The sequence below is a fragment of the Epinephelus fuscoguttatus genome, linkage group LG3 (genome assembly GCF_011397635.1).
Source record: "Epinephelus fuscoguttatus linkage group LG3, E.fuscoguttatus.final_Chr_v1".
Taxonomy (NCBI): domain Eukaryota; kingdom Metazoa; phylum Chordata; class Actinopteri; order Perciformes; family Serranidae; genus Epinephelus; species Epinephelus fuscoguttatus.
This window is the reverse complement of record NC_064754.1, coordinates 5,310,735-5,454,913: the sequence shown is the minus strand read 5'-3', so window position 1 is coordinate 5,454,913 and position 144,179 is coordinate 5,310,735. Positions and strand designations below refer to the sequence as shown.

The window sequence follows — 144,179 nt, the reverse complement described above, 5'->3', positions numbered from 1 at the left end:
GTCTGGGTACCTCATCACCAGCTTAATGCCCCCCAGCTCCACCCCCTGGACAGGAGGAAACAGTTGATCAAACTTTACATAAAGAACAGGATGACAGCTTGTTGTTACTACTCAAAACTGCACGTTAAAATTCTCAGACAGTGACGATGACATCCAACATGATGAACATGATGAACATCAAGTTCATTCACATAAACAATCAGCGTATGAATCACTCACCTGCAGCTTCTCCAGGGCGTTGGCAGCCATGTTGGCATTCTTGAAGTTGATGAAGGCACAGAAACGCTCATGAAGAACTCTGATGCTCTCTATCTCACCAAACCTGTAACCATGGAAACACAGAGCTTACAGCAAAACCCTGTGGCACAGATCTGCAGGCAAAGGGATGCTGGTTGTGCTTTGTATCCGGTGCTAACAGTTAAAACTGTCATTATTATAATCATAGTAGCATAACAACTCTTCCATTACTACTGGTAGTGACACAACTACAACTAGTAGCACTAGTGCTTCTCCTGCTACAGCTGCTATTACTACTACTACTTCTATTACTCTACCAAACATACTACTCCTTCTCACCTACAGACCTCTGTAACTACAACTGCTACTACCACCATTTTTACTACTTAGACGTGTGAAACAGTTTTTGCTGACATATATTTCTCATTACACTGTAACACAATCACAAGACTAATCTCCACGTGTGTCTGTATTAGCACAGTTCACCTACCCGTGATGCTTCATGCAGATGTCTCAAATACTGCTCTGATGATTGTTGACATTTTGAACTATCTTTGTTTATACAGTTTATCGACAGCAGATGGATCATAGAAACCTGCTGACTGTCACTTTACAATGCACAGATTTTTTTATATGCTTCTATTTATGTATTCAAACAGGCTGCTGTGAATACCAAAAAAATAGATTAAAATTGAAAAGACTACCAAATATACTCACATATGTTTACCCAATATACCCTTGGATTACTCTTGGAAGCAAGCCATCAAAAAAAAGAATGCTTCACAGTCCGACTAGTTAAACTGACTGTCAGTGACACGGTAAATAAACTAACCAACATACCGTGTACCCTTTCTACTACTGCTGCTTTTACTATTTCTAAAACTGACACTACTACAGTTATTACTATCAGAAATAGTAGGCTAGTATCTGCAAATACTGCTGCTGCTATTACAGTTGGTGCTTTAGATTACCTTTACTTTATAAAGGGTATGTAAAGTCCATCTTGTTATTGTAGTTGTGCCAGAATAACTACAGTAGATGGGATTTGGTTAAGTGTCATCATTACTCCTCAAAACTGATTTTATAAACCGAATTCATTATAACAATGCAATCTTTCCTCACACACACACACACACACACACACACACACACACACACACACACAGTGTTTTTACATTTTGAAGAGATCCCAGAGCTCTTTCTCTGTAACTTCCAACGTGATGTTCCCAACCCAAAGAGAGCGACAGCTCCTGGAGGACAGACAAGGGATGTAAAGTGATTATTTGTCTATCATTTAAAATATCAAAGCAGTGATGCCTCAATTTATCGAGTTCAGTATCCACTGATAATCGCTTTGTTGACTTCCACCTATCAGCAAATAAGATGGCAATCACAGATGGCAGTGGCCAATATTTTTCTGTTGTGTCACATTAATTATGTGCAGGCTAAAAAGCAGGGTTGAGAATAACGGCATCCTGTTGTCCAGAGATCTTCCCTGGAACGCCGTCAGGACAAAAGGACGCAGTAAACTCACTATTAATGTGTCAGGGGATGCACCCTATTGTTTCCCTGATAATGCTACACTGTGTACTGCAAATCCATGTTGAAATCACCAAGAGGAGAGCTAATTAATGTTAGCATTTAGCAGCTGCTGACTAGAACTACCTGCTGATGGAGGTTGCATTGAGTTATGATAGATAGATAGAACGATAGAACGATAAAACAATAAAACGAACGATAGAACAAACAACAGAACTAACAACAGAACGATAGATAGAACGATAGAACAAACGATAGAACGAACGATAAAACAATAGAACAAACAATAGAACAAACGATAGACCAAGAGATAGAACGACAGAACGATAGATAGAACGACAGAACGATAGATAGAACGACAGAACGACAGATAGATAGAGCGATAGATAGAACAATAGAACGATAGAACAATAGAACAAACGATAGAACGAACGATAAAACAATAGAACAAACAATAGAACAAACGATAGACCAAGAGATAGAACGACAGAATGATAGATAGAACGACAGAACGACAGATAGAACGACAAAACGATAGATAGAACGACAGAACGACAGATAGATAGAACGATGGATAGAACAATAGAACGACAGATAGAACGATAGAACGATAGATAGATAGATAGATAGATAGATAGATAGATAGATAGAAATATGAATATATATACAGCTATTTGAAAGAGAAATGTGTTAATGCTTCCATGGCACAATAAATGAATTATGATGTATTCAATAAAATGATTTCTAAAGCTGTTTCTTAATGTTTGTCATATGAAAGAAGCTTATTTTAAATGTTTTTCATAAATTCATGATTGATTTGTGCTCAGTCACAGACAGTGTAGTGAAGCCAGGCTTAAATTTTGAAGTGAATACAGTGATTATATGTATTGCTAATACCCATACAACATACCCACTCTGGTCCTGCTGAGATATGTGCTTCAGTGCTGGAAGTAAAGAGAAGACAGGAAGTAGACATCACGTAATGACAAAACAATAAAGACAGAGCATAAATGAGACGTATTTAAAATGGTTAACCACTGTGGTCTTCTGTAAATTACATATCTCTCTCTGGCTGGCTACACCAGTGTGTTGACACTGTTAGCAAACATCGTATCCTTCATCACTTTAACACCATTTGCCATTTACTGTGCATGGAAAGTGTTTGTCTACTCACAGGATATTACTGCATGTCTGCTATCACTGACTTTATGTATTGACAGTAGTTTAAGCATGTTTCTGCTACTGATGTCTGATGTGACTGTAACTCACAGCAGTGCTGCCCCAGCGTGGAGAGCACTTGTATTGCAGTTGGCTCTTACTTTGGGTCTCGGGTGAGTTGATCACCGCCTGAACTGTGGTGAACTTCTCCAGCAGCAGCTTACTCTGCTCTTCCTCAAAACCCAACCTCTGAAGTAAAAAAGTGAAACAGAAAAACTCAAAAAGTTAAAGTTGCCTTATGTATTTCTCTCTTCAAAATCCATTGAGGCAAGATGCTTAATCTAAAGCAGCTGACCTAGTTTGACTTACCATGTCCATATGATGTTTTTAAATCAGTTAGCCCACATAAAATGCTTCAGTTAACTTGAAAGAATAAACTCTGATGGCAGGCAAGCGTTTTAGTTGGTTGTTCTTCTCACCATGAGCTGCAGGACCCGGCAGGTAAAGAGTTTACTGGACGCTTCCTTACAGTTAGGATCCAACTTTAACACCTGCTCCATGGCCTCCTCTACCTCACTGTACCGCTGGAATACACACACACACACACACACACACACACACACACACAAAACACATCACCACCTGGAAATGTTAGATGTTAGAGGCCGCAAAATCAAAACACATGATGTAACACTACTTGATGAAAGAATGAAGTTTTTGAATGTAGTTTTTAATTCATCCTTTCACTTTTTACATTTCACAGATGTGAAATTAATAGAAGCTGTCACTGTATTCTGACAGCAGTGCATAACACAGATAATCTATAAAAATGTCACGCTCCTCTGCCTCCTATTTGTGCTCCTAAATGCATTTGTACAAATCCACCATGCCTGAATGCAAACAACCTAGAGGTGAGTCTCTGACGCAGCTGTCAGTGATGTTAGTCACTGCTCATGAACTGTGGTCAAACTGTCAAACAGGCAGCTCTGATCAAATATGAAAAAGATTTCACTGCATTGCCTATTTCTCACCTCAAATGTTTTCAGAAACATATTTAAGTGTACTGTGTAGCTGTCAAATGAGAAAGTTTGCTCTGGCCAGTAGGTGGTGCTTGTTTTTTCACTCAACCCTTTTTCAACATGGCAGCTGGATCCCAAACTTTCTCACATTACAGCTAAACTGAACACTAAAATATGTTTCTGAAAACATCTGAGGCGAGAAAAAGGCAATGCAGTAAGACAATCTTAATTCATATCTAATGAGCACTGACTGGTTGTTTTCATTCACATGCATGGTGTACTCTTCCAAATGCATTAGAAGCAGTAGCAGAAGGAGGACAATGTTTGTTTGTTTTTTCACAGATTATGTGCCACCAGTACTATTGTCACGATAAAGTGAAGTCTCTAAAGTCTCTAGAGCTTTAAAGGAAAACTTATATATTTTTGAAATTGGACTGTATTTTCAAATGTCTTTGTGTCTAAGTGACCAATGGAGACAACAATTTTGATGTTGGTCCAGTATTGCGCAAGACAAACAGGCTGCAATGCGACCATTCAGAGCAATTTAAAAGCATCAACTTATGTCCATTAAAAGTGTTTGATTCTGCCACTGACCGGCTCAGGTTGTAATTAGAAGTGTCTGACAACATTTCAGAAAAGATTTCTACAGAGACATTAAATGTTTTTTCTTACCTTTCGCTGGTCTGTTTCTTATTGTGACAAAGTCTCATGCAAGACGTTTTATTTTGAAATCTCATAAGAGATGCAATGGCTGAAAAGTTAGTGAAAGTTGGAGAGAAGAGTGCAGGAAAGAGTGTGTTGTGTTGGAGCACGCAATGCATAGCTAAGTGTTATCTTAAAGATTTTCATTGTCATGGCTGAATATTTAGCTGATTTCAACACAAAGTCTGCGGGATTCAGAACGACATCCTCTCCTCATGGTTATACACACTAACAAACAGACGGGATCAGCAGAAGGTTAGGAAAATGGTTTCATTTCTCTTTAGCACCCTTTTCATAATGTTGTCAGACACTTCTAAGAACAATGTGACCCTGTCAGTGACAAAACAAGCACCTTTAGTGAACCTTAATTGACGGTGCACAATCTCCTGTAGGGGTTCACTGCAGCCAATTTCACTGCAGCTGTCTCTTTTAATACTGGATAATTTCAATAGCTGTTGTTCTCATTAGTCACTTAAGCATAAAAACATGGAAAAATAGGGTCCAGGTTCAAAAATACCACATTTTCCTTTAAAACACAGAATGGAAATGATGTATAAATCTGCAGTGCATCAGGTGCTAACCTTTAACCCCAACAGAGCACACCCCTTACGGAAGTATCCCTTCGGCCAATCAGGAGCCAGCTGAATGGACCTCTGAGCGTCTGCCAGGGCAGAGGAGTACTGCTCCAGACACCAATAACAGTACGAGCGATTTCCATAAAACCTGAGAGACCAGAGAGGGTCACACATAGAGACATGTATTTAAACCAAAGTGAATATGAAGGAGACAGAGGAAAATGATGTGGTTCAATCAGGAGAGGACAAAGTGAGTGCAGTTGAGTTTAGGTCGGAGTTCACATTTCAGCTCACCTGTGGTCCTTAGGGTCACAGCAGATGGCTTCTGTAAACATGTCCACAGCCTGGCTGTACTGGCCTTGCCCGAACAACTGAATGCCCTGCACTGCAGAATGTGCACACACATACAGATTTGCACTTTTAAACTTAAGAGGACTTTCACTGACATGATGGATTCCCTCGCGCACACTTCAGTCTACCTAAGAAACTTTCTTTATAAAATCAGTTGACAGTGCATTGTGTGAATTATCTTTATCACCAAGGACACTGATTTTGAATAGCAATGCTAATTAATGTTTAATCTTTCCAAGCAAATTTTTGTAGTTTTAAGCAGCACTGAGATTTACATCAATCTTCATGGGATGTGAGAAAATATGTTTCTTTGTTTTTCATTTGGGTTAATTGACCTTCAACCCTTTGCATGAGCAGCAATGTCAGTACAAAGTGTAGTCTAAAGTTCTGGTTTTCACATTTTTGTGTCGGCCGACATAGTTAGCAGCATCTCTGCAACAAGCAGTGTTGGAAAAACGTGAACAGCATTATTAAGTGTTTTTCCTGTTGAAATCACTGGGTCCATTTGTTTAGGAGAGGAGGAGGCCTCTGCAGATAATTCCGTTCCTGGTAAAAATCTCCTAAACGTCTGCATCTTGAGTTATTAGAGAAAAAAGGTGAGCACACATTAACAAGTGCTAGGCCAGTGGCCCGTCTCCGACATGCCAAACGGTGCCAGAGAAACACTGCTCTGTAATGTGAAACTGCTTTACTCAGTTTTACTGGTTTTAATCACCTGGGGCTGTGTTCACAAAGCTTCCTAATACTAAGTGACAAAATTCTAGGAAGATTGTTAGAACTGTAATGTTTTCTCAGAATTTCCCCTTAAAGTTAAGACTTGGTCCTGGTAAAGATTAAAGTTATTCACAAAGCATCTTGGTCCTTAAAAGAGCTCCTGAGGTAAAAAACTGTTAGGAGCAAGGAGGAGTTTCTCATGGAGAGGAGAAATGGCAGAAACATTCCTTAAACACTGGATGACCATGAGTAAATGAAATGCCACAGATAAGACTGTACAGGAATAATAATTTGTGGAGGATCTCTTCAAGGATATGCACACATTTCCCACCCGACACAATAATAACACCAGAAACAAAATGATCACAACACTGAGATATTTGAAAAACTGGAAAAATGCAACAGTGCAGCAGTGATGACTTTGGTCTGTGTCAACTGTCCATCAGCAGAGTGATCACACTAACCCCCAAATTCCACCAGATGCGTGTTGGTTGCGTCTGTGCTCCGGAACGGCAGCGGAGCTGATACATTTAAGTTCTAGTCAATGTGTGTGCTTCCACCGGCTGTGGCTGTGCTGCGTTCCGGCTCCGTCACAGCTGCGGCGGTCCGGAGCCCTCCGCAAAAGATACGCAGGACTATTGTTTTTCCCGGACGCCAGAGCACAATGCAGCAATTTAGCACAGAGCAGATCGTGCGGGGCAGGAAGTCGTGCACAGAAACAAAATAAAACATCCGGTCAATTTTCAAATTAAAATACACAGTGTTCACGGGGGATCATATTTCCCTGCACTACACCTTGAAAACGTCATAATGGGCGGAGGCAGGCCTGAAGTCAACAGGTCAGAGGTTTCCAGACGTCATTTCACCCCGTTGACACCATGGATGAGGAGATATTAATCATGGAGGTGCACCGAGATGTCTTCCGCACAGCAAACGCAGCCGGTGGGTGTTGACGGACGGCAGAGCACGCAGCGGATAACCACTGCTGCCATTCTGCAACTGATACACATCCAGTGGAATTGCACCATTAATGACAACACTTTCACTTTCATTTCATTTCCACTGGGTGTCCACACCTTGCAGGCTCACAAAGGGTGTGTCTCTGACAACCAATCACGTCTTTTAAAAGAATGTATCATACCTAGCAACAGAGTCAGCCACAACTTCTCACTGACGTAACAGTTTCTGTTTCTTCCTTGCTCAGAGTTGCTCTGAGGATTTGCCAAACCACTCCTAAACTAGGACTCCTTACTAAAGGTTTTTAGGCTAAGTTAGGAGCTCTCTGAGAGGACTCTCAGAATGTTGGTGAATACGGCCCCCGGTCTGTTTGTTTTGGAGAGAAAGCGACTTCTGCTGGTAAAAACCTCCTGAACAAAGAACACTAAATGAATTCTAACATTCTGCAATCTGCAATCCTCACCACTAGATGCCACTAAATCCACTAAATCTTACACACAGATCTTTAATTCTGCTTTTTGTGATTATAGGTTGAAAAGAGCATGAAAGAACAGAATAAATTAAATATGAAATTTGCACAATATTCGGAATCTGAGGGACTGAATGTACTTATACAATGTAATGACATGTGTCTTGCTCACTGGACTTAATAAAAGGCCCAAGGTGTATCTAAAGGACAGCAAACTGATAGTCACCTGTCATAGCCTCCCCCCTCCTTTTCATTTCTTCTGTGCTCTCCACCTGCAATAACAACAGACAGATTTGCTACTGTAGTACATGGAGGAGGTTAGGATGTTGGATAAATGGCTACAAACTGGATGAACAGACTGTGTGTGTGTGTGTGTGTGTGTGTGTGTGTGTGTACCTGGCTGCTCCTGGCCTCGTTCTCCTTGTTCTCTTTGGAGATCTGTATCGCTCTGTTCTTCGAGGCTTTGAGTTTGATGTGGCTCGCAGCGTTGGCCACAAATGCACTGCTGACGTCCCACTCTGGCTCCTGAAACACCAAGAAGTGACACAAAACACTCAATGCAACAGGCTGACAAAATGAAAAGGCATCTGCTCTGACCAAATGCTGATTTGAATATTTAGTAAATCAACACAGGTCCATCTCTGTTATCCAGGTGGTATCATCTCTGTGGTAAGCTCAATCCAAAACAGCTGAAAGGCAAAACTTACTCAATCAAAACTCCAGCCCAGTGATTTGGACTCAGCTTTCTGCACACATATTCATGGCTTGCTTATACTTATGACTTATCCAAATATTTGTTTTTTGAGAACTGGAAAGTGTTTGTGTATGTGTCAAGTAGCGGTATCTGTCAAAACAAATGTATAATATTAAAACAAATATGATCTCTGAAAGGTAATAGTGCAGGTCGACTGCCTCTGGAGCAGGTAGGAGATCAAAGTCTTGCACCGCAGGTGTGGTCGAGGAGTTCTTTCATGGTGCTAAGTAAGGTTATGTTCATACCAAACAAGTTTAGAGCAATTTATAGAAACTCTGCAGTGTTAACGTTGTTAGTTTTAGCAGAGGAGCCAATCAAACGCAGCTAATACAAATAACTGCACCATGATACCTTAAAATAGAGGTCTTGGTCCTCTTCCAATGAAAGTGTGGTGTGCTTCACTCTGACAGGTATGAACACAAGAGACAGCAAATTATGGAGTACAGACAGGTCTATAAATTCTTAGTTTGAAGTTACAAGTACTATAGTATAACTGGATTTGCTGGATTTTTTCATCCCCTCCACCTCAAGTTACAGGATGACGATTTACTAAGAGTTTAACAAATCTTGTCACACTGTGATTTTTGTTGATCTACTAATAACTTGGAAGCGTGAACACAAGCCACAACAAAAATCCAAAGTGAACTTCCCCACTCAAGACCAGACCAAGGAAAGATAGTCTTGCATTACAAGCATACCAGGGTCCAAGCACTTGATGCAACTCTAAACCCTAGAGGGATACAAACATGGGGCGACAGAGTTTAGGAAGGTGGTTCAACACGTTTGTCTGTACAGCTTCACAGGCTCAGGCGCCCTCCTGCAGCGTACACCAACATGATTTCCTCCAGCCCTGAAATAAGTCTGAGTCTACACCAAAATATTTCTCAATTAACAATTTTAAATCTCATTCATGAGTGACAAGGAGTTTTGTAATTTAAGAACTTTTCTTGTGTCAAATACTAGTTAGTAAGGCCCAATGATATTTAACACCCTTTTAAAAATCAGGTTGGGTATCAATTGGGTTTTTTTCTGATAATGGTACTAAAATGATATTTGTAAAATCATACCACTAAGTAAACAATGCCTGAACCGATATTTAAAAAGAAAATATAAAGCACAAAACAACGGTCAACGTCATTAAGGAACTTTTTTTATTTGCAAAGGCAAATTTGAACTTGAAAATGAACTATATATTAACTCTTAACAGTCGGAAATATACATATAAATACAATAAATAATAAATAAAAACTAACTCAAACACAATCATTAGAAACTAAATAACAGTTACAGTTCTAATAAAATAAATAGCAAAATAAATTATAATTATATATTGAGTTGGGATCAATAATTGTCTCCCTGACTCAGGAGACACTCAGCAGACAGACGTTTCTCATTACATGTTTAAAAGTGGCTGAGATTGTTACTACAATGACAATAGCTAGTCCACCTTAACAGTCTCCCTTAAGCGGGGCTAACTTCATCCCACAGACTTTGACAATTTGGCCATCGTAGTCTTGATTTTCTGGAGCCAGAAGTGACCAAATTTAGACAAGAGGAGCTGGAGCTGAGGAGGAGCGAAGGGCTGCGACACCTCACAGAAAGCCTGTCACTCAAAATGGCCGCCCTCTTCAACATGCACAACTTTAAGCCTTAATAAAACATAAAAGGGTGAGTTATATAAAAATTCAGCGTCCGTACAGTTGTTATGAACGGGGATATTTGTTTAAGAGACCAAAACCATTTTTGTACCAGGGCATAAACATGTTGGACATTTTAACCTGAGTGCCTATGGGGGCTGACTCACTCAGTCACTGGCCATTCAAGGAACTGCAGTTTGTTGCACTTCCACTTTATTTTTTAGCCGCAACTTTACTGTCATGCCTCAAATTCCCACACACAAGCTCTCTCTCTCTCTAAACTGCAAACTCACTAGTCGCTAAGCACACAATCTGGCACTGCAATCTCCATTGTGATTTGGTCCAGCAGGTACCGGCCAAGCAGGAAACTGTCATATTCGCAGCGTGTATCGGTACACAGCCCTATTTACAAAGTGACTTTTGCTTCGAGTACTCTCCCAACATAAAGAAAATATGGCATGTTGTTGGCAAATCGGCAATGCCAGGAAAAGCCAGTTTGCTTAATCAAGTTTGCCACTTTGCATGAACCAGTTTCAAAGCAATTAAATTAACCAGGAGGATACATCCAACTTTACAGTGAGCAGAGACAGATTCAATGTCTCATCTATGAAAGGTTCAACTGGATACTTTGCTGAAGAACACTGCAGACTGTCAAACCATCAGGTAACTCTGTGACTTTGCTGACCTAAATACTTGGTCACCGGGTACTCTGGTTTATAATACATTTTATTTTGAAGGAACAATGATATACTACAAGCATGCCAACCTCACTTCAACCCACCTCCTCCGAGGTTCTGTAGGGCAGCTGGCCGTTGCTCTTGTTCTGTCTTGTCAGAAGGGCAGGGACTGATTCAGGGCTGCATTTGTTTCGGGGACGAACAGAGGTCCATTTCTCCTCCTCTTTCAATTCCTCCTCACTTTCACTTTCTGACGCCGCTCCAGTCGCTTCGTCTTCCTGTTAAAAGTGAAAAGCATTATTAACAAATGACCCAGAAGAGTCTGGTCACATATTCTTACTGGGGTTTAATGGAGATGTTATTAGATAGATATTAAACACAAAGGCATAAGCTGTCCAAATAATTGTTTTTAAAATGGAACGTTGAGCAATGCATTTGCTTTTTCCTGTTTACACAACTGGCTAGTCGCGTTAACATGGAAAACAGTGCCCACTTTGGTCTTCACTGGTTAGCTAACGTTAGCCTTGGCCAATCTGCAATGCACACCACCAGGTAGGGTAGGAGCTACCTTGCAACGCCACTCATTCGGAGATTACTGCTGGTAAGGCCGTCCTGGTGTCACAATGGTTTTGCTGTTGAAACATAGTAGTCACCCTGTGGTCTCCCCCCCAGGTAGCCCCGGTGAGTAAGTAGCTTTATTTTGAGCCTCTAAACCCTTTTAGCATTGTTAACTATATTAGCACAACTAGCCATGCTAACTCTGTAAACAGTGATAATTAACAATGCGAAAGGAGGTTTTGAGCCACTTACTCACCGGAGCGACCTGGGGGAGACTGGAGGCTGGGCACAATGTTTATACAGCAACGCTGTTGATTCAGAACAACGTTGCTAACGGTGATACTAGCATTAGCTTTAGAGGAAACATGGGAGTGATCTGGCCATATATAATTGAGTCTCAGGTGAGGAATGTGTAACTAAAACTGCGCATCAGAATGGTAATCTTCTATGTGTTTATGTTGTTTGATAGCTTGTGAGCTAGGCAGTGCCTGGCAAAGTGTTAACGTTTGTGAAACATACAACAATTTCTATGAAAATGTTACATTGTGTTCATATTGGTCCAGTTTTCATCCAAAAACTGCGCATTGCACCATGTGTGCTGTTGAAAGTTTTACTACGCTAATGCAAACTCTGCTGTCTGTACTGATAAGACCGCTCTAGCAAAATAACAGTGGATGACAGATTACATTCAGGCCCTAATGTTCTCACCTGCTCTGAGGCATCCTCCATCCTCTCCTCTCTCTCCAGTTTCTTCCGTTCCTTCTGCCTCTGAAAGGAAAGCATGGACATGGTGGCTGTGGGATGGCACAGGGATAGGCCTATGTATGAACACAGGTGATGAGGCACGTGCATTTAGGTGTGTCATAAAAGGGGAGAACAGGGAACAGTTATGACGAGGGTGTGGTAACATGTTTGAAAACATGAGAGGTAAATACAGTAGCAGCTGTAAAATGGTGTGAAGACAGGTGGAGCAACAGGTGACATGAGTAAATAAGGGTGTGGTGGTGGAGTGAAGACAATTCATGTCAGTTAGTAGAGGAGTCAAAACAGACATGAGCTGCAACATGGACTACATATATTTATCCCTACACATACAATTTGATTTCTATTAAATTAATGATGTGGGGATAGAGAGATTGTATTAACTTCACTAAACTGTTGCATACATTGTAGTTTGTTCTGTATTGTGTTTCTAATTTAGGACATTTCACAAAACTATAAAAGAAACAAATGGCTACCAAATGAAACCAAGTGGATTTATCACATTCTTATGTCAAACATTCCTCCTCTTTGACTACATACTGTACCCTTCAGCTAGAAAAGCACATTTGAGGAGAGTTAGTCTGATGTGTGATGTGACAACATGGAGGCAAATATCATACATCTGTATTTTGAATTATGTTTTTGAATGTTGTTGAGCAGTCAGTGTAATTCCTAAGCTATCTGCTGTCCGTTTACACAGTTTCTAATTTCCCTTTTTCTTGGTATGGATCTATTTGTTCTGGTTCTGTACCTGTATGATGCTCTGTTATGTTTGGTAGTTGCAGCCATAGAATTGAATGAGAGTAGGAGGATCATTCATGTTAAAATCGGCATTGCAGGATGGTCAGAGCGGTGGCCATTTGTGTAAGTACCGTTGCCGTTGCAACCGTTGTAGTTCCCAACGGACAACTTTGTTAAAATGCAAAACTTTACAGCATAAATAAACGTGTTTACAGCCTGGTACAAAAAACAGGTTTGGTCTCTGTAGCTAATTTTAACATTCATGATAACTGTACGGAGATAGTACATTTTTTTATGTCACCCGTTTACATTTTATAAAGGCTTAAAGTTATGCATACATAAGGGCAAGGCCATTTGCTTGATTGCTTGACAGGCTGTCTGCTAGTCAGATCCACCCCTCGCTTTTTACAGGTCTACCCTCTCATCCAACTAAGGTCATTTCTAGCTCCAAAAAAGCCAAGATGGCGACATGGCGCCAAAATGCCAAACATTAACACACTTTACGGCTCCACTGACCTTATAACAATAACAACTAACAACAATTGCCATTTTCTGTTTAACTAGTCAAATGACCACGACAAACAGGTCAATCTCCTTTCTATTCGTTCTATTTCTATGGTCGCAGCTTACGAGCCCTTCTAAGTCAAACAGAATACTTTTCACTCACTTTCCTTTTAGCTCTCCTCCTCTCGGCTCTCCTTTTCGTTCTCTCATCATCATCCAAACCCTCCTCACTGTTCAGCATCACCTGCTCGAGACAACACACACACACACTCAATATTCAGGTAACTGAAGAAGACACAAAATGATTATATTCCAAATTATTGTTATAGTTTATACAGTTCAATCATTTTTTCAGCTTTTTTTTATTAGATAGGACAGCTACAACATGAAAGGGGGAGAGGAAGGGGATAACATGCAGCAAAGGGCCGTGGGTCGAAATTGAACCTGAAGCAGCTGCAGCAAGGATACAGTCATAGTGTATGGGACACCGCTCTACCAGGTGAGCAGCTGGAATGGGCCCCATGAAGCCAGAGGTTTCAAGTCAGCATCTAGTGGCCACTAGTGATGCAGCATCTCCCTCACTCACTGGCTTAGCATCCTTTAAATCCAAGACAGTATTTCTCAGGGATAAGCATGTACACCATTATCTGTATTTTATCTGTTCAACCAACTTAGCCGTACACATGCCACATCTTTAAGCACCTGGAAAACGCGAGGTCAGGCGCTGTGTGCAGCTCATGTGCCTTTTCTGTGCCACCTTTGAAGAGTGCGGCAGCAGGTTGCCTTTGACATTGCTAAACAACCTCAACAAGCACCGTATCATAGTCTGTTTACCTGAATTGATCGACTGAAAGTGCAGAATTGATCTTCTTCCAGGTGCTGTTTGTGTGTAGACCTATTGTCCATGGGACAGCTGTAAAAGATCTGGCAGCCCTGCACTAAAATGATCAATTTCTTTTCCATTTTTATTTAAAGAAGAAGCAAAGAAAAGGAAAGGAACAGGGATCTGGAACACATGCGCGTCATTAAAAAAAATGCAATTTAGGGAGCAAAAAATGCAGCATGTGTACGGCCCCTTAATTATCTATATCTGTATCCGTACTTGGAATGGGTGGGGATTTAACCGGATAAGGGTGGGATTGAAAAATGAAATGCCTGAAATTGATATGGGTTGATCAGAGGTTGCTATATATAGAAAACTATTTACAGAACAATTTCAGGATTGATCTGGAGAACATTTCTAACCACAAGAGTAAGAGCTGAACACACCTACCCAAGCAAAGATTTTCCTTCATCGCAGGAAGGATGTTGACACAATTTACTCTGATGATTCTCGTCCTTATTAGTATTTGGCTCAACCCTAATATTTCTATCGCTGAGTGTAAACTGATCCATAGGTTATATAGTGTAGTAGCCTTTCAGTCTACCTGTGATGAGCCTTGGTCTTTTCTTCTGTCTGTCATGTCAGGAGCTCCATGCTGAACCTCCATCCCCTCCTCGCATGGCCCTCCTAAAGTGACACACACAGACACGCAGGCAGGTATGACATGGAGATAAACATTCCTTCCCAGGTTTAAGTGCTTCTCTTTTCATCTGTGTGTGTGTGTATGTGTGTGTGTGTGTGTGTGTGTGTGTGTCTGTATTTGTTGACAGAGACATTTCCCATGCAAAACTACACAGGTGACCTTGTGGCAGCTTGTGATTGGACGATGCAAACACGGAGGGAAAGGGTGGGTGTGAGCCTTTATTTAGTCTGATGCGTCTCCTCATGTTTTGGAAGAACAAAACCATTCAGCATTCTGGGCAGTTGTGAGGGAGTAAAAAAAATCTATTCAGTGCAAATGTTCAAATAAAAGCGCACTTTGTTCAATCATGGCTGTTATACAAATATCATCCAGAGATGTGCTCTATTCTAACTAGCAAAAGCCAAAAAAGGTAGTAAGATAACAGGTATAACGACTTACAATGGTAAATTCAACTTTAATCTGCACAACATTTTTTAATGAAGAAACAGCCTTTACAAGTAACTGTTGTAATTTCACTGAGATTTGAGATCCGTCAACAAGGAATCAATCAAAAAAGATTTTGATCAAAAATTCCACGTTTTAAGATTTATTATTTCGAGTTATTCAAGGTGCAACTTTGAGATGTAAACATGAAACAAATATATGCAATCTGATTAGTCAGGATGTATCTGAGTCAAGATCTTGGAAACCAGTTAATGTTGCATGTTACTATGGCCCCAGGCCAGTGTGTGAGTTCGAAAGCAGGGAATCCTCCTCCCTTGCCCTCATGCCACACTAAGAGGTCACTATGCCAGAAATATCCGAGGGCCCCTGGACAGAAATAGTGCTCAGGTACCCAGAAGCACTCTAGAAATATTCCACAGAGAAATATTTCACTCTCTTGTTAAATATCAACAGAACCATGTTATCCCTCTGAGATAAATTCTATTTTCAAGGAGCTGACACAAATAACAACCAGCCTTGGTAAAAGCCAGCGACGCTATCTGAGCTTGGATGGTAGTAAATTTTCACGAAGCAGATGAGCACTCACTCTGCTGGAGCAGATCAGTTACCACAAACTCATGGCAGCACCAGCAAAGAGGCACAACAGCTGTGCCAGGAGTATTTCATTTCATGTGATTGCTAGACAACACTTGTGTTTTCCTTTTAGTATTTGTAGTTGATGTAAACAGATTAAAGAGGCATCGATAAGCCTAAAACAAAGGCGAAACTCTACTTTGGAGATGTTGGGGTTTCGTACACTTAGAGTTAGGATTGGAAATTGGCACCAGCCACCAGCCAAATGCTGGTAAAATATGCAAGTGGCTGCTAGATTTGCTTCACTCACCAAATAAAGAAAAACAAGGCTAATCTACTGAGTGGCTGGTAGATTTTGGAATTCACCAACCTCATTGTAGACAAATAAGTTGCTAATCAGAAAGCTAAAAATGATGGAATAATAAAGATTACCAGACACACTAAAAGCTTGTATAAAAGGACAAATTATCTTTCATGAAAAAGGATTTAAAAAGAAGCACACAGCACAATTATTTTTAATGCCACTCAGAGTTGAGTTTAAGACTTACTTTACAATAAACAAAAGAGGATTAAAAGAACAAATAACAGCACCAACATCAATTACCCACCAATATACCTAATTTTGCCCAAATGTTTATTTTAACATAAAACATCACTTTTTTGCTCCAGGAAAAAGTTGATCTACTTCAATTGAAGTAGATCAGAAGTGGTGTTTGTCGGTGAGTTTTGCTGGCAATTTTGTGTTTCTCACTCTCCAAGCAGGATGTAACCGCCTTAATTCCCATCATGCTGAATTTGAAAAACGTCTTTGCATAAAATACACCGAGCCTTGTATGCATTGCCTCGTACCATTTTCCGCAATGCTGCAAAATCTTTATTTTGTAACAATCATCTGCCAGTAATCTGTGTTGGCTCTTCAACATCAGCCACTTGGCAAGTTCCAGCCTTGCATGGCTCTTACTCTTGATACTGTCAAAGCTTCTGACAGGCTTGAGTGGCCTTATCTGTTCAGGGTCTTGGCGAAGTTTGGCTTTGGTCCTTTATTTATCTATAGGGTCAGCATGCTTTATAAAAAATCTTAAGTCAAAATCATCACCAATGGACAAATGTCAGCTGCCATTCGCCTAAGAAGATCCAGCAGACAGGGCTGCCCCTTGTCTCTTGGTTTCTTTGTCCGAGCAATTCAACGTTTGGCAATTAATCATTTTGCTGATGATACAATTCTTTATATAACTAATCAATACAATCCTTGCCAAATTCCAAACTTTCTTGGAGGCTTGAATGGAGCCATCTCAAGATACAAATTTAAAATGTTTATGAATTATCCTTTGATTACCAACTAGCCCATTTAAATGGCCCCCAAACAAGATAAGATACCTTGAAAAAAAAGTTTATTTTAATCTTTTAATGGGTACAAACTTAATTACTCTACATTAGTCAATAAAATAACAGTATATTTTCTACCTATTAACGTGAGTGGCAAAATCACTTGTGTTAAAATGAATAGGCCTGTATTACTACAGTCACAGTATCTTTTCTATTCCCTATTTCAGTAACCCAGGATGTCTTCAAAACTTATAATATACATGTTGAAGAATTGAAACAGAACAGGATGTAGAAACTTACAGCTCACTCTCCCATAGAATTATTTTTTACAACCATATAGCCCAACCCTATGTTGAGTGCAACAAGTGTAAAGCTTTCACCAGCAGGCTACAGGCTGCAATGACTGTACAAAAAAAAACTGCCGATACAGTGGAAAATATTGATGAAGAGTAGTGAATAATGAAGGAGATCATAGTCAGAATGGCTAAGCAGTTAACTGCACCTGTTGCTTAAGTATGCTTGAGAAAACAAGAACTGTAAGACAAAAACAAGAAGAATGCTAGTGCTTGATTTAACGGCTGTCACACTTTGAGAAATCATTTATGTCAACGTGTATGTAGTATCTTCACTGTGACTGTTCCTTAGTGGTTAGCGAGACGGGATTTTTGTGAGGCATGACAACAAGATGTTGAATTAATTTCCTTGTTTGAGATTACTCATTCGTCAAAAGTAAAGACAGCAAATCTCAAGAAAAACATGAGGAAGTGTAAGAGTTGTTGTTACAGTATGTAGACCTGTTTGTCGAAAACACTATACTATAAAAGTAGTGAACACTCCCTTGTTAGTCAGAGACCCCTCTGCTGTACTGTTGTGTGTCACAACACTGTGTCCAGACCTGCTCAAGAAAGACGCACACTGACTAAGCACCAATCTTTGTGTCCTGAGCCTTTCTTTACCACCACAGACTGAGACACAGCGCAGGTTTTCCACAATACAGAAAAAGGAGTTGCACGTTCCGGAAAAAATGACAGATAAAAAGTCCTTTGGGAGAGTGTAGTGTACGGTCTCAAGCCAACATTCTTTTCCCTCCAACACAAGATGCTGACAGATGAAAGGCGAGGGGAGAAAACTCTGTACCGGAATAGTTCACCGTCCGTTCAGAAACTTCTGGAATAAGCAGAAACTGAATCTGTTTGGCATTAAGAGCCACAACACCTCCTGACTCACAGAAGGACCAAAGGCAAATAAAAATGCAGGAACAACCAGAGAGAGAAGGAGGGAGGAAGTTTGCTTGTTTGGATAACCATCCACATTTAGCCAGTGTCAAATTATAGGTTTGAAACTGAAATACATTTCCCATGCCTACAACATAAAATCACATAAAGACAGCGTATAGAATACTCCACCAGCTACTTTACAGTACGTTTTGAGCTGAGCACAGCTGTTATTGATGCAGCAGATTCAAAGTGCCGTGAATGTGGATGTATGCAGTCTGAAAAGTCTGAAACTGGCTATGACCAATTTGCACCTCAAACATCTGAGACAAATTATAAAGGTTAAACTGTTGCACAATAACAGGTGCAACAAAACAGCGTTGAGGGGTGTGAGGGGGACGTGAAACAAGAACAGTTTGCACACAGTCCTGAGAAGAGGCTTTATCAGGTACTTCAGTGTAAACACCTGTGTATCAAGTAGTGCTAAAGGTTTTCCATTAAGATTGTTTGTTCCCATATCATATCCATATCACTCTGTTCCCAGAATTCACAGGATTTCTAACCATAAATTAAGGGCCTGTTTATACGGTTCCGTATATTTCTGAAAACGGGTGTTTACCTTTGCGTTTGCACCTATAATTTACGCGTAACCAGCGTTTTTCTCAACGAAAACAGAGATTTTCAAAAACAGCTTCCAAAGTGAAAGTTTTTAAAAATATCCGTTTCTATGGAGACGTGTAAACAGGACAGACAGAGAATTTGGAAAACGATGACGTTGCAACCCAGTTCGCGCATGCCCATTAGGCACCCAGGAACCATATGGCGGATATATGCCGGGTTGTTTACGTTTTGTTAGCACTTTTGGGACTACTTACGAGCTTACAAATGAATGAGCACTGCTGCATCAACATCACCACTACATTGGCAAACAAAGACGTCTGCTGTGCCCAATATTAGGAAATGCATAGCAGCTAACTGCTACATAAAATTAAAATGTAGTTTATCATTGTTTTTATCACCAGTGCCTAGGGTTGTCATGAGAACCGATACTTCAGTACCAGGTTGGTGCCAACACGCAAAAAATACGTCGGTACCTGTTTTTTTCCAGTACCGTAAGTACCAGACACAACTTTGCCTTCAGCGGGCCGTGTCGATTCCTGTCGGAACTGACAGGGTCAGTATACGCGCATCAGTCCGTGCAGAGGACTAGCGCCAAAGAAGAACACCTGTTCTCCATCGTCTTTGCTAGAAATAATGGCTTCTACAAGTGCTGCTGGAGCCACAACACCTTGGTTTGTCGAAAAGTCTGGTAGTAGGAGTTGCGTGTGGAGATATTCTGCATTTGAGGCAGATGAAAGCGCAGTAATTATAAACTTGCAAAAACCAGTATGCAAACGGTGCCAGATCAAAGGAGGAAACACTTCAAACCTGGCGTAACACTTTAAAGACAGACACCCTGACTTGTTTAAAGAATTCAAGGTGAGTGAGTTTCAATTTACCATCACTTGTGTTATGCTGTACTTATCCTGAAATATACGTTACATTATTTGGGTTTACTTCAAAGTTTAAAACAGTTTTAATAAAGTAGTGAATTTAGAAATACATGAGTTCTGTTTGGAGTTTGACAGATGGCGTATCGCCACCTACTGGCCTGGCATGCTAACTGCAACAAAAAGCTGCCGTTTCTGCGTTTTCATGTAACCAGGGATATCATTTTTACAACTGATCATGTAAACCCGGAATTTTTTTTACATGGGATAAAGAAAAATCAGTTTTTATTTGTATCGGTATCCGTGTGAACAAGGCCTAAGTTAGATTTTAAACGCAACATTGCTGATAATCAATAATAAAATTATTTTTATTCACATTGTCTGATGATACTATGCACTGGTGTGTACTATTATGTGTCATGTGGAAGCAGACCTACACATACTTGAGGCCAAAACACTCCGCCCTTGTGTCAAACATATGCCCTTATTATTTTCAATGTACAACCCCATGCCAGCGGCAGCTAGACACAGGTCAGCGCTCCTGGATGGTAGTCGATAAACAATAGAACATTTGCATATATAATGCATTTGTTTGTCTTTTATTACAGACTTTTTCAGTAAGTATAGAATCAAAATTATCACCCATATCTTTAATCCTGTACAGTTTTGTATTAGTAATTTCATTGATTTCTGTTGTCTAGTTAAAGTATGTAGCTACAAGCTAGCTCTGCCAGTGCTCACTAAAGCACCTGCCTGTCCTTACAGCTGTGGACTGTAGCTGCAGCAGCCGCTTCTGAAAATGCTTTGCTTTTTGAGGGAACACCCTTGCAGGTAGGCGGTTGTCAGGGTGGTGACTGTACAACAGTGAGAAAACAGCTTCGGAAAGCCAAAAGAATATGCCCTAAGGAAAAGAGACGGGCTTCAGGGACAAATATATACATAATACATATTTACAGCCTGGTTTATCTGTTCTCCTTTTTTGTAATGGTATGTTTTCTTATCATTTATTTGGGGAGGTGGTCCTCAGGTACGTTTTAAGTTAAGCTTAAGTTCAGAAAAGGTTGAAAACCCTAGCTCTTAACAATTTGGCAAATCCCAGCTAAAGATATTCCATCAATCTGTAATCACAATGACATCACATATTGTTCTGATTTTCATACAGACCAGCCCCACAGCATTTTGGCATGATTCAGCAAAGTCCGACTGGTTTTCATTCATCTAAGGTTCATAATATTTACCCAGCACATTAAACACCATGGAAACTTTCACATCAACTACTAAAGACAACTAAAAAGGGCTTGCCAGGTTTCCACATGCTGCACAAAGTTATTTGCATGTGAGCTCATGCATAATTGGTCAAATGTCAACAGACAAGCACAGTTTTGTTTTTTTAAGTATTGCCATGTAGGTTTCAATAAAGGCAATGGATTGCATCTGGCGTTACAGTAAAAAAGGACCGATATCTCTGCTGTTTTATTTCAGCTACAAAAATGCTGAAGGGAGGCACTCGTCGAGAATGAGCTCTATGTTACAAACCAGGTGTTACTGTTGGATACGAAAACCGCCTGTTCTGAAATCTGGCTCTCAAGGCTGCCGGGCAGGGTGGCCTTGACAGTTGCCTCCCCTCTTTTAAACACACACCCATATTAACACGCACACCTCTCTCTTCTCTCAACAATAGTGTTTTCAGTTTTTGTCTTGCTGATTATGTGCAAAGGAAAATAACATGTTAAATAGAATATTAAATAGACTTCAAGACTGGAGCTACTTTTAAGAGATTATTCGAAATGCGACATGGAAGCTAAAGCTTGGATGGGTTACACAGAATTAGTTCTGAATACAAAAAAATATGGTATTACAAACTTCCAATAATATGGCACTGTTTGCAGTTGTATGGGGTAGGAAAATCTTTTCATGACACCAATTGAGTCAAATGCACCAAAAGTCAGACACATGCTCTGTTAGAGGTTATGTTCACTTGAAATAGAGACAAGAGACAAACCTATGAGACATAAAAAATACACAGGGTGTCAAGGATAATTATATTTCTTAGTATAACTTGTTATTTAAATATCGTCAGTCAGTGTTAACAAATTCAGGCTGCTCCCAAGAGGTCACTCAACACAGTCATGCAGCTCTCACAGTTTATCTTCCTAACAGAGGTGCTGTTCCCACACAATGTTTACATAATTTCAACTGATTCTATTTTGTGGTTTATCTCGGTTTTAACCGCTGCTCATGAAACAACGATTTATGTTGTGTTATTCATTTTTAGTCTTTAAAGGGTAATTTTCTGTACTTTGTGTCCTATATATACAATAAAGGATGTTTATATAAAATGTGTAAAAAAAAAAAAAAAAAAAAATTTAAATAATGATGCAAATATATTTAAAAGTTATCCCTGTGAGCAAAAACCACTGTAAACACCTACGACTGTAGGTGTTTACATTACGTAACCTACACTGCTTAATGGAGCTACACGCAAGCTTTGATCTTTTTTTTTTTTCACAGTAGAAAGTGCTGCTATTCTCTGTTACAGTCACAGCATGCATGTAGCTACTTCGTCCTTTCTCGTACATGCTAATATCAGGTAAACTTTATTTTATTTTATTTTTTGCTGATGTTGTTTATTTCTCCCCAATTTTGGATCATATTCCTGCTGGGACATGTCTGGTTGCATTTAGAAGATTTTATTGGTGATTGATTTTTTTTTTTTTTACAGTAACAAGTGCCACTGTTCTCCTTTACAGTCATTCCTTCACTGCAATGACAATGCAGAGACGCCAAGATAGGGAAGACACGGAAACTGACCAATCAGAGCAGACTGGGCTTTTTCGGGAGGCAAGCTTAAAAAGACAGGTGCTAAAATGAAGCGTATCAGACAGAGGGTGAAAACAGGTGTTCGAGCATTGATAGTATGAGGAAAATAAAGTATATAAAATTAAATTAAAAATTAAAATGAAGTGTTTTTTTGAGCATTAAAACATAAAAACATGTTCCAGTAGAAATCTTCAATACAAGAATGAAAATGAGCAAAATACTGATCGTGATATTACGCTATTACTAGATTTACGGCAAAATAGTACCAGATTGGTACTACAGCCATGGGTTTACTTGCAGAAAGGACGATAGAGCAGCAGATGAAGCGGCCAATGGAGCAGCTGACAGAGCGGCCAAATATGCGGCAAGTGGAGCACCTGATGAAATAGCCGTCGGAGCTCCACAGCCAGATTCTATCGCCTCCTGTCTGAAGTTGAACCTCGCAGCTCCGCAGAGCTCCGTTGCCGGCCTTGGAGCTCCACGGCTGGCATCCAGGCTTTGGCATGCTTTGTGGCGCTTCAGCCTCTTATCTAAACCCAGTGTTCTCAAGATGTGCTCTCTCAGTTGCCATCATTTGGCAACAATGGATTTAACGTGAATTGGTATACCACATGATCAACGTAATTTGATTGGTACCCTTACAAGGACAGAGTTCAGTACACAACCCTGTTGGGTAATGCTGTAACCTGAATCCAGCAATGCTCAGTTCCCTTCTAGCAGCAAGGCAAAGGAGATAAGATGAAAGACGCCTCTCCATGTTTCATACTACTCCTCCACTGCTAATTTTATCTTTGCATTTGCAATGGTACACATAAAAATGGCTACTCTGACCATCCTGAAATGGATGATTTGAATGGGAATGTGTGTTCTGCTGTCATTCTACTCCCATGGCAGCTGCTCAATGGTAAACAGATCATCCTAGCTGTAGTAGAAAGCATCTAAATATGAATATGGGTAAGTATGTTAGTGTAATCAAAATAAATGAAAAGTGAAACTTAGCTGAATAAAGGCTGAATAGTAAAACCTACATAAAAAGAACTCTTCATTGCTTGAAATTTCTTTGTGCAGAGCACACACAAATAATTTCATTTTCAATAATAGAAACCACCACAATAGCATTACCATTCAAAAGAGTGTGGATGCTTCTCTGTCTCTGGCCCAATTCCAGTCCGGCCCCTACACCCTCTCCCTACCCACTTCCACTCCGTTTGCTTGTTGGCATAGAGGGTCCGCCATATTAAGTGCCATCCCAAACCAATTAGCAGCGAGTGGAAGTGGGTTATAAAACCTTCCAACATTGAGTCTGCATCGATGCCAGATAACAAACCACACTCCTCTCAAGTGCAGCAAACACTCCATACGTACAAATGTGAGTTGTTTGATTATTTCCAAAGAATAAGTAAAGTGGCCCTGCAGACATCTGATAGACTATTTTCGTGCACATATGATGAAATTAGAGTATATATTATATTTTGGGACGATGACAATGCCTGCACACACAGACGTGTTGATTTGATTGCCTTTGTTGTACAATTTCAGGGACAGCAGAAAAAACAAGCATCTAATCAGAGTAAGAATGGCATAAGAAAATGGTCACAGAGTGGGAGGGTGCAGTGGCCAGACTGGAGTTAGGCCTGTCTCTCATTAGCTAAATCATTTCAAGGAACAGGAAACTCAGGGCTAATGAGTGTCTGTGGTGAACACTGTGTCATCTGCCCCTCCTTTGGCCTATTCACCCAACACATGACATACACAAAGGCACACCCAAAGACACAGAAACATAAACAAATACAAAATTCAACACGCTTATGAAAGAATGCATGTCCAAACTAACTTGCTCTCCCTCTGACTCATCAACATGCACTGTGCTGACACAAGGTCAAACAACACTGTGGTGAGATCACATGAGGACACGATGTCTGATCCTGTAACTTCTGCTAAAGGTCACATTTATTTGTATGTTTCTGGTCCACTTTACATGAGCTCCACAGTTCTGACGTATGAAACATGCATTGCTTTATGTGAGTCAGCACTAAATTGGTCTAATTGAGATTACTAATTTGAAAATAATCTGGACATGACGTCTACTGACTATCTTTTTTTCCAGGTAAATCACTTAGAGGTGAATGTTATAATAATGTAGAGTAATAATGAAGACGATAAGACGCAGTTGAAAGCACAGGAAAAAAGCTAGTAAGATTATTTTGCACTATTTCCGAAGTCAAGAATAAATTTCCATGCTCAGCGATTACTGATATCTTGCGGTATACTAGTGTTGCACGGTATACCGGTACTAAAATAGTACCGCGGTACTAGAGTATTCCAAACGGTACTATACTGCATTTGGAAAATACCGGTACTTTTTAAATTGATTCAATTCATTAATCTGTTTAATTCATTTATGCACACAAACACCTTCCTTGTTCCTATTGGAGCACATATTCACAAGTGGTGTGTATGACAACACCTGTGTCAACATTCGCAGCTGGTGCATGTGAAAAAAGACAAGAGAAAGTCTGCCTCGCAAAGGGAGACAACACGAGACAACACAAACTTGGAGAAACATTTGAGCAACCAAACCATGACGTCCATATCGAGGTACTTACCGAACCATGATTTTTTGGTACCGTTACACCTCTACTATTTATTGTTCTAAAGGTTTGTATCAAAAAGGACTTTTCCTTAGGAATAGTACCAAAAAGTATCGAAAAGTATCGAAATTGATATTGGTATCGGTACCAAAACAAAGATTTTGGTATCGTGACAACACTACGGTATACTCAAACTTTTGAGAGCAATAGATTATTAAGAATGTATATGGGTATTCATTGTAAGAAATATGGCATATCTGTGGGTCGATTTCTTCCTTTTTCGTAAGACAAGCGCATATGAAGACATGAGATAAAGTGAGAGTAAAGTGAGGAGCATGATGAACCAGAGGGAGACAGTCCAAGGACAAGAGGTATGATGAACACGGTAGGAAACTCACACTGATTTGAGATAAAACTAATTTATGTCTGAAAGAAATAATGACAGGAAGAGAAGGTCGCGTTAAGGAGGTAGGCGTGTGTCTAACCAGAAATGACTCCAGCTTCCAAGGCCATGCTGCAGGCTCCAAAGGTCAACATCTGACAGATGAGCTTTCACTGTTCCTAAGGATGTTATAATGTCATTCATGAGTCAGTTCAGTCGAGTCTAATATTGCCTCTGATGTCTCCTGACTTTTAAGTAAGTCATTGTTTGAGAGGCACATGGGTTGACTGTGATGAAAACCCACATTAGACACTTATTCTCATGTGGATGAAAGATAATTTCCTTGTTACTATGACAGGCTTCCTGTACATTACCTCACTTACTGCCCAACTACTTACCAAAGCTATAAATCACCTGAAACAATATTTCTGCATGATTTATTTTGCCACCAAATGAGACTTGTAGGATTGTAGGAGGTATGCAGTGACAGGAGTGTTGATTTGCTTCAAGGTGTTTAACCAGCATTGCATCATAGCTTACTAAGCAGAAATCCTGAGTGCAGAACTGATCTTCTTCCAGGCGTTATTTTGTAAGTGTGTTTTAGACCAAAAATTTGTCTGTGGACCAGATGTAAAGCTCCAGATAGCACTGCATTAAAATTATGAATTTTTTTTCCATGTTTACAGCAGACTGATATTTACGGAAGAAGATAAAGATATCTGCCAGCTGTGGTTGGTTGATACTTGTCACATGTCATGCAGCACATACTGCTACATGGCAAAAGTTGAACTCTGGTCAATAGGCGATCAAGAACGCGTGCATCTGGTGTGCGTCTACATTGAAAACGATAAATTTGAGGGCGCAAAAAACGCGGTATGTGTACAGCCCCAAACAGCATATGGGGCATGGGAAGCACTTTATGAATAAATGCAAGTCCCCATCTGCAAAATATGTGTCTAAATACCTTCCAGCGGCACAAAATGAAAAACTCCCAGACTTCAGCACCACTGCTGGAAAAAAAATCCAAGGGAAACACTGAATGCTATTTAAAGAAGATACATTTTGGCCAGAACTCATCGGCCATGCAGAGTGAAGAGCACAACGTCAAAAACGAGCATTACCATGCACATTAATAATGACAAGGTTATTCCTCTTCACCAGCAAAGGATTCCGATAAAAATACCATAAAGTGAAGGCACCATTTGTCTCATATTTGTAGGGTTCCAGTGCCAACATGCTGATACACCAACGTTGACCGAAGTTGTAGAGAAAGTTAGAATAAAGAGTTTAAACAATTCAAAACTCTACCTTCTCTGAGCAATCGACGCAACGTGAGTTTATCTCCTGATCCTGTATTGGGTATGAAGAAATGTTTGAAATAACCTGAACATCTCCATATAAACAGACAATAGAGCCGTCAGCAGTGTTATATGGAAAGAGATTTCGCAGCAAGTCCAATAAATCCGCAGCTGATATGACAAACGGACAAGTAATAGAAAAGTTTAAAAAGAAAAACTGTAAAATTGATTACCTTAAGATTAGCTTCAATAAGAGGCTTAAATAGTAAGGTCAACAGTTTAGAGAAGTCACTGGACAAGATCATGCCTGAGAGCCAGAAGTTGTTTATGACAGAAATAAAGAGATGCCAAAAATAAATGTAAGAGTTGCTCAATCTGGAGATTGGCCAGCTAAATGTTTTCTTTAGATGTGTGTGAGTAATCCCATAAGGGGTGGGCTTTGTTGAAATGACCAGACATGAAAAATTAACAATTCATTCATTCATTGTAGTCTCTTCAGCTGATCCTTTCCTTTTGGTGATTTGTCTATAAAGTTTCTGGGTCAAGGCTGGGTGAGATGAGTTTGTTAAGTCCAGGAATTCTACAAGGAAACTGTTCAGTAGATGGCTGCCAAAATAACAGCAACACTCCTACAATAAAAGTCATTAACTTGGTGAAACAGCAACTCAGCTCCTTTCAATAATGAATAATGTTTTATTTCAGATAAGTGCATTAGATTTTCATGATTCTGGTGATTGCAGTCAAATACATAAATGGCAAAGTTATTTTCAAAGTTAAAGCTGCAGTTGTGGTCGAACCAGTTTCTGTACATTCTTGTGGGGTGGCGACAACCTAATTTGCCAAGCAAATATTTTCGGTTGGGTTTATAAAGTGCTGCCAGATGAATCTAAACACCAACACAAGTCGGATCTGATTAAACTAGTATTTAAAGGGCCAGTGTGTAATATTGGGCATGGTTTATTGTCAATCTGAATCTGAATCTGAATATTCTACCCATTAATATGTTTATACAAGTGTATAATCGCTATAAAATAAAATTCGTTTGGTTTTCGTAGCCTTATAATTATGCTTTTATATATATATATATATATATATATATATGTATGTATAGCAAGGGCCTTGCTTTAGAGAGGTTGCCATCTTGCACTGCCATGTATGTACGGCAGACCGAGCGGACAATCCAGCCAGCCAGAGAATGCGTTTCGCGTGTATAAATGAACCAACGAAGACAGCAGAAGGAAGGAAGAAGGAGGAGGAAACAGCAGAGAGTGTTAGTAGTTCGTCGATAGAGAGTAGTGAAAAGTTTTTTTAGTTATAAAGTTTGCGAATGGACCACACTTACCACGCAACAGGAGAGAATGAACCCGAACTGTCATCTGCGAGGAAAAGAAGACGCAACTTCACTCCTTGTGATGCACTCTCTGCGGCGCTTTTCCTCCTGATGATATATCTCCCCAACGATGGCAGCAGTAGCACCGAATCCCATTCTGTGCATTCAGCCTCTCTTCTCGCCCGCTCAGCATCAAACACATGGAGTTCCTCATCTGTATGCTCCGGCTCAAACAGGTATGGCTCTGGGTCTGGGTCTACAAGAAACTCTTCAAAATCGCGTTCAAAGTCGTCCATTGCAGCTACTATAGTCCGGAGATATTGCTAGGCTAAATAAACAGCTGAGCTCTGTTTACCGGCTACGCTGTCAGTCAGTGTGCGCGCTGGAGGTTGAGCAGAGAGGGGAGGGGGTGCCCACTCGGTATGGTAAACGAGTATGTGTGTATGAAGTGTGTCTGTTACGCTAGAAGAGTCAGAGTTTGGGACGGAGTCTTTTACCCCCTGGAGTGTTACCAGAGTTTCTGGAGTGCTCAAGTAAACTGGCCTTTTTCCCGAACGCTCCTCTGGTCTCCTGCTCGTGAGGGATTCATTACAATATCGTAACATGGCTTAGATTTCTAAATAAACATTCACCTCGTCGCTAGATAGACCTACTCCTGAAAAACTTGTGCGCAAGGCTTTTTGTCCCTACGAGGCCACCGTCATTTACCCGACGGGAGGGGTGAGCGAGTGAGCCCTGCAATCTAGAATTTGACCACTGATGTCACTGTTTTCAACCCATTTTACACACTGGCCCTTTAAACACAAAGATAAAGACAAGCCACAATGACTGCAGACCAAAAATAAATAGGCTACAAATTAAGAGGTTAAAATATGCAAGGTGATGATGAAAGGACTCACTAAACCGAGCAGACCAATCTGTCCTGGTCTTTGTTAGAAACAGGTCTTGTATTGAAGGCTGTTTCCCTTTCCGGTATATTGCGGGTAACTACAGTAGGTTAACATCAGGTTATAGTTTGGCATTCATCATTGGAAAAGATGCTGCTTGGGGTTAGTGCTAACTGGAGATGTGCGCTATTAGTCAACTGGTCTATTAAATGTTGCTACCTTCACTAGTCGACACCAGAAATACTTGTTGGTTAAACGTATCATTAAATATATTATTTTATGCGTATCCATTCATCTAATAAAAATGCCAATTTTATAAAGACCTATTTTCCTAAAAAATAATGTTTTCAATAAATGTTACTTGCATACTTTTATTTAGTGAGTTGTTGTCTTTGTGTTTTGTAGGAAAATATTTATCATGCATGGTGCAAAGTGCCACACATTTAGTGGCATTTAAATTTGGTTATTTAAAAAATGTGATTTCAAATGGTGCTTATAATATGTGCAATTTTTTTTTCGTACAATGGTTAAATTTATAGACTAAATTGGGCTCAATGTTTTCTTATTTTTAGACTAGTCAACTTGTTTAAGTTTAAACTTTACTTAAAATGTCAGAGAAGTTGGTCACTGGGAACAATGCTAGTGCTAATGCTAGTGCTAGGTTTATGTCATGTGGGAAGGCAGAAATGGGAGAGAGTCCCAACGTTTATGACTTGCAAGCAACCGAGTCACCAGACAACACAACACAGCTATATTATTACAAAGTAATTTCTGTAATATTGTATTAAAATCCCTTCTGTTCTCCAAAACACTGCTTAAATGAGCTCAAAGCTAAAGTTAAAGCTAGCTCTGGTGACAACAACTCAAATACAGCCTGGGCAAACAGAATCAGCTTTTCATTGCTCTTGAACATCCAATTAATTTTGTTATTCTAAATGACAGAAGAGAATCTCAGTCTTTATGGGAGCAAAATCACTTGGAGGTGAATGTTATAATCATGTAAAGTAATGATGAAGACCACAAGATGCAGTTGAAAGCACAGGGAAAAAGCTAATACAATTATTTTGCACCATTTCCAAAGTCAGTAACAAATTTCTATGTTCAGCAGTTACTGATATGTGGCGTATACTCACAAACTTTTGAGAGCAATAGAGAATTTACAAAGGTATCCGTTGTAAGAAATGTGGTATGTCTGTGGATCAATTTCTTTCTTAGGAGGTTTTTTCTTTCGACAACAAGTGCATATGAAGACGTGAGGAGATAAAGTCAGAGTATTCTAAATTCTAACTTTTTTATTCACTAACAGAAAATTCTCTAAGTCCGTTTTTATCTTTGTCTCCTAGAATATAAGGCTTTCTGAAATCACTGTTTATTAACAAACAAAAAAGTGTCAAGCTTTTGGAAAATTACGCAATTTTTTCTCCAAATCTCTGACTGAAAAATAGTTTTCTCTGTATACCTGTACCCATTATCATTTATTTTTCTATCTATTTATCTATTTTTTGGTCCATATTTCTTTGTCCATGTAGTTTATAAAATTGGCTTGAAATACTGTTATTTGTGCCCTTCACATATACTTGTGTGAAGTTTTGTACATGTTAATTTTTTTCAATTAAAATCTTATTTTAATTCTTATTTTCTAATTAGAATCTGCCTTTTATCGTACAATACTGCTAGAGTTGCAGCGGTGTACCAGTTCTAAGGTATATCGTGATATTAAAATTGATGGTTATCATACCATATACCTTTGCTCATCCACGATATTGTGAAAAAAATGCAACTACACAAAAAATCTCAACTTTATAACAGCTATTTTGAAAAATAAGACTTTTTACACAAACTTCTATTTTAAAAAAAGGTTTCAAATAGGGTTGCAGCGGTCAATCTCAACTTTATTTTACTTTTTACGTAAACTTTATTTAAAAAGATGGTTTCAAGTTCCAATTATAGTAATAAAAGGTTGGTTCAACCACAAATAACACTTGTTTTCATTCCTTTCAGTATCATTTTGACTTATTGAATAATAATAATAATAATAATTCTGAAATACAGTGATACAGTGAAACCACAATATTTTCTGAGACGGTTATCGCACTGTGAAAATCTTATACCACTGCAACTCTAAATACTACATCGTGAAATAAAAAAGTGGCACGATACAATATTGTTGCTATTTTAAATGTTACGATGCTGAGTACTGAGGTTAAATATATTGTGATTTATTACCTTTTTTCAACTTTAAATTGTGTCCCTAAAGGAAAACTTTGTCAACATCTGCTTTATCTAAAAAGCAGCAGCAAAATGTATCTAGTGGACTGAAAAAGCAGCTGATTGTATTATTCTAACAGGCCACCTGACCCAGATAGACCCAAGGATTAATTTGTATTTTTAATATTATTAATTCATATAAGAGGGTGTTTTCACTACTTAATATAAAACAAACACATTGAGATTATATCTGTTATTTCTATTACAGCTGACACTCAACCAGAGCCAACTTTCTGTCCTGTAAATACAGTTCAAGTCACTTAGAATAACAAAATAAAGTAAATTTAATTTTGCTTAATAGGGCAACATTCAAAAGCTTTAAAAGTCACAACTTTGCATCCATTTCAGCAGATACATTAGCTGAGTGCTGACTTTGGCTGTTCGCAACACAAACTGTTAACAAAACGGCTCTGAATGGAACTACATGTATTTTATCTGCTAATTTTAATGTTTCTTACCAACTTATTTCACGTCATTTGGAGGCCAATATGTGAAATGTATGTGTCAGCATGGCGTTCAAGTGCTGCCACAGGTTGTGACATGAAGTTAATCACAGCCACACAACAACCGTGGCACCGACTCACTTATCTGACTGACAAACCTAAAGTTGTCCGCGGCTGCTGCCAGTTTGTACTCACCGCCTCCTAAACCCAGCAGCCGGCAGATATCTCTGGTGAACTTCATCAGGTTTTACCGTCCAGCATTATCTTCACGCGCTCTAAAATAAAATGTAAATTACAACACCGTAAGAAACGACACGTCTTCAGTCTTCATTAACGGCTGACACTTCTCCGGTGAGGTTACCGGTTAACGTGAACATTCGCCCCGCTGATCCTCCTCCGCCTGTCCAGTCACCACCGTCCAGCTAACCGCCGTCACGACACGACAAACTTCCGGTATTCAGTTACAACAATAAAACAATGACGGGCAGAATTTGAAGGTGACTTCCGGTTGCAACCATCAAAATAAAACCGCAAAAGGATTGAAATAAGCCTTCCGGTCACAACTCTTTGGTTTTATATCACACAGTTAAGGAATTCAATTCAATATCATTTCTTACTGCACTTTTATTTCTTTATGAAGTTTGTGGGAACTTATTAAAGCACTGTCACTGCACTGAAATTATAACATGTTTTAATTTAATTTAATTTAATTTAAAAAATATTCAGTAATAAAAAATATATATATTTTTATATAATATTTCATTTAATCTTATTTAATTCACTCATCTTGTTTTTGGTAATTTGTTGTATTTATTCCATAATTTCCTATAAAGGAGTTGATTTGTAACAGAAAATTTTTGGGGCACATTCTGGATAAAATGTCCTCCAGGTGTTTGCTTTTGAATGCACCCTGAGTTTTCACAGATCCTTGGAAAACTGTATTTTGATCTGCAAAAAGATCTAAAATCAGAGAGTTTAATGTCTATTGATGAATTCAAGGTCACCATAAAGAATGTGGTGATGGCGGCACACAGGGGCATAAATATAGACAGTGTGGGCAGGGTGGTTGCACTGGGGCCCTCATTTTGTTTTTTCTTGTTCATATAGTTTTCTATCTTACGTTGAGGGGAGGTCCGTTGTATAAGCTTATAGCTTCTTGACCTCTCCTGTCACATCCTTATTTTTTCTATTATTTATCTGGATTCAATGTAGTTTTTACTATGTGTGCAAATAATAAAATTTAAAAATAAAATTTAAAAAAAAAAAAAAAAAAAGGACAGGGGGCCATAGAGAGAGCGGGCCCTCTGACAATTTCTGGGGGTAATTCAGATTGCCTCTTAGGGTATATATATCTGTGTTATATAAAAAAAACTCTCATTAAATTAAATAAATCAAAATTAAAATGGTTCCATTTGCTAGGCTATATGCCTTTGAAAAGGCAAACCCATCCCCATCATGGTTTTATGTGATAAAATATATGCTTAATTTACTACTATAAATAAGCAATAAAAAGTTATTCATTGAAATGTATAACTCCTTATCTTCTTTTATATTTTTCGTCATATATAAATATGCTATGATTATTTCTGGGTAATATGTATGTTGGTGTTATACTATGTCAAGTCTCCATTTGATCATGTTACAAGACGATAACTAGTTAGTGCCCGTCATAATAGCGTGTACTGGGGCCCATTGTAACTACCTTACACCACTGGAGGCACGTAGCTGTTTTTCTTGAGAGGCCACTGTGTTAAATAGCTGTTCCTCTGTTTTATTGTGATTTTTTTTCATGCTGTTTATGTTGTGTTTTGCACAGCTGACCCATGTCTCTCTTGAAAAGATGATTTCTGATCTCAATGAGACTTCCTGGGGAAGTAAAGGTAAAATAAAATTAATGTCAATTGGTATAAACTATTTATGATAGGAAAAAATGCTCGCTCAGACAGTACACTTCCAATTTATCAATTCTGATTAACTGGAATGAATTAGTTAATACAGTAAACTGCATGTAAGAATGTTAAATATGTCTACAAGTAAACATACAATATGAAAAAATAAATGCAAATATCAAAAATACAGTTTTCATTTTTAAGAAATCTAACAGGCTAGTTTGACTCTGTTTTCCCATAAGCCAGAAATCATCCAGTCTAGGCAAGAAATGAGAAATATCCTGAGAACAACAGACTGTAAGCCATCTGGTATTTCCTGGCAAGTTGACCCACTTAAAACTGGAAAGCAGTGGTCTCTGGTCTGGATGGAATGAATGTTTGTGGGTACAGATAAGATTAATCGCAGGAAACTGCACAAGGAATGTAGACTGCACATTTGTCCACTGGGTGGTATTACTGCACAGTCTGCCACAGTCACAGTGAGGAGGTTCAACAGGGCACCTCTGCATGTGGTGTTCAAGGTTATTGTCACATTAGAGCATTGTTATGTATTATGGATATGATGAAGTGTTGCAGCTCCATTTTAGGGGTGGGCCTGTTCTTTTTTTTCCCTGTCCTATAAATATGTAACAACCCCATACTTTCACATCATTATTTCATATTAGGAGGTGTTGTGTATGGGTGGAGGCATGATGGAGAATGCAAACTGTGCATTTCTGCAAACATGGTCGTTCTTTCCAGGCAAAAGAATAATCTAGTTTGGTGCAACACAAACAACTGGTGTGTAAAATTAAAAACTGAGCACTCTTAGGCTTCTACAGATATCAGCAATTTCAAATTATGTATTTGTTGAGACTTTATATTGTCACATTTTAGACCATTTTAAAGCCACATGACGCCAGAGAGGTCTACAAAATTTACAAAGCACTGTCTGTAGCTGCAAACTCCAGCTGGTACTGCTGAGAGGTCAAAACGTTGTCGGTTCATCGCTAAATATATCCTGGTAGAGTAGAAATTAGGTGTAAGTGAAGCACCTCAGATAAAAAATAACTATTCAATCAGGTCAAATATGAATGGTCAAAAACGGCAGTGACATGTAAGTATGTCTGTGTTATACTGTATGTTATGTGTTTGAGAATCCATGTGTGTGTGGCAAATGTATGTTGTATCTGTGGGGTATGTGTATATGTCGGGTTGGCACTCAAGATGTATGGAAGCGTGAAGAAAATTTTCCTAATAGGACAAATAAACTAATCTAATCTAATTGAAATTTCATAAAAATGCAGAATGTTCTGTACATTAGTCTCCAAAGTGTTTAGAATCTAGTCAGAAACATAAGCGGCACTCCAGTGTCACCTGAGTATTTATTTTTAAGAATAAGAGAATAAGAATAACTTTATTCATCCCCAAGGGGAAATTCAATTATCTGTCAGCTCATCTATTATATGTTATTTTTATGACAAACTGGCAGAAATTATATTACTGCCTTCACTGTAGCAACACTAATCACTAGAGTGGAGTTGCCATTATGTGTTGAATGAGTACAAAAATGCAGAATATTTGGTGTCAGCTTCATGGCCAGCCGGCTGCATGAGGGATTGACATCCACTGCACATAAATGACTAAGAAGAATTCTCAAAGGTTTCTGTCAAAGGCTTCCATGTTCTGCACATACACTGTAGTTTGTATAATGAATTGAAATATTGTAGCCCATATATGGTCCACGTCTGTGGAACAGCCTGCCTGAAGACCTGAGGGCCACAGAGAGTGCTCATGTTTTTAAAGGCAAACTCAAGACCAACCTTTTTAACCCGGCTTTTAATTGAACTTTATGTCCTTAATTATTTTGTATCTATTATTGTGCATTTATCTACATATTTATTTAATTTTTATTAATCTGTTTTTTAGCTGGCATATTCTTCTATTTTGTTACTAATTTATTTATATTTTAACTTATTAATTTACTATTTATTGACTGAAATTGTTTTCCATTTTGAGTTTTTACCCTGCCTCTGGTGTTTCCCCACCTGTGATAGCTTTTCCTCAGTTGCCTTGTGTGTGTGTGTGTGTGTGTGTGTGTGTGTGTGTGTGTGTGTGTAAATCATGCTATAAATAGGGGAGAAATACCTATCTTCATATGTGCAGAAAGCGAGGAAGAAACTGATATTTCTTTAATATATTTATTTTTATTTTATATTTATATTATTTATTTTAGAATTATATAATCTGTATTTTTTGTGAATTATTGTGACATAACAAAAACAGGGTGGCACATCTACATAGAAAGGGAGTGAGACAGTTTGAGTTGTTTGTAGCTGAACATGGGTCAGTGTATTTACTGCCGAATATGAAAGACTGAAAAAGTTTTTTTTTTTTTTTTTTTTTAATAAAATAACGGGAAAAAACCAAAACTAGTTAAATTTGTTAATGATAAAAAAAAATCTGCAAATTTCTTTTTCCTGTTTAGGAAATAAAACCACAGACGACAGATCAACGAAGATGGAAAAAAATGTCTACAACCTGCTGGCACAAGCACGCGTCCAATCCCTCTCACAGTAATACAGATAGACAGTCGGATAAACCAATCAGAATCCGCTGTCTCCTGAGCCTGGACCAATCACGTGCCGCATCGGCTTAACGGGGCGGGACTATTGCGGAAGCGACTGGCTGGCTCAGCAGCCATTGATGCGCTTTATTTGTAAGAGGACAAACCGAGATTAATTCCTCCATATTCGCTGTTTGCGTGGACAGGAGCCATGGTGTCTCACTCTCTCGCCCTGCCGATGATCTGCTTCACCACGCTATGGGCTCTGGTGGGCGTCGTGGCTCCGTTCTTAGTGCCCAAAGGACCCAACCGGGGGTAGGTGGTCCTGCTGCCGTTTCATTTGCTGCAATTAACTGCGACTATTGAGTGTTTCATTTCATTCTATGCACCAGCATTACAGCTCAGATATTAGGGTGTGTATCATTCAAAAAATAATGTTTACACCGCAGTCAGCTGCTCAGTATCTTTATAAATACATGAGCGTACTCGTGCTCATGTGATGGAGGCCCTGCGCGTCATCTTGCGTCCATCCCAACATCCTCTGCTTCCTCCCATCCATCCATCCATCCATCCATCCACCCTGCACGGCAGTAAGGTTAAAGGGTCAAATCAATAACAGATAAGACCATTTGGGTTCATAATCTGAAGACAGTTTTGTTGGTGTTAGTTTTAATGTTGACTTAAATTATAATATATAAATGCTGATGAATAACAGTGATGCTGAAGCTACTGGTTCACATGCTATGCAGTCAAGCTACAAAATAAAAGTAGATTTATTTAATTAATTTGTAAGAAGAAGAATTTTATGAGAATTTCTTTGTCTGTCTCAGCCTGTAAGGTTCTGTTTATTAAGATATTCCACGTCATAGGCTCATAATATAGAGTGAAATATTGAAATATTGCACTTCACTACATTTACCATGATGACTGTAAGGCCTATAGTATTTATATTATTTGAAAACAGACTTACATAAGAAGGGAGTCATAAGGATGCACTGCATGTGTAGGCTATTTATTGGAATTTGCACCATACTGTGAACCACTTAGATTCATGAAACTTACCTTTGACCTGTTTACATCTCTGGCTCTGTGTGTATTTTTGCACCTTGTTGATAACCTTTATTATTTATGTTTTGTTTTATTTGCACAAGAAATGTACCGATACCACTTTTTCCTTCCTGATACCGATTCTGATCCCTGAACCTTAAGTATCTGCTGATACCGAGTACCAATCCGATACCAGCGCGTAAAATAAAAATGGATGGGATATGAATTGTTGTATGTCTCAACTCCTAAAACGCTATGTAAAATATTGAGAAATAAATACATCATAGCAGAATGAATGTCATAAAACTTTTTTTTATTATTATTATTATCCAGTGTTGACACAGATCAAGACACAGGTTAAAGTGCAGCCACACAATTTGGTAAAAAAACACATTTTAAAGGCTACAGTAGAATGCTTTTTAAACTCTGCTCCGTTTACGTTTCGTTTGCCTGTAGCATGCGTATGGGTAATGACGTGAGGCATTATGTGGTATTGGATTGGTCATAGGCTGTACTCGCCGATACCCAATACTGCATTTTAGGCAGTATCGGAGGCATTTCCGATGCTGGTATCAGTATCGGTACAACTCTAATTTGCACTCTATATTACAGCGGCCCCGAGGGTCAGAACACAGCAACAGAAAACACATTTGATAAAAAAACAACAGCATTTCAGAAAACACAACATCACACAATACACACAACTATTTAGTAAACACATATCACATCACAAAAAAATACAACGGTGTTTTGTAAAATGTTTTGGTAAATGTTGTGTTTTCTGAAATGTCTGAAATATGGTGTTTTGTTTTATGTCTTTTTCTGTTTTGCAAAATGTCATTTTGTTTCGTTAATGTTGTGTTTTGTTAAATGTTGTTGTGTTTTGACCCTCAGGGCCACCATACTGTTTATTTGCACTCTTTTCTACCTTCCACTGCAACTTCTGCAAAACAATTTCCCTCGAGATAAATACAGTTTTAGCTCGTCTCTCACCATATGTGTAATTTTATATTGTAATATAGTAAATTATTAGATAATTCAGAAACCTATAAAGTAACCCGACAGGAGACTTTGTTTTGGGGCTGATGCAGCGAAGAAATTACCTGAAAAATCCAGGTGCTTCATCACAATTTTACAGCCTAATACAATGAGAGATATTAACTGTATATATATATAAATGGTTTCCCCAGCTGCTGCCAAATTCACATGTCTCACAGAATCTATCATATTGCCCATTCCTATCATGATCTTATAAAATGTGGTGCATTGCTGCTTTAAATTAGGAGTGCGATCACTGCACTATTTATTAAAGTATTCAAAATCAAAAGCTAACTCAGTACATCCCACTGATCTGAATGCTTTTGTCACATAGAGATATGATTAACATTAACATGAAAGCATCTCTCAGCCCCAGTGTTTAAGAGAGTGTGGACAGAGCTGCAGAAGTGTAACCCTCCTCTCTGTTTCCTCCCACAGTGTGATTGTCACCAGTCTCATCCTCACAGCGGTCTGCTGTTACTTGTTGTGAGTACAAACTCTCCTCTTTTCATCTCTGTTGTGATTGTGAAACTGCTGTCATGTTGCATGGATCTCTGCAGTAAGAAATCAGAAGTGAAGATCAATAACAAGATGGAGACCTCTGAAAATAGGTGTTTCTTGCAAGAGAACATGGTGCTAGGAGGACGGGAAGAGACAGGTGAGCTACTCCAGTGATTATCAGTCACGAAGGATCAGCAAGAATTCAGACAGGGCGTGCATCTCGCCAACTTACATTAGACATGAAGGAGACTGTAAATACACTGAAACAAGATCTTATTCAGAGGCTTACTGAGGCTGAAACACACTCGCGAGCTCAAGGCCACGCTATAAGGCACGCAAAAGAGTTGAGTATCAGAATTCGAAACCAGCAGCTCTACTGCTCACAACCGGCAAGAGAAAGCGACAGCTGTGGACATTAGATGCAAGATAGATTAATGGATCACCAGAGGATACAAGAAATTGTTGATGTGAGGTTTAAACAGTCTGGAAAAAGATCTACATTAATGAAGTTTTTTGCAACCATGACTATGTAGATAAGAAGTAGGATTATCATTGTACCCCTAGAGGGAGCCCCAGCTCTTTCAGGGAGTGACTATCTGTTCACTATCAGGTAAAAGTAGATTCTCAAACTTCAAGCACAGTTCAAGCTTTAGTTTGAAAATGACGTACCTGGGTGAGCTTGAATGGAAGCAGAAGGATAAAGAGGAAAAACATAATGTTGATGAACAGATTGGTTTATTGTGCAGAATATATGCAATAACTGGAGAACTCTAAAAGTTAAGAAGTAGAATATGGATCACTTATGTTATATCTTATATTGAATGTTTTTATGCAGCATACAGTACATCTTATTGACATACCTTTAGTCATTAATCATAGTTCTGTATTGTTTAGGTTATTGCTGTGTCTGTTTTATACAATCAACTATTTTAATTAATAAAATACGGTGAAATTTTGTTAACTGGATCCATATTGTAGTCAACCTTGACCTTAAAGGTCCAGTGTGTAGACTTTAGGTGGATATATTGGCAGAAATGGAATATAATATGATAAATATGTTTTCATTTTCACCTGAAAATAGGACTCATAGTGTTTTTGTCACCTTAGAATGAGCTGTTTATATCGACACAGGGAGCAGGTCCTCATCCACTGAGATCACCATGTTGCACAGCCATGTTTCTACAGTAGCCCAGAATGGACAAACGAAACACTGGCCTTAGATTGGGCTGTTTGTGCTTTCACAATGTCGCGTCGGCCACCACAGTTACTAGCGCCTTTGCAAATAGCAGTTGCCTGGTAAAAAACCTCCTGAAAAGGTGAGCAGCAGTTCAGTGTTTTTAGCCGTTTGAATCAACTGGTCTGTTTGTGTAGGAGAGGAGGAAACCTCTGGGGATAATTCAGCTCCCATTAAAAACCACCGCTGCTGTGTTAACTTGTGCTAACTTAGCAGAAAGGAGGAGGAGAGCAGCTCATGGTTCTTCAGTGCTGCATCAAATGGCAGCAAGAGCTCACTGACGGTGATCAGCTGTTGCTGCCCACAGGACCCACCCTACAATATCTGAATGCTTATAATAACATGCATCGTAATATTTTTAGAAAAGCTGCCATGAAATCAGCCATTTCAGGCCCGAAAACAGTCAAGGAACTGACAGGCAAACACTGCTGTGCTTGACCTGTGGGCCCCATGATACGGATGATCCGAGTAATTTATTTTCAGAAGCCAAACTTTTTTAGGAATGAACTGGGTCTCGCCTCCAACACTGTATTCAGTTCCCGAGTTTTTTTTCCTAAGATGGTAAAGGCATGACCTGCCCTATTCTGCCTTACTCTGCCTCTGATTGGCTGACCCTGATATTCTTACCCTAACCCTAACCAGTCTACCTCCTCTTTCCTAAACCTAACCAGCCCAACCAACGAAGGCAACAAGTGCTAACCCAGTCAGAGTGAGCAGGGTGGGTCAGGCCTGTGTCATCCTTGGAAAAAATAAATTAGCATCCAGTTCTCTTAATAAATCCACGGCTACTCTCTTAATAGCTGGATAAAAATCTGCCTGACATAAAGTCCTGTAAAAAAGAGAAATAGCTAATACTCATCTTTAATCTTTGCTCATTTAAATACACAAAGGTTAGAATAGCATTATATTCACCACTGTTATTGTAGAGACTGTGGACAGGAGTGCGGGAAACTGCCTTACAACAGTGGAGTCCAGTGGGGCCAAAAAACTACAGGCTGCAAAGCAGCTTATTAAGGCTGCTTCATTTTAACCATCTGCATGACGTCTCACTGTGTGAATTCAATGGTGATGGACCGGTCATTAAGAAAACACAGCTGTATCCAGGTCGGCCTGCAGGTTGAACTCATTAGCTTTGTAAGTCTACAGACGATCCTGTTGGATTAATAGGGTGATAAAATAATGTTCAAATTTATTTAGACCTCCAAATAACTGCTTTGAGAGTTGGTTAAAATTGATAGTTGGTGAAGTCTGTTGTGTGTCTCCTCGGGCTAGTTGCAGAGCTTATTTCCTGCGGTGTGCTCTTGCTATCTTTACAGTTAGGGTGGTTATTACAATAATATGATCTATTGGTGTGTTGCCCAGCGGTGCGGTAAGAAGACCCAGCCTGCAAAAAAGCAGAACTTTTCCTTGAGGGGGCAAAATATATATTGTGTTTGTGCTGAATAAAAGATCAGTGTGTTGAGAGTCTGTGTTTTCTCTCTTTCTCTGCTCAGTTGGTTGGTAGCCATTCTGGCCCAAGCCAACCCTCTGTTTGGCCCTCAGCTGAAGAATGAAACTATATGGTATCTGCGCTACTTCTGGGAGTAAACAAGGTAAGATTATCAGGAGAACACTTAAAGGGACAGTCCACCCAAAAACCAAAAACACATATTTTCCCTCTTACCTGTATTGCCGCTGATCAGTCTAGATTGTTTTGGTGTGAGCTGCCAAGTGTTGGCGATATCGGCCGTAGAGATGTCTGCATTCTCTCTAATGTAATGGAACTAGATGGCACTCAGATTGTGGTGCTCAAAGCACCAGAAAACCACATTTGAAACACTCAACAGCAATGTCTCTTTGTAGAAATCATGACCCGGTTACTCAAGATAAACCACAGACCTTGTTGTGAGCAGTTTCATGCAGGACCTATTTTCTTTCTACCGAACTACACCTGGCAGCCATATCACCACACAGAAGTGCACCTAGGCTGAATCCAAATGTCTGGACTTCACCGCACTTGCAGACTCACAGACTATGTGGGTGCATTCCCGGGAAGTCTTGGAGTGCTTAGGGCTGTCCAAATCCACAATTCTTCCAGTCCACAAGGGGCCTGAAGACTTTCTGCAGACTTCCAGAGAGTCTGCTTGTGGTGCAGACTTCAGCAGACTTCACTGATTGAATAACCCACAATTCATTGTAATACGGACGTGACGTGACGCCAGAAATAATATTCAACAAATATGAAATATAGGCCAATCAAAATGCATTGCATTATTGCAGCCCACCCTGTAGGCTACACAGTGTAATGCCAAATATATAGGCTTGAAAAGTGGCCGAAAAACAACAACAGAAGATCTTCTGATGTACCTAATAGGCCGACCCAGTTTATTTAGTCATAGTTCAGTCCTTATTTACAAACATCTCTGTATTTGAATATGTGCAGTCTGTATTTTAAACAGAAATTCATTCTGTTCTCTCACAAAAGAACCCTATACATGGTATTCATATCTTGTTATCTGCAGGGAATATGAGCAGACAGAATATTTGAGGCTTGTCTATCAGCGACTTGCAGTCTATGCCGTCACAGACTTTACTCATAACAGTTAAACTAGTCACAGTACATACAGCTGAAGTCTGCGAGAGATCAGTCCGCAAATCCAGAGGGTGGACATTTGGATCCAACCCTACTCATGGACAAGACTTGTGCACATGACAGTGGGGGATTTAATCATTGATAGCATCTTTCTCCACTGAGCTGTGATGTCAGCTAGCTTAGTGGTGCTAGGTGAGCTAGCAGTAGATGCACTCTGCAGAGTGATACAGTTATCGGTTGTAGTTCGGTAAAAACAAAATAGTTCCTTAATGAAACTGCTGTTATCTAATCAAAACCAATAAATTAAACTCTCATGTATCTGTATTTCATCATGTGTGTGGATAAATGTATTGTATATAATGAACACATTTTAGATTTTCACCTATTTCGCTCCCTATTGTCAGGGGTTTTTACTTTTTTTATGTGCACTCCTGCTTTAGCCTTGTTTCCACCAAGCAGTCCAGTTCAGTTTGGTACACATAAACGTAGTTGTTTTTGTGTTTTGTTTTGTTTTTTTTTTTGTCAAAAGTTGTGGATGGTACCAATTGAACTGCTCGATTCTGTACCGTTTTTTGTCACCCCTCTGTCTGAGTACCCAGCACATTGATCCGATACTAAAAGGTGGAGCTAGAAACACTGCAGTCCACTGATCGATCAATACAGAGTCAACACTCCTGGTCGGACTACAGTGGACAGTAACCACTGTCCTACTGTGGCAAACTCCCATACATTAGTCAACTATAACTATAAAATAAAAGGATGTTTTACTGCCATTTCATCTTAACTAGTTCACAGTTAGCAGCTATAGACTGAGAAAAAATAATTGAATTCACTGCGTTGCAGCTACCGGCAACTTTTAAGGTGGAATTTTTTATATTTTCTTGCATGTTATTTAATAGATGAGTTTACTTAATCAATCAACACACCTTAAAGGCGCTGTATGTAAGAATGTGGCCAAAACGGTTACTACACTCAAATTCAAAATACTGCCGCGAGTCGTGTCCGCCCCCCCTCCCCTACAGATTCGAGGTTGCTGGACAGATTGATTTTGCGACTATTTGCTTTAGATTTCTTACATACAGCTCCTTCAAACGTCAACATGACAACACTGACCAGTCCATTTGTGTTTATCGTCTCCCTTGCATGACAGGTGCTTTAGTGATTACTGGATCTTAAAGAGCTTAAACAAATTTTAACTGTATTATTTGAACTGCAAATATTTTGTTTCCTCACTTGAAGGAAAAAAACGGATTGTCCCTGTGTGCCCTGGCAGTATTACACCCCTGCTCTGCTCCAAATAGTTCATCTGGTTCTTTTTTTGTGCTGAAAATGTTGCGCAACCCCGTCCTATGCAGGATCAGTGAGGTGCAGACGTTCCTCTGCGTCGTCAGTGAAGATATACAGTGAGAGCTGGATGCAGCAGTGATGTGGCTGTGACACGTACACCACCTACATTTTAGAATACTGTCAGTGGTGGAAGTGCAAAACAGATCTACAGTTTAGGTACATATCCGTATGGGTTACGTACAGCTCTGTGGGTATTGTAGTGAACGTGTTTGGTGGAAACGCAGCTTTTGTATTACAGCTGCTGCACAGCAGTTTCCCTCAGGATAGATAGAGTTTTATTTTACCTAATTGCTGCTTCATTGGTGTTTACTGTTACTTCAGGTTCCATAAAATTCACAGAGCAACAAGAATAAAAAAACCCCGACACAAAACTGAGAAGAAATACAGAGAGATTTGAAAGAAAATGAGAGCCCTTAAACTTTTGTGTATTTTCTTTACTGGCTTCTTGGTTCTGACATTTATGACCCCTCCGGCTGCGTACCGCACTCGCCTGTTTGCAAATCAAAAACCACTCCATTTTTCTCTCTTGAAACGCAGAGGGAAAAAAAAATCCCTGCCACTAATCTGTCTTCAGTGACAGAAGTGGCATTCAGGCGTGAATATTTATCAACTCCATGAAAAAAACGAGCCGAGTGAAATGTAAAAAATGGCACTTTTATGATTTTAGAAAAGCATGTTTGCTCTGAGCCACTCGCGCTCTTGGATCACAAAGTACTCTAGATTACTGAGCTATTTGACATCTTGTCTTTATCCTTACAGTCAATAGTTCTTCTTGTAAGTAATGTTCACGATTGAGGGAAATTTCAGAGAATTCTACTCGAGCTGACATCTGTTTCTCTCTCTGTTCCAGGACTGTGTGACGTGATCATCATTCCTATCCCGTGGTTGGCTGGACTTTATTTCAACATAACTCCTAAACATTAAACATTCCCACACACACACAATCTGCAGAACTGATGAAACGAGTCAGTTTTCTTTGCAATCTTTGGAAATATTTACATTAATGCACAGCACCTGGAATTGAACATTTAGAGTTTGGTTTTAAAGAAAGAATTATTCTATCTTGTGAGCCCAATACAACACACACAGTCTAAAGTTGTGACTTGTGAACAATTTAAAAATGAGGAAAGCACTGAGCAACATCGTCTGTTAGGAGTAGATACTAATCTCCCCTCTTTGAAATGTGCAATCTTTAGTTTACTTTGTGTTTGTTTACATTTTTGTTTTTGTGTCGCTGCCATCAGGGAACATGAATTTCTAAGTATTTGTATTTATTTGGCCGGCGGACACTGATGTAAGCGCGTTGTGATTACCTCAGTGTCCACACGGTCTTGTTATATAACTGTTATTATCTGTGATGTAATGGTGTGTGTGAGTGTGAGAGTGTGTGTGAAGAGTTCATTACTGTGAGTGCTTGGACTGCAGCCATGAGAATCTCCCGAAACCATAAAAGTGAAGAGCGATTCCCTCCACTTTAGACCACTTCAGCATGAAACTCCCTCCCACACTCCCCTCATGCTCTACACCGCGGAGGTTCTCGTTGCCATGGTGATCTCATCGCCCAATTCAGTCCCTTTCCACTCGACCCCTTTTGATGAAATCCTGCCCATTCTCGCCTGCTTGTGTACAGATGTACTGTAGGTTGTACTGTAGGGACGTGTTTTTGGATTGAGCTGCTGGTAGCTGCTGATAGATTTGGTGATAATATCCACTATCTGTAAATCTTTTAATCTGCATCCCCCCCTCTCACCACCCAAAAAAAATCTTTCCAAGTATTTTCCCATATAATCAGCCTTTACAGCAAACTCCTCATTTAAACTTCAGCCAAAGAATTCTCTCGGGGTTAGGAACTCTTTAAAGCAAAGTGACCCCTCACATCTTTTCAGAAGCAGAGAAGTAGCAGCTCTTGGAGTGCATTCACACCAAATTCGGCGTTGGCAGCAAAAAAGCCACTCCTCCCATTCATTTGAATGTGGGTAGTTCATCCAGGCTGCAGTGACAGGGCCGCAGTGGGGGCCAAAAAAAAAGTGCAGTGAAAAGTAGAATCAGAATCAACTCGTGGAGAAACAACCCAGCGTCCCGCCAGACCATACATGGATTCATTTACTAGGAAACAAACCAATGAGCAAAGTATGTTGAACAAAAGATGAATTCACTGCATGTTTTACAGACTGTTTTAGTAGCTGCAATCTGTTGGAAACCCCCTTCATATCAGTGGTGGGTGCCACTGTGTGGCTCATGTAGGATATTTAATCAAAGGCCAACATTGTCCCAGTATATCATGTCAAAGTGTGGTCAAACCCCAGTTTGTAGTTGCTGTTTATAGGGCTGCATATTTATGTAGTGGGTTTCAGGGATGGAACCAAACACTGGGGGCTCAGCCTAAATCCAGGGGGGGCGGGGGCATCTGAGATTTTTCCCTATTTACGGCAGCTATATGCACTATTTTTGAAAACATTAGAGATGATAAAATGACTAAAAATGTGTACATCATGTGGGAAAAATCATCCTGTAGAGCCTACATCCTGTTCTGTATCTTGTTGTTCAAAACAAACAACACATGTTGAGGATGACTCATTTTCACTCCCGCCACCTAAAAAAAGGCAAAGATTATCTAATGTTACTATTTTTAAAGGAATACTATGCAGGGTTGTTGGTTTCTGTTTGTAAACACACTCGTCAGCAAAAGTAAAAGTAAAAGCCAGCCCCAGATTTCTCTCATTTGGCATTTAGCTTCACTATATTTGCATTTTTTCCCTTGCGCTTTGTCTCCTGGATACCTGCTGCCTACAGTCTGGCACCTGGTTGTTAACTTCTTATAAAGCCAGATCTCACCTGAGCACTGTGGGGATACACACCCATAACCGTTCCTAACAGTGAATTGGACTAATATCCTAGGCCCTGTATACAAGCACGGGAGGCGGATTGGATTTATTGACCGAATTATGTCTGACTCTGGAGTTCATGAGGAGTTATGCGATTTCTTTTGCAAGGGTTTTCCATGGCGGGCAGATAAGATCATGTAACAAACCTGTGAGCCAGCAGCTTCTCACATCAAACAAGTGAACAAATGAACACAAATGAGACAAGTTACGTCGTTAGGTGGAAAAGTTTTCAACTTTTCACACGCTCCTCAATGCGGCAGCCCTCACTGTCGTCTTTACGCTTCTCTGCTGTGACCATGTCTGCTACCTAGCTAGAAATGTCTGTTGCTAGGTGACCATTTGTTTGCTTGATTACCGTCCCCGCCTTGTGTACCACATTAGTTCCGTCTGCGTAGTCCCTACTTGGTGCACGTCTATCGGGCTGGAGCCCCAGAAGCCACCCCCTCTCTCCGCCCCTGCTGGGTTTCTCTAATCTGCTTCATTTATTTATTTATTTAGTTGAGTTGCAGGACATAATCAATATGCTGGCTTCAAATCTCAGACTGCTATAAATTAATATCCATAAGGACAAGATTAATCATCGTGATTACATGTACAGCATGTGCTAACTGCACTGTACTGACTGTATGCAATAGAGGGCACATGTTAATCTGTGTGTAGCAAGTCAGTGTGCCACCAACTGGAAAAGTGGGTCGCCAGAGATCAAGAGGTCGAGGTTATTTCCGTTGACTGTGGTCTCCTCTGTCGGCGCAGCGTGTCTTGTCTAGCACTGATACAGCAGTCTGAACATTAACAGATAAGAACAGTTAGCTGATGTTTCCAAGGTCAGACATTTGGTTCATGTCATGATAGTGTTGGAGAGGAAGTCGCCAGCACCTCACAGTTTGTGATTGTTCTTCGGTACATGTGTACACAGCTTCAAAAAGGTTTCCTGTTTTATTATTTTGCAACATTTTCATTGACTAGGATGCTGGTGTGACACACCTACCTCCTTCTGATTGCTTTAAGAGTCACAGCCACAGACCACCACCACAACTACATCTCCCCTTTCCCACTCCTCATTTCCAACCCTGAGAACCCCTCTCTCCTTCCTTAACACTGTCCCTCCCCGTCCTCCTCTCTAAAACCACTTTGCTTCAGCCAAAAAGAATCAAAATCAATATACAGCTACTTTTTAGAAAGACCAAATTGCGTTGTATCTTTTCCTCCAGCCCTCTTTGGTAGTTGTGGTGGTGGCACGTATCTACAAGTGGATGTGTAGAAACTTAGTCGTCAATACCAGTACCAGTGAAATTCCACGATTCTCAATATCCATTTCAATACCACGGTAAAAAACACAACAATAGAGGCGTTTGCAGACTGAGTCCGTAGTTTTCGTATGCTTTGTTGAGATCAGAAACCTTGCACACTGAGTTTGACGCTTTTTTTATTGTTCTGTTTGTTGGGAAAATTTGCAACACGAGACAAGATAAAACGACACATCTGCTCCCTTGCTCCTTTCCACTGGAGGTACCTCCCTTTCTGTCTCCACAGTGTCGCTCTCTCTGTGGTCCTCTATTACATCCTCCTCATTATCCCCATCCCCCTGAATATTGCTATCTGACCTGTTGAATGTTGACTGAGTTATGAAATGACACTGTGCGCCCAATTCCTCTCCTGTTGCTCTCTGTAGGCTTTCTACGGACACAGAACAACACAGAAAATTGAACCTGTTACAATGACGGACAAAAGTTTCAGAGCCAGTGTGCAAACATGATTGACACGTGAGGTCGTATTTATTTTCAAATGTACAACAATGTCAGACGAAAAATACAGACTTGGAACGCAATGGCCTCGAATTCATTCATTCCTTTATTAAAAATGTTTTAAGTTAAATTAAAATGTTATTTTTAAGCTCTGATCATCCGCCTTGAACACAAAGCACAAGTCTATGTGGGTTCATGAGATTTAATGGGCGAGGAACTAAATGTTAATACATAGCTCACAGTGTATTGTTGTTGTTAATGTTCAGGACTTGTACATGTAAGATGTGACGGTTGGTCTTTGTGGTAGGCTATTCGTCCTGCCTAGGCTTGGGTGGTCTCTATTTTTTACATCCCTCAATACCCTCCTGACATTTCACCACAGAATAAAGTGTATGACGGTATTAGTGTGCGGCACCGCTCACTAGTTAGTCCACTTTTCCAACATTCACCAGCTCTGGTTTGGTCGCAATAAACCCTTAATACGTTGAGTTTACAGTCCTGGAACATTATCCCAACCACTCACATATGTTTGACTAGTAGAGACTGACCTCTGGTGGCGCATACGGTGCACTACATAGAATACATCCTCGATACAGACTCTTTGTGGTACTGAAAACGATACCGTCAGGATTTCTAAATACCCTGGTACACTGAAGTACCGTATTACCACCCAAGCCTAGTCCCACCCCTCCTCCTCCCTGATTAGACAGCTAGGTAAAAGGCGACAGTGAGTTTTATGCAAAGTTGAACATTTTTCAACTCTCGGCGACCAGAAGAAACATGCAGTGAAAGTAGATGCTCAGTATGTCTCCATGCTGCTGCTGTTTGTAGCATAGTGTAAATATGCGGCGCTTTTATTGCAATGAATTAAAAAAAATATGCTGGCCTCAGGAAAGAAAAAGTTTTCGACGAGCTGAGGCGGAGCTGTTGCTGCAGCTGCAGTTGTGGCCATCTTCCAGGTGTTGACGTTCTTTTGTGCTGGTAGGCGTTCTTCCTTTGGCATTAAATGACATTCTATAACACTTGTAAGCGTATATGCTGCCCCTTCAGGTCCGGAAGAATTGCATTCCTATTACCTACAGTACTGGAGAAAAATCACGTTTTCAGAATTTTGGCATCGACTTGAAGTATCAGTTCTCATGACATCCCTAGTCAGTACAATTCTGAGCCCAGGTCTTGTAACTGAAGCTCAACCTCAGAGTTGTGTTTAGGTCTCTGGCCTTCATACCAGTGGAGAGCACATGAAGAAAAAGCTGAATCCGAGCATCAGTCCAGACTGTGGTTTTGCTCTCACTTCATTTTCTTCTGTCGGGCTTTCCAACCATTAACTGCTGGTTCTCAGATGTACCCATAAACCCTTGTGTTTTGGGTTTGTTTCCGTATTTGGTTTGGATTACATTTCCAATCCCACTCATAGCGCTACATGCTACAGTTATCTGGCAGAAGGACACAGTCACATTCTCAGTGTCAGTGACTCATCGTCCAACAAATGGTATTGTTCTCACCCGGCAAAACAAACTCAACTACAGCAGTGATCGTTCCACACTGTGGACAAACCCCTCCAAACATACTGGTCGTACTGACCCTAGAAAACGTCGAATTTGTGGGTTTCTTTCCTTTTTTCCTTTTGAATCTGCTCGGTTCTTTTGATAACTGGCTGCTGCTTATCTGTTACATATTCTTGGCAACATAGATGGAGATAGTGATAGATTTTTCTGTGTGTGTTCAGAGTCACCATGGTTACGAAAATCTTCATAAGAGATCTGATTGTTGGTGGAGATGAGATCCTATATGTGACCTTGTATTAGTGTGAAGTAAGTGCTTCAAATGTGAAACACCCAATAAAAAATATGTCTCAAACAATCCCGCTGCTCTGTTGACATTGTGAACATTCCTCCTGAGCAGGCTGGAATGCGTGTTGTATTGTGAATGAAACACACACAGTACACACCTATATACTATGGTTTCAATGGAAACGCTCTGAGCGCAAAGCCATTCGACTAAACGATCTAGATTCTTTGCATGACTCAGCAAATACCTAAACTTAGCCCTAAGACCTTAAACAAAGTTAATCTTATCTGCCAAGGATACAATAACAAGTACAGACAGAGGCGTGTACACAAACACACATATCTCCTCATGACAAACATTTTGTACATGGTTAATTGTATCAGTTGGGGTCCTCTGAGTGTTTGTGCAGAAGAGGAAAATAAATATGATGCATGTCGACCTTCCTGCTGCATCTCTGCTGATGTTGTTGCGCTGCCTGTGAGAGGGACGTGTGACTGACTGGTGAAGGACTGAGGCAGTTTGTTAAAGTGACCTTGCCAATCATAGACAAGGTTGACTTCCACTTTGAGGATTCTCACAGTGACACAGGGACGCACTCGTGCATGATTCAGACACAGGTATTTTGCAGTGAGGACCTCCAAATACTCGTCTGCAAATACTCAAATTCGAGAGCAAGCTATTGGAAGATGTTCCCTCAATAAATTGACTTTTTGTGACGGGGAGACTGGAGGAGCCGGAGGGTGAAAGACTTTATAAGGTAAGGTATATTTGCCTGCATGTGAATGGGATGCTGTGAAAGGCTGAAGGCAGTACTGGTGTTGCTGGACTGAAGCTGCTAATTTGAGCAAATATTCATCAATAGATTTGACTGTTTCTGTGACAAATAAAAACAAGGATTCAGGGTTTCTTCTAGAATTTTATCAAAGCCCAAAAGACTAAAAACAGAATTAACACCATCATATAATATCAGGTGTGCACTGAAATGTCTCCATTCTAGTGTTTGTACTGTAGATATCTCAGATGGATAGCATTAACCTACTCCTCCCTAATATCTAACGAGGACACACCCCTTTTCCACCAGTATGAAACCAGTTATGTTCCAGTTCTCACACCTACAATTGAGCGGTTCAGAGCATTTCAACCAAAAATAAATTTGTTCAGAACCCGAAAAGTTGGCTCTCAGCTGGAACCCGAAAAATAGCAGATTTTCCTTGACCTGAGGTGCGAACCGTGACAACATCAGTGGGCATGTCATTTAATACAGATTGGAAAGAGAGGATGGAGAATGCAACAACGGAGAAGTCCAGTGAGAAATCATCAGACAAAAAGTGCGTGCAGTGGCCTCATTAATAATCAGATCATGCTTGTTTTTTGGGTAAAAACAAACACCTGTGACAACAGAGCAAAAGTTGCAGGTAAACAATGTAATCCGGATTTTGCTACCACTGTTTACTTCTGCTGTGCACTGTGCAACACCCTCCATTGATGATACATCTTTAATTACAATGGAAAATGGGTAACACAGTCATAGCAAACCCTAAACCAGGCCCAAAAAATGGTTGTCCAACCTGCACCAACTACTTGCAAAGAAAGTAATAGCTGCTGCCATTTTGCCACCAGCATGCCATGAGTGTTAAAGCTCGTGTGACCTGTGTGTGACATCTCCTGCTCTAATGACCACTCTGAGCTGGTAGATGATGCTAACAGCCAGGTGTATTCACCTCATGGAAAATCCTTCCTAAGTCTGGGGTAAACAGCAAAGGACAACAGTGTTAAGTGACCTCATATGGACAACCCGCTCAGGCTCTATCTGGAAAGACGGCATCATGCTAATGTTAGCTACAGACGATGTTTACTGGCGGCAAAAATAATAAAAACGAATGTTTAACTTAATAAAAACATGTCGAACTCAATGACAAGCAAAGAATATACAACCAGATAAACTTCTGCATCGTTTTTGAGTAAGTTACCTTTATATTTGTCAACACACACCGACATGCCAGTTACCTCATGGAAATCCAAATCTGAAAATTACCCACAATCCTCCACTACTTCCTGCAAGTACTGAGTTTTGACAGCAGGTGGCACTGTCACTTTCTCAAACTGAATCTGAATTTAAAGCATCTCAACAGAATAGATCTAAAGGCCCATTTATGCTCCCTTTACGTACGAAAATGTATACGTCCGTTTCAAACGATGTTATCGTCACTGCCCACATACTTCCATGCGCCCTTTACGTTGGCATGGATGTTAACCAATATATCCACCAGGGGGCGGCCCAGCGTCAAAAGTTTATGACAACAACAAACTCAGAAACAAACATGGCGACTGTGGAGGAGATATTGATAATGTAGCTCTTGCATAAAAGACAAAAACAGAGGCAGCGTTGTAGGAGGCGGTGGTCGGTGAGGCTGTTAAATATATCGCGACTGGAGGACGGAGAATTCTTTTCTCTAGTACTGCCGATTAGAGAAATTGAATTGTTATTTCTTCTTAGTGTCTCACTAGAGCTACGTATCAGGTAGTGACAGCAACACTGCCCCCACGGTTCCCGGTGGTACTGCTCCGTTTGGCCCGTATCCGTAAGCTTTATGGAAACATGCAGAAATACGGACAAAATGAACGCAGAGCACGGACAGAAGGCTCCGTCCGTATCCGTATTTAACGTTGAGCATAAATGAGCCTTTAGACACACAAAATGAATGGAAAAGGGCACAGGTAACGACACTATTACCAAATGTAGCTGGATTTAACCTCGGCCTTAATAAATATGTTACACTCGGACATATTTTTTGTGTCTGCACACAGCTGCAGACTTGTAACAGACTTGGTGGCACTAATGCACCAAAACATTTGCCAACTGACATATAAATTAAGAAGAAGAAGCATGCACATTAGGTCACACATTTTGGGCTGCATGCTGACACTCATGGACATGGGCGAATAGTGACAATAATGTCACCTTCGCACCAAAGCGGAACCTTGTGAACATGCAGATGCAGAAAGTATGAATTGGTTTTTAAGAGGCCACTTTGCTTCTTCATAACTGCTTCTCTGATGTTAAGATAGTTTCAGAAACCCCCTCTCCCACACCTTTACCAGGTCAGATTTGGCGGGTCTCTGTCCGACCATTTCTGTGACTCTCTGAAACTTCCAATCTGACGTCACACTCACCTCCAACAGTGACGGGTCAGCTGTGCAGAGGAGGTGAGAGAGGAGCTGAACTTTTCAAGCTTTTGTTTTGTATTCTTTACACAGCTAGAGAGTGCTGCAGGAATAAATCCTACACCCTGAAAATGAGTTAGCATGTTCACACTTCCAGTTCCCTCGTCTCCAAGTCAGTGTTTTTTTGAATGGGTTTTTGGTGAGATGCCTAAAATAAGGTCTGTGGTTAACACAAGCTTCAGAGAAGTTCATGTTTTGCTGTAATCTAAAATCCACTGGAAAAGTCTCATAGCCTTTTTATGAAAGAACCACACTCAACCTTTTCACTGTTATGAGTGCCTCCATCTGGGTACTCACAGTGCAATGCATTATACAATACTTGTCAGTGTGATGCACTCATACACTCAAAATAGCAAGCATAAATACAGAAGTATCCAATTTGAGACACAAGTCTATTTCTGGCACACCAAATAGTAGGTCAATGTTGTCAGTGTTGTCAGTGTCATTTGTCCTAACAGCTCCATTTTCCATTAATTAACTTTTGAAATACCTGAAATGAGATAATAGCACAACAGGATCACATTACGTAGTATAACAGTCCTGGATCAGGGTTAAACACATGACCTCAACTTTAACAGCTGATGCTGATAACTACATATGGACTCCTTGTTACAGAGTCCGCCATGTTGCACCACCATCTTTCTACAGTAGCCCGGAACGGACAAACTAAACACTGGGTCTAGGCAGGGCCATTTGCGTTTTTACGGTTTTGCATCACCCACCGTAGTTTGCAGCCCCTCTGTGACGAGAGCGTCAAGAAAACACTGATTTTTTAAATTTGAAACTGCTTTATTCAGTGATTTTACCACTTTAATTCACATAGTCTATTTATTTTAGAGAGGAAGAGACCCCTGCAGATAACTGGTAACATTAGAATGTGCTGGGCTAGCGGCCTATCTCTGACATGCCAAACAGCATCGAAGAAACACTGATTTTCACGTGAAACTGCTTTATACAGTGTTTTTACCGGTTTAAATCACCTAGTCTGTTTATTTTGGAGAGGGAGAGACCTCTGCAGATAATTCGGCTCCTGGTAAAAACTTCCCAATTGTCTGGATCTTAAGTTATCAGTGAAAAAGGGTGAGCACACATTAGGAGGTGCTGGGCTAGCGGCCCATCTTTGACATGCCAAACATCATCGAAGAAACACTGATTTTCACGTGAAACTGCTTTATACAGTGTTTTTACCGGTTTAAATCACCTAGTCTGTTTATTTTGGAGAGGAAGAGACCTCTGCAGATAATTCGGCTCCTGGTAAATACATCCTGAACATCTGCATTTTAAGTTAGCAGAGAAAAAAGATGAGCACACATTAGCATGGGCTGGGCTAGCAGCTGACATGCCAAACAGCATTGGAAAAACACTAATTTGAATGTTTTTTCATCGTTTTTTCCCATTTAAATCACCTGGCCTGTTTGTTTTGGAGAGGAAGAGACCTCTGCGGATAACTCAGCTCCTGGTAAAAACTTCCCAATTGTCTGGATCTTAAGTTGTCAGAGAATAAGGGTGAGCACACATTAGGAGGTGCTGGGCTAGCAGCCTATCTCTGACATCGAAGAAACACTGATTTTCATGTGAAAGTGCTTTATACAGTGTTTTTACTGGTTTAAATCACCTAGTCTGTTTATTTTGGAGAGGGAGAGACCTCTGCAGATAATTCAGCTCCTGGTAAATACATCCTGAACGTCTGCATTTTAAGTTAGCAGAGAAAAAAGGAGAGCATACATTAGCATGGGCTGGGCTAGCAGCTGACATACCAAACAGCATTGGAAAAACACTAATTTTAATGTTTTTTCATCATTTTTACCCATTTATATCACCTGGTCTGCTTGTTTTGGAGAGGGTGAGACCTCTGTGGATAATTCGGCTCCTGGTCAAACCCAATCTGTTATCCTCACCATTAGATACCAGTAAATCTTACACACTGCTCCTTTAAATTAAATCAATGTTCCAGCACAGCCGGCAGTCCCTGAATAACATTTAGCCACAAAATAATGACGCAACATGTTGAATATGTACCTGCAGGCTCAGCACATTTCTGTTCTGGATTATGATTATGTTATATAAAATGACTCTTATTTCATTACCACCTCAGAGGACAAACATCCATCCATAATTCACAGCTGCAAATAAACGAGTGGTGTTGCAGCACTGCAGTCTCATTATGGATGCAGATTAATGAGTAAACAGCCCATAAAATCTACATGACGTTTAGAGAAAGCAGCAGTGTTTATGTGACTGATTGGCCAACAGAGTGATGGGTGTCACAACTGAGAAAGAACGATAAGGGAGAGAGGACTCTGTTACATTCACTCTGCTGTCTGCGAAGAGCCCACTCACCAAAAATGGCGGTTTTGTCCTTTAAGTATGACATATCCGAGCCTTGGCCTACATTTCTGTTTAAACAGATGAAAATTAATACATATTATTTAAGGACACACACACAAACAGCCTACAGGCCTACACATATGGGCTTTAACTGACAGACGCAGATAAACACAAACACCCCACAGCTTATCCTCTGTAATATTCATAAATTGTGGCTTAATGCGCCATGACAACCTACTTTTCTCCAGCAACAGTACATTAAGATTTAACAATCTTTATGCAAACAGCTATATGAGCTGGCCTAAATAACACTGGCTCGAATATAGAGGACTGTTTCTTGTCATCACAAGGGAGCATCTGCACGCCTGATAATGCATATTTTAATCTCTCAATTTAAATATATACTGTAAAACACAGCCTGACAGATGCAGGATTTTCGAGGCTGATAGCATCATATTTGGTGGTGAATTTAACTCAAGCAGTAATACTTAACCAAAAAAAAAGGTTATTAAAGCACCGTGACTAAGATATATACTGAGTGTGACATTTACTGTTGAAAAATTTACTTCAGAAGCATCACGCCAAATATAACGTCACTGGAAATGAAGTTATTATGACTAATAACATGGAGTGGGTGATGTGAATAAAATCATCTATCAGGGTATATTTCCATACTGTTATATTTATGTATGATGATGCAGTAGTTTTTAAATTGCCTGACTTACTATTCATAGATCAAATAATCAGACAGGAATATAGCAAATTAAACTTTCAGCAATTTAGAATGCTTCATCATATTAATGCACACATCGTATTAAATATCCCATAATATGCCAGAGAACAGTCGTGCTGATTGATTTGTGAGTTATCCACAGAGGAAAATACAACCAGAGATATTACATTCTCCGACACTTTATCTAATCTCCATTACCTCATTGTATTTATCATCGTATCACCAAATGCAAATAACAACTATAACATACATAAAGATGCAACTATACTTTTCAAAAATGAACTGAACTGCAATCAGTTTTGAACACAGTAGCTGAGTTTGCATTATGAACATTAAAATGAGCATTTCTGTGCTGCACTTTTACTCATGGCATATACTCTTACAGCAACATATCATAAAAGTGTAATTGTGATACATTATTATCAAAATGCAATGCACTTTTTTGCACCTTAATGTTGTCATATCCATGTTGAATGTCTTCTTTGCTGTATGTTCTTTACTGTACCTGGATTGGTGAGTAATGATATTTCATTCACGGTATGCTGCTGTATATAGACAGTAATTATAAAATAAAATTGATTTAGAAGCTAGGTTGTGATTAATATATTATCAGTGTTGAGGAAGCTACTTTGAAAGCAAAGCTTTGCAAGCGACATGTTACTTCACACTACGAAGTTGAACGCAGCACAGCTACACAAGGGAGAAATCTAGTTTGGTTAACTCAAGCTATTTAGCAGAAGTAGTTTGAACTGCTTTGTTTAACCCTTTTAAACCTGGATCAACATCTGTTTCCTTGTACTGTGTTCAGATGACTTCATAAACATTTAAACTGTCAAAACCTGCAAAAAAATTGGTTTGACTTATATAGAAAACACGGGGAAAGGCAATGAACATAGTTAGAAAACTATCCAAAAAAAAAAAAAAAAAAAAAAAACTAGGGAAATGTATATTTTTAAATATATATTTAAAATTGTGTAACAGGAAGTAGATATGATATTATTTATTTGATTTTTAGCAATCTTTTTCAGGTAATTTTGAATTTTTTTCACTTCCCCTTTTTACTTATTTTTAGGTACATTTCTTGTTTGTTTTTGTTTTTTAATTTTTCTTTTTTGCTTATTTTCAGTTAATTTTCTTTTTTTCTACTTATTTTGGGTGTTTTCTTAGTTACTAGAGTTACTAGAGTTACAGTGTTTTAATATCTTGCTAATTTTGGCCATTTCATACATTGCTCAGTGCCTTCTTTCCATGTTTTTTGAAAAAAAAAAAGAAAAATCAAGCTAATTCACTCAGGTTTCAAAGGGTTAAATATGATCAAACTTACAATGTGCTTGTGATACACAGTTATAAGAAAATATAATACAAAATTATAGCTGCTGCACAGCGATGGGTCAGGTCCGGGCATTTTTAGGCAATTCTGAGCAGCAAGCAGAAGAATTGGAAGACATTTAGCAACACAATCTGCCTTTTGCATCAGCTGAGGCTTGAACTCACAACCTCTGAGACTAAGAATCAATTTCTATCTCACTGAGCTAATTAGTCAGTGACAATTCATGTGTAGCTTCACAAATTGACTAAGCCAGACGTGCAGGTTTAGCAGCCGTCCATGCATGGAAAAGCAGATTTCAAACCACTGTAAAAAATTCAGTTATTAAGACAAAAATCTGAAAATACACATATTGCATCTAGACAGCATGGAGATGTTGGTAATTTGTTTGTAACAATGATTGATTTGCTCCATAAGTGAAAAACTGATGTTTAAAATTGCCATTTTTACATTGACTCCAATTGTTCACATTAGAGCAAAATTCAAAATGCTGTCAAAAATTCAGTTTCTGAGATAAAATTCTGAAATTTGCCACACATCATCTACCATGACTCTAGAATTTTGTCATTTTTTTCATGAACATTGAAGATTTATTTAGCAAGAATTTGCATGTATATGTTTACAGTACCGTTTACAGTCAAACATTTTGATGCACTGTAGGCTCAATTTTTGATAAATCAAAAATCTGAGAAACACAGTTTTTGTAGGACAGTCTGAAGATGCTCTGTAGCAAGTCTGGTGTCAATTGAGCAAAAATTGTGGGAGGAGATAGGTTTAAGAAGTTTTACAGTTTTTGAAAAAAAAAAACAGAGTGATGAACTTCATAGTTTTTAATAGGTTTATGGATGGATGTGTGGTTGATTTGTTATGAATTGTCAAAGTTTTGAACTTTAGACGCTTGCTGTAGCGCCACCATCAGGACTATTGGCTTGAGTTTACAGCTGAGGATATCTGGCTTGAGACTGGACCTTTGTGCAAAGTTTGGTGAGTTTTCACCCATGGGAAGTATGATTTCCTCGGAAGAAGAAAACCTAAGATTACAATAGTGTCCTGGCAGCTTAGCTGCCTGGACCCTAAAAAGTAACATCCCACAAAAAATGTATCCAGTGTCATACAAATCAAATCAAACTTTATTTATATAGCACCTTTCATACAATCAAGCAGCCCAAAGTGCTTCACAGAGCAGGAGTAAAACAGCACAGACAAAGTAACAATAGCTGCACATTACAATAATAAATGATAAAATATTTGAAGTAAATAACATTTAAAATAACAAATTCATACAAAAAAAAGTAGAAAACGCCAAAGACAAGACTTAAAAACAGAGGCAATAAATGACGAAGCACCATTAAGTTAAAGCCGAGCTAAAAGGATGTGTCTTAAGGCTTCTTACATGAACAAACAAAAACCCCAGAACACTATAAATGAGAAAGTGCAGGAATGTTAACTTTGTTTTTGCATACAGTGTCCGTACGTCAGACACCTGTCTTCAGAAACTAAAGTCTAGGTGGAGGTATTATTGCACGAGGATTAGCATGCAAAAATTGTCTAAACATTTGTCAATAAATGGCAGTAATCTACTTATAGCAGACTGTGGTCAAAGGAGCTTCAATGCCACAATAGAGAAGAAATGCAAAAAAGTCATTACTTTCATAAGTGAGCTGCAATTGTTTGTAGTTTCTGTAGTTAACCACACAAAATATTATTTGTTTATTTTTATCCCTATTTGTCACCACCAACGTAGCAACTACTTTCCTTGTGGTTCACATGAGCAAACATTACATTATAGTGCAAATATATAATTAAAAATCCAAAGCAAACACCCAAACCCAAAACACTATTTATGGTAAGAGTGCAGGAATGCCCACTTTGGTTTTGTATACAGTGTCCGTAAGACAGAAACCACCATCAGGATTTATTTAGTTAGTTAGTTAGTTAGTTAGTTAGTTGGATGTCTCGCTACCGAGGTAGCAACTACTCCTCCTGGGGTCCACACAAGCAGACAGTACATCATGGTGTAAAACAATTAAGTAATTCAAATTCCAAGATAGAAAACAAGAAAAATACAATATGAAAGCAGTAAAACGACAGCACAATGAAACTACTAATGGCAATAATTACAACAAAGACAACAAGTATCCTTGCTATGTGTAACTTGTCAGAAAAAATATGATAATTATTATTATAATTGCGATGATAATAATAATAATTTAACTGGACTACTTGAGTCACTATGCAAATATGAATGTAGTTAAACCACCAGCAAGCTACTGCAACATATAGTTTCACTACTAATTCAATTACATGTAGTTCACTGCTCCCTGAACACTGTAGCTTATATTATTACTTTGTTCATCCCAAACTAAAGTGGTCTGTTAAAACAAAGCAGTGAGTCAACAGAGGTGAGAGGATCCGTGTAGTAGCTGCTCCAGTTGTGGTGAACCCGCTGTGGGGGCCGCTTGTTGGGATCTGCTCCTCCGTTTAACATGTCGGTGTGGAAGTGAAGCGGTTCCAGCGGTGCTCCGCTCTGATGCAGCCCGGGGGAAAGCTGGGGTCAGCGGGTTCACAGCTCCAGTCCTCTCGGTGTCCTTAAAGACGGGTCGTGTGACCCCGCCCCTGTGACGACGCCGTGTCGTAGATATAAACCGTGTTCGTTTTCACTGGCTTCAATGTGGGTCAAGTTGTCAACAGTCAGTCAGCTTCAACCCGGAAGTACGGTACACTGCTTTTCAAAATAAAGGCTGACAAGAAATGTTAGGCTATGTAGGCAATGTATTTGATCTGTTTTATGTACTTTAAGCATGTTTTGATATTTTTTAATTCGCGTTTTGACACATATTTTAGAGTTTTAATGTTGTTTTTAAGTCATGGTAGGTTAGTTTAGCTTTATGGGTTATGTAAGCAGTTTGGTCATGGCTTTTAAAAGTGTAATGTAAAATATAGTGTATGCATTCTCATCTCAAGCTCATTCAATGCCAAGACTAGCAGAGCCATCCTTTTAACAAAGAAAACAAACATAAAACATACAAGAGTCAAGCAAAGCACATCTTACGATTAATATCAGGTTGAAATATTCCCCTTAAATCATGACTTTATTCACTGTAAATTATTGCATTGTAAATTAGTGAAGACCTCACTGTTACAGACCTTTAAATTAACATTTATAATAACAGATTGAATCCATTATAGATTGTCAGAATCAGCTTTACTGGCCAAGAAGGCCGACATGCATATATAATGCATAAAACAAGTGGTTTAACTACATTTTGCATAAGCTTGCCGATAGTTCAGCTACATTCATATCTACACATTAGAGGTCACCAAAGCTTCTCGGCGTGGTTGAGAGGCCTCCTTGATTTAAAAAGGTCATATAAAACCTTTTATAAAGGCGGTAGGCCTGTATGTCAGCATTTCATTCATTTCTATAAAGAAAACTAAATGAAATTGTTGTGTTTTAAGTTTGAATTATTATTAAAGATATAGCCTAATATCTCACAGGACAAGGGGGCACAGTGCAGACCTGAACACAAGCTGTGTTTGAGCCTTCAGTCTCTGCGAAATGGCCTCGGCTTGCATTAGAAAAGTGTGCAAATGAAACAAAAGAACTCAAAAAGCAATGGTCAAATATCTGTGAGATGAAAACACTGAATTTGTAAAATAAAACTAAAAATAAAACATGCAGTTTAGTGACATGTTGTCAGTTCACTCAATGATAGAAAAGGTGTCTCTTAAGGAAAGCGGTTGGGAATCGGATTGCAACGGTATAAGATTTTCACGGCACGATAACCATCTCAGAAAATATCGCAGTTTCTCTGTATCACGGTATCAGATTGACCCCTCAAGGAACAAAAACAGAAGGGTTATTTTATGTTGAACCACTGCCTTCTTCTGCTGCTTTTCCATCAACACAATGTCCGGCTGGTTAGCCATCAACACCAGTTTGACAGTCTGGATCTAGAAGTCCCACCGAATCTAAGCTCGGTCATTCTCCACCACCTGAGGAGGTGTCTTCCATTGTGACCTTGCGACCTCCAGCCCTCAGTGCAGATGCTCCTGTACACTATGCCAGCCACTTGGTTATGGCGTTCCATGTACGCGCTTCCTGCCTGCATCTTACACCCTGCTGTGATGTGCTGAAGTGTCTCAGGAGCATCTCTGCACAGCCTGCACCTGAGGTCCTGTCTGCTGTGGTCGACCCCTGCTTCTATTGATCTCATACTAAGTGTCTGTTCCTGTGCTGCCATGATTGGTGCTTCTGAGCTGTCTTTCAGTCGGGCCTTTTCCTGCCACTGGTCTTTAATCTGTCGGTGGTACATGCCGTGCAGGAGCTTGTCCTTGCATGGTGGTTCATCCTCCTCTCCTGCATTCTTGGGTTTCTGCTGCCTGAGGTTTTCACTTAGCAGCTCATCTCTGGGGGCCATCTTTCTGTCCTCAGCCCCCCTGTCTTGTTGATGCCAGAGGTCAGAGGAGAATGGCCAGACTGGTTCAAGATGATAGAAAGGCAACAGGAAGTCAAATAAGCACTGGTTCCAACCAAGGTGTGCAGAAGACCATCTCTGAAGCAACAACACCTTGTCCAACCTTGAAGCAGATGGGCTACAGCAGCAGAAGACCACACCAGGTGCCACTCCTGTCAGCTAACAACAGGAAACTGAGGCTACAATTCACACAGGCTCACCAAAACTGGACAATAGAAGATGGAAGCATGGATCCATCCTGCCTTGTATTAACGCTTCAGGCTGCTGCTGCTGCTGGTGGTGTAATGGTGTGGGGGAGATTTTCTTAGTACCAACTGAGCATGGTTTAAACACCACAGCCTACCTGAGTATTGTTGCAGACCGTGTCCATCCCTTTATGACCACAGTGCACCCATCTTCTCTCCCCCTCGACATTGGCAAGATTGACTCCCTTTCCACTTGTTTGAGAACACAGCTTTTCAAGCTGATTTAATGGTGACACCCAAATTGACGACGACGATTTTATACCTAATATTTATAAGTATGATTTTGTGCAGTCATTTTATTACCTTTTATTGTATATTACTGAATTGTTTGATTTTGTGATCTCTGGATACATTGCTGCTACACTCACCGGCCACTTTATTAGGTACAACTTGTGTGTGTGTGTGTGTGTGTGTGTGTGTGTGTGTGTGTGTGTAAAAGTAAGACAAAGTAAGATGTAGTTTATCAGGCCTTTCTTACTGCAATGACGAAAAGATGGTGAAGAAAAAGACTCCGCTGATGCAGGCTCGTTTCCGACCAAAAACTTAGCAAACCAAGATATCAGTTCAGATTTCTGCAGCAATCTGAGGAGAGATTCAACCAATCTTCGAAACTCTCTCTCGTCTGTCCCCCGAACTCCACGTTTTAAGGCCTGTAAGACATCATTTCTGATGGCACAATGAGAAACAGAGCCATCCTCCTGATCAAAAGTGGTCATTTCCTTCTCCAGTTTCAGAGGGTTATTTGTCCGTGCAAACAAATGAACATATGCTTTCCTTTAATTTCCCCCAGAAGGGTTCTGGATGTAGATTCTACATGCGTAAACACGATATGACCGTGGCGCCTGACTGCTCCTCGGCAGGCCACTTATATATTGGGTCTATATATCATGAGGCCCAAAGCCTTCAAAATGTTCCTTATTAGAAACAATTGCTATATGTGTCATGTAATTATCATGTATGTATCCTATGGATGTAGGATGTATCTAGGCAAACTAATTGCATCTGTAGAGCTGTAGGCCCCACAGCACAATTAGAATGATGGATTCATCCTAAACGACGGGAGTCCGGGTGGACAGCAGTCTCTAAATACCTACATTCAAAAAATAATCAGCATTAATGTACATCTGATGAGCAGACACCTCAAAGACAACAGACTTACAATCACAATAATACTTAATAAAAGCAGTCTTTTCAAACAAACAGCTAATATAAAATGGTACCAGTCATATTGTAATAGTGTATAATAATAATAATATCGGTCTACAATTCATATTTTGCACCGCGTTCCTCATCGCGACCTTTATTTTGAAATCCCGGGCCAGAAGTGTGCCTCGCTAATCTGTCGAAATTGACAGTCCGTCTACGGGATTATTCGTGAACTCAAGTGCCCCCCAATCCGCCGATGAGAGCTGCAACTGTTTTTACAGCTGACACACTTCCCTTTTCGACCAGGTCAGTCACTCACAACTGCTTTCTGTAGCTTTACGGTCCGCTGGAGCCAAAAATATGTAGCTAACCACTGCGGAAACAACAATCACAACACTAGTACACAACAACAACAACAACAACAAAGAGCGCCCAAAGCCTGCGCAACACATCCAGCCGCGCGGATCCACGCCCTCCATCTCACTCCGTGGCTCTGTCTTCTTCATGCCCCCCCCTCCCCCCCCCATGAAAAGTGTCTGAAAGCCGCGGAGCCGGTGGGGAAAGTGTTTGTGGTGGCTTTGCCCTGCGGACGGCACCATGTCAGGCACAGAGGGGGTCTGCTCCACGAGCCTGTGAAACTTTATTAATAAAGGAATTAGCTTCAGGGGGAGAGAGATGAGCGCTTTCATTCTCCCACCCTCTCATCTCCAAAACGGTAGGCTTCTGCTCCAATGGAGGGGAGGGAGAGACAGGAGGAGGAGGAGGAGGTGGTGAAGGAGGCGAGGGGGGTGTTGAACAGTCCTACAACCATCTTTTCTGTCCCGTTTATCCGCCATACAGGCCAGCTCGGTACTACTGTAAACTAACTTCCTGCATGTGGCCGTAGGTGAAACGGGATTTTCTGGCTGAGCGGTCGCTGCTGTCCATGCGGGCTCCACTCATGTCTGTGGATGGTGCGTAATCATATCATCTGGAGAGGCCGAGGCCGACATTTTACCCCGGTCCGGAGGAGCCTTAACTCCGAGGGGACATCCGAGGACACGCGATAAGGTAAAGCCCATCTCGCAGCTTTGCGCCTATACACACACACACAAACGCGCGTTTGCATTAAGTTTAGCGGCTGAGAAGTTACTGACAGATATTCACAGCATGGAGAGGAAAAATATCTGGAGGCTTTTTAACGGTCTTGTGTGATAAAAATGGCTACTTTCACATGGATTTACATACTGTAGCATGCATGGCACACTTGGGAGTATTTTAAATGCACCATATGGTTAGGATAAAAGGAAATATGATGCCAGGACGCATTATTTAATCTGTAATATATTTATATTTTAAATAAGGTGCTTAATTGCGCACACACAACCCAATTTAACGATGCATTTATACTTATATTACATTTCTGCACCCATTTGCCATATTTGTGCGCGCACACGGGGAGATAAATGTGCTCCCCGCGTGTTATTTTCCTCGCAAACTTGCAGTTTTGTGGCAATAAAGCCACATTTTGCCACCGAGGATAACTTGCCTGGGCCTGTAACATTTACCACCACCGATCGGCAGCAGCACCTGCAGGTGGACAAACAGCAGCCAAACTTGTTCAGTGATTTATTCCTCGCGTCAACTTTAATATTTAACGAAAGTCCGAGGCTGTGTGGGCAGATAACAGACTTTCACCTGCGTGTAGCTGGAGCCCGTGGAGCGCTGAAGCCGATCCACACGCTCAGAAATCGGCCGTATTAACAATTAATATTGGACATCCGGTGGCACTGCCAGCTGCGCCCCATTTTTATTGTTGTCTTGCGCTGAAAGGATCCCTGTTGTCTCGGCTGGATACTCCGCGACGCGTGGTGGCTGCTTTTGGTAGGAATTTAAGCTTTGTTTTTCCCCAAATAAAAATGCACGGATTGTGAATTTGCAGGGTGAAATAGAAAAGGAGGGTCTGGATGTGGAAGTGCGGCTCCTCGGCTCGCCGTGCCATGCGGGACACACTGCTGGCTGCCACCATGGCACCTTCTCTTCCCTGCTCTGGCTCTGTATGTGCTGCTGTTGTTCCATCCAGCTGTGCGGACACACAGTACCGTCATGCCCCATCACTTGTGTTGCACTGATCGCTCCATCGGCAGGTTTGTTAGGTGTTTTTTTTTTTTTCGGGGAGAGTGGGACGCGCACCGGATGGACAGGGGAGCGAGGCGAGGCGAGGGGCGGCAGACGGGGCCACTTTGGCTTTGCCTTCGTTACGGGAAAACGGAGCTCCAAGGACACGGAGAGGAGAGACAGGGGGCGCATCCAGGTCGTTTGGGGTGATTGTTTTTTTTTCTTTGCTGTGATTGAAGTTTATTGTATTTAATTAGAGGAGAAGGGGAGATTTCCCAGGCGAGACGGAGCTTTGTCCGCCGCCCAGATTTTTGGAGCTTTAATTTGGCAAATTGGCCTCCCAGACAGACCGACAGCCTGACCGTCTCTCCTCCCCTGCTCTCCCGTCTCCTCCTCGCTGTTTTCGGGCACACTCTCCGCCATCGCAGCCTCTTTATGGACTCCTGCCTAATTTACTTTTTTCACAACCCCCGTTCTCGTATCTCCGTGCGTAACCTCCATCCATCCGTTACCGTGCTGTCCTCTATCATACTGGAGGGGTTTTTTTTGTTTTTTTTCTAAAGAGGCCTCCAGCTGTTAAAGGTTCATTGTCTGGTCAGACTGCTCATGCTCTAAATTTGCCTCATGGTCCTCAGTCAGCATGACTTGCTTTTACTCTCAGATGTGTTTGCCACATGTTTGGAGAAGGAGAATTGTGCGTTATAATCAACTATAGTTATTCTATGCTGCATTGATTTTAAAAGTTACTCTATAAAACAAGTTTGTTTAAGTGCTGACACCATATGGGATAGGAACACCCTTAAAGCACCAAAAGTTCATTAGAAGCAGCTCCTTAAAAATCCTGAATTAAATTTTATAAAAAATTGGGACTTAGAAGTCATTAAATAGTCTTAAATTTGAATTTGTAAGGTTTAATTGCCATAAATATTTTGCTTATTTAATGTATGCATCTTATAATGTCTTTACGTCAAATGAGTCAAGCTCTTCTGCGGGAAAATCCAACTATTTGATGTTACAAATCTTTAAACCTGCCACTGAACCTCATGCTGTCTTTTTACACTTTTGCACTTACATGTTTTGCAAAATGTGCATTAATCTAACCATATTCCCAAATATAATCTACCTCTGCACAGGTGCACATATATACTACTTACCTGCAAGCTCAGTCTGAAATTTGATTCTTGAAAAGGTCTTAAAAAGCTTTAAATTTAAGTGTCTGATACCTGTGGACACCCTGAGAAAATAACCTCACCAGGGTATTTATGATAAAGAATAATAACTTTTGTATACCTCTGACCCCTTATAGAAATAATGCATGACAAAAAATACCATAACAGAGACATATTTTTGCCACAAACACATTTTATACTAATATAAGAGAGCCCAAACAATTAGTTAATCAATTAGTTTATTGACAGAAAATGAAATTGCAACTATTTTCATCATTCGTCTAAGTCATTTTTCTAGCGGTGATAATAAGCAGGTCCTCGTTCCAGCTTCTCAGTTGTGCTTTCTTTGTCTTGCGTGATAATAAACTGAATATATTTAGATTTTAGACAAACAAGCAATTTAAAGATGTCACCTTGGACTATCGGGAATTGCGACAGCCTTAATGATTAAACAGTTAATTGGTCGGTTGAGAAAATAAACGCCAGATTTCTCTATAGTAAAATAATCATCAGTTGCAGCCCTGGAATATATCAGTGTTTTGGTTTTATGGCATGACACACATTAATTTGAATACGCTGCCCTGTGTTATATAAGCTGTTGCAAGGATATGGGGTCATTTTTATTTAGCATTTTTCCATGCCCACACAGTGTTCAGGGTAATTGCTCTGGTGCATTCATGATACACTAATACAGGGGTCAGTTGTAAGTCTGAATGTGGCTGAAAATGAGAAGAAGTTGTTGTGAGGTTTAGAGGGCATTCAGATGTGCATTGCTTTATATAAGTAAAAGTGACTTCTGTGTTGCACACACAGCCCCACATGAACTATAATCTCACCACGCTGCGGATGCAAGCATACGTGTTTGTTTTGTCAGTATGTATTTGGCGTGAGTGTTACATAAGCTGCAGTTGTAGTCTTGTTTACAAAGGGCTAAATGGATCGCTGTCTGAACGTAAAGCCAATGGTTATCGGTGGTTATTGACCCACAGTAGTGTGAGATGAAGCAATTTCCTTTTGTTTCCCCTGTTGCCTTACAGTGAACTCTGCCTGTGTGTGTTTATGAGCACGGAGACCTTTGGACCAAGCCTATGTCGAACCAACACACAATAAATGATTGCAGGACTGTTATTGCACGAAGGCACACCTGGCTCCTATATCAGCCCGAGTATGAACAAATATAAATAAGAATCTGTTTGTGTGCATCGGTTTCGCTGTGTAAATTTACCTTGTAAAAACAGCAAATGCCTGGAGGAGCACTGTAAAGGAGATTAGAGGAGAGGGCGGAGGGTGCATCACTCAGATAAATGAGTTTGCATGTATGTAACGTTCTTCTTTACACTAAGGGACGCATGAAATAGGCTAGTTGGACAAATGTGGCTCCCTCTCTGACAGAATGATGGCTGATAAGATGAGATAACATAAGATAAGGTAAGATGAGGCTTTATTGATCCCCAGTGGGGAAATTCAGGTGCCACAGCAGCACATAAGTATGGATATAGAGTGAGAAGTAAAAAGTATATAAAACAAAGACAAGAATAGAAATAAAAAGTATAGGCTGAATCACTGTGATGTCGAGCTAACAGCAGTAATCACTTCTGGTAGACAACTGGCAAATGATTAGAATTTTGGAGATAAGAGAACCTGGCAAACTTGATTATTTCTGTTGACGTTTTCAGCCGTGACTGTGACATTTAAAGATATGTAGTTAGAGTGGTTTGATCTGTCCTACATTTCTATTTAATGCATGATGTTGCTTTGCCAGACTCTTAGATAAACCAAAGTTACCGGCAAGGAAGCTAAGCAATGTGCTGCGGAGGATGAGGGCCACACAGAACATATCTTAGCCACTGAAAAAAATCAGTGTACGGTATATTTTCTCCACTTTACCTTACACATGAAGTGGTCGAGGCAGCGGTAGACCTGCAGCTCCTGTGTTCTGCCAAGTAAAATTACTGTTTGTGTCACTGGAGTCTGGTGGCTTTGAGATAACGGCTTCAGTTTTGTGTCGGAAATCGCGACCTGACAGCATGGTATCGTGGTGAAATTATTCTAAATATAGCGTACACTTAAACTGATGCTGATTATTTTATCAGTGTTTGCTCAGCGCTGTTTCATTTCCTGTACGTGACGTGGAGGTTTTCTACCCAGAAGTTGTTGTAAGCAAACACTGGGAATTAAACTCAAAATTACAAGGCAAGCATTTTACCAACAGTACCAGCGGTGTAGCTAAAGGTTCCGTACGTGACATTCAGAGCATTAATATAGCAGCAAACAAGTATTTTTTTTGTAAAGTTATAGTGATGTAATGGCGTCCTGAGCAGAGAATGATGCCAGCTTCTGTGTTTTTGTTGTTGTAAATGGTCCGGCCTTGTGTGCATGTTAGTGCATGTGAGTTCTGGGTGTGTATCGCACTAGCTAGCTAATCACCACTGGTCAGCAAGATGCTGATATGGTGGTTACTGCTCATATTGGGATGGCATTGTCATGGAGGCCTAGTGCCCACCTCCAGTTTACCTCTCTCCTTTCATTGTTGGCAGTGTTCAGGCCTTTAGCGCCGTTAGCTGCTAGCCACTGGCTCAGCTACCTCCATGTTGAGAGCCGTGTGCAGACAGCCTCTGAATCCAAAGCCCCTTTTACGCTGCCTTAATTTTGTGTTGTGCCTCTTAGCCGGCAGTGGAGGTAGTAACAGCTATGAATTGACGTCTTTGTAAAAGCGACAGCTAGCAGGACGGGATGGGTGGTATGTGTGCAAACCACCTCCACAAGAGTTTGAAAGCAGCTAGAAGCAGTTAGCAGCTAACTCGAGGAAGAAAAGTGGATAAAAATTTGGGAAACAATGAACCCTCTGAGTAGAGGACAACACTTAGTGAAACAAATATAAAGAATGCACATCCTCCGAATCAGTTTATTTCAATCGGTGCTGACATCAAAGGGAAAACTTAAGAAATCAGGATTTGTTGCACACAATGTATTGCTGCTCCCGTGCTTTATTCCCACACCATGGGAATAAAGCGTGGGAATAAAGCACGGGAGCAGCAATACATTGTGTGCAACAAATCCTGATTTCTAGAGGACAACACTTACCACCATATAACAGGGACAGTAAGAGATTGTTATTGCACTGTTACAGTTTACAAAGATCTGCCCAACGTGTTTGTTATATGTCAGTGGAGCCATGTGGTCCAAATTTCTCCTCGGTCATTAGTTCAATGTCCAGTTTATTATATTCAGCGTCATACTTGTGTTTGGCCATGTTGTCAAGCTAGTCTGCTGTCTCTGTCAAGTCTGTTAGTCACTCACTCTACCCACTTTTGGACCGCGACCCACCAGCTGGGAATCATTGCTATATGTCATACTGGAGGCTGTTCCTCTTGTTCTGTATAAAAAAAAGCAAAGCTGGCCTAATGGAGGGTTTTGTTGCAGCCCTGTCGTGGGATTGTGTGTGTAAAAGAGCTATAGATACTCTCTGAATGTTGTATAGACCTCATGAGAACTAGTGCAATACAAGTGAAGTGACATAATGATGGGATTAGTAGCTGCATGGAGAGTAATATATGATTATATACTTAAACATATACTTGAAAATGATAAAGTAATGATACTAAGTGTTTGTATTAACACAGAAATATAGTAGTTAATGTGATAAAACAGTATTGCATATTAACTCAATATAGTATGGGATATGAATTAAAATATAAGGTGAAAGAATAGCAGCATAGCATAGAATATAATTGTAATCTGGTATAGTGTGAGTATACCAGTCATGATCAGCACCTGAACGAGTCGCACTGTTGATAAAAGCAAACTACTGACATAAGATGTACATAGTCTTAATCCTTGTGTAAACCCCCAGTGTTTTGTATCTCAAATACTCCTGCTCTTTGCACTACTGCTGAAACTTCATGATAAAGATGCAAATGTAAACTCGCAGCTCGCTGGGATTATTACATTCGTTCCACCAGTTTGTTATCGTCTTCAAAACGCTGTATGTGTCTGACAAGTGTCAGCTGGCTTGCTCTGTGTGCCAAATACCAGTTTTCCATGTGGCATGCCAAAGGCAGTGTCATAACCGCCCAGCCAATCCTCATTTCCTCATTCTTGTGTGCCTGGGGTCAATCCACAGAGAACGCATTATGGTATTGTTCTCGAATCACTGAACCCGGGTTAGTTTGAGCTGCTTTCTTCTAGTTTTCTACAGGTACTGAACAGTAGGTCTGCATTGTTCTTGGTGTGTGTATGTGTGGTTGTGTGTGGTTGTGTGTGTGTGTGTGTGTGTGTGTGTGTGTGTGTGTGTGTGTGTGTGTGTGCGCGTGTGCGTGCTAGTGTTGCTCACTGTTTCATCATGTCCCCGTCTGAAAGGAGCTCGGTTTGCTCAGGAGTTTGCACTGTGGCCTCCTCTCTAATGGAGAATTGGAGTTTTGGTTACACAAACATTAACTGAAGCAGCTCCGCAGGCAGGAAGGATCTCATTGGTGGAGTTTAACCGTATTGGGTGGAGTCAAAGAAGCAGCTTTTTAGAGGGCAAGTTAGCTCAGTTGAAGGCTGGCGATATTCTGTGTTTTTCTTCCACAAGAAATTCCATGAAAAGACCAAAACCAATAATGACTCGATCCTAATATCTATCCAAATATCTTTGTCCTCTGTGCCATGGAGCTTCACTGTTGTCCAAAACTATTAAAAACACATTGGTGAGCCACAGCGTTTCGCTGGGGGAATTGTTCCTTCATTACCATGAACACACACACTGTAGTTTATTTTGACTCAGTCCCACATTCGCCGTCCTGCTGCTCCAGATTCTTACCAGAGAACCAAATGTAGATTAATCCGCTGTTGAAAATAGTCCCCAAGAAATGCACCATTTCCTTCTGTTTGAGTCACTAAAAACAAACACTGCCCAGCTGTTTGAGAGTATTACTGAGCTTTTCTTTAAATATAGTTATGACTTAAGGATTTAAAGGAGACCTGTAGTTTCACGTAGCAGTGAACTTGCAACTGGGGAAACGCCTGTAACGGAGTACAGCAGCACTTTCTACTAGAGATAAAATGGTTACCAGTTTCACAATTAACCACAATAGAATTCCAGATGGTTAGTATTACTGTTTAAAATTTTAATGATCATTAAAAGCGTGTTTGATTACCACGCTTTGAAACATCGCAGCATGCAAGATGGGTCTATGTTGTCAGTGACGTACTGAAGCTTTCAGTGTTACCTTCTCTTGTTGTTATGCTGCTGTATGCATTACATCTTTTGCGATAACATCTTATGTAAATCACCCAACCCACAAATTATTTTCATTTATAATCCAGCAGTTGGATTTTGATGTTATGTTGTTATCGTACAACTTGGTGAAATGATTTCAATATGTTTCAGTACTTTTTGAACATTTTCAGTACATTTTAACAATCCTGCGATTTGGGAGGAAAGACGAAGACAAATATGAAAACAGATTTGAGCTAAACATTTCTCAGAGGCAAAAATTCGGGCTGCATGATGTTGGATTTTTTGGCAATACCAGATATGCCGATATATAACAACTTGTGTGGCCGACAGTTGTTATTGATAGTGATATTTTAACTTTTTCTCCTCACCTAAATTTAATAATCATCAAGTCTCTTCTGTAGTGGAATTGAGATCATATTATGCATGCATACTCTTCTCGTGACGGCCCACCAGCAGATGGAGACATGAAATGCAAAACTTTTCAACGTATGTAATATATTGGCTGATACCGATGACGCACTGATATTATCGTGCATCCCTATCTGCAATAATACAGATAAACGTGGTAATTTTGGTCACTATAATTGTGAAATAATTTTTTTATACCCTTTCATCTTTACTTTCTACTGAAAAAATTCAGAAATAAAATCTTCTAAACCGAAATCTGTCAATATGATCTGAAATTAGGCAGAAATTAAGGACATCGGCAATCAAATTACATGTCTCCCTGACGTTAGCATGCAGCTAAATGTAGCAGTGTATGTAATGTACACTAGCAGTAGTGTGCATGGAGCAGATGACATCAGCCTGTAGCCAAAGTAGGAAAAACATTCTCTGTCCAAGCAGCGCTCGAACATGATTGCAAAATTTAGTTGGCACTGAGTTTGAGAGAGAGGCTGAATAACTGGGAGATAAGTAACCACTGTAATATTGTCACTAGCCTCTGTGCTGATTTCTGCCGTTTGCTAACCTGTTGTCGGGCTCCTCTGTGATGTGGAACGTGACACACCAGAAACAAAATACCAAAAGGCATACTTGTCTGCTGTAGAGCCGTGTAGGCCTGCACAGCTCTGGTCAACTGGCAATGAGAAAGCCGCCTTTTGCCTATTTTTAACAGGCTTTCTCACTTTTAAAAAACCTGCATACGCGTGCTAATTTTGGTGGTAAAGGGGTGTAAGAAGTCGATAAAATAAAACTGTAGCAAACAAGGAACTTGGGCCAAAATATGAATGGTATTTGACTTCTCTTTTTGTTAGTTCATTCACAACAGTGGCAGTCATGATACAGTGTCATACAGCTAAATCCAGCTCAGCTAACCTAGCTAGCTTGGCATGTTTTGCAGTTAGCTGAAGGATCGCTAATGCTTAGAGAATATTAGCTTCCTCCTTGTTGCTCCTTTACCCCTTTTTATCAGTCACAGATGTGGCGTTTTAATTCTCCAATTGAGGTTTAAGTCAACCAGCGAGATGATTTTTGCAGTATCGGCTTATCATTGGTATCGGCAGATATTGGCTTCTTATTTTGATCAATGAATGAATATTTCATACATTGAAAAGTACTGGTGGGCATCACGAGAAGAGTACTCATGCATAATATGATGTTAACTCCAACACAGAAGAGACTTGATGATCACTAAAATTAGATGGGGACAAAAGTGGATATATATCGATATCGGCATCAGTTATCGGCCAAATTAGCTCTCATATATTAGTATATCCGGTATCGGCAAAAAATCCAATATCATGCATCCCTAATTTTTCCCTCAGAGGAATGTTTAGCTCAAATCTGTTTTCATCTTTGTCCTTATCTTTCTAAACTCACTCACTCGTTGAGCCTTTATTTCCACAGGCTGTTTAATTTTTAACAAATTAACGCCAAAGTTGGTCTTTGATGCATCTTGTGATAGTAACAACACACAGTGCTGAAATGACTAATGCTGGTTTGTAATTATCCACATATTCCTCTACAAATGTGACATGAATACTTTGCTCACTCTACACAGTGAAACTCAACCTTTATCTGGTGCATAAAAGCTCCTGCGTTTGCTATTTTAAATGCTCATTGTTGGCAGGTCTTTCTCAGGAAATGATTTGTCCTACATTTCTGTCAGCGGCAGCAGCAGCGTGTTTTTTTCATGTTGCATAAATAGGTGTATTAATAGAAAAAGTAGCCGGCCAAATAAGCAACAATAGCCACCATGGCTGAAGAGACAGAAGAGAGCTCCAACTGCTTTAATGTTTAACATCACAAACACAGAATACAAGATAAAAAAACCCACATCACAGTAAACAAACTAAATAAAGCAAAGTCTTACAGATTACTTCTGTGAACAGTTTCCTGCCGAAAGGTTTAAAAAATGTGTGTTATTATAAAGAAGACACATTTATAACTTGTATTTTATCTTCTCCTGTCATCTCTCCTTATTGTGCCGATCAAACAAAGTGAATTCAGTGACAGTGCACTAACGTGCTGCATCTCATCACCAAAACAATATAACTGTCCACGTCTCGAGCTCTAACTGAAACTGGAGTCTCTGCACAGATACATCCTCACACATCTCTGCGCTTTAACGATGTGTTTACTCCACTGTGTTATTGCTATATAATTTGCATCGTGGCCTCTGCTGAACCCAACTCTGATTTCCTCCTTCCCTACTTCTCTTTACTCTAGGCTGGGAGGCTGAGAGCTGCAGGGCTGCGACATGTGAAAGGAGCTCCACCCCTTGACCCTCTCAACTCTCAACCTTCGGTAAATTACATCATCTCCTCCTCTTCCTCTTTGTTTCGTCTTTGTAATGAATTCTGTGCTGCGTTCTCAATCACAGACTTTGTCTTTTTACTTTCAGCACGCACTGCAGCCGTGCTTACAAAGTGCAGACTGTTGCATGGAGTATGCACACAGTTGGGATCTACTACTTCACCATAACATTGTGCCTTGAACTTTAAACCTCTTTTAACATTTTAAGTACAAAGAAAAATATGTTTTTTGAATTGCAGTAGATCTTAAAGGGACAGTTCAGGTTTTTTTAAGTGGGGTTGTATGGGTTACTCATACATAGTCCATGTATTACATGCAGTAGATATCAGTCAGCATGCCTCCAGTTTGGAGAAGCAGGCTGGAGTCCAATATAGAAGATAAGCAATCTACTGCTGTGGAGGGGCCAGCAACAAAACATATTTTAGCCACCTAAAAAAATCAATATCTCTTTAAGTGTATGCTGTATTGAGAGTATTTTCACCGCTTTACTTTAATGTCAGACAGTGATTTCTAACGGGAAAATGAAGCAATGATATTGCTCTCTCTTCAAAGCCAGACTCCATTGAGAAAAACAGTGATTTAACATTGCTGAATACAGGAGCTGCTGGTCTACTGCTGCCTGGATCAGTTAATTTGTTTGTGTTATTGAAGCTGTTAACGACTTCTCAGTTACAATGGTCTGAGGGAAAGGTAAACCAGTGAAATGACTCTCAATATAGCATACACTTAAACTGATACAGATTTTTTCTAGGTGGCTAAAATATGCTTCGTCGCCTGCTTCTCCAAACTGGAGGCGTGCCGACTGACATCTACTGTATGTAATACACAACGACTATGGATAAGCAACCCATACAACCCCAATTCGAAAAATCCCTTTTAAAGTGTGCTATGCTGGAACTGTGGGCCTCTGTTTGGTAACAGTATCAGCAGTGAAAGTGAAACTGAAAGCCGACCTCAGATTCACTCCACTTGGCATTCTGACTTGTTATATTTGCTTTATTTTGGTGCTTTGTCTGCGATCGTTGGAGCTTCTTCTTGGACATGTGCTGCATTGGATCTGGCACCTGGTCACTACCTTTAAGTTTTAAATATAATATGCAAAGATATTTGTACATATATTTATTATTTTGACAGATTGCAAGTCAAAACTTCAGTGTGAATGGTAATTTCTGCATTTTATTGTCACAGAAAGAAATATACAAATCATGATCATGTGATTTTTGCTGGCGTCTGTACCACATAAGCGTGCTCCCTTATGTCTGGAATATGATTTGTAGGCCAGGGCATCTCTGTAGCACCACAATGCTTCATTTATTTGGGTATCTTGTGACACATTTTAGCTTTATCGAAAAACTTCAGCTCCTGTGATTTGGATATTGCACTTGGTCGTATTAGGATTTCGATAATGCTTTGATTAACTATGAAGCCCGACCGAAAAGGAATTCATGCACATCTTATAGTTATGTCAACCCTCATTTTAATTCACATATAAGAGTTTTGAAATAACTGAAAATAAGGAAGATGATGCAGAAGGCAGGATTTGTTCTGTGATTAGAATAATATCAAAGATGCAGTAGGACATCCTGGTGCTTCTGACACACTGTATTTGGGACATACTAAATCTTTTTTCGGCATACAACACAGTAGGGTGATGCTGATATTGGAACGCGCCGCTTCTTCTCCTCTCCTGTCTCCTCCTTGATGTCTCAAATCTGAACTTGGTTTGTGTTTTTGCAGCAGAACTCACTTGAACTGACGTTGTGACCGCGACCTGACACCCTCCTGCCTCGGGCATGCCTCAGGTAAAGTAGGAACACCCACTGAAACCTGCCGTCATTCTCACCCGTCACCTCTGGATGAACCTCCTCGTGGTCTTCCTGTTGGATTTCTGTCTCACTCTGTGTGTGCTGTGTGTGTGTGTTTGTTTCCTCCCTCACAGCCGGGTATGAATGGGATGGAGCCTGCGTTTGGCGAGGCCTATGGGGGACACAGGGGTCTGCTGAGCCCCTACCCTCTGGCCATGTCGCCACAGGGGGGCAGGACGGAGTACGACCAGGTAAGACGTCAGCAAAGTACGGCTCTTAGTTTTTTGGGGTTTTTTGGTTTTATTTTTTAATTCTATCTGTCCAGCAAAGTCCTGCATTGGAATGAGTACTCAGTGGGTGACCCGCAAAAAAGGTGTGGGTGGTAATTCATCTTAATTTTATTTCCGGGTTCAGTTCTGGGTCAAAAAAGAGCATGTAGGTAAGATTGCAGAGGGTTGTACGATAAGTATATTCTTAAAAAATTAATGTTTTGATTCTCTGACTGATGACTTTGTGCATCATCTCTGTCTTCTGTGCCAAATGAATACAAGAGCTGCTTCAAACAGGTGTGTTACTAATGTTAACTGTGGAGATGTCCTGCTCTTGAAATACCTTCATTTTAAAAAATAATAACTTTGTTTCATGTGGATGAAATGTCCCAAAAATGATCACGTAAAACATGCTGCCTAACCAAATTATTTGAACAGCGCATGCGTGGTTATTATAGGGTTTGTGGTTTTGGGTCAGGCAAAGAATCAGGAGCAGGTCTTGAAAGCAGGTCTTGAAAGTCAAACCTGTGCAGGATGTGTTCCCCAGTATGCCTCAGCCCTTAAGAGTCCTCGTTCAACCCCAGAGTTCACACACATCCTGTGGAAAATTTGAGTTTCTGTCATGATTTTACGATGATTTTTAAAGTTCTTTAGTTTTAGCCAGTGTCCTGCCTTACCTTGACACACCCTTAGATTCCAGCAAACGATACCTCGAAAGTCATTGGAAGTGTGAAATTAGGTCCAGTAGATGTTTATACTACGGATTTCAGTCAATTGCATCCACCTGGCATCTCAGGTGTGACTCAGTCTGTGAAGGCCATGAGGGAGAAAACAGCCAATTAAACTCCATTCTGATGGGATTGGGCCCATTTTGATAAAGGCCTTTTTGTTTAAGTCAGAAAGGTGCAGGTGTTACTCATAACATCAGCTGAGCATGGCTCAAGTCTGTTCAGGTCTCCCAGTGAGCCAGGACTCTGACACCAAAGCAGGTAAATGGGGTTCAGCATTCATTCATTTTATTATTTACACCTGTGCTTCCTCTACTGTGACATGCTGAAATGTCTCCAATGGTCTGTTTGAGTTGAAGGTAATTTATGCACCTCGGGTTTGGGAAGGTTTTCCCTGAGCACATTGTAAAATGGGGTCAAAATTTTGCCACTTGGAGCAGTTAACTTTACAATAATGAGCACAAAATTTGGTTCAAGACCAGGAAAGTCCCTGAAAATTTAGACTGGAGCCCCAGAGGAGCTCCAGCTTGTCAGAGGTGTAGACTCAAGGCGCATAACTTGGAGTCAAGTGGGACTCGGGTCACAAATTTGATGACGTTAGTTTCGACTTGACAAAATCAAAAAAGGCCTTCAACTCAACTTGACTTTCACATCACTGACTCGTGTCTTCACTTAGACTCGAGACTTAAATACTTAAAAACCTTTCTCCAAGCCAAGGTTATTTGAAAAGTGTGCGATGAATCAGTTTATTTCCCTTTATTCTGAATCTGCTAACGTTAACATTAATCTTTTTATTTAGAATTTGAAATTTATTATTCAGTGGTCAAAGGTCAAAGGTTACTGTGATGTCACAAAACATGTTTTTGGTCAAAGCTCAAGAACTTATATGTTAATTATGATAGAATTTCACATAATTGTCGAACAGGATAAAATGATGAAGTGCTGACATTTTATTTCCAAAAGGTCAAAGGTCCTCTTAACGGTGACATCATAATATTCTGCAAAAACACTTTTATGGCCATTATTCAACACCATAACTCAGGAACAGAACACTCTAATCTTGTGTGTACACCTTGAAACTGTGCTGATTGGATAGATCTGATGTGCTGCCAGGTTGATAACATGTGTGAAGCATCCATGGATGTAAACTGAAAGAGAAACCTGACTGGTTCGTGGAGGCACACAACTGCTAGTCACACTTGTATTAAGAAATAAAATCTAATTTCAAACCTTATTATTCGGTTGTTATAATGGCATTACATTTTGTGAAAAGCATGTTTAAAATTTGGAACTCAAAGTTCAGGGCTTTGGACTTGAGCACAAAGACTTGACTGACTTGTAACTTGCAAAACAAGGACTCGTTACGGCCTCTGCAGCTTGTTAATGGCAACATTCACTCAGCTTATACGATGAAAAAAAAACGCATGAACATGAACGTACATGTTTATATAATGGAGCCTCTGCACCATCACTTCCTGCAGGTGATCCTGTCTTTGCTTGTCTGCCTTTGTTCAGCTCAACTGATTATTTAGCAGCACTTAATGAGCAGTGTCACTTTGCCGGCACCAGTTTTTCCTCTTTTAGTGTTAAAGCATAGAGGCATTGAGACAGAGCTGTGTGTAGATAATTAAATTACAGATTAATAATACTAATGTCATTAATGGTATTAAATTAAAGTCTTTTATAAGCCCTCCTGTGATGAAGATCACATTATGTTCCTGCAGATTATCATTGTATAGAACAAGCTCCTGTAATTTGCCTAAAATGCTGCCTGGAACGATAGGTTTAATTACCAAGCAGCAGGGCAAATATTTAATTACTGACCTCCTCCTGTATTTTATATTATAGCATTGCACGCTGACATGTGATGCAGGAGCACTATTAAAACTGCAGTCGATCTCTCTGTTTCAATTCACTCATATTTAAGTATCTCTGTACCCTTTTAGAGCGTGCTCCTCATGCTGGGCTCCCCGGCATCGCCAAGGAAACGGCCCTTTGAGTTGCTAAGCGACCTGGTGGACGATGGTGGCTTCGGCGAGGACCTGCACCCGGAGCGCTGGGACGTGTCCGCGTTGGACGAGATGGCTCGCTACACCAAGCTGGGCCTCGGGGTGGGAGGGGAGCTGCTGGCCTGCTCTGAGGAAGCCGTCCTGATGGGCCGCTGGGGGAGGAGCCGGGAGGAGCAGGAGGAGGAAGAGGAGGAGGAGAGGAGGCGGAGGAACAGACACACAGCACCTCCCGTCATCCAGGAAGTCCTGGCCACTGCCGCAGGGAGGGAGGAGGGGCGCACCTCTGTTGCCACGACAACAGAGAGGGAGTTATGTGTTGCAGGAAGAGCGCCCGGAGGAGGACAGGATGGGGGGATGCCGGGGGAGCGCACAGTGGAGGTTTATCAGGTGGCACAGGAGGAAGAGGAGGTGGTGGCGGCGGCGGTGGCTGGTGCAGCTCTGGAGCACTGCAGCGAGGAGCACAACTACTCCCTGAGCCAGGGAGAGGAGCTGGGGGCAGGGCCCGGCCACAACTCCCAGACAGAGGGGGAGACACAGCAGGAGGTGCGGGGCAGGGAGGAGAGCCAGACCAAGACTGAGCTAGATCTGGAAGACGAGGAGCAGGAAGAAGAGGAGGAGGAGGAGGACGATGAAGAAGAGGAGGAGGAGGACGAAGGAGAGGAGGGAGCGGAGGAGACGGCGGTGGAGGCTGAACTCTCCAGCTCCTCAGAAACTGAATGTGGTGAGTTCTTCAGTTTGTCTGTATCCGAGGACACCTCGGCTCATCACGGCGCTGCCAGCAGCCCGTCTGCCCACACGGAAACCATTTTAATCTGTCTCAGGTCCAGACGCAACCTCAGACCGCCTGGTGCGACTTGGTTGGCTGAGCAGAGGCATATTAAATACCAAAGTTGCGGGTGTAATTCCCGGACAACATACCGCCTCAGTGGCTACAGTTTTACTGTTATGAAATGGCTTTGAGGGTTGGAGCCTCTTCATGTATACAAATACCATCTGCAGCCGCCACGCTGCTCTGTCTTTGTAAGGGGAGGGGATGCTTGTAGTCCAACATGTTAAATAGGGTATGAAAGTTGGTACAGATTGTTAAACAAGCGTTACAGTAGAGCTGGAGTTTTAAGCAGCTTCAAAGGCAACACAAACATGCCAGCTACAGACTGCAGCGTGCGGCTGGTGCCTCATTATTTCTTTATACCTCACTTAGCTCTCATTCACAAATATTGTGGGTTCACAGCAGAACTAAAACAGTCATCTGATTAGTTAAATCTGTAGCTATTTTGATATTTATTACATCATTTGATTTATTTTTTTTTTCAAATTGCCAAACATTTGCTTGTTTCTGCTTCACAGTAAACTGATTGATTGATTTTTTTTTTTTTACTTCTAAACAAGAGAAAAATCATGCCCATAATTTTTTTTTAATTTTAGCTGTTCAATATCCATCAACAGCATAAAAAGTAATTAAGTGGAACTCAATATAGCTCCAAAAAACATGTTTTTAAAACACTTAATTAAAGCCAGTGGTGTGAATACATATAAAAAATTAAATAACAACAAAACATATGTCTTTGGACCTAATTGTTTTTGCTCAAGGTCCCTTTTTTTGAAATTTAAAGCCACATAGAAGCAGTAAATCACAAAGACAATCGGGAAAATACAATTAACCCAGTCAGTCAACAATCACTAGTGCATACAAATGAATTCAGTGTGATGACAATCTAGAAAAGTGAAATAGAGAATTGGGAAACCAAACAAAAACATAAAAATAATACATGAATTATCATTTAAAACAATGAGTAAAAAAAATGACCAAAAACACGTAAACTACATATAATATGGAGTCAGTATTACAGGACTCTTTTATAGAATAGTAAATTTTCTACAATGTCACATATACGAGATCTTTAATCCACAGGTTGAAGGTTGAAGGAAGTTCGTCCTCACATTTAGGCAGTACAAGTCTTTGAGCTAAAAGAGATGCAAAATCTATCATAAATTTTTTAAGATTATCCTTTTGGCTTTTTGTCTTTATTGGATAGGACAGTCCAAGCATGAGGGGGAGAGAGTGAGGATGATATGCAGCAAAGGGCTGCAGGCAGGCCGCTGCAGCAAGGGCGTTGCCTTCATATATGGGACGCCTGCTCTCCCCACTAAGCCACCAGGCACCCCGCAAAAGCTATCTTTTTTTTTGGGCTGACAGCTAAGATGTTCATGTTGAGTTACTCCAAATACTGCAGTAGTAGCAGATGGTTCTGTGGGTACTTCTGAAACATCCAATTTTTTTGGGTCTATATTGAGTTCCACCGAATCACTTTTATACCACTGAAGCATGGTGTCCTCTGCAGTGGACAGATTCAGATTTTATGATTTTTTTCTGGTGTAGTTTTTTCTTATTTCTGACTTAGTTGAAAAATATAGATTTTATTTTTTGCCTGTTTGGCTTTCTGAGAATAAAAGGATGTAACAGTTCTTCCTGAGGTACCTGGTGCAGCTTCTCTTCCCTCTGCTATTTTGAATTTATGATGCAGTATCTCAAAATGATAAAGAAATACGAAGATAATAGTCAAATGGAATTGTAGACAGCTCTTGGGTGACTGGGACGTGGTACTACAACTTCAATAGTTCAAAATAGCTTCCTGATATCTGTCCATAGCTGTGGACACTGTGCATGAAAGGGTTAAGTTGCAGAGAAAGCAAAAATCCTTTCTTTCTGTTATAGATGCAATTCCTAAACTCCACTTCTTTCTCAGACCTCCTATTATATCTCAAGAAATCTTAATTCTAAGTGTAGATTCAATACTTAAATCAGCACTCGTCCTGTCAGGCCTGTATCTATATTTAGAATGTGCACAGACTGCCTTTATCTTACAGTTGAATGTACCAGTAGGCTACTCGAGATGGACAAGTCATATCAGCAGCTCTCACTTGTCACTGGCTAGCGTGCTGTCATGGACAAAAAAAGATGGGCATTTAATTTTAGAAACAAGGTGTCGAAGGCGCTTATCGTGTTGGTGGAGGAGAGGAAACCCTGCCTTTCATTGGGAAGTTTTCTTCTCAGTTATTTGAATTTATTTTAATCAATCAATTATTTAATTTGGATGACTTATTGAAATTTAAAACATCAATATACAGTTTGAGGAGCCTTTCAGTCATTATATTTTGATGTTCATGTTGTTCCCTGACTACATTGTCATTACCATGCAGACCTTAAAACAGTGCTGCTGCCATTTTTGGCAGTTATTTTGAAGTAAGTACAGGGTCTGTGCCATGATCGGGATATCTCGAAGTTAGGACGGTTCTGTAATAGCTGAATCACCTAACATAAGACAGGATTTTTCCTAAATGCACTTTAGAGACATGTTTCTGCAATACCAAAGATCCTAAATGTCCTAAACTGAGATAAGAAAGGATTTCAGACAGACCTCTGGAACACAGTGTCGTCCTGATGCTGTAGCTTTGACCTTTGACCTCCCTGATTACTGTGCATTCACATCCTGCAAGGAAGAAGCCAAATCTAGATGATGATGACAGCTAAACAAACACAGACTGACTTATTGACTTTATGTCTTCAATCCTAGAGAGACATTTGTTACACAGCCTGCACATGTACACACGTTTCACATGAAAAAACATATTGGTGAATTTTATTCACACATTAGATTTAAGTTTGACTAATGAGCTCGGCAACATTGAGTCATTCTGTAACCTAAAAACTCTTGTAGCAAAATGTTATCTGCTGTTCTAAATGTATCATCAAGTTATCGTGGAGGATATACGCAGGTATGTGAGGTATACCCACTTCTTTATCTTACTCTATCCATTTACAGTTTACCCACCTACCAGCCAAAAAGCCATTTTAATATACAGGAGAGAGCGCCCACTTCCTCCTTGGTAACCTAACAGTACACCGACTTCATCAGCTACCACTACATCACTGTGTGTCACCCACATTTGCAGCATATTAATGTAACTTTAAAGGTGCTCTGTGCAAAATTGAGAGTGTATGAGCTGTAAAGGCGTCCTTTAACGTCGGCATGATGCCGGCGGCATCAGGGGGAAACACGGTGGGACAAAGATAACAGTTAGGGCGGCAAATGTCTGAGTGGGCACGGTGGGAGGGGTGGTGGATGTGTCCAACAAACAACGACTGTCACCCGAGAGAGAGGTGTTTGCGTCCCGTAAGATTCTAAAGCCAAACCCTGTTCTTTTTCCCTAAACCCAACCACGTGTGTTTGTTGTTGAAGAACAAAAAAATTGTGGTGTTGTACCGACTTAATGCTTTTATTTTGAAAGAGACTATAAACGTAAACGCTAAATTTCCTGTGAAAGCGGAAGTGTATCTTGAAAGAAGACAATGCACGTAACAGGCTGAACTTGACACAGCGTCCCAGAACGTCAACAACCAATGTCGTATGTAGTCGTGGAAAGTCCATGACCAAGCATGTGAATATGTGACACGGTTGGAGTGAGAATGTGTAGGTTGTCTGCACACAACAGACAACAGGTTCTCAACATGGAGGTGGCTGAAGTAGCAGCCAGTGGTGCTAACTCCATAAACAGTGCTAAACTGCAGCAACAGTGCTGACAGAGCTTGCGGTGTTAACTGGGGGGAACAGGATTTGCATTTCCTAGGATAGCGAGGGCATGACCCACCCTACTCTGCCTTACTGTGCCTTTGACCGCCTTAAATCAATCCCACGCCTCTTGCCCAAACCTAGACTCACAAGTCAGTCTTTAGACGCTTTGCTTAACTAAAGACTGATGTCGTTCTCCCTGATTTTGTGTTTACATGGACGGATACAATTTCAGAGTTTAAAAAACTCCCTATGTTGCAGAACCAATAGTAAATCCGCAGGGCGGTCCTTCGGTGGCTCGCTGAACTCTTGTGCTCGTAAACATAGTCCGACTGTGTGAAAACAAAGTCGCTGTAAGTCCTTCATTTCCACAACCTTGTGGACTGAGCACACGTTTGATAAAACAGAGTTAAATCTCTTGGCATCCATTTTCAAGCTTTCTGTGTGTTTGTTTCCTTGCGGACGAGAAAAGGGGGAGCGCACATTTCCGAGAAGGCGTGTCCTTTTCAAAAATGCAAGAGGCGTTGCTTTGTTGCCGGCCGTTTTCTCCGGTGTGTTAAACACACTTTAGAAAGGAGTGTCCCCAGACTATCAGAAGGCGGAGATCTCTGATTGTCTGGTGGCGAGACTAGCCGAAACCTAATCAATTTAACCAAGGAAGGCAACGGGTACTTGCCAGTCACAGGGCGAAACGCAGAATGGAGGGTGGGTGCCGCGCGCTTGTGACACTGCCGTCCAGATATCAGCGGTGGCGATGAGCTGGCCAGTGGAATAAAAAGTGACACGCGCACATAGCCAGACAAGCTTATCTCAACAAACCACATAGAAGTTTGGATTACAACACACACACAGGTTTTGTTACTTCATTTTCTCCTCAAGATGCCATTAGAATATATTTTTACATAGCAAATAGTGTTTTGCTGCTGCATTGACGCTCTGAATGTTGCATACAGAACCATAAAGAAGAACAAATGCACAGGGCAGCAGCTACCATTCAGAAATTTCAGTGTTTTTCTACCTGGGGGTAGATGACCTTGTGCAGTTACATTCATGTATTTTTAGACTTCATACATCTAAAATTTACTGGGGAGCAAAAATAAATAAAGAATTCTCCTTATCTCCACACGAATTTATTCTTACTGGTGTGTCAGAGGCATCGGAATAATCATGACCTCAGTCAGAATTTCTAAAATCCTGGCCTTGGCCCAGAGAACGAATTCCTCCCTCAAGGCTGCACTGGCCTTTAAATGTCTTACTTTAGTAGTAGAACATGTTACGAAATGATTTACTCTGCATAAAAATAGCCGTAGTAATAGAAAATCACTAGATTGATACATGATTTTTGCACATGAATTATTTCAGCTGCAGCCTCTTATCACCCAGAGTTGAGAAATCTTCGAACAGTTTGTGGATTTACTCCAAGAACCAGCCACTTATTGCATGACCTGTAGCCTCACTTTGGACTCACTGTGGTTAAAGGTGCATTCTGCTGAATTTACATTTCTGAGTCCATGTACTCGTCAGACTGTTGAGCCTGTGAACATGGTTGTGTTGTGTTTATTGTCTTCTGCTGCTCTGGAGGACTACACTTTTTTTTTAACAGAAAACCTGGGTTATAAAGTTTTGGGTCTTTACCAGGCATGTAGAGTTCAACAGAAGATGCTGTCAGGTTGCATTATGGGAGTCGTAGGAGCCAGTGTTTTCAGGTCTCAACCCACACAGTCAGGATTTCTTAGACTGCTGCATCGTTTTTTTTTAAGAGGCACAATATTGAATCGTTGGAGTGTCCCCTTTAAGAACTACTTCACCCCCACCAAATGACTATTTGTATATCAGTTACTCCTCCAATGCTACGTTGAATTTTTGAGGAAGATTTTCTTTTTCTCACGTGCTTCTGGTGAACGAAGATTTCAGAAACAAAGACAAATCTTGATGAATTGAAGTCATAGGAGACCGGGGTTAAAGTGGCCAAACTATATCAGAACATCCATTTACAAACTCTCACACAACTCGTGCAGTATAATCCAAGTCTTATTTATCCAGTTTTATGTTTAGCACCTCCCGAACAGACAGCCTTCCTGATGGGGAACTGAATTGACAGTGAAACTTATCTATTCTCTCTTTAAAGCCAGACTCCATTGACAAAAACAGTAATTGTACCTCGCTGAACGCAGGAGCTGCTGGTCTACTGCAGCACTTGATTGGTAGTTAGGAAGTGTTATTGTGTGATTTAGGTGAATCCAAACTGACCCTTTAAAACACTTAAGTCAAACGGTAACACAAACAAACTAACTGTTTGAGGCCGCGGTAGACCAGCAGCTCCTGTGTTCAGTGAGTTAAAATTACTGTTTTTGTCAATGGAGTTTGGCTGTGAAGAGAGCATAGATAAGTTTCACTCTGGGTTTAGTTCTGAGCACATAACTGGATGAATGAGAATTGGATTTTACTGCATGAGTTGTGTGAGAGTGTTTAGACGAATGCTTTGATATAGTTTTGCTGCTATGAAACATGGACCCCTATGACTTTAATTCATCAAGACTTTTCTGTGTTTTTGGATTCCTTGTTTACCCTGGAGGCTTGCGAGAAACATGAGATTTTCATCACAAATTGACCTTAACATGGGGTGAGTAATTGATATACAAATGGTCATTTCGGGGATGAAGAGCCCCTTTAATTGAATTATTTTTAAGATCTTGTGCAAATCAACATACAGACAAAAAACAGAAGCGAGCTTTAGGCGCAGAGGTGATAATCTTTGTAATACATCCATCGAGACATTAAAGCAGCATTCTTCCACATTAATGAGCAGAAGCCTGTTGTTCAGATGAAGCTGAATGACGTCAGAGTCAGTGGTGACTTCATGTCCAGACTACAGGACACGAAACATAAACATATATATTAGATAACACACATGTAAACTGACTTCACCTCAGATTACCATCTTTTTTCCCAGGCTCTCTCTGTCTCTGATCATCCTGCTGTTAGATAAACAAATCTCAGGCCTGTTGTTGGAAGGTAATGGAGAGGTCATTTGGCTCGCTCTCAAAGAGCGACCGGGGTCATATTTCGACGGTCGTGAGACGCCATTGTTGCTCTCTGTTGTTGTGGCTGCGTGTGTGTGTGTTTGCCTGGTGGAGCTGTGTGATGGACGGAAAAGTGTGTTTTGTTGCAGCGAGGTGGTGGTTGAGTGAGCTTAGGAGATTCGACAGAAGGCTGAAAAGCATTGTGTGTGTGTGTGTGTGTGTGTGTGTGTGTATATATAATCATATATAAAACAAAGGCTGTTGGAGTAAAAGATCGGGTTGAGGGCAGAGTGCAGACAATGGCGCTATCTGCAGACTGGACCAGATGACATGATGTTACATAAGCCGTGTGTGTGTGTGTGTGTGTGTGTGTGTGTGTGTGTGTGTGTGTGTGTGTGTGTGTGTGTTTGTGAGAAACAGATAGCCCCTGCTAATGGCTAGGATAGGCCTTCATGGTTATTAACTTTCAATCTGATTTAATCCCACTAGGAATTACTACTTTCATTATTTGCAGCGTGTTTTCTTTTTTTTTGTCTTCTTTTTTTATTATTATTATTTTTTAAACTCAGCTCTGGTGGATTTGAAGAAGCGTCTCTTCTGCTGGTGGAGCTTTGCATGTTGTATTATTTATGATAGCATTATTCATGGCTCTGTGCGCCTGAGGCTAATCTTCTGTGACGTCTGTGTGTTCGTGTAGGTGTCTGCCTCTGAAGCAGCATACATGCACACAGTTTTAGCTGGCGGTGGCTTTGTCATTAGGACATACAGCATGTGTTTGTGGATTATGGTTCACAGCATGATTTCAAACCAGGCAAACGTCAACATTAATACCTGTCAGTTATGATTGGGGTTTCATCTGTCATATTAACTCGCAGGGTATTTCTCTTCTATTAAATATGTTACATATGGCTGTCAGTGTTGTCCACCTCCATAATAATGGATGAGATTCTGTTTTCTTCATAATATATGAATTAAACAGCCTGGAGTATTGATTCTGCATTTGGATCATTGCATCACTGCTTCTCTATGTCGGCCCCAAACCCCAAGTGACCAGATTACATTCAATAACTGTTATTATGCCTCTGCACTGTTAGCAGCTGTGGTTGGAGGCATTATGTTTTTGGGTTGTCCGTCTCTCTGTACGTGTGTCCCATTCTTGTGTGAGCGATATCTGAAGAACACCTCGAGAGATTTTCTTCAAATTTGACAAAAATGTCCACTTGGACTTAATGATAAACTAATTAGATAGGTCAAGGTCACCGTGACCTTTCTTTCATCTCATTCTCGTGATAGCAATATCTCAAGCACCTTGAGGAAATTTCTTCAAATTTGGTGCAAACATTCACTGGATTCAGGGAGTGAACTGATTTGATTCGGTGGTAAAAGGTCAGAACCACTGTGACGTCACTGTGACCTTGCGTCTATCTGTTTTTCATGAACGAGATGTCAGGGCTGCCCCCTTAATAGCCGACCAAACGTTAGTCGACCAGAAAGGTCATTAGTTGGCAACATCCTATTGGTCTCTGAGTCGCAGAAAAAAAACTTAACTTGAAACTCTACTAGGAGCTGCGCCTTGTCAAAGGTCAGGGTCACTGTGACCTTGCGTCTATCTGTTTTTCTTGCCTGTGGATATCCTCATTCATCCAGGTCATAGTTATCTCAAGGCAATTGAATCGAACGCAACTGGACTTGGTTTTGTCTTAGAAATCTGTTTTTCATGAGCAAGATTTCAGGGCTGCCCCCTTAATAGCTGACCAAATGTTCGTCGAACAGAAAGGTCATTAGTTGGCAAGACTTTATTGGTCGCTTAGTCGTGAAAACAAAACAAAACTTGAAACTCTATGAGGAGCTGCACCTTGTCAAAATAAATCCACGTCTGTATGACTGGACCATGTGGGAATTTAATTTGAAAGGACAGACACAGGAATTGTCCACGCTCAGCAGTCAGACAGGAGTCAGGTTAATCTCCAGGGCTGGTACCTGCGGTTATTCCACAGGCTAGTTAATAACATGTCGGGCAGGAAATCCAAAGTGTGGGATCATTTTGAGAAGGTGAAGGACGAACCCAAGGTGATATGTAAACTCATCTTCATTGGTCGACTACAAACATGACGTATCATCTGAAACATGGAAGTAGCTACATGCCCATTAGCCCACAGCGTCATTAACAGGCGGCTCGTTCAGTGTGTGACGTGCACTTGGAGATAAAATATAGGCCTATATTACGAAACGATATGAGCTGCACTTATATAGATATTATTAATATTAGTAGATACAGGCCAAATATAAGGATATTGTTGAACTCAAGCTGTGTTTCCTGGAATCAAAGTGATTGCAGCGGACTAAAGGAAAGTTACACCAGGGTGAGATTCTCCTTGATGCAGCTAGAGTAGATGTTATAATATGTGTTATCACAGGTCAGTCAGAGTTTAAACAAACTCTTTGATGGTTCAGCTGCTCTGTCACCTCTGTGAGTTCATTGTAATTTTTAAAAAATATATTTTATTTCGAGGCTTTTCCTAAAAGGACGAGATTAATCAACAGAAACAGTCAAGCGATAATAATGAACCTTATTTACAGAGCACTTTTCATACAAGAGATTCAGCTCAAGATTAGACAAAAAAAAGACAGTGGATGATAAACGAAATATATAAGTGAAGATAAAAAGTAAGAATTAGAGAATTAATGTAAAATAATAATAATAATAAGAAGAAGAAGAAGAAGAAGAAGAAGAATTACAGTTATTAAAAGCCAGACTAAATAAATAGATTTTCAGCTGTCGTTTAAAAATGTTCGCAGAGCTCACATCTCTGATAGCTTTTGAAATGGTATTTCATCATTTTGGAGCATAATTAACAAAAGCTGCGCTGCTTATTTTCTTGTGCCTATAATTGTGTGTATTTACAAACCCAGCAGTGGAAGATCTGAGAGCTGGTGTCGGATTATAGAACGACAGAGCGTCTACAATGTAGGCCAGTCTCAAACTATTAAGAGCTTTAAAAACAAGAAACAGAAACTTAAGATTTATTCTAAAAGACACTGGGAGCCAGTGGAGTATTGCTAACGCCAGGGTAATGTGCTCTATCGTCTTTGTTTAGGTTAATAATCCGCAAGGCCGGTAAACGTAGCATTGCATTAATATATTTGCAGTAAAAGCACTAATACATTTTTCAGCATCTTTCAGCAGCTGTACCTTGGAGATGTTGCTTATGCGAAAAAGCTTTTTTGGTTACCTGTCTTATGTGCAAAGTAAAAGTTGAATCTAAATCTAGAATAATGTGGAGGCATGTTACTTTAGCTCTGATCCCAGGAGCCAGATGCACAAGCTTGCAAAGGAATAGATCTCTAAGAGTGCTCAAGATTGTTATGCATTAGATCTCAAGGAAGGGCCATGAGAAATCATCAGGGTGAGTTACTCTTCCTCCCCCGGCCTCGTCTAGATAAGCAAGAAATGGGTCCTACATAGTTTTTAATTTAGCTGGTTGTCAAGAATCTGAGTCTTTCCATCTGTATTACTGAAATAATGTCAGCCATCCATCACTGGGAAGAACGGGGAGGAGAGGGTGATTTTCATCCTTCCAAATCGTCTTTTGGCGACAGTCATTCCCTTGTTAATTGTAATTTAATGCGGTGAAATCAAAACAGAAGATACAATCAGAGATTGATGAGAGAAACAGACAAAAGAGAGACTTTTGTAAACTACTCACGGTAAAACCTTTTGAGGACCAGCTGAAATAGTGGCTCTAACCCAGTTTGTTTAATATTTCGTTTTCTTTGATGTTATTGTGAACAGCCAGATTAGTGTGATGTTTGTCGTGATTAATCACACTCCGCAGAGCAGGGTCTTCAATGTTTGTCAGGCCAAGGACCCCTTAGCTGAAAGACAGATGGAGCAGGGATCCCCGAATTACATGTATTGAATAAAATTGTATTGCATAATAAAACGGGCCTATAATAACGTGTATGGCAGCTTTAAGTGTCACGTATAAAGGTACCTTTTATATTAACCACATAATACTAAGCTATTATTTTTATTCAACCAGGAAGTCCTATTGAGACTGAAAATCTCTTTTACTAGAGAGACCTGGCCAAGGTAGCAGCCAGTCAAAACACATTTAAAATACAATACATACAATATATAATACACAAATCTGCAATAAAATAACAACTATTCAAACGTAGAGGCCTCTCAAGAAAATAATTTATAATAGAAAATTATAGATAATTATTGACAGATTTATATATTTATACATCATGGGTTCATTTGGCAAAGCTTCATTGGTCACAGCCATCAGTGTTGCACACAGTGAATTAAATATTAAATACATATATATATATTTTTTAACAATAGACTGATTTATCTTTACTAAAATATGTTGGATTCATATTAATGTGTATTTTCAGACATATTTTAATCTTTAAATGAATGGTGTGTGTGTGTGTGTGTGTGTGTGTGTGTGTGTGTATATATATATATATATATATTTATATAGTGATTACCTCCTGTCATTTCTTTTTTCCTGTCCTGTTTTTTATCCATCAGAAACACTGAGACTCCCGCGCTGGCTGTACCCTTTTCATCTTGTTTCATAAATTGCTCATGAAGCCATGCTTCAGAAAGAATTGTTCAAGGGCTTTTTTTTTTTTTTTACCCTTGCAGCTTTTTGTTGTCTGAATTAAAAATATATATATTTAGCAGCTTTTTTTTATAACATTGTGAAAATCCACTGAGCTACACTGAAATTATTCGAAAGCAAATTTCTTATTTGTTGCCTGAAGATTTGTGTCACGATTATTCTGGCCTCAGTAATTGTGATTCATAATGTTATTCTGATAATAATCAAAATATGGTTAAAACTCTTTCAAGGGCAATTAATTTACATTTTAATTAACATTTTATTAAGAAACAAATGTGTTTATTGCATCACAGATGGAACTTTTTTAGTCATGATGATAATAATGATGACACATTTTATTTATAGGCGAAAACACAGTTTTAAAAAAAGCAGCAACGTATCAATAGATCATAAAATCAAACAGTTATATACAATAAAAATTAATAAAGTGACTAGATAGAGGTAAAAATTAGAAATACTAGGTATGAAATCATCAAAGTCATCGTCAGTGCAGCTCACCATATGTGCGTCGTATGTGTGAAGTGAACATCCTTTAGTGGAGAACAAATAAACAATGTTAAAGTGCAAGACTTTCCAGCTATTTGAAATTATGTCAATGCTTGATTAAAATCGTTTCTGTTTCGGTTGGTGCGTATTCAGTCCGTTTTTGCTGGGTCTCTTTTATTGTTCCTTGCCCAGCAGTCTCTTTGGGTGCTGCTGAATATGATATTCAGAATTATCCAATAACATAAATTCACCATGATCATCTTATTGTGTGTTTTTTGTATCACGATGCACCACAAAGTCACATGTTGGCGCATCCCTCTTCACTGCAGACTTCAGTGCGTTTGCATCAGCACTCAAACTCAGAATTCTCTTTGTGTTTCCCTTCAGAGGTAGAGGCCGAGCCAGTGAGGCAGCCGGGCGAGCGCCCGTCGAAGCGTCGCTGTTTCTGGGAGTACCGGCGTGCTCGAGAGTCGGCTACAAAGAAGAAACTGGGCGGAGACGTCCACTGGTCTCTGTCTTGGAGCTCCAGCACTCTACCCAGCACACTGTACCGCCGAGAGGGTGAGAACACTGCAGCACTATCAGGGTGCTGAAACGATGAGACTGTCAATAGATCAAGACAATTTATTTATGGAAATTTTGATTATTGAATAAAACATTTAAGGAGTCACATAAATGTGCTATTAGGTGATGATCAGACAGAATAGTCTGGTGACCCAATTAATCAGAAAGATGGCTGATAGATTAATTGTTAGTTGCAGTCCTGATCATGTAGAGGTGAAGCTGGGAGCGAATGTGTCAAGATCTCCAGAATTAGAGGTATTTTTTTTGCAGCAGGAGTCATTAAAACGATATTCACACTGCAGCTGAAAGTGTCCCATTTCTTTTCTCTCATGTGACACCAATCGGATCGGGACCCTCAGGCATGTGCCCTACATACAACTTTCATGTCAAAATCTGAATTTTTCAACATTTCCTTGATAAGTGAATCTTACGTCAGGCTCGACTGTGGCTGTGCAGCAGTTTGGCAGCCTTTGTTCTTCAGAAGAATCCAGAACGACACAGTCCCTTTAATGCACAATAGAATAAAATCACAAACTAGCACTGCGTCTAAAATTAACATGTAAGATTGTGACATATTTATATATCCTGTAACTGAGTCCTGTTACATTTAATTAAGATATTTAAAGCTATGATGCCACTTTTGTAGCTGCATATTTCTAAGGATTTCTTGGTGACAGAGCATGATTTGGGACCTTGCCAGAGTTATGTGGATGTTGGACAAACGTTTGGCTGCACAGTATAAATTCAGATTTATGGGCACGCTGGTGGGTTTAAGATTGAGGATTGAAAGACCTTCACTGACAGGCATTGAATTCATAATGTTTTCCTTTGTCCAGGCAAAAAAGGGCGCCGCAAAGCTCGCAAGACAGACGCCAGCGACCTGACACCAAACCCCCAGAAGCTGCACAACATCGGGGAGCAGCTGCAGAAGCTCAACGCTGCCATCGACGGCATGGGCCCCGTCAACGACCTGCCCGCTGTGGCCCGCGCCCGATCCCGTAAGGAGAAGAACAAGCTGGCCTCCAGGTACCAGACTCCACTTACTGCCCTCCTACATCCTCTGCACCGAGCCAGAGCCCTGGAGACTTCCCGTATCGATTTTATCAGGCATGAGTGGGCATTTCGAGAGGTTTTTCAGTATTTGTAAAGCGTTTGCAGAAAAAAAATAGCAGAGAATCCTGCAGACCTCCGTTGTTTGGTATCTGCAGTCTTTAGCCTTCAAGATTGGTTTTCAAATATGTGGTCCATTTAAGTATCTGACCTTCTCATAGTGTTTCTGGAGGACAGAGAGAGAGAGAGAGAGAGAGAGCGAGAGAGAGAAGAATGCATTGAGAAAAGCAATTTAAGGTATAGTTGATTTGACTTGATAGAAAATCAGAAAATCCACAAAAAATGTTTGTATTTCCAGTGTCTTTACAGTGTTTTTATTCTGAAGTGTCAGGAGTAGGGTTCGTAAGCTTATGCTTATAGTACTTGAATTTGGCACTCAGAAGTGTAAGTACTGGAATACCTTGAAAAGCAGACATTTCTATGCCTCTGCTGCAGCGACAGACGAGCCTGGAGATATCATGTTTTTGAGTTGTATGTCTGTCTGGATGTCAGTCCATCCATCTGTCCCATTATCATGAGCGCAATATCTGGAGAACACCTTGGGGGATTTTGTTTTCTCCAAATTTGGCACAAATGTCCACTTGGACTGATAGGATTCTGATGGTCAGAGGTCAGTGTGACTTTGTCTTTGTCTCATTGTCGTGAACACAATATCTCAAGAAATCCTTGAGGGAACTTCATCAAATTTGGCACAAACATCCACTTAGACTCAAGAATGAACTGATAAGAATTTGGTGGTCAAAGGTCAAATGTTAAGGTCACTGAGACCTTGTTTGTCTCATTCTCATGAATGCGGTTTTTTTGGGTTTTTTTTCCAAATTTGGCGAAATATCCACTTGGACTCAGTGATGAAATTATTAGAATTTGGTGGTCAAAAGTGAAAGGTCACTGTGACCTCGTGAAAGTTGATTTTTTTTGCCGGCAACTCAAGACTTCATACGCTAATTATGGCACAAAAATGTCTAACAGGATAAAATAATGAGGTGATGACATTTTATATTCGAAAGGTCAAAGGTCAACTTTACTGTGACATCATAATGTTCTATGATATCACAATTCTGGCCATTACTCAACGTCATATCTCAGGAACAGAAGAGACATTTGGTCAGATACTAAACTGGTGACATTAATTTTGGGTATCCACCTTGTAGCTGTGCTGATTGTATCTTCTGGGCTGCCAGGGGAAGGTGTGTGAAGTATCCATGTTTTCACAGATGTGGACGTAAACTCTAAGTGCAACTTGACTTGTGCGTGGAGGCATACAACTGCAAAGTGATAATTCTAGTTTAACTTGGTCCCTGAAAAAGGTACTTAAATAAAATTGAGAGGAGAACAGAATGATAAATTGATTTATGAAACATACTAGGAAAATGTTTTAAACTGCTAAGACTGCCAGAGCTTGCAATTATTTTCTAACCCCATATTTGCAGAGTGATCTCGCAGTGCCAAAGGGTCGGTTAACTCCAGTAAATACTCAGCACCAGGATGTTTCACTAGCCTGTGAAACACAGAGTCAGCCGATAGCACAATTTGTGAGCTGTAATTTGGCAGTAAATAAGCAACCATGGTGGAGCTGCTGGGTGGATTTGTGTAGTTGGTTGGTTGGGGCGGTAGCTGTTAGCAGCTAGCTCCACTTGTTATCCGCGGAGCAAGCAGCCGCTGGACTTCACTTCAGACTCCACTCAGATCTGCAGTGTCTCGTGAAGGTTCATGGTTTGGTTAATGTTTGCTGTGTCGTGCTCTGTGCTTTGTCGATTTTCTTGCTTTTTCCAGTCACACGCATGAATAATAATAGCCAGTTAATTAATAATAAGTTAATTTTAAGCCCGAGCAGCATGTGTTTGCTCCATTTATAAATTTGCAGAGTTCTCTTGTAACAGATGGTTGTGGAGAAAACAATTGCATCCTTAAAAATTAAAGTGAGTGCTTGAAAAAGTACTTAAAAGTCCTTGAATTTGACTTTCCCCATCTGCATGAACCCTACAGGAAGCATTTGATTTCCTTTCCTCCCCCAGGGGTACACAGTGTACCACACTGAGGATGACCTTTTAAAACCTGAGGAAACTGCAACTACAAGCACATGCATCCCTGAGGACGATACACACAACATGAATGATTTGAAAATGTAGGTCATGAGGGTGTTTTTGAGTTGATTGGCCCTGTTTAATGAGTTTACCTTGGACATGAGCGAGATGGAATAAATGAAGGAAAGATGGAGGGAAGCGGAGGAAAACAGCAGAGGAGATGAGATGGAGGGAGGCAGGATGAGAGGATGAATAGGAGGAAATCAGGGCAGAATTGTGGAGGCAGACGAGGAGTTAGATGAGGAGGGTCACAGAAAGTTCATCTCTGGAGGGAAGAAGGGAGGGGGGGAGAATTTGGAGGAAAGGACATTATTACAGTCAGTTTAAAGAGGAGAGGGACTCTGGGAATATCTTATTATTCCAAACATATTGAACACGACACAAACACATCATCCGTTAGAAAGTTGAAGGAAGAAGCAAAAGAAAACTGAGAAGAAGACGGAGACAGTGAGGGTAAAGTATTCAGTTAGAGTCACCGAGTACTTCACTCATACCGCGCGATGTGACTGAGTTCATGTTTTAATTTAATATGCAGGAATTTCATCTGTGGAGATTCACATCTTATTGTGCTGTCATTCTTTGTGGCTGCCTGAGAACAGGTCAGAGTTAGCCGTGGGATTATCCTAACCGCCTCCAGTCTCTTCTTTTCTTTCTTTGTCAAAAACAAACCTGCCCGGGGCGTTCAGCCGGCGTTGGAAGAAATAAAAAAACGCCCAGTTGTTAGCTGTGGTGTCTCCAGCTTAGCCGGGCGCTTCAACAAACACAGTTAGGCATGGAAAGATCATGTCCTGGTCACAGACTTACAGGAATAATCCATCATTTTGGAAAATACAGTTGTTTACTTTCTTACTGAGAGTTACGTGAGGAGATTTATATCAGTTTAATCTCTGTGTGTTCAGCACAAAGACTGGAAGCAGGTGGAAACTGTTAGTTGAGCTCCATCAGAGGTGTCTCAAACAGCTCAGTTGTAGACACATTAGCCCTTTTTAGATAGGAATTGTGCAAATTTGCAGGAAAGCCCAATCAGTCTTTTTTTCAGCATTGGCAGTATAAAAACAAAATCGGGGAGTGCAGCAAAATGCCGCCTACCTCCTTTTTCGGGGCAATGGAGGGCGTGAGCAAGTAACAAAACGTTTAGCTCATCGTGTGACATAAACAGTGACGTGGGAGGGAAGCCGCGGCTGGTCAGTCGATTTTTCATGGATTCTCTCGTAAATCGTCGTTTTCTTCACCGTTCTCGTCATCTGGCGGTTAATGGCCTCTTCGTTTGCGAGGACAAGGAGGGCGCGCAGTCTCCTCAGTTGCTCATCTTTACAGTGTCTGTCAGGTTTGTGTTTCCCTCTTGCTACTAGCTGCTTGCTAATTCCTGCTATCAGCTGTTTCCTGTTTGTCCACCGCCAGTGGCTCGCACATGCAGCGTCATCAAGAGCTCCTCCCACAAGTCTTCAACAGCCCCTCCCATTGTGGAAGGCCACCTCTATCTTTTTAAACCAAAAGGGTTCCACAAATATGTCTACCCTACGAGGCGGAAAATTGGGCGCTTCGGATCAGCTCGCCAATCCGCCTCTGTGTGTCTAAACCATAGGTCTAAACGCTCGCAGCTGGCTGGCAGAACAGCCCAACATTCGCCAAAAATCTGTCAGTGTAAAAGGGGCTAATATATCTGAGCCTTCTCTTTCACTATGATCTGCAAACGAATGATGATTATGTCAATCCAGACTCTTGAAATGAGTTAAATAATCGATTTTATCAGCAGATTCCCTGTCTGTTTACAAAAGTTGCTTGAAGACATACATCTTCCGCAAGTACTTGCTCACCTAAAATGTGCAATCAATGGCTCGATAACTTCTCTAGCTCCTTATCAAAAAAAAAGAAAAAAAGAAAGAAACAGAAACACTTAAGCGCCTGCAGCCCTGCTGCATTTGTGTCAGGTGCTTCTACTTGATCAACTGTGGCTTCAATTAAACCCACAGGCTTTATGAAAAAAATGGACGTAGCCACGGTGAAGTCACCCATTGGATTTTGCTCTCCCATTTTGAAGCCTCAAATCGAGCATTTTTGCCATCCCCATCTTGTGTTTTTGGAGGGTGGTGTTAACCCTAACACTGGCTGCTAGCTTGGTTAGCGTCCACCTATGCATTTACAGTCTATGATTAGCAAAAAAACACATTAAAACAAAATCTTCTTACCAAAAAAACTGATATCCAACTTCTTAGAGGGACTTTTAGTTCAACCAAACACTGAACAAGACTTTGTAGGCGACCAAAACGTCGTTATTAAAGCAGGATTTATACATCTGCGTCGAATCAACCTATGCTGTAGCCTGATGTGCACCTTTCCAGAAATGGAACTACACGTGGCGGCGACGCAGACCTCCTGTCTACTTTTGTAAGCTGAAAACCACATCCCTTAAACAAAGCTTTTCTTTACTTTAATTGCTCAGAAACAATAAATTGTGAAGACAATAAAGCCTCCACAGTATAGCATTTTAAGTCTTGTGTGTGATTTAAACTGGTTACATATGAGCAGACGACAACTCTGTTGGTTAGTCGCTAGGCTAATTTATACAGTGTAAAATGCCATAAGCTTGTGCTAATAACGTTAGCATGTTGTATTTGTTTGGAAAACGTGTTTAGTATCAGTGAACCTTGTGAGCTGTAATAGAGCAGAATTGTGTGACATTACCTTTGTTAAATGTTGCTGTTGTCCCTGATTTTATATGAGCAGAGGAAATCTGCGCTCGTCGCTAGGCTAATTTATACAATGTAAAATGCAGTAGACTTGTGCTAATAACATTAGCATGTTGTATATGTTTGGAAAACGTGTTTAGTGTAAGACAGTTGTTTTGTCAGTGAAGCTTGTGAGTTGTAAAGGAGCCAAATTTTGTGACATTATCTTTGTTAAATGTTGCTGTTGTCCCTGGCTTTGTATGAGTAGCCGCTAGGCTAATTTATACAATGTAAAATGCCATAGGCTTGTGCTAAAAACCATTAGCATGTTGTATTTGTGGGGAAAACGTGTCCAGCAGAAGACAAGTGCTTTGTCTGTGAATGCTGCGAGTTATAGTGAAGCTGATTTGTGTACTTGTAATTGAAAATGTCTCTATTAAGCCATTTTTAATGTGTAGAGCTGAAGCACAAGTGTTAATCTGCCTTAACTCATGTAACTGATAAGTGACAGCCGGGGCTACGCCTGTACCTGAAACAAGGTCTGTGCCATAGTTTCATTACCTAACAAGCATTGTCAATAGACGGCACCCACCTGTCACTCAAAGCGGCCAAGCCGGTAATTACGCATAACTTTAAGCCTTAAATGAGACACCACCTATATTAAGAATTCCAATATGTTATCTCCATGGCCGAGGAAAGTTCAGTCAGTATTTGTGAGCATGAACTACTCTCTCTCTCAAAGCCAGAAACCACAGAAGTAAGTCTCAAATATAGTGTGAAATATGCAGCGGCTCCATAGACGATGAATGGGAGCCTGATTTTGTGGACCTGCAGAATGCTTGTTTTCCTTTATATACCCGGAGAAGTTTAATTCTGTCGCAGTGTTCTCAGTTCTGAAACAGAAATTGTACCCATATACTCATGAAGGAGAAGTGAATCTGGTGACAGCTTTTGCATCTTTGATGACATGCTAATGCATTTTGGCGCTGTTGCCTACAGTCATGACAGTGCTGAACTTTGATGGAACATACACTCCAAAAAATCAATATGTTCTGTATATTATCTAAATGCATACCACCCTGCTCTGCTCCACATATCTCACAGTCATGCTGCTAATACAGCAAATAAGCATGTCCCCCCCAAAATTTTGGAGTATTCCTTTGAAGTTAATGAATCAACTGTTTGTCAGAGAGCTCCCAGCTGAACCGTCAAATAGCTTGTTTTATAACTTCCTCCCTGCAACATTGTCCACATCACAGTGACACTGCTGCAGGCCTTCTGAGTCATTCTTTCCCTGCAGGCTCATTTACCTCTCATCATGTGATTGGTTGCTTGGTTTGATCTCAAAAATAGGTAAAGCCTCAAGTTTGGATACACTTCCAAGTATATTAAACCACAGCGGCCATTTTCCAAACCCTTCAAAGTACCAGAAGCTTTTAATTTGGGGAATATGTCCTTCCTACCTTCCAGGCAGCCACTGGTTTCGACTCATTCAGCACGCCAATTAAATCAATTTGCAGCTGTAGGTGAGCCATCACAATGAACAGCAGGACTCTTTTGGATTTTGCATTGAGAGCAGGGAATGTTTCAGCTAGACTCTATGTTGATGGTGTGTTCAGGGGCTTGTGGGAAACCCATTTTGGAACTTGTAATGATTTGAAGCAGCTTAATTGCTGTATTGTCGTCCACATCCTTCCCAAACCAGCAGGGACTATGGTACAAATTAGAAATTTACAGGAGAAAAACCCACCGTTTCAACGTGCAGAGAAACACAGAGGGAGCATTCAGTCCAACAGCACTGGCCTGCAATTCTTTTGTTTCCTTAAGTTTCGTTTAGCTGACTCACAGCCGCAAGAAAAGAGAAATTCTCTGCACACTGCAGAGAATAGTCCCCATGAGACACATGAATATTTAACATGCATTGATTGATTCATTCTCTGCTGCCTATTTTCAACACCAAATACTCTGAAACCAAACCGGCCGCATCCCTTCAGAGTCGTTGTGTCAAATGGAAGCAGAGGAGAGGAGGGATGAGGGAGGTTTCCAGTCAATCTCCCTCACAGTTTGGAAATAAATCCTCCACTCATTGCTCTCCAGCTGCTCTCAGTGTGAACCGGCAGAGATAGTAACAGGACCACGTGGAGAACGGGAATACGAGAACCGAGTCTCCCGTTCCAGAGATTGACGGTGTTCTCTCTTCCTCTGCTTCCAGGGCCTGCCGGCTGAAGAAGAAGGCCCAGCACGAAGCCAACAAGATCAAGCTGTGGGGGCTCAACCAGGAGTATGGTCAGTACTGCAGATTTGACACATACCACACATGTAACTTTGATTATTTTCATGTTTTAACTCCAGCTGAGGGACTTACATTCTTCAGGATCAGGTTCATCGGGTTTTCACATACAAGGAATCAGGGAACCTTGGTGTTTCGGTGCATAACAATAGATATAGTAGGAGGAAATTTTAAAAAAAGAAAAGAAAAGTTTTGCAAGTGCTGCAAAAGCCAAGATACATGAATACAGAATAGAAAAATAATGCACTAAAAATATGAAACAATACTATGAAAATATATCTGGAAAAAGAGTTGTACCATTTTTTAAAATATATTTACAATTTGATATCTTTATTTACCTGGTTTAGATCAAATTGAATAAGATTTATTGATGAAAAGTTGAAGGTAAAAAGTTTTTCACCTGACAGTGAGGGTTCATAAAATATTTCTAAGCTTACGATTCATTGGCATCACTCTAAAGTCACTCTCATTTTTAAACAGGAATTGTGCAAATTTGCAGGAAAGCCCAATCAGTCTTCTTTCAGCATTGGCAGTATATAAACAAAATCGGGGAGTGCAGCAAAATGCTGCCTACCTACTTTTGTTTATACAGAATGCACCTTTTTTTGGGGCAATGGGGGGCGTGAGCAAGAAACAAAACGTGTAGCTCAGCGTGTGACGTAAACAGTGACGTGAGAGGGAAGCCGCGGCTGGTCAGTCCTTCGGCGATTCTCTCATAAGTCGGCTCGTTCTTCACCGTCCCCGTCCTCTGGTGGTCAGTGGCCTCTTCGTTTGCGAGGACAAGGAGGGTGCGCAATTCCTTGTCTCCTCAGTTGCTCATCTTTACAGTGTCTGTCAGGTTTGTGTTTCCCTCTTGCTACTAGCTGCTCGCTAATTCCTGCTATCAGCTGTTTCCTGTTTATCCACCGCCAGTGGCTCGCACGTGCGGCATCATCAACAGCCCCTCCCATTGCGGAAGGGCGCCTCGGTCTGTTTAAACTAAAAGGGTTCCACCAATATGTCTACCCTACGAGGCGGAAAATTGGGCACCTCGGATCAACTCGCCAATCTGCCTCTGTGTGTATAAACGCTCGCAGCTGGCCGGCAAAACGGCCCAACATTCACCGAAAATCTGGCAGTGTAAAAGGGGCTAGAATCTGTTGACCTTTTTACGGCCGACGTTATTTCACTAGCTGGAGGCAAAACCTGCCTCTCCCCCGCAGGGCTGTAGGCTACATAGGAGTGTTAAAATGTGTTTGTCTTGTTGTGTTATTGGGAGCCAGAATAGAAGGAGTCATGGCTCAAAACCAGCCGCCACTGCCCGTCAACAAAAACAAAGGCAACTATGGTTAAATGTGATAAGACCAAAGGACTGGACGGAGGCCATCATCAAAAATGCTCACATGTGCAGCGCACACTTCATATCAGGTTAGGGAAAAGGTATTTCCTGTTGTAGGGATGAATAACGTTATGTGTATTAAGGGTTATTATGTCCACCTCATCAGAAACGGGAGGCATTAAGAGGAATATTGGATTTCTCCTTTATGCTAACATTTTAGCGCATTAGCTAACGTTAGCTTTGATAACAAAAGAAACCAGAGGAAACCTCCAAGTGTCGTCCTGACGGATGTGAGAAACATAGAAAATCTAACCTATTCCGAAAATTTCAATGACAGACCAAAGTTTCAGACTCAGTGTGCAAACATAACTGACACGTGTCACAACGTGAAGTCGTGTTTATTTTTTGATGTGCAGACTTATTGTCCAAAGGCCTTTACACCGAAGAGACAGCAGCATTTGCAGAACAGGCATTGGGAACTGTCACAGGCTAGAATTTGTGAAGCCTGGAAACAGAGCCAAGATGGAGTGCAGAAGTCTAGTTTTCTCTCAGACCGCGTGAATTACAGTGTGCTCAAAGTTTATTTTGGGGATTTTTGCCCAATGACAGAAAAAGTCCCCCACCCTAGCTTTAAGTGATATTTCAAATGCAAGATCTTTACTTGTAACACAGTGTTTTTACACTGTGGTATTACTTCTCTACTTAAGCCAAGGATCTGAGTGGCCTTCATACTGCCACTAAATATTGTGATACTCTGCAGTACTACACACTTTATTGGTACCCTTATCAATGTTGTCAGTGTCTGCTGTGATTCCCACCCAGCCTGACAGCCCTGTTTGTCTCTACTTGTTTTTCCACAAGGTTTTCTGTTTGTCCTCACACTGTGCTGCTCTCATCTCTGAATACATACATCATGTTTGATCAATGACTGAATCATGCAGATCCTGATGCATCGTCTCATTATTGATTTAGTTACTAGATGACTCTGTAAACAGTAGCCTCGCTCATTAAATATTTGACCTTTGCTGTGTGAGGCAGCGCTTCTGCTCTCTTTCCCTCAAGGTTGATGGTATTTTTCAAAATTGTGTTATAATTTCTCCCGACGTTAGCAGAGGTGCTCTTTATTTCAGGCACCACCGCATGCCTCCAGTATCATATTCTGATAGTGAGGAGAGCGGCTCTGTGGGAGGAGAGTATTTGTTTTTTTTCCTCTTACTGTGTGAATTTGTCTAAATTTTAGAAGTAACCTTGTGTTCAGCTGCAGAAATTGGACTGCGTGTTGGAAATCAAGGTGTTTTCAGCAGGAGTGTAGCCGTGCTAATGGCTTCTCCAGTGGAGGAGTCCAAGTTTACATAATGTTTAATTGACTGAAATTATTTTACACACAGCAGCAGTTACAATCATTGAAGATAAAATCGCTACAAAGCCAAGTGGCTCGTTTCCACTGAGGTCCTCCGACATATAACAACTAACACGTATCACAGTTCCAGAGTGGTAAAGATAACATGTTCCAGCCTCTCTTTATAATAAGAACAAAATGCAAATCAAGCTATAAATTACTGAGAAACCATCTTTTCAAGGCCACTCTGAAGACGCCCTGTTTAAGAAATCATGTTACTGCAGAAAGCTGATAGTAACAAGATAATCAACACTTCTACTCTGCCAAATGTGTCAGCCCGGTCCTGCCTGCCTCCTCCTCCTCCTCCTCCTCCTCCTCCTCCTCCTCCTCTTCCTCGTCTGGTTTGGTCCGACCTCTTTGAATGTAACTCTGACCAGCATCCAGCTTCCTTTGTCTCTTTTTTTTTTCTCCTCACATTTTTTAACATTCCAGTCATTCCTGATCCTGGACCGGCACTTCATTGCGAAGGCTTTAGTTGTGGCTCCCGCAAATTTGTGTCCCACTGGCAGGAAGCCAAAACACACACAGGGCTTAACCTCACACATCCCCTCGCTTCCTCTTTCCCTCCTCTCCCTCCTGTGACTCTTTCTTTCCCTTTTTGTTCATTCTCTCTCATGCGCTTGCTGGCTCTGTCCTTTCTCTCTCCATCACTGTAATTTGCATCTATACAAAACACACTCTACATGCCTAGCAGCAGATTCAACACGAAACTTCAAACAAGTAGGACTTTGGTGCCATGCCAATGCCGGGAAGCCTCCTGACTTCAGTTACAGTGTGTGATGTGGAGTTGGAGGGTTTGAGACCCACTGCGGTCCCTCGCCCACACACAGACTCCCTGCTGAGACAAGCGTTGGACAAAAGAGGAATGAGATCTATATGACACTGACAGGAGGGGTGTCATGGCGCCATCAGGTCACATGAACCCACAGGGGGAGGGAGCCAAAATAACAGAAGGGACTGATGATTATGATCATCACACATTCACACCTGGAAGCCCCAGTCTGATCTGTTGGCTGCTGAGCAGCTTCACTGGGGCAGCTGGGGGTTAATTGCTCAGTGGCAGTAATGAGGGAGGGACAGTCACTGATATTTCACTTTCATCACCGAAATCCATCAAGCCCACTCTCCAGACCTTTAGGCCACCCCTGCCCTTACTTCACCTTCACTGCTCTTAGTTTTAGCTTTACTTTCTTTTTCTTTCACTTTCCATTTTGCTCTTTTAATCCTTCAAAACCTGAGTACATCAGCTTGATTTCTTTCAAAAACATGGGAGGAAAGTGATGAGCAACTTAACAAGAAATGATCCAAATTTTTCAAGAAATTAGTAAAAAGGAAATGACCTGAAAAAAAGAGCTAAAAATTAAGAAATATATATACATATATATATATTCTGTAACACACTGTAAATATGTAATTCTGATAATCATACATATAGTTTCTAGACATTTTTACTGTTTCATGTTTTTGAATATTCTTTCTTTCTCTTTAAAACTAATTTTCAGGTTGTTGTTTTTTGTCACCTTTAACTATTTTTTTGCAATTTGCTTGTTGGCTTTTTTCCCATATTTTTGAAGAGAATTAAATCTATTTGCTCAGGTTTCAAAGGTTTACAAATGTGTGAAATGCGTCTGAATGCAGCACATGAAAAACTGAAGCTGATTTAGATTTTGAATGGTTAAACCGTCTTCTTTTGTCCCTTTTGCTCTTTTAACCCTATGAAAACTTAGCAAATTGGCTTATTGCTTTCAAAAACATATGGAGAAAGTGATGAGCAACTTAACAGGAAATGAAGAATGAAGAAAGAAAGGGAATTCCTGGTTAAATTAAGGGTAGATAATATAAAATACCTGAAAATATATAGACCTGAAAAAAGTACTAAGATTAAGAAACATATCCATATATTCTGTGACATTTTTAAATATATAATTCTAATATTCATAAACATAGTTGCTAGACATTTTTCCTTTTAAAAAAAAAATAATTTCTAATATTCTCTCTCTCTTTAAACCTAATTTTCAGGTTGTTTTCTTATCACCTTTCAATCAATTTGCTCATTACCTTTTTATAACCTCATATTTGAAGAGAATTAAATCTATTTGCTCAGGTTTCAAAGGTTTAAGGCAGGAGAGCTTTATTTGTTTTACACGTCATGCACCAGGGCTATTCAAAGTGCTTTACAGAGCAATACAATTTAAAACATAATAAAAGACACAGATTTACAATAAAAAAAAGTAAAGAGGAAAAATATATAAAAGGTAAAATGAATTGCTAAATGACTCCAAGAGGTGCAGGGATAAAAAGATTATATGAATGATTTAAAATTGAGTTTAAAATGAGGTTGCAGTCATTACAGGGTGAAGCAGGCAGTGTAAAAAAGAAAAGTTTTCAGCTTTGGCTTTGAGTCGGGGCTGTCTCACAACATCTGGACAGTTATTCCAGGTTTGTGCTGCATGAAAACAAAACGCTGAAGGTTCATATGTCACAAGCATGTCAGAGATATATTTGGGCGCTGAGCCACAGAGTGATTTATAAACAAGCAGCAGGATTTTGAAATCAGTTCGCTGAGTGACAGGTAGCCAGTGTAATGATTTTATAACTACAGTAGTGAGGTCATATTTTCTAGTATCTGTCAGGACCTGAGCAGCAGTGTTTGAAAAGGTCTATGAACAGATGGCTGCTGAAATATAACCTACTGGAAATAAAGGTGTGGTTGAGCCTTGCAAATTCTTGCTTTGACGTTATTCCTCTGACTATAGCAGTGTTTTTAGATGGTAGCAGGCAGATGATGTTATGGATTTGATGCAGCTGTGGAAATTTAAATCTGAGCCCAAGATAACACCAAGGTCTCTTGCGCAACTCTTGGTTATAAGACAGAGGGCCTCAAGGTGAGAGTTAACGCTCTGTCTTTCTCTCCGCGGCCCATAAAAGTGTGATAAAACTGAGACTGATCCAGGTTTCAAAAGGTTAAAACAATGTCCTCTTTCATCCCATGATTCACCAGTTTTTGTTTTATTTTTTTTTGAAATGTGCTCTTAATTTTGGAGAAACCAAATGTGTATCAAACCTCAGTAATTTTTGAGTCCTGGCCGAAATGTGTCCCAAACACTGGGTATTGAAAGTTGTCAAATACCAGCAGTTGGCTCTGAAGTCTTTGTCAAATATTATTAATTTATTCTTTGATGTCACAGTGCCTGATTTAAATCATGATTTTGATTATTTTACTATATTTCACTTTGGCAAATATCTTGTACGGCTCTGTGTTAAGAGGACGAGGTGTTGGCCCTGATAGTGAATAGTGTCATTTAACAACCTGCCTCCCTGTGGCCTCTAGTTTTAAATGTGCAGTATATGTAGTGTATACGCTGCAGGCTCGAACTCTCACTACATTCATACACTTGTGGCTGTGGCTACCATACAAGGTGCCACCTGCTCATCAGTTAACCATTCACATGCACTCACACAGCAATTTGGGGGCAATCTGGGGTTCAGCATCTTGCCCATGGTTACTTTGACATGAGGACTGGAGGAGCAGGGAAACTAACTAATTAGTGGACGACCCGCTCTACCGTCTGAGCCACAGCCGCCCCAGTCAGCGATGTTATTACAGATGTTATATGTTGACTTTCGGCTGCAGAGCACCTGCTTCATCAGGCATCAGCACCCGCAGTGCTGATTTAGTCTTTCTAGGTGACTGTAATGGTTTGTATTTTGTTTTCCGTTGCACAGAGAACCTGTTGGGAGCTCTGCTGCGGATCAAGGAGGTGATTCGACTGCGGGTGGAGAGCAGCGAGGAGGAGGACACGGACGAGCGAGGGATGACCCAACGGCTGGAAGACATCCTCCGAGAGTCCAGCGGTGAGAAACACAACTACAAACAACACCCCATATCTAAAAAAATCAAAATACATACATTTTATCCTGTGGTGTAATAAATACAAAGATCCCCTAAATAGCTGGTGTATTGCTGGTAGAACTGTGGGTGTGCAGCTCCATGCTAACATGTTAGCATGTAAATGTTCTCCAGTTACAAGCAGTGGGCTTTATTTTATTCAACAGTGAAAATAGAAGCTTGAAATGAGTATTAAGTAAATTTCAATACCTGTGACTGTTGCACTGATGCACATTAACTAGTTTCTGACTGAACTCTTTAAGTTAAATTTCTTGTCTTCACTGTGTTCAGTCCACTTAACTGCAGTTAACATGTTTATCACCAAAGAGTCGTAAATGGGACTCATATTTTACAGTTTACAACAACGAAAGCAACATTACAATCACTACAACGTGTTTTTATGCCTCCGCACTGGTGATAGCCATGGCTGGGGACATTCATGTTGTCCGTGTGTCTGTGCATCCAGCCTATTCTCGAGAATGCGATGTTTCAGAAATGCCGTGAGGGAATTTCTTCAACTGTAGGACTCAACGATGAACTGATTAGATTTTGGTGTTCAACAGAGGGAATCGCCTTGTTGTTGACAAATACTTCTGGGTAGAAAACCAGCAGAGTTTAGCTATATCACATTTTTCACGTCACTATATCACCATGTAGACTAATCTGATGTTTGTAAAGTCTATAAACACAATGATTGAACAAACATTACTATTTCTGTGTGCACGTTTTGTAATTAATTACATGGTTATCGTAAATTGGCTGGGCTAACCGTTAGCTGTTAGCCGTTAGCGGTGTCTGTAATAACTCAGTAACTGAGTGAAAAAAATATTTTTTCCAGCAGATGTCTTAGTTACAACATGATTGAGCTAACTGAAGTAGTTTCATGTCGTATCCGACAACGGGAGGCGTTTAACAGATGACGTCCTGATGTTAGCTTTGCTGCTGCTGTTAGCTGTCCCTCTCAGCTGCAGCCACTGATACTGCAGTGATTTCCCAAAACTGAATAAATACCACACATAGCAACACAAAACTGCTTTGCTAGCTCAATCATGTTGTAACTAAGATATCCGCTGGAAAAATATTTTTTTCACGGACCATTTATTGAGTTACTGAGTTATTACAGACACCGCTAACGGCTAACAGTTGCCCAGCTAATCTACGATACCCATGTTATTAAGTACAAAACGTGCACACAGAAATCTTAACGTTTGTTCAATCATTGTGTTTATAGACTTTACAACAAACATCAGGTTAGTCTAAACGGTGATATAGTGACATGAAAAATGTGATATATATATATATATATATATATATATATATAGCTAAACTCTGCTGGTTTTCTACCCGGAAGTATTTGTAAACAACACGGCGACTCCCTCTATAGTCAGAGGTCAAGGTCACTGTGATCTCGTCTGTCTCATTCTTGTGAACGCAGTATCTCAAGAACCTCAACACCTTGGGGGGATTTCTTCAAATTTGGCACAAATGGGGGCGTCGGTGGCTTAGTGGATAGAGCAGGCGCCCCATGTATAAGGCTGTTAACGCAGCAGCACGGGTTCGAGTCTAGCCTGTGGCCCTTTGCTGCATGTCATCCCCTCTCCCTCTCCCCCTTTCACACTTAGCTGTCTGTCCTGTCTGTTAAAGGCAAAATGCCCCCCAAAAATCTTTAATGGAAAAAAAACAATAATAATTTGGCACAAACATCCACTTCAAGAATGAACTGATTACAATTTGGTGGTCAAAGTTCAGCGGTAACCGTGACCTCACAAAACATTTTTAACTATGACAAAATTTCATGTGAATGTATAATAGGATGACGTGATGACATTTTATATCCAAAAGGTCAAAGGTTGACCTCAGTGACATTATAACGTTATGCGAAAATACTTTTTTGGTCGTAATTCAGTGCCATAACAGGGACAGAACACTGGTGACATTAATCTTGGGTGCCCACCTCAAAGATCGTATGTGCTGCCAGGTTGATAACGTGTGTGAAGCATCCCTGTTTTCAGACATGGATGTAAACTGTAACTGTAACTGGTTTGAGGAGGCGTACAACCACGAGGCGGCAATTCTAGTTTAGGTTTTGATATCTGTAGTTGTTTCATAAAACATGAAATATTCTGCCTCAATTATCTTTTAAGGGCTCTCTCCGTCACACTCTCTAATTTATTTCCATGACAACTGCAGGTCCTTTAGTTGCTGGGCGGACCAAAGACTTTGTACAGAGGATTTTGGCGGCCAGCGCCGGCGGTCAGAACCAGCGCAAAGAGCCCCTGCAGGGAGGTGATGAGGCGGCAGGTTAAACTCCCCCAGCATCCCCTTCTCCTCTTCCTCCTCCCTCCTCCACGCCTTCCCCTTCCACCAACCAAGCAACCTGACCCGACCAAGCTTCTTCACACCGCCTCCACTCTCACGATGTACACATTCGAGTAAGAGTTAAGAGATGAAGAGGTGGAGATACTGGGGAAGAAGAAGAGGAGGAAGGAGTAGCCTAAACAAAGCGGGAGTAAATTGCCACCCTCCTCCCGCTCCTCTCCTGTTGGCCCTCCAAAACAGCAGCCGTCTTCACCGCTCTGTCTCTGCAGGCTGCACCACAACCACCACCAGGCCAGAGCTGCTGCTGCTGCTGCTGCTGACGTCTCTGTATTCTGTGTTCTGTGTGTGTGTCTGTGTGCGTGTGCGTGTGTGTGTACGGTGTGTAACATACTGTATGAGTGTATAGTGTTCCTCTCTCCCTCTGTGTGCTGTATTTGTATCCCAGTGTGCCTATGAATAGACATTGCACTGTTTTGTAGATGGTCGTAGTTGTCGGCAGGGGGCCGGTAGTGAGGCGAGGGCGAGGGGGCATCTGAGGATAGAGGAAGTGCTAAAATAAGGAAGTGGGAGGAGCGCAGGCCTGGAAGACAAAGAAGCGGGTGTGCGCTTTTTTTGTTTTTTTGGCCAGGCTCCTATAGAAGCACTGCATACCATTTGGATTGCATCGGCATCTGAAATGTCAGTAACAAGTGACGGAGTCCAGAGTCCTGATGCCAGACCAGCTGTTAATGGAAACAACAGCGTGTTTGTTGTGGAAAAGTCCTTGGAGCTTTAAAAACCCCCTCAAACCCCTCCTTCTTTAACTCCCCTTCACCCCATCAAAACGTAAGCAAAGTTAAAAACGAAAGAGAAAACTGCACCTTAATTCAAACTGACCAAAGATACTGCTGAACCACTCAGACACCAAAACCTCTCACTGCTTCAGATGCTGCCAACCATCAACACATCGTTTTGTTTTGGAAAGTGAGGGACTGAAATATTTTGATTGTTGTCATGTTTACCCGCATGCATCCTCAGAGGATGACGTTACTGAACTTTTAATTCCCTTCACCTAAATGCACTACTATCATGGACCTGGGAAGCCGTGGTGTGACAGACAGGAAATGACTGACAGTTTGTTCTTTCGTCAGCCTTTTAGCTCTGCAGCCTGGTGCTCCTTTAGCTTATCTGCAGTGGCTTTATTTTTACCCACAAAAGGGAAGTGTCCTCAATGCCTTCCCCAAGCCCTCTCCTCAACCCCTGACCTGATTATGTAGCGCACCTTCCTGAATTGCAATGACAAATAGAGAAAAACACTTGTAGATCTAGAAAGCAAATAATTTTTTTTTTTAATTATTATTATGATTTTGTTGTTACCTGGCAATGCCACAGCCCACACAGTGGGTGTCAGTCGTGAGAGTTTTGAATTCTGCCTTTCTTCTGTGGTCTTTGCTGAAGCTGTAGACCAACCTGTCCAAGGTCTCTAAATGTTGTTGGACATAAAAAAAGTCAAGGACCCTTTGAATTGCACTGTGGTAAGAGCAACTAAGCACCTTCGAAGAGGGCTTCAGATCCTCCAAAAGAGAAAAAAAAGACTCTTGGCACCTTTTGTCTAAAGACAGATATTGATTGAGAGGCTTGTCGTGGGCGCTCGGCGCTTTGTGACCGACTAGTCTCAGTTTGTTTCAGTTTGGTGCTACTGTATGGTGAAAAAAATTTTAAAAAGCAATGCAAACCTGAGCGGAGGCATCAGGCAGTAACTGCTGACTGGGTTTTGGCCTGCGAGCATGTACTGTTGTAATAGGCAGTTTGTTTGCATAATGACGCCTTTCTGAAGTGCCTGGAGCTTAAAGCCACAGGGACCTGTGTTATTATGCCTGATCTTAAACCCTATTACAAGGTAAAACGTAACCCATGACTACTGCTCCCAGCTTGGCCTCACTTGACTTGGAAGAAAAAAAAACCCTGCAGGCCTGTGTTGGGTCCGATCACGTATTTAGCCAAAAAAAGTCAACCAAAATATTTTCCTTTTCAGATTCAAACCTATACATGGAAACAGTAGCTTGCACCGGTTTCTGTGAACACCAACTCTGGAAAATATAAGTAGAGGAGTGGCTGTTTGCTAAGCAATCCCCTTTTGTTTTTCAACCTTGACGAGCTCACATCTGGGCTGCGTTCCAAAGCTGCTGCTCTATAACACGCTGTTCTCCTCCTATGGAAACTCCATTTCCTGTCTCAACTAGAAGGGGAACAGTGAACCTTAAACTCTTCACCTCCTAGAGGTCTCACTCGTGGTCATTTTGAAAAGCTGTGGACACAAGAGTTCAGGGCAGTTTGCCTTGCTCCTGTTTAAGTTTCTGTATCCTTTGAAATTCTGGAAAAAGTTGCTCATGGTTGCATGAGTATAGAACTGTACTGTAAACAGAGGATTCCTGTCATTCAGCTGGAAAGGTTTTATCGTGCTGGTGAGCAGAGCTTTTAAAGCTCTGATGCTTAAGACAGATAGTCTGATGCAGCAGCAGGAGGCTCTGATGTCACTGAGGCTTCTTAAGCATCACCACAGAAACCTGGTCTGGGTTTCATGTGATTATTTTCCAGTAAAAAAAAAAAAAGACAAGGTCAAGAAAACTCTCAGCCTGTTTGGTTAAAGGTGCTCTCTGCACTCTTGCTCTCAAGGCTTGGGAAGCTGGCAACGCTGCCAGCAGTCACAGGATCCCATGCTGGCTGCAGCTTCCTTCACATGCCCTCGCGCTACAACAAACAATAAGAGAGGAAACGGCAGAAAACAACTGTACACATCAGTAATGTTTAAACTGTTCCCATCTGCCACGTTGAAGGAGCATGGGTTCTTTGAGTTTAAGAGGGATTTCACTTTGCATGCATAAGTTTGTCCTGATGTTTTCCTTCCTCCAAAGTGGTGTTATTTAACACAAAACACCATCTGCTGCGTACATTCATCTATATGCCAAAAACTGAACTGAGGAGAAAACTGTTGTTACACAGTGAATTCCTGCCACAGATCCAAACGACAAACAAGACATGACGCCGGATTTTACTCAACTCGTGAGCTCGTGTAAGGGCTTAGATCGATACTGTAGCATTATTCCTCTTTAGAGAAAGACTTTTTGTATCATGGAATATCCCTTTAACTGTAAAGCTTTAACGGGGAGTGGCCAGTTTTTGGCAAGGCCACTTGCTCTCGGCTCACATTCCTGACTGACTTTCCCAGAAAGTTTCTGTTTATGTATACCTGGAAGCAGGAGGCAGATATGTGAGGGGGGAAACTGGAATGACCCAGAGATGTCTGCTGGTTGGTCACGTCTCTGTAGCTGCATTCACGGGGGGGAGGGGGGGTCATTACAGGGTGAGCTCAGCCCAGGTCAACCAAGGAACTGCTGGGATTTAAAGAATACAGAACTGATGCTCTCAGCTCACAAATTTAGCCAAATCTAACCTAGTATGGACAATGACTTTGCAAAAACTGGATGATTCTTATCCGAGTCACTTCCTCGTTTGGTGTCGCCGTCTGCCAGAGACAGAGAGAAGTAAACAGTCCTGAAACTCACTGGCTTTTTCTGAGAAAGAGAAAGCATTTCTGTCCTCATAGGGAAAGCTGGACCCAGCTTGGCTGTTTTGGGGGGACAGTGGCAGCTTGAAACCCTTCAGGCAAATATCTAAGTTCTTTCAGTGTCCAGTGTTGAAGTGCGTAAAGAAATCTGTTTTTAATGCTTTAACTTAAGTCTGGTAGCATTTGGCTGTGAGCCACGACCTCTGTGGAGTTACCTACCCCTTATATGGAGGATGTACTTTCCTCTATTTATAAGAAGTCGAATAATTGAATGCCCCCCAGTGTCCACTTAACATGGCTGCATTGTCTAACGGCTGCAGGACATGACCCACTGCCACTGTAGCAAATGTGCCAATGCTCAACAATGTTATGTTAGTGTGGTAAATAGCTACAGCCAGTGGTCAGTTAGCTTAGCATAAAGACTGGAAAAGGCGTTTTCTGTCCATTCCTAGGAATGTTGCGCAGTGGCGCATGAAGCTAAAAACGCTTTGTTTCCGTGGTATAATATTACCCAGATCTTCCACATTATGGGGCCCATGGAGCAAGCAGGCTAGAGACTCAATGACCACCGACTGTGGCCGAGCAGCTAACTTCGGCCCGTTGAGCAGCTAACGTCTGTTTTAGTACTCTGCTAATTTGAATGGGGATAAGATGAATGCAGCTCTTCTAGACTTTCGAAATGATATCAGACTGAATGGATCAAATTCTGATAGGTAAACGAGTCATTTCGCAAGGGTTGGGCCCCATGGCATCACGTGATGGACCCAGAAGATGTAATTCCACTTTTGGCCACTGTTTAAAATTGGCTTCAAAGCCCGGCAATGTTCCTGGGGGCTTGGGGAAAAAAAGCTCACCGGGCTCAGTCTGAAGATAGAAGAAAATCCATCTACCAGCACCTCTGAAGCTCTGTGTAACATGCTTATTGATCATTTTGGAGCGTTTTGGGCGGGACTTTTTCTTGGCGAGGCACATTGACTTCCTTTAGTTTCTGCTGGTTGCCTGGCAACCTTACAGTGATGACAAGATGCCAGAAAGTCACTGCACCCAGCCCAAGTCCCCAGGAACAGTGCCCAGCTTCGAAGCCAATTCTACACAGTGGCCAAACTTGGAATTACAATTTCAGGGTCTGTCACATCCATTTGGCTCAAAAAGACTTTTTGCCATAGACTTGCATTGTGAAAGAGACATCTGTAGATCAGTGTGTACATTTTTTCAAGTGTCACAACCCCACAGTATGACTCGTTTTGCTATCAGAATTTGATTTACTCAGTCCGAGAACATTTTAAAAGTCAGGAAGTGCCGCACGATTTAATCATTTTATCTCTATTCAAGTTAGCCGCTTGGCCAGTGTCAATCGCTCGTGCGCCTGTTATATGGGCTCCATAGTGCAGGAGATTTAGGTACTTCTATACCGTGAAAATCAGACCTGGCTGTGGGATTGTTGAGCTTTAGAGGCTAGCTGTTTCCCCCTGTTTTCAGTCCTTATGTTCAGCTAAATTAACCGTCTCATGAAGGTAGTTTCTTTCGCAATGCAAGGGAGTGAATTGACGAGTCTCTCAAAATGTGGAACTGTTCCTTTAATGAAACACTTTCATTTCTTACTGGCTATTTATTTATGGCACTATTTCTCTTAAGTGTCTGAAGTAGAAGAAGGAATACATTTTTTCCTTAAGCTAATATAAATTATTAACAAAATACTGATACAAACATAAGAAAACGCAACATGCTGTAATACCGTACCTCCATAAAGTGTGACCACACTGACTGTCACTTTTTGGACTTTTGAACTGTGGCAGAGACGTGACAGAGCTGTGGTGCAACCGGAAGGTGATGCAGCCGTATCCAGTCGACATCTGGGGGTCAGTCAGACATCACAAATTTGGATTAAACAACATTTTTGATAATTAATTAGTCATTCAGGTCATTTAAAAAACAAACCATTAGCTGTTTCCAGCTCCTGTTATATAAGGATCCTCTACAATTCTCTGTTCTATGTAATTATGACTTGAACATCTTTTGGTGCTGAACCAAAACAAGCAGTTTAAAACCCTTAACTTGGGCTCTCAGAACTTATAATGGGCATTTTTTAAGACAAAACAGTCAGTAGATAAACTGAATTTTGGTTGCACCCTCATTGGCTGGAAAGGGTTTAAGCAGCTTCCTGCCTTGCAAAGAGGCATTTCCCTCCATTTGTGCCAGAGCTGGTATGCTTGGGTTAAGATATCCAAAGTCTAAAATAGTCCCTGCCTGGAAAACACCAAGTTGAGTTGAGTAAGGAGAAGCAGAAGCAGCGTTGGAGTGACGAGGAAAGGGAGAAGCTGTTGGCCTCCCCCCTTTACCACCTTTAATGTGAGCGCCGTGTGGTTTAAGGCCAGGCGTTCAGGACTGGTGGGCCGGCGGGCTGAATAGACCCATCAGTAAGCCTACACTGGTGGGACGCTGCTGACCTCCGGGTGCCCGTCCCCACTCTGCCCCAGTGCTCACATTGTCGGAGACACTCGGGCTTCTCCAGTTTCAAAGGCGACGGGCCTCAGGGCAGAGGAGGCCGGGGGAAACAGCACTTAGCCGGGGCCTCGGAATAGTTTAACTGAAACCTCTTAATCCCCGCCGCCTCCACCCCCCTGTCACACTCTGACAGCTGCAGAGGAGAAGGAGGAATCGCTGCTGCTTGCCGCTGCAGCTTGCATCTTGATGCCCCCGTCTCCTTTGTCACTGACCTGGAAACCTCCATCTGGGAAGAAGCCAGATGAGGTAATGTGTCAGTTTAGACCCACTGGTCCACATTGAGTTCTCTTATCAGTGAAGCTGAGGTGTTGGATGCTGGCTGAGGCCAGCTCCAGTTTGTGCCTCTCATGTTTCATCACTACACTGAAGTCACAGAGCAGACAATCTGTTTTTTATGAAATAAAAATCTCTGGCGAGCTTTCAAAAATCCATAAGGTCGTTTAAAGACCCTGGAAATCCTGTTTCCTTAATCTTATATGAGCAATGAGATCCTGCATGTGCTCACAGTTTTCTGCCAAAGTTGAAACAGTTTGGGTTGTTTTACATGAGATTCTTTTGTATTTATGACTTGTTGGATCGGTGTTGGAAAAAAGCATAATTTAGACAAACAAATCTGATCATGGAAGTTTTTCAAATGTCATTCAAAAGTTCCAACTTGGGAAACAGATCAAAAAATGTGGTGGACAGAACGCTGTTCCAATCAAAGTAGACAAAAGAATTGTTGATGGTTTGAATACCCTCAAATACCTTCCATTTTAAGGGAGTGATTGACCTAAATTAAAATAGATTATAATGTTTTTTAATCCTTAGACCCTTGCAATAAAGTCGCACACAAAGTTTTAAAAGATGTATTACATTGCTGCTCTTTGTGACTGCTTTAAATTCAGGCAGCCAGACATTGTAGTGTTAAGGCCCAGACACACCAAACCAACATGAAAGAACTCGTGCATTGCCTCATGTTGCCTGTTCTGTGGCCCAAAAATTTGCAACAAACACACCACAAAGACTACAGCTGACAGCCAACTAGCGCATATGTTCTGTGGCGCGTGAGATGAAATGACCCTCCATACCTGCAGGCGGTGGTAGTGTGTAATCGTCACTTAAAAAGGGAAACTGGAAGACTGACAAGATGGATTCAGATGCGAGTTAGCACATTAGTAACACAACCCAGTGTTGACAGAACAAAGCATATTTATCGCACACCAGCAAACATTAACACAACCACAAATGAGTCGTTTCTGCTAAAGAGCTCGATGGCTGACAAAAATAATCTCACCTAATATACCAAGGTTGTTGTGATCTCATGACCTCTTGACTCAACTGCCAATCAGACTGATTTCATTCACCAACATGCTCTGCCTCCGACTCAGCATGCTGAATTGGCTGTAAAATGCCGACAAGGGCCAACATTGTGGGACACACTGCTAAAACTAGGGCGACAGATGCTTAGCAACAGGCTGACATTGACCAACAGCCGACCATCTGCTGGGTGTGTCGGGGGAAAATATGCTCATATGCTTTCTTGCTGAGAATTAGATGAGAAGATAGATAGCAACCTCATATGTGTCCGTTAAATATGAAGCTACAGGTTAGCTTAGCTTAGCATTAAGACTGGAAACTGGAAGAAACAGCTAGCCGCGCTCTGTCCGAAGGTGACAGAATCCACCAACCAGCACCTCTAAGGCCCAGTCCACATGTACATGGGTATATCTGACAAAGAAGCTTTTTCACCTTTCGTCCACTCGTCACCTGCGCTTTACATCACTGGAAACACACCTATTGTACAACTGCGTGCAGGGTGAAGAACTCTATTGACAGTGTTGACGTGCAGGAGAAACAGGTTTTGGCTCGTGATGTCAGAGTGAGCACCAATTCCTCCTTTGTGAGGCGTCAAATGAGGTGACGTTTTGTGCTATTGTGTGACCAAAATAGTGCTGGCTCTCACCTCGCAAACGGGACCTCATGCATGTTTACACATATACTCTTCCACTGTATATTTAAGTTTCAGAATGTGCTGTGATGCACTATTGCAGCCAAGTAGCCTTCTAGGAATAGTTTTTTCTGGCTTCTGATTGGCTAACGTCTTCTTCATCCTTGAATGATTGGGTTTAGCATGATCTTGTGTGTTTGCGTTTTCATCTGCACAGAGATTTTTTTAAACTGCTTATGTGAACGGGATATTTTTAATTAAAACATGGAGGAAAAGACGCAGTTTTCACAAATACTCTTGTACGCGTGGACTCGTCCTAAAGCTCACTAGTTAACATGTTATATCTCATTAAATTCGAACAAGACTGAACTCATGACTCTTATCTACGGACGCATATATACATGGATGGATTACTGAATGGGCCTACCAGGCACAGGCCCAGGAGCACAAATCGTCAAGGGTCCCGTGGCCGTCACCTGCACAATGTCCCTCAAATTAACTCATACAGACCAGGAAGAGACTTAAAATGGCCACAAAAAGATGCAAATGAACTGCAAAGAGACACAAAACGACTACAACAAGATGCATAACCACCTTAAGGTCTGTGAATCTTGCTCCTAATCAGGATAGGTGGTGGGGCCTTTTGCATATCTGTGCCCAGAGGCCCATTGCCTCATGATCCGCCCATGCAAATATATTTATATATATTCCATGTTGGTATTCATGTAGCAGTCTGTTCTGTGTGGTGCTAGCATCCCCGGGTGAACCGCGGGTGGTGAAAGGTTTACAGCCCTCGTTGCTTTCTGAAATATCGCCAGAGATTTAAAACACAGATGCTCGTCCCTGTAAGTCAAATATAATGATGATAAATGAGAGGCAGCTGAGACGCACCTTGTGGCTTTAACCAAAACCAAGTCAGTCGTTTCTGTCGGGATCGGAGGCCGGTTGCGGATGTGAGGACGAATGAAACCCCCACAAGGCCTCGTTGGAAATGAAATGATACCTTGGTATCCCAGGAACGCATCCTGTGGAGAGAATAAAGACTGAATAATCACATCCCTGCTGGTTCTTTAATCCACCTCAAAACACGTTGAGCGATGAGGAGGAAAGGAGAATCAAGAGACGAGCAAACATTCCACAATGCCATGTCATATAATGTACAGCAACCCTTACTTCTCTTCTTCCCTTTTCCGTCTGTCTTTCTGTAACTCAGTAATCACAATACTACAGTAATACTTCGGACCTGTTAACACATTAACACATCTTTATGTACAACTCCTTCGTCAGTAAGTAACCTTTAAGAAAATAGTACAAAAAAAAACAAAAAAAAAATACAAGAAGTGCCGTACAAATAGAAGCCTAATATTTTTTGTTTTGGTTTTGTGTGAGTGTACTGTACACCTGTATAATGTATATTTTAATATTTATATGCAGCTGTTGTATTAAAAGTATATTTTTAAAATAAAAATGGGGTCTGTGTTCCTTTAATGTGTCAGTTCAGATAATATGAAGCACTTGCTGAAGCTATTTCTTTGACGTAATGATTCCTGCATTGAAGGTAAAACTAAAAATCAGCCCTTATCCTCTGATTAAATGTTCGACTTGCTAATTGGAATTTTATTCAGGTGTGAACTGTGAGGCAGTGAGGTGACAGCGTGATCAATTTAAGGTGTTGCTTTTTTTCTTCGGTTCATTTACATCTTGCAGGATTTGCATTTCACACTGTGGGATCATCAGTTCATGAATGCTGCACAGCACCACCAGCAGGTCACACACAGCCACTGCCTCAGTTATGAAAGTAGCTTTTTACATAACTTCATCCTGAAGGAATGAAAGCAAAGATGGGCCCTGTGTAAGTTTTGGCGTGCTCTGGCAATGATTGTTTTACAGCCTGGCAGGATCCAACTCACAACCAGTCTCCTCCTTCAGTTTGCCGGGCAGTGTCAGCCCTCAGTGTTGTCTTACAGGAGAGAAACTGTTAGGGACAAGCTTCAACACATGTCCAATCTAAGGTCTTGACCCTGAACTGAACTAACTAAGCCCAATTTAAAGCATCAGTACCCCCAAATAAATCCAAATTTGTGTTTTTCACTTACCTTTAATTTTCTCAAACTGTGCATAAAGGCTTTGTTTAATTATGTGTCCGTGCTGATGACAGCCGAGGCCGGGGTCACTATGTTTTCAGGCTGTCGTTCTGTCCATCCATCCCATTCCAGTGGCCGCACTATCTCAAGAGTGCCTTGTGGGATTTATTCAATCAAGCACAAACATCTGCTTGGACTCAACAATGAACTGATTAGATTTTGGTTGTCACAGGTCAAAGTCACTATGACCTTGCCTGCATCTCATTCTTGTGCACACAATATGCTACAAAGGCCTCGAGGGAGTTTCCTCAGCTTTGACAAACGTCCACTTTGATTCAAGAATGATTGGAATTTGGTGGCTGAAGGTCAGTGTGACCTCACAAAACATGTTTTTGGCCATAACTCAAGAATTCACTCACTAAATGAGACAAAGAATTCACACAAATAACTAATAAGATGAAATGATAAAGTGATGACATTTTAAATCCAAAAAGTCAAAGGTCAGCTTCACTGTGACATCATGATGTTCTGGATAAAACACTTTTGTGGCCGTTATTCAGCGTCGTATCTCAGGAACAGAAGGAGACATTTGGTCAGATACTGGATTAGTGGCACTAATCTTGGGGGTCCACCGTCAAACTGCTGATTGTGTAGATCTTCTGAGCTGCCGGACGGAGGATGTGTGTGAAGTATCTACGTCAAAATGCATGTGTTTGGGAAGTACTGAGCATACAACTAGATGAATGACACCTGGATTGTAAACAGGTGTGATATAGTGCTAAACGATTAAAGACAACCTATTTTTATGTCAAATAAATGCTAAAAAATGAACCTCTCAGTAAAGTCCTTGGCAATGACAGGTTTCTCAGTATCTTCATTTAAAAAATTATCCTTCCCAATGTGCAAATGGACCCTTTTTTTTTTTTTTTTTTTTTTACATTTTTTGAACCACTAACACAAACATATACATGTTCATCAGTATTTCTTTACTTTACACCCTTTTTATGTCAACTCATAAAGAATGTTGGCCGTTTTGGGGGCCTTCATTCACTGTTTAGCAGGGCTTTGTATGTGCGTAGTACTTGATATCTTTAAAGGGATAGTGCACCCAAAAATGAAAATTCAGCCATTATCTACTCACCCATATGCCGAGGGAGGCTCAGGTGAAGTTTTAGAGTCCTCACATCCCTTGCGGAGATCCAAGGGGAGAGGAGGTAGCAACACAACTCCACTTAATGCAGGCTGACAGCGCCCCAGATTCAAACATCCAAAAACACACAATTGAAACCACAAAATATCTCCATACTGCACACGTGAGCGCGGTGCACAGAGAGGCAGTCAGAGCTGCAGGCTACAATGAGGCTAAAAACAGAGTTCAGATGACGTTTTTCCAAACAACTTTTTATGTTGGGGCTTCAGGACACTTGGATCACTACGGACGAGCAGTATGGAGATATTTTGTGTTTTCAATTATGTGTTTTCGGACGTTTGAATCTGGGGCGCCGTCAGCCATTAGGTGGAGTTGTGTTGCTACCCGCTCTCCCCTTGGATCTCTGCAAGTGATGTGAGGACTCTAAAACTTCACCTGAGCCTCCCTCGGCATATGGGTGAGTAGATAGTGGCTGAAAGTTTGTCTGTAAGACAGTGCAAAGGGCGTAAATGCCCCGTAATCCTACACCCACTTGAAGGCACAGCAGCAGCCAACAGACAAGACTAAAAACAGATTTTATTACAAAAGGGATCTTTATTGGATTGGAATCATTTCTATTCACATTGATGTTAAAAAGGTACCCTAATTAAAAACATCAAAGTCAAGTCAGTGAATTACTGTTCAACATTGCACAAAGCCCAGCTCTGGAAAGACACACTCAACCACTGGTCCCCAGTCAGGAGTCAAAAACATCAGAGGAGCAGCAGAAAATCCTGGAAACCACATCAGGATGAATCAGAAAGAGGTCCACAGTAAGCTTACAGTGTGAAGTATGTGGCGGCATCAGAAATTCAACAGAAATAACTCTGTCAGCGTTTACATTTCAGACCGTTGGCTGCTGTTAACTCCAGGATTCACAAGTGAAGGTATTGTTTGCGGCACAGATGACGAGACAAAGGTTACAAACACACACTGACAGCTTGACAAGGACATGTCAGAACTCATCTGTGTCAGGATGAATAGAAAAGACCGAGTGTGTGTGTATAGATCATATTTAGCACAAGTGGAAACACATTTATGAGATGCAGAAATCTCTCCTCTCTTTCAACAGCCAAAAATTCACACCAGCACAACAGCTCTCTCTTTTGAAACAATAGAGTCATCATCATTTTGTGCGATGAATCATGCTCCACACCTCTCACTGAAATCAGCGAGAATTAATTACAAATCAGAATTTTGGACGTTAAAAAAAAATCTCCCACTGTGGGATCGACACATTATTTAACTTCTCAGGAAGTTTCACCAGGTGCCCCTCAGACACATATTTACATCGTCATACTCTGCTGCACAGCTGTACCAATCTGTCAGCACATGACACGATGCCAAGACTCACTAGAAAAAACAAAACGGCCAAAACAGTGGCTTCATTTACAGCTCTGAAATACAGTACGTGTAAAAACTGATTAAAATAGACCCTCTTTTTTTGAGGGTAAGGCTTTTTTTCCTCAAGAATGGCTTTAAAGTTTTTCATTTTGAAAACCATATTAGTTATTTATCACATATTGAGATCGTTGCTGTACTTTATTTGCATGTCCCAGCATCCATTTTGTCTTGTGACATTAGACACGTTTCTTCCTTTCGTGGAGACATTGCATTCAGAAATCAGATGGCATCTGTTTAATTCAGGCCTCCAGGGCCTTTGTCTGCTTTCAGCGCCTTCATCTAAACACTGCGCAGATCTCTCAGCTTATTTCAGCTAAAATTTCTCTTGGCTCTGTCTTTCCTCTGATAAACATCTGAGCTGGACGGAGGTCTTGGCAGGACAACAGTGGCATTCAAGTATCAGAGCACAATCTGAGGCCCCGGAGCTCTGCGGCTGACATCATCGGGCTGCAGGGCTGCTTTCGAAAAGCACTGCTGCACTCATGATATCACCTCGCACCGGAGTGTAATCATGCTAAATCACTTTTGGGGTGTGACTCTTTCAGCTGCTAGACGGTGGTAAAATGATTTTGATCACTAAGATTGAAGGTGAAATAAAAATCAGTTTCCAGCCGTGTGAAGCTTCTTCACATCTACTTTCTGTTTGCGGGTGGGACTTTCATGTTTAAATCTGTTACCTGTCACCAGATGAAGATACTCAAACATCACATGTACATGTTGAAGGGAGGGACACACTTACATAAAGACCACATCTGGACAAAAATGGAGCACAGGAGATGCAACATAATGTTTAGGGAATTATACAAACATTGGCAGCTAACGATCCTCAATCAAAGATGTTAAATGGAAGAAAATTAGAGGGAGACCTGAATGAAACCTTTGTTACCTGAACACCTGTGCGGCGGCCATTTTGTGAGGCTCAGATTTCCTTAGTCTCAGTGGGACTTTGTTGAACTCAGCTGTACCCTAATGGGACAGTTCACAGCCAAATCAAAAAATAGACATTTGTTTCCTCTAACCTGTGGCGCTATTTATCAGCCTAGATTGTTTTGGTGTGAGTTTCCAGAGTGTTGGAGATATCGACCATAGAGTTGTCTGCCTTCTCTCCAGTACGACGGAACTAGATGGCACTCAGCTTGTAGTGTGTAAAGCACCATGTCTCTTTCCAGAAATCATGACCTGGTTGCTCATGACAATCCACAGACCTTGTTGTGAGCAGTTTCATGTAGGAATTTCTTTCTGACGAACTAGACTTGCCACTACACTACGGCTGTGCAGAAGGAAGAGTGCATCTACTGTTAGCTCACCTAGCACCACTGAGCTAGCTAAGGTTACAGCTCAGCCGAAGAGGACAACGATAATTTCTCGTGACATCTCGTGCTATCACGAGCATAAGCCTCTTGTCCATGAGTAGATGCATGCTTTTTTTGGCAGGGGTAGTTCAGTGGAAAGAAAATAGTTCCTGCATGAAACTGTTCACAAGGTAGAGCAGGTCGGAAGATCGGAAGATTGGAAGATCAGTGGTTTGATCTCCAATTCCACCAATCTGCATGTTGAAGTATCCTTGAGCGAGATACTGAGTCCCAAATTGCTCCTGATGGCTGTTCCATCGATGTGTGAGTATGTTAAAAACCGAGCAGCAGGTGGCACCTTGTACGGTAGCCTTGGTCACCAGTGTATGAATGGGTGACTGTGACTCGTAGTGTAAAAAGCGCTTTGAGTGATCAAATGACTGGAAAGGCACTATGTAAGTGCAGTTCATTTACAACAAGTTCTGTGGATTATCTTCAGTAACCAGGTATTGATTTCTGGAAAGAGACAATGCTGCTGAGTTTTCAAAAGTATTTGCTGGCACTTTGAGCACCACAAGATGAGTGCCATCTAGTTTCATGATACTGGAGAGAAAGCAGACATCTTCAACACTCAACAACCCAAAGCAATCTAAACTGATAAATAGCACGGTTGAGAAAATATGTGTTTCTGATGTTGGAGTGAACTGTCCCTTTAAGCTTCATTATCATGTTAATATTCAATTAGCTATTATTAGCATGCTAACATGCTAAAAGTTCCATCACAGTCCTGTTATAGTCCAGATAACTAACGATGCAAACATTTCTTTTAATACCAGCGGGTTAGCATTTTAACATGCAGTGAGGCTGGCAGGATAACGGTCCTACAGTTAGTATGTTATGCCACATTCACATCATGTCGTTAGTGTAATTAACATCAGTTTTCAATGTCCAATCCATCCACACTACACCTGGGAAACTGATTTTTCTGACAGCTGTGATATATCAGGCTTCAACTGAGTCATTCAAGTTAATTAAACCCAAAGGTAAAGCAATACTGTTCAATAAATCTGTGTTATACTGTCAATGCACTGTACTTTGAACTGTCAAATGACTAACTCAACCTTGTATCCAATGACGTGAACGCTCCAAGTCGAAAACGTGGGAATCATCCCAATCTCTATCATCCAGCCCATTTGACATAAACACTGTCTGCTATGTTGGCCTTAAACTCAAAGTACAGCTGAGGCAAACTGGATTTGTTCTGGAGGTATCCTGTCATGAACTTAAGTACTGGACTTTACTTGATTACGCGTCACAAAAGTCCTTAAGATTAATTCTCTTGTGAAAATGAATGTCACTGCTAAATTACTTGGTCATTTGATTTGTTGAAATATAGTCTCACAGCACGGCCTTCAGCAGAGCCACACTGGTAGCAAAGAAACATATGAATCCTAATGGTGGATGAGTTACATTTCCATCTTATGTGCCTTCAGACAGCTTCTCCTAAATGGTTGTTGAACAGTCTCCAAAGTTAAATCCATCTTCCTTTGCTAAATTTCCTCTGGTGGGGATCATTACCACCTCTGGCTTCTCGCTCAGCAGTTACGACATTTATCAGCGCGCTGAATCCAGGCTAACTGTCCAGACAGCCATTAAACTGAGATGAGCACCTGCACAACAACATGGCTTTGGACGATGAGAGAAATGGGTAGCAAACTAATGATAGTTGGTCTGTCCTGTTAGGCCAAGCTGATTGTTTTCTTCCAAAGAAGAAAGTGATCACAGAGAACATCTTTCCAGTCTGAGATAGGCTCTGTGTTTAAAGCTGCACGATCAAAGAATATACAGAGGAGTTTGATTTCCAGGCTCATTAAACTGTCTCTGTACGGTGATGTTTTTCCACGCAATGAAATCTACCCATATTTCTCGGTGGCTGAGTCACACCCTTAGCTTATGGGAAGTTTTCTCATCTGTTCTCCACACTCACATTCTTCAGTACTGTGGTCATTGAGGACACCAGGCCCTGCAGGTTATCAGTCTGGAACCTTCCATCACAGACACATCTCTCAGGGGAGGAGGGCCTCTCCCTCCTCGGCCCAGAGGATGTTCAGGGCCTCGGCCTGCCGCTGCTCCCGCTGGTGGATCCTCCGCAGGCGCAGGATGTAGAGCAGGATGGCCAGCACCACCACCAGGATGCAGAGCGAGAACAGGTGGTGGTTGTAGACGAAGGAGGAGCGCAGCCAGCTGGGGTGGTTCTGCCGCAGTGTTTCCTGCTGCAGGTCCCTGGAGGAGACAGGAGGGGCAGCAGACGGCATGAGCAGACACGCTGACACATGTTTCATACAAATTAGACCTGATCTTTGCAGATGAACACAACAGTAGAAACAGCAGTCTGTGAGTGTCCTTTAACGTAAAAAACAAAATCTGTTTGTCTCATACAGTGTGTGTATTTTCTGTGATGCTTAATAGCAAAATGTTAATCCTCCACTCAAGGATTTCACAGATCTACCCGGTCACTAGGACCCGAGACCTGACCCAGGATCTGCACAGGTTCAGGAACACATTTTATTATGGTCAGTAACATCTGGGTCGGGTCCCATTCCGGGTCTGTTTATCATTATAGGTAATACAGACATGGATTCAAGAAGACCCTTGATCAGCACTGATCATGAGAGAAACAAGTGAGTGCTGTGTGTGTAACTTGTGTGATAATTAGGCTGATTTAGGATCAGTTTACGAGACTGAAAGTCATGGGAAAAAAAACGCTGAGCAGCAGCACCAGGAAGTTGGACACAGAGTAGAGAAATGTTGGACAGTGAGCCAAAATTTACAACTTGGATTAACTCTAATGAAAAACTGCTTTGGTTCTTTTGAACAGTGGACCCTTACGGACTAGAGGAATATAAATTATCAAGGAATGGACATATATTCGGACTCTGACTGAGAGAAGGGAGTCATGCCTGCAGATCTGAATGAATTACACTTTGGTGCTCATGGTTTCTGTAAAATGAACTGAGTGACTGAACTGACTGATCCTAAGTCTCCGCCCCCCCCTTAGTTAATGTTGCTAAGTGGGACAAGTTTGACCAAAAGAAACAGGGTGATGCTGGTTCCACCTAGCCAGGTGTCGCAGTGTTTATTAGATAGACTGTAGGTGTCAGACAATGTGGCTTCAAAAAGCCTCCATCAGGAAGGATACATTCACCATGTTAGCTTTTATGAATAAGGCAAAGGGGCACCAGTTGAGGCCTCTGGTTTCAGCGAGAAAGGGAGAAGTAAAGACCAAGGATTATGAGACCATGAGTCAACACTGCTCCTGCACTGCCGGGTATGTGTCCTCTTTCCCCTTCTGGGAATCAGTAAAGTAGTTCTTACTGAATACAGACTATGGTGCTGACCAAAGGTGTGTCTCTCTTTACTGTAATAAGTTACTATAGTTACTCTGGGACGACACATAGCCGTACAGAGAAATATAAACAAAGGAGCATCAGCCATAAACAAATTGAAGGAACACAGGAACCCTCTTTTTGTCACCTTCAAACTGTGGTTTTCTTTTCAACATAGATGAGCGTAGCATGTAGAATAAAGCTGACTGAGGTTCTGCCGTGTAACCAAACTTGCTCAACTGTTAATAGAGCACAAAGCAAAAAGGGGCGGGGCTTAGAGGGGCTCATTGGGGAGAATATAAAGAGCTAACAATGTGTAGCATGTCCATGGGCTTACTAACATAAATTTAAACATAAACTGACCCGACTGTCTTAAGTAAGCTGAGTGACCTTACATTGGTAAAACTTGTTAAGGTTTTCATTTTTGGGAACTGCAGACTTAAGTTTTCAATATCAGATATCAAAATTGGTACATCAATGTGACGAGGACTAAATTTGGAACAATTTCAAGTGAACAACTGTGCATTCAGCCACTGTGCTGCACATCTTCCACTTTTAATTTAACTTTGGGGGTTATATTTCTGCCAAATAAAGAATTATAATGCCTTATACTTGAGTCTAGAAGAAGGGAGATGTGACAGAAGATGGAGTCGGTTTTCTTTCATTGTCACACTACATATTTCTCTGAAAATATTTACATATAATGATCTGTTTCCTGAACTTCATGTTTAAATGGTGCCATAGTTCAAATTAAAAAATTAAACACTGACTCCTACGATGACAGTGTTGTGAGGTGGAACTCATATATATATTCACCTGAAAGCACAATTCATCAAATAGTAAAATGTTTCAGAGCTGCTGTCCTGGTCTGGGTGTGTGTGTGTGTGTGTGTGTGTGTGTGTGTTGTAATGATAGAGTTACCTGAGAGGCAGGAAACGGGTCTTAAACAAGATGGCTCCCAGAGTCCACTGGACCTCCTTGTCATAAACCAGCTGGGCAGTTTTCAGACTCGGATAGTCGGTGGGGAAGCGGAAGCCTGAGTGCAACACTTCGTACATCCAGGCTGACTTGAAGCACTGATACCTGCATTAACAAGAGAGGGATGAAGTGTCAGAGGAAGATAAATTAACAGGTGTTTATTCTGTAGGTATCAGCCAGTTGTACAGCAGCACCCACATGCACAATGTCAATGGGCGCCATCTATAGGCAACAAAGTAACTGCTTGAGTGTTACAGCTGTAAATTTGCACTTCTCATTTAAAGCTGCTGCTTGTGTGTGTTTGAGGTTTTATTTTAGAGTTTGCTCTGCTAGATGTCATCATCTGTCCTCCAGGAAAGACGACCTGGTTACTTTGAAGAGGAAAGTTCAAAGTGAATAATGTATTGCAGACTGACTCTGTTCTGGTTTTGGTGTTTAATATTTAAGCTTTGATGACACTGAACTTATTTACATATCTGTTGTTCAGTGGGAGAACAGTTGGCTTTGAGTGTTAGTCGAGAAAATGAACACATAGGCTCAGTTGTCAAGCGTAAGAATTAATTGTTCAATATGAAATCCCTGCCAAATCTTACTGTTGAGCCTGATTTATATTTAGAAAGATAAATGAATTGCATTTACAGAATCTTCAGAAGCTTTGGGGTTTTACAGCCACCAGCTAAACTGAATTTCACATTCATGGGAGGTTTAAGTGACTCAAATGACATCCATCATTATCAACTATCAGTTATACAAACCTAAAATCACACGAATACACAAAGAGAAGAGAGAGAAGAGAGATGGACCTACTTGAGTCTGCTGACGTCGGCCTGCTGAGAGAAAAGCTTGTTGTCCAGACGCTGTTTCAGTGTCGACCACTTGGTGGAGCAGTACTCCTGCAGAAAAAAAAAAATCACAATTTTCAACTTTCTCTGAACAATTAAATAAAGAATAAAATTCTAACGTGCAGCCAAATCACTCATGGAAAATACCGTAGCAGCTTTGGAGTACTTCTCACTGTCATACTGTCCTCTAAGCCTCAGCACGTCCTCCATACAGTAAAAAAACTCAGAGAAGCCGTAGAACTCGCTGTTGCTGAAGTTGATGGGAGCCTGGAAACAAAACATGGCCATTTAAAGTTATTATTTGGCATTTCTGCGGTCTGTCCAGTGAGCTGTGACTTCAACTGAGTTCATGAATAAAGTGATCCCCTCAAATGAAGAGAATGGATTATCATGAACGTGTCTAACTTAACTGATGTATTGACAAATCAAAATGTAATGACATCATGCCACCATATAATTATGCTTATAATAACAACAACAATATCATTTTTAAGTACAGTCTGTTTCTTTATGTGAGTTTATGTGCAACATCATGCAACTCAGAGAATTGACTTGCACTCTACAGGTGCTATATGCCTCATTCAGAGTCTGGGCCAGGACTGCCTGCACACGGCTCTCTCCTTTGATGTCCTCCTCATGTTTCACAAGCAAACATGAGGGTGGTTGAGCCAAAATGGCGGCCGCTAGCAGTGCTAGCTCCAGTAACTATGCTAACAATGGCAACAGGACTGACAAAGCAAACAGTAGCCCTTTTTAAATAGGAATTGTGCAAATTTGCAGGAAAGCCCAATCAGTCTTTTTTCAGCATTGGCAGTATAAAAACAAAATCGGGGAGTGCAGCAAAATGCCGCCTACCTACTTTTGTTTCTACAGAATGCGCCTTTTTCGGGGCAATGGGGGGCGTGAGCAAGTAACAAAACGTGTAGCTCAGCATGTGACGTAAACAGTGACGTGGGAGGGAAGCCGCAGCTGGTCAGTCCTTCTGCGATTCTCTCATAAGTCGGCCCGTTCTTCACCGTCCCCGTCATCTGACGGTTAATGGCCTCTTTGTTTGTGAGGGCAAGGAGGGCGTGCAATTCCTTGTCTCCCCAGTTGCTCATCTTTACAGTGTCTGTCAGGTTTGTGTTTCCCTCTTGCTACTAGCTGCTCGCTAATTCCTGCTATCAGCTGTTTCCTGTTTATCCACTGCCAGTGGCTCGCACGTGTGGTGTCATCAACAGTTCTCCCACAAGTCATCAACAGCCCCTCCCGTGGCGGAAGGCCACCTCGTTCTTTTGAAACCAAAAAGGTTCCACCAACATGTCTACCCTACGAGGCGGAAAATTGGGCATCAGATCATCTCGCTAAAGCTCGCAGCTTGCCGGCCAAACGGCTCAACATTCGCCAAAAATCTGGCAGTGTAAAAGGGGCTAGTGTTGATGTGAGGGAAACTGGAGGGTAGGCGTTATGCTTCCATAACAACAACGTCCCGCCACCATGGATGGGTCAGGACGGCAGTATCAGCGATAAGTGCTGTATGAGCACAGTGCACAGCAGCACTAACATGCATATGTGGCCAGCCTGGCTATCACAACAAAGAACAGAGAAGCTCGAACACACACAGAGGTAGTCTGACTTTGTTCTCTGCTCAGGATGCCTTACTCCACTATATTTTTTACAGTTGTCTGATACTATATTATTGGTCACAATCTTAATATAGAACCTTTAATTCGTCATCTATCATACAAGCTTGGTGTTGACATGAAGGTTCGTACCTGGTAGACGCCCCCTGGTGACATGGTACCATTGTGGAGGCCCAGGAAGGGTCGTACGGCCTCTTGACACCGAGTCCAGTCACCCTGACCCCTCAGGTACAGCGTGTGGTTGTCCCTCACAACTGTGTCCGACAGACTGACTGGCAGACAGGGGTCCAGGTACGGTTTGTCCTCAGTCAGGCCTGTCTGTGTGGTGAGAAACCTGGACAAACAGATAAATTAAATTTTAGATGCATCATGAGGTAACAGATTCAGCTTTTAAAGTCAATCTGTGGCCTCCTTTTATAGTGTCAGAACAGATATTAATAGAATTATCTACTACAGACTGTTATAGCATCTTTACAAGGTTTAATTACCATATTCGTTTGGAGATATCAGTATAATTACCATAAACAACAGACTGAACGGCTTGTCAACTATATTTTACATCCTGCACCACCTGGTTGATTTCACAGAAAATATGCATTGTGTTTTATGATACAAGCAGAAGGAGGGCGCTGTTTTCACAGAGAAAACAGCTGAAAGACTCAGTTGTGACAGGTGTTGGAGGCAATAAACTGCTGATGGAAAAATCTAAACATTTTCACATGCTTCCTTACAGCCTGGTAGGGGTTGTTAGAAATGCAGTCTTAATTTGAATAACACCAATACAACTGGCATGAGAGGAAATGAAAGCAGCTCTAACATATAAAGGCAGGAATAGCTGCCAAACGAATAACACATTGTGCGTGTGAATGTGTGAGTCTGAACCTGTTCTTGGCCAGGGTGTTGTTGACCAGCTGGTCCTCGTAGCGCTGTCTGGCCATGTTTCCACCGAAGCCGAGGAACGTGGTGACGTACACTCTGTAAACATGTTGTGTGTGCTCAACATCACAGCCCAGATTAAACTCAGCCAGAACACTCTTCCCTGCCTCCTCCTAAAAAAAAGACACACAGAGACATTACATTGCTGCGGACCAGACCAGCTGTCTCGACCAACTAAAGGAATCAACAACAAAAAAAAAGATTTTTGACAGTTGATTATTTGTTTTAGACATTTTTCAAACACAAATGTTGAATATGTGAAGATTCCAGGTGCTCAAATTGGAGAATTTGCAGCTTTTTTTGTCTTAAATTGCGATAAGCTGATTATTTGAAGGTTTTGGACAGTTTGTTGCACAAAACAAGACTTTTAATGATGCCACCTTATTCTCTCCATGTTTTAAACCACCAAATTATACATTGAGAAAATAATAAGCAGTTAATCAGGAATGAAAATATACATTGGCTGCAGCCTGAATGAATAAATGTCACTACATTTACATGCACAAAATATACGTTTTTTGTCCTTATTCTAACAAAGACAATATTCCCAATAAGTTGTTTAAATGCTAATTTAAATGCAGCCGTGCATACTCCAATTTATGTGTCTTAACATGTCATTTATCATCTCAAATATGGAAAAGTGGAACAGCTGTTGCTTGTGCCAGGATTTTTTCAAAGTTTTCCAGCAGTGGCGGACTTGTTGGACCGTGCAAACACAGCCTCCCTCTTTTAGTTCCTTCAACCACATTCTTGTAAAGGTCAGCATTGCCATATTTGTGCGCATATCCAAAAACCTTTAATAACAAAAATCTTTCATAGTATTTTTGTGTAGGTGTGTTTTTCCTTCCAACCAGAAATATGGGGTTGTCTTTTGGGTATGCGTCCCTAACCTCAGCCTGCAAGCTGTTGGCTGGTTGGTGTGCGTACAACGTACAGAGCTGGTCGTACACAGACGAGATGGTGTGTTGCAAATTGCAGTAAAAACCCAGCAGAGATGCTTCTGACTACACTGTTATCATGTACAAAGAATGCTCTTAAAACCTGAGTAATACCAACATATCTCACATATCTTAATCAGAAAACGCTTCACTCAAAAAAAGGTCTGGGTTGAAATACCCATACAAAATATGCTGTTTACATAACCTGTATTGAATTCAGAATATTGTTATATTGTGTATTCGTAATAATAGTGAAATATTAGTGTGCGTGTAAATGTATTATGTGAGTTAAAAGGCGTTACTCTTCCAGTAACAGATGTCTCACTGCACTTCCTTACTTCCTGTGGTGAACTGAAGGTGATGGTGCCGGGCACCTCATAGGCGATCTGCAGTGAAGCTCCACCCATATCCATGATGCCCACTGTGCGCCGCCTGCTGATTGGCTGCTGGTTCTGAGACCCTGTCGTCACCTCAACTGTGGCGTCCTCTGAAAAACACAAAGGCATTACGGTGTAATCAGATCATCTTGTTCTTTTAAGAGAGTAATTAGTTTAAGATGCGTCTTGTTAACACCTTCACACTCACCCTCATCAGCATGATCAAAGCGACCCAACACAAAATTAATGCCAATCCATGCATACACTCCTTCAGGGTTGAGAGGCAGCAGGAACGTGTCATTACAGCCACGATGGGGAAACAAAAAACAGGCAGGAAGCAGTTAGAAATGACAATAATTTCTGCCACAGTGAATGTTACGTCCTTTTAATTCAGTTAATACACTGTTTACTCATAGCAGTAAGTTAATAGCTTCCCAGCATGCCAGCACCTCACCTTCTTGTTTCCCAGAGATGACCTCAACGTGGGAACGGGAGAACAGGAAGTCAAACTCCAGAGGAACGTCAGTGACAAGGTCCTCCAAAATGGCCGCCTGTTGGCTGCAGAGAACCAAGAAATAGATACAGAGGGTTGGACAAAAATAACACAAGGAAACACAGTTTGCTGTCAAGTGTAGCACACTAGCTACAATTAATACCAAATTTCTTTATTTTATTCTTGTGGAGACCAAGACTAAAAAATTAAGTTTGTGATGGTACTTAAATTTAAGTGTTTCTGCTGTTTTTTATCATAAAACACCAAGGAGGGTCACTTCTCAGCAGTGAAATAGTAGTTGTATATTATAGGGACAGATGTATTGGGGCAAGCTTCAACAAAAAGCAGTATGGTGTGCCTGTCTAATCAGGGCCTCAGACTGCATTAGTTTTAGCCAAGTGTGACTAATAAACTGGCATCTGAGTGAATATCGTACTGTGATTTTAAAATACGTCATTGGAATTTCAAGTTTAACCACAGACTCATTGTGCTGTTCATCTACCTCTCCGGCAGCAGCCTCATGCCAGCAGTGCAGAGGATGTAGAGTGGCGTCTCTTTGTGTTTGTTCCTTGGGACGTGAGCAGCAGCGAAGCTGAGGAGCGGATGGAGGTGGTCACTGGCCTGCGCTGGTGTGTTCGCCAGGGTGGAGATACCTGAGAGAGCAACCAAAGACACACACATTTTTAGCACAATCGGGTAAAAAAATAAATGCACATTTGTTTTCACAAGACAGTTATTTATACAAACACAAACACAGAACACTAATTATGATGTCCACATTGAAATGACAGCCAAGTTGTCAGCCAGGCGAATGTATCTGTTGGGTTCTAGTTGAAATAAAATGACAAATGTATAAATAAATGTATTGAATCAAGATCAAAAACAAATTTAGATTCTGGAATTTCCGAAATCAATGATCATGACTGCACCTTCTGACTGATTAGGACTGTAACTGTGCTTGCAAGAGAGCAAGTTCTCACATACAGGTTGGTACATTTTGTCCCGGGGTTCAAAGTGCCACGTAGCCTTAAACTGCTGCTACTGCAACAAACCCCGTGTATCTAATCTCTCTGCTGTGACTGAGATAAAAAAAATTCCCAAGGGCTGAATGGTCCTTTCTGCTGGAATGATTAATAGTTTAACAAAGTAACGTCATAAGGAATACTACTGTTGACACATTCCTCAATTCAAAATGAAACAAGTAAGTTAACCACACACACAAAAGAAACTATTTTAATTTGTCCTTCTTTCTAATTTCTATTTTCCACTAACGCTCTCTCGGATTTCTTTCACACACTCTGTCCTTCACTTTTCTGGCTGTGAGCCAAAGGGACAGACAATGATAAGTAATGATCCTCGTGCTGGCACCAAAATGTTCAACAACACTGGGTGAATTCTGAATATCTGTCTGCTTCTCAAAGGCATCACTGTAAAGTCAAACAATAAGAAAATGGGGGTTTTTCTTTAAGAGACAACGTCTGACCAAATCTCCGGGGGAATTTTTGTCCTTTTCACCACCAACTTTGCTGCATTTGCTCCGCACATACAAACATGATTCAAGTTTGGTTTTAAATTATTAAAAATACTAAAATGAAATATATAGAGCAACTGAGAGTTTCTGCTTCAGGCCTGGCTGATTCTTGATCAAAAACTTAATTTCTTTCCCTGACTGCTCTGGAAAGAATTAGTCTGTAATGTACAAAGGAACTATAGTTGCCCATGGAGGCCTGTATAAACATTCACGCATGAATATACAGATTAAAGTCCTCAGCAAGCCAAGAGCCAAACTTTGCCTGCCTGCTGGTTTGTTTGTTTGTGTGCAGGACTTTTTAGAGAGCAACAATTTACCTCAGTATATCAAGAAAGCACTAACATGTTTGATTATTACCTAAAGAGTACAGTTGGGTACCATTCACATTTGAACCAATACAGGTACTGGCACCAAACGGTACCTTTTTTCATTATGTCACTTTCTCTGTTAAAACAAAAATTCAAATTCTGAACAAGCTGCAGGGGTAACGTAGTAGACTAAAGCTCAATTCTGTGAGTCTGCTCAACTCTCAGTGATACTAGGCTATTACTAAAAAAATCTAGAAACGAATATAGACCAGACACAGAAGGTATCATGGCAGATCAGCCCTGCAGCGATAGTTTTGGCTCGCTGTGAAGCTGACGGAGCTCCTTGGATCTTTGTATCAGTATTCAGTAGTACTAATTCAGTCAGTACCAATGAAAGTACCAAGTTCACTACCCAAGAGGAATGATGGCATGTAACAATAAACAAATTGCTGTGACAAACTGAGCTCCATGTCCTCACCAGGTTTGATCTTCTTGACAACTGGTTTGCGGTCGCGATCCCTCATCTGTTTGATGTCCAGCAGGGTGTGAGGGTTCCCGTTGTGGGGGGGCCAGTAGTACACAAAGACCCGAGAGCCACTGCTGCCACAGTCAACCACGATCCCATAATTCAGAGCAGGGTTGAGGACGTCAGTAGACTCCATGGACTCTGCGATGGAGAGGTACCTGCTTGAGAAAGAACACAGACGCATTATGAGATGAAGAATACACTCCTTATGTATTGTATTTAACCTCTTCCACTCTATAGGGACGCCGGCATTCCAAGCTGACATTACTGTCTTTCGAGGGCTATAGCAGGCTGAGTCTTAAAACTAGAAGAAGAGGGCTAAACAATGCTCCAAAATTAGGCTAAATTTTGGCGAGGGAAAAACTGGCATGGCCACGTTCACAAGGGTCTTTAAGATATCTGAATGAAAATAGGATCTATGGGTACCAACAAGTCTCCCCTTTGTAAACCTTCCCACTATGAAGGTTTGGGCAAAAAACATGCAGTAAAATGTGTTACTTTCACCAGCTGTATTTGAATTTTTCTACATACTGTAATCCCTAAACAGTATTGGAATTGCATAAAGTTCGTATGACTGGAAAGCTAAAGCACTTGTGGATACAATGAGCCCCAAAACACAATGATTATTACATATTTATGACTGGAAAAACTTGAAACACTGCTCAGCTGCTTCGCAAATCAATTCATCTTCAGGTTCCCAACTTAGAGATGATGCACAGAATTATAGTTTTATTTTAATGTCTGGCAACAGTGAGACACATAGCTTTGCTTCCAAAGGCAACATGAAAAAAACAACACAAAGTGCTCTGATAAAACCCTTGAACACACAGTAGATGTAACACATTTTAGATGCCAGACAACAGATAACTCGTCCAATTGTCACTCCCCTCCTTTTAGTGTACTTCTTATTAAACTAAATGTAGAAAAACACCTACTAGGACATGCAAAAAAAACCAGAACCTGACTAAGGAAGTTGCAAATAAACCTACAGAGTGTTTCTGGCTCATACAAGTCATCTCTGTATCTCTATCTGTCCTTGGTTACTAAAAAAAGCACCTGCAGTCAGTCTCACAAAGTGAGTTCAAGTCACATCGAGCTGTCTGGCTCTAAAAACAAATTAGGTAACTGTTCTCACAAAGCTTGTTATCAGCCTGCTCTGTTTACCAAGAATTTTCCAGTCAAGCTACAAATGTTTCCACATTCACATGAAAGAGTTACAAAGCACGTGGTCAACATGAGCGAATTTGAGTTAATTAACAAGGAGTATTTCTTGAAATTAGTTTTACTGGTGGAGCAATATTTTGTTGTGTGATTCCAGCACCTCCTCTGTGTCAGTTATTCCCATCTTGGCTCGTGGCGCTGATTATGAAATGCGCTTACAGTTAGAGCATGTTACAGCATGTCGCCTCACCTCACCATCCTGTGAGGTGACAGTGGAGTTAACATTTGTTTTTAATCCCTCGGAAAATAAAACTGTGGGAAGTGGGTAGATAGATTATGATTTACATAACTGATAGTCATCATGCTCCAGTTCATATTGTTTTACAAATAAAGATAGTTTTTGTTCTTAGAATCCTGCAAATGAAACTTGCAAGCTGAATTATTGGTTCAAACACCAGTTCAAATCTATCAGCTGTGGAACCATTGTTGATCCTTGCTGATGTTGCAAACCGGAACTTCCCAGATGTGTGCAACACGTGAAAACCTGCCTTTCTGCACAGTCCCAGCACAACAAGGTCTAAAGATCTTGTTTGTGCAGAACTCTCAAGCTCATTCTGACATTCACTCACTTGTTGACTTGGGAGCCGGGCCGTCGCTGTGGGCCCCACAGCTGCCTCTGGTAGGTTCCCAAGAGGAGTAGGGCGGAGGTGATGAAGAGCAGCAGCAGCAGCAGCACCCTCTGCCTGGGAGCACAGCCCAGAGACAAAAGGGACACGCTGCAGTACCAGGAGGCCGGCAGGCAGGAAAACGTGATCCTGTGGAGACAGAACACATCGAAAAACTACAATAAACTCTGTGAAGTGTGAGTTTAATCAGGTCGTATACTATTGTACAGTATACGACATCTGTTACAGTACATAGATAATCAGTTTATTACCTTGCCATATGTCCTGGTTGGCAATAATACAAGATGTCACAGTCGTCACCTCATGGTGTCTGCAGTCTGATGAGCATCCTGTCCTGAGACTTCTCTTTTGCCTGAAGGGAAGAAGAGTGAGAGAATACTGCTTAACAGTAACAGTATACTGTCACAATAACTTACCAATACTCAAGAAATCAACTGGCTGGGGCGTCGGGGGCTTAGTGGTAGAGCAGGCGCCCCATGTACAAGGCTGTTGCCGCAGCGGCCCGGGTTCGAATCCAGCCTGTGGCCCTTTGCTGCATGTCACTCCCTCTCTCTGTCTCCCCCTTTCACACTTGTCTGTCCTATCCATTAAAGGCTAAAAGTGCCCAAAAATATCTTTTAAAAAAAAAAAGAAATCAACTGGCTGATTAATCAGTGACGCAAATAATCATTACAGCCCTAACTATCTCTGCAAAGTGTATATTTGAGTGTGGTCCTCATTTTAGTTATGACTATTCAGTTTTTATTTTATTTTAATATTTTTATTTGTAGCTTTATCTTTAAACAAAATTCACCTCAGCTGTTATGTAATTCGTGTAATTTTGCTGCTGTAACACTTTGATTTCCCAGCGGGGTCAATAAATTGAATTATTACTCTAACACACACCCTCCTCTACACAGATACTGTAAGATAAACCTTTATTGATCCGCAGCGGGAAAATTCAGCTGTTACAGCAGCACAAGGACGACAATACAGATAAATAGAGAAAGTAAAAGAGAGATATAATAAGAGGTATATAAAACTAAAATAAGAATAGAATACAAAATAAATTGGGGGGAGAAAAATTAAAAGTCACAGTGACCGTGGTGAGATTAGTAATGATCAGTGTAGCATATTAAAATATTATAATGCAGTATAAAAGGGTACATGATGATATTAGTATGAGATATACTATAAGGTGAAAGGTAATACAAGTTGGCATAATACCTAGTAGAGTACAACATCAATCAGAGTGGAATATCAATTGGGTGTAGTATGGATATTGCCTAACTAACTTGTCTATTTTATATTTTTATATTTTTTTTAACTAAGTTGACGAAGAGAGACGCACAAGAATTCAAATGTGCCTGTACTGTAACGTACCTGTGTAACTGGCAATAAACTCTAATCTATTCTATATACACAGGATACTGTAATATAGTCGTGCAGCATAATGTATAATAGAAAATGGATATAATATATTATATAACAGAATAAATAACACATATGCTGTAGATATTATTACGATACTTAAGTCACTATACAATATTATTGTGATTTAAAATATGTTGCGATATGCTAAGTATTGTGATCAAATAAATTGCTATTTATTATCTTTTTTCAACCGTAAATTATGTCCTGAAAGGCAAACAACATCTGTCAACATTTGTCAACATCTGTTTCATCTACTAGGATAAAGTTTTCACTCTGTACATGTCATTTCTTGCAGCAAAATGTATCTAGTGAACTGAAAAAGCAATTGATTATGCTATTCTAGTAGGCTGCCTAAAGTTTAATTTGTATGCTTCATATAAATAATGTAAATAATCTTCAATATCGATACATGACACTGTCTGACGATGGGTTTTGCCACAAAAATATCACCATACTAGCTGTATCGATTTCCCCCACCCCTATATAGAGGTATATAATATATAATGATCCTCCGTGGACCATTATTTATTATACATCCATGTTATTTTGAAACTGTCTGGTAATATTTGTGTGTCACTCCTCTAACACAACATATGTTCTGATATTACTCCAGCTAGTTTCAATACAGGCCATTAAAAGAAGAGTAACGTTCACTGGCTTATTTCACAGTTATATAAGATAAAACTGTTACATACAGGAGTAGCTAGCTTGACAGACGGAACAAAAAACACACAAAGAATATAATTTATATATTTTCCACCTAAAACAGTGGCAGCTGTTGTCATTAATGTGAGCTAGCAGCTGTTCAGTTACAACCCGGCTAACGCTATGTTCACTGATAACGGTTTGTCTATCGGTATGCTGCGGCTCTCCGATGTTAACTCACCTAAATATGCCTGTCCGCCGCCATGACGGTACAGTCCGTCTCTGTAACGGGTTGTTCCTTCGACAGAAACGGTGATGAAATACGTTTTTCTCTCGCTGTGCTTCACAGAGACGAATTTTAAAAGGAGACGAGGAGGCGAAGGAGAGGAAGCGATAGGAAATCCTACACACTTCCGGTCGGCCCGTATGGCTGCGTCATCAAATACGTATCAGGATGGAGTTGAACGTCTGCTGCGTTCATGTGCTGTAGGGAAAATCAGAACTGCACGATAAACTACCCGAGAAAATTTCAGACTGGGAATTTGAGTGATTAAAATGTACTTCTTTTTTGGTCGTGTATAACATATATTCAGATTTTATTCAATAATGATACATTTTTGACTTTTTGCTTGAGTGGAGAAAAGGTCACAGTGACAAAGGTGACATTTTGGAAACTTGGGGGATTTGGAAGATGAGATAAAATAAATAGGAAAAAACTGTATAGTTATGTTGACGTTGGCTCACAGAACATCTAATGTTAGGATGCATATTCAAACACTGCATCCAGGGAGCCCTTTATTGTAGACATAGTGGGTACAGTTGTCGGTTTTTTCTATAAAAAGTATTATTAATAGAAAATGTTACATCTCTGCACATTGTTCAACAATGATAATAATAATAAATAGAATATTGGTAAATTAGGTTATTATATAACTCACGTCATTAATGCATCCACTACGGCATTACTCTTTTTCTACTTCACATCTGTTTACACTCAGGAATCTTAGAACAATAAACACAAAACACTCTGTCATCTTTCACAAAATACATGCAGGACTGACAAAGATAGTCCTGCCTGACATGGTCTGGAGGATAAAGAGAGTCACAGACATGAAGGGTGGAGTTAAATAATCTTTGGGGTAGTGGTCTGGTCAGGTGTGACAGTTTGATGCAGGTTGGGGTGGAGACTTGTGATTTAACAATAAGATAAGATAAACGTCGTTTACTGATCGTCAGAAGGGGACATTCGGTTGTTACAGGAGCACAAAAACAACAACAGTAAAGATAAAAACTAAATGTAAAAGAGTAACGAGACTTATGTGGGGGATTTTTTTTTAAATAAGAACCAAATAAAAAAACAATAACAATTATAATGTAAAAACTATACAAGAACATATGGAGACTAAATTTACAAGGTGGGGTCACAGGAAGGATGATGCATTACATAATTATTCCAATAAATTTCATTATTTCAAATAATGAAACAAATTTGGACTTGTTAATTGATAATGTTTATTGGAATTATTTCCCTGTAGGTTAAAAATACTTCTGCCAAATATATGTATAGTTATTAGAGAGCAAAAGCCCAGCATCCTGGGTAATAACATTACTAAATCAGCTCAAAATTTACAGTGTGGACTAGCTCACCTAAGAATTGGTAAAAGCAACCACTGTAAAATATTTGACTGTACATTCATGGTAAATTACTGTATCATTTTTACAGTACATTTTTGTGAAATGACAGACACAGACACACAGTTAAAGCCCATTTAATTACTGCGATATAACAGTATGTTTCTGTAAAATTATTGCATTCAAGTGTTAACTTCACAGTTTATGTACAATGGATTACTGTGATTTAGCAGTATGCTCCCATAAAATTACTGTATTTCACTGTAATCTCAAAGTTAAACTCTACAACTGTGATTTTGCAGTGTACCTCTGCAAAATTACCTCATTTACCTGCATGAATTTCACATTAATATTCTGAATACCATTAAATATCAAATTTGCAGCATTTAAGGTGATAATAATGTAATTTATTCTGAAATATTACAGTTAATTATTATGACTCTCAGGAAGGCAGTGTTTGTTTTTGGTGTGTCTATGTAACAGTTGGAAATTTTAATCAGGGGTTCTGTGACCTTGAAGGGCTCTCGAACACCTGAAGGCAACATGCGCCGCCTTGTGGACACATGACACTATGGCCTGCTGTAAATGATCCGCCAGCTTGTGGAGTTTATTGAATAGTCTCCAAATTATACCACACATTAGATCAGAAAACAGTTTTCTCTGAGCAAACTAAGAATATTCAGTCGACACCATCATAATTAAACAATAAAACAAAGCAAACAAGACTTTAAATCATCTGTAGGTTTGAATGTGAGCATAACTGGTTGTCTGTGTCAGCCCTGTCCAGTGTGTACTCTTGCCCCATGTCAGCTGAGATAGGCTCCAAGCCCCCAGTGACCCTGAGTAAGATAAGTGGTTACAGATAATGGCTGGATGGGTAGAATAAACAAAAACGCAGCGAGTGACCTGAATTTGAAGGGTGTAAGCCACAAACTGGACAGTCAAACTGGAACATTCTAATTGTTCATTAATCTTTGTAGAAAACTTTGCAAAGTGCACACTTTATTTTGGAAGCTGGTCAACAATGGAGAGAAATTATAGAGTCTTGTCCATATATTCATATCTAAGGGGAGCGGTGGCAAATTCACAAATCAGCAAACCACACAGTTGGTTGTCCTAATAACTGCTGCAGCTATTGATCCAGTACACTCTTTTTGATTTGCTTGGAATTTACTGCTTTACATGAGGGGTGTGAATGAGGAAAAAAGTTGTAACTCTAATTTTATCTGACACTATATTGGGTGAACAGCTTTTAGCTTGTTCAGATGATTAAGTGGAGATGTTAAAGGGGAACACCATCTAAATTAAGAATTACAGTATGTCATTTCTATGGCCAAGAAAAGTTCAATCAATATTTGTGAATTTGGGCTGCTCCCTTTCAAACCCAGTAAGTCTCAAACTTGTGATGTTGCATTTAGGCATGTGGACATGGTCAAGACAATCTGCTGAAGTTCAAACTGAGCATCAGAATGAGGAAGAAACATGTGAACATGGCATGGTTGTTGGTGCCAGACAAGCTGGTCTGAGTATTACAGAAACTGCTGATCTACTGGGATTTTGTTTCACAACCATCTCTAGGGTTTACAGAGGATGGTCCCAAAAAGATAAACTACCCAGTGAGCGGAAGTTCTCTGGGTGAAAATGCCTCGTTGATGCCAGAGGTCAGAGGTCAGAGGAGAATGGCCAGACTGGTTTGAGATGATAGAAAGGTAAGAGTGACTCAAATAACCACTCGTTACAATCAAGGTCTGCAGAAGACCATCTCTGACTGGCACACTTTGGGCCCCTTAGTACCAACTGAGCATGGTTTAAACACCACAGCCTACCTGAGTATTGTTGCTGAGCGTGTCCATCCCTTTATGACCACAGTGTACCCATCTTCTGATGGCTACTTCCAGCAGGATAACGCACCATGTCACAAAGCTCACATCATCTCAAACATGACAATGAGTTCACTGTACTCCAGTGGCCTCCACAGTCACCAGATCTCAGTCCAATAGAGCACCTTTGGGATGTGCTGGAACGGGAGATTCTCATCATGGATGTGCAGCCGACAAATCTGCATCAACTGTGTGATGTCATGTCAATATGGACCTAAATCTCTGAGGGATGTTTCCAGCGTCTTGTTGAATCTGTGCCACCAAGAATTAAGGCAGTTCTGAAGGCAAAAGGGGTCCAACCTGGGAGTAGCAAGGCGTACCTAATAAAGTGGTGTGTGTGGGTGTGATATGACGTATGATCTCTTGTCTGTTTGTTTTCTGTCTATATTCTCTATATGCACCTGATCCTTTTGATGTAAACAAAGATTTTGAAGCCGT

The 144,179-nt window shown here is 40.8% G+C and overlaps 4 protein-coding genes across 9 annotated transcripts in view; 2 read left to right on the top strand and 2 right to left on the bottom strand.

The window, feature by feature from the left end:
- The window catches only part of LOC125886069 (uncharacterized), a 35,332-nt gene extending 2,953 nt beyond the window's left edge, over positions 1 to 32,379 (bottom strand). Inside the window, exons 1-16 of the mRNA XM_049572010.1 lie at positions 32,308 to 32,379; positions 32,142 to 32,221; positions 14,782 to 14,864; positions 13,518 to 13,598; positions 12,056 to 12,115; positions 10,894 to 11,067; positions 8,118 to 8,246; positions 7,948 to 7,993; positions 5,525 to 5,615; positions 5,237 to 5,378; positions 3,414 to 3,518; positions 3,096 to 3,183; positions 2,687 to 2,720; positions 1,413 to 1,487; positions 220 to 322; positions 1 to 45 (exon numbers count right to left, since the gene is read on the bottom strand). The exon at positions 1 to 45 is cut by the window's left edge and continues 95 nt beyond it. Coding sequence (XP_049427967.1) covers positions 1 to 45; positions 220 to 322; positions 1,413 to 1,487; positions 2,687 to 2,720; positions 3,096 to 3,183; positions 3,414 to 3,518; positions 5,237 to 5,378; positions 5,525 to 5,615; positions 7,948 to 7,993; positions 8,118 to 8,246; positions 10,894 to 11,067; positions 12,056 to 12,115; positions 13,518 to 13,598; positions 14,782 to 14,864; positions 32,142 to 32,187 — 1,302 coding nt within the window. The 5' untranslated portion in view covers positions 32,188 to 32,221; positions 32,308 to 32,379. The remainder of the gene's footprint in view (positions 46 to 219; positions 323 to 1,412; positions 1,488 to 2,686; positions 2,721 to 3,095; positions 3,184 to 3,413; positions 3,519 to 5,236; positions 5,379 to 5,524; positions 5,616 to 7,947; positions 7,994 to 8,117; positions 8,247 to 10,893; positions 11,068 to 12,055; positions 12,116 to 13,517; positions 13,599 to 14,781; positions 14,865 to 32,141; positions 32,222 to 32,307) is intronic.
- A 4,107-nt stretch (positions 32,380 to 36,486) lies between these two features.
- On the top strand, positions 36,487 to 50,964 carry atpv0e2 (ATPase H+ transporting V0 subunit e2). The gene is made up of 4 exons (XM_049572020.1): positions 36,487 to 36,695; positions 38,904 to 38,951; positions 41,694 to 41,792; positions 44,970 to 50,964. The coding sequence occupies exons 1-3, from the start codon at positions 36,592 to 36,594 to the stop codon at positions 41,785 to 41,787; spliced, it is 246 nt and encodes an 81-aa protein (XP_049427977.1). The 5' UTR covers positions 36,487 to 36,591; the 3' UTR covers positions 41,788 to 41,792; positions 44,970 to 50,964.
- A 13,285-nt stretch (positions 50,965 to 64,249) lies between these two features.
- On the top strand, positions 64,250 to 118,404 carry LOC125885275 (CREB3 regulatory factor-like). 5 transcript variants are annotated; one of them, XM_049570822.1, is made up of 11 exons: positions 64,250 to 64,328; positions 64,909 to 65,072; positions 75,180 to 75,257; positions 77,004 to 77,068; positions 77,206 to 77,322; positions 80,015 to 80,798; positions 93,182 to 93,355; positions 94,195 to 94,384; positions 101,434 to 101,507; positions 107,955 to 108,083; positions 110,308 to 118,404. In XM_049570822.1, the coding sequence occupies exons 4-11, from the start codon at positions 77,060 to 77,062 to the stop codon at positions 110,421 to 110,423; spliced, it is 1,593 nt and encodes a 530-aa protein (XP_049426779.1). In that variant the 5' UTR covers positions 64,250 to 64,328; positions 64,909 to 65,072; positions 75,180 to 75,257; positions 77,004 to 77,059; the 3' UTR covers positions 110,424 to 118,404. The 5 variants fall into 5 exon arrangements, with proteins under 5 accessions (XP_049426779.1, XP_049426777.1, XP_049426781.1 ...); XM_049570820.1 differs by lacking the exon at positions 64,250 to 64,328 and adding an exon at positions 64,562 to 64,737; XM_049570824.1 differs by lacking the exon at positions 64,250 to 64,328 and having other exon boundaries at positions 64,787 to 65,072; positions 77,007 to 77,068.
- Positions 118,405 to 122,243: 3,839 nt separating this feature from the next.
- Positions 122,244 to 140,639, bottom strand: LOC125885259 (ectonucleoside triphosphate diphosphohydrolase 7-like). Of its 2 annotated transcripts, none has more exons than XM_049570810.1 (14): positions 140,471 to 140,639; positions 138,423 to 138,523; positions 138,115 to 138,300; positions 136,277 to 136,485; positions 134,462 to 134,612; positions 133,921 to 134,024; positions 133,675 to 133,734; positions 133,428 to 133,576; positions 132,098 to 132,264; positions 131,348 to 131,549; positions 129,741 to 129,860; positions 129,559 to 129,644; positions 128,695 to 128,856; positions 122,244 to 126,670 (listed from the first exon to the last, which is right to left on the bottom strand). In XM_049570810.1, the coding sequence occupies exons 2-14, from the start codon at positions 138,428 to 138,430 to the stop codon at positions 126,454 to 126,456; spliced, it is 1,821 nt and encodes a 606-aa protein (XP_049426767.1). In that variant the 5' UTR covers positions 138,431 to 138,523; positions 140,471 to 140,639; the 3' UTR covers positions 122,244 to 126,453. The 2 variants fall into 2 exon arrangements, with proteins under 2 accessions (XP_049426767.1, XP_049426773.1); XM_049570816.1 differs by having other exon boundaries at positions 136,277 to 136,482.
- Between the last annotated feature and the right edge of the window lie 3,540 nt (positions 140,640 to 144,179).

What these genes read in the sequence shown, in the direction of transcription:
- LOC125885275 (XM_049570822.1), top strand. An exon ending in CACACTGTACCGCCGAGAGG is followed by an intron (nt 93,356 to 94,194) that starts GTGAGAACACTG and finishes TCCTTTGTCCAG; the next exon opens with GCAAAAAAGGGCGCCGCAAA. An exon ending in CATCCTCCGAGAGTCCAGCG is followed by an intron (nt 108,084 to 110,307) that starts GTGAGAAACACA and finishes TGACAACTGCAG; the next exon opens with GTCCTTTAGTTGCTGGGCGG.
- atpv0e2 (XM_049572020.1), top strand. Translation starts at nt 36,592, where the DNA reads ATGGTGTCTCACTCTCTCGCCCTGCCGATGATCTGCTTCACCACGCTA. An exon ending in CCCAAAGGACCCAACCGGGG is followed by an intron (nt 36,696 to 38,903) that starts GTAGGTGGTCCT and finishes TTCCTCCCACAG; the next exon opens with TGTGATTGTCACCAGTCTCA. An exon ending in GCGGTCTGCTGTTACTTGTT is followed by an intron (nt 38,952 to 41,693) that starts GTGAGTACAAAC and finishes TTCTCTGCTCAG; the next exon opens with TTGGTTGGTAGCCATTCTGG.
- LOC125885259 (XM_049570810.1), bottom strand. An exon ending in CTTTGATCATGCTGATGAGG is followed by an intron (nt 133,577 to 133,674) that starts GTGAGTGTGAAG and finishes TGTGTTTTTCAG; the next exon opens with AGGACGCCACAGTTGAGGTG. An exon ending in CCTTCAGTTCACCACAGGAA is followed by an intron (nt 132,265 to 133,427) that starts GTAAGGAAGTGC and finishes TCTTTTTTTTAG; the next exon opens with GAGGAGGCAGGGAAGAGTGT.